Source organism: Choloepus didactylus, chromosome 6 (genome assembly GCF_015220235.1).
Source record: "Choloepus didactylus isolate mChoDid1 chromosome 6, mChoDid1.pri, whole genome shotgun sequence".
In the NCBI taxonomy this organism is placed as follows: Eukaryota; Metazoa; Chordata; class Mammalia; order Pilosa; family Megalonychidae; genus Choloepus; species Choloepus didactylus.
Window position 1 is genome coordinate 78543398 of NC_051312.1, and position 144179 is coordinate 78687576.

Genomic DNA, 144179 nt, shown 5'->3' on the forward strand with positions numbered 1-144179 from the left:
CAGAGTTACTAGCACCCACAGTCTCATGAGCCAGTTCCTTATGATATGTCTCTGTTTTTGTTTTGTTATTTTTTTCTGGAGGAGCATGACTCATACAATCTTCAAGAGATAAGTTTTTTGAAATAAAAATATTTTGTCTATAATTTGACATAAAATAAATGCAGAGTTCAATCAATAAGCTTATCTTAGCATTTTCTTTTTTTGTTGATAAATTTTTTTAACTGTGTCTAATATATTTCTGAAATAATTGGAAATGTTCTATTGACCAGTTAAAAAATCAGGTAATTCATGTATTTTTCAAATATATATTGCATAGCTACTGTATCCCAGGTCTTGTTGTGAGTATTGGAATTGTGATTAAAAAAAAAAACTACAAGTATATAAATAAAGTAGAGTAATATTTCCTGAGTCAGGGATTTTACAATGTAGGCAAGAAGTGAGGCATTAAATAACCCGTGGTTGAACAATACTGTGAACTAGCAATGCACGATGGAAAGAAGTTACTTTCAGACTAACAACTGACAGGAAAGGCAGAATTATTCAGATGAAGAAGAGTGTGTGATGGGTAGTGGGGCTTTCCAGGCCGAGAAGGAAATGTGCAAAGACTCTGAGTGGTGAGAGAACAAAATCCAGCCACAAGTATGAGTAAAGTTTTTTGGAGAGGAAGGAAAACTAAGAAATAATAAGTCCCCTAAATGGTTTTGGTTTGTACAGGCATCTAACATAGAACCTCAGCTACCAAACCAAGATACAGAATATGTATTCTGGGAAAAGTTGGACATGGAGCAAAGCTACACACGATGAATTGTTCTTTCTTCGCTTTTCACGTTTGCTACATCTTATCCTCCCTTTTATATATCCATCATCCCTACCACCATTTACTCTTCTTTCTCTGTTAGCCCATGACACTGAGTTCTTCTCATCCCTCCATCATTTTGTCTTACTGAACATATAATTCCTTTATACCTGTCTAGAGAAACAAACAGTTGGTAAATTCTATAAAATCAACCAAACCCAAATGTGTACTGGTTTTTCAGGTGAATTTCTTCTATTTTGTACTACCATCTTGCAACCATTTCTAGGACTTTTTATACAACTCCTTCAAAAGTCTCTCCAAATTACCCCTGATGAATTGCTTATTCTAGGTTTTCAGGGCTTATTCTCATGCTTCTCTCCCCATCCTTCCTTTAGATTATTTTGATATAAATTTATGAACATTATTCTTCATGACAGTGGAAAGTCAATGCAACTTAGACATGAGATCTTCTTAACTGAACCAACTTGTAAAAAGTTGTGCTCTGAAAGTAATAGTGTAAATGAGGTAAGTAAAAAAAGACTGTGAAGGCCTCTTGCCATGGAATCTGACATTATAGATTATTACAGCCTTGCTCCAAAAACATGTCTTCTTCCTAGAATCAGGAAACTTTTTATTCATTATTAATGTACATGTATCTAAGATTTACTCAACATGCAAACCACGTTAGGAGCCTAAGCAATGCAATTGCTTTGAAACATCCTTGAACCTACAATGATGAAGAATTGCATTAAAGAAAAAAACTCCACAAATTCAGAAGGCATATTTCTTATTTAATTAAGGTGGTTCTATTAAAAAAAGAGAATTATGTTAATATTTTATAAGCAATTGAATGAATAGTGCTTTCTGCAGTGGGATAATCTTGGTTTAATTTTAGACTCGAGCTTCCTTAGAACATGCTTTATCTCTCCTTGTATTTTGATATTAATTCATAATTCTATTTCATAGTCAACACATCTTTCTCCCTAAAAAATAACTTGAAAGCTCCTTCCCGGATCTGCTTGGTCTTGACTCCATAAACAATGGGGTTCAGAGTAGGCGGCAACATCAAATAGAGATTGGCGATAATGATATGGATGTAGTGTGGAATGTTTTTTCCTCCAAAACGGTGTGTAAAAATGGTGAATAAGGCTGGAACATATGTGATGACAATCGCACACATGTGGGAGGTACAGGTGCTGAAGGCCTTGTGTCGAGCATCTGCAGATGATAGAGTCAACACGGTCCGCAAGATCATGGTGTAAGACACGGAAATACAAGAGATGTCAAAGCCTCCAATCAGAAGGGCTGCCAAGAGACCATAGATAACATTGACTTTGACTTTGCCACAGGACACCTTGGCTACAGACATGTGGTCACAGTAGGTGTGGGGAATGAAGTTGTCCCGGCAGTAGGGCAGCCGCTTAGTGAGGAAAGTGAATGGGATGATAAGTATCACACATCTCAGGAAGGTGGCAAACCCAGCCTTGGCAATGACAGGATTGGTGAGGATGGTGGTATAACGTAAGGGGTAGCAGATAGCAACGTAGCGGTCCAGGGCCATGAGCATGAGCACACCAGACTCCATCCCAGTCAACATGTGGACAAAAAACATCTGAGCCAGGCAGGCATTAAAGTCAATCTCTTTGAGGTTGAACCAGAATATGCACAGCATATTGGGTACAGTAGTGGTGCACAAGGTGACATCTGTGAAGGAGAGCAGTGCCAGGAAATAGTACATGGGCCGGTGTAGAGCCTCCTCATGGCTGATGAGGTAGATGATCCCACAGTTCCCCAGTACAGCAATGATGTACATGAAGCAGAATGGCAGGGAGATCCAGATGTGTGCAGCTTCCAGCCCAGGAACACCATTCAAGATAAAGAATCCTGGGGTCAGGCTGGAGCTATTGGGGCCACACATACTGGCTGATAGGAAGAGAGCATATTACATTCTTCGAAAGTGGTGGTTTCCTGGAAAAGAAAATAACTTTAAGGTGTGTGGAAGTCTTGGAAGCCAAATGCATGAAGGCGGTTTCCTTAATAAGATTAATAAGAATTTGGAATGAGGAGTGATGACTATGTCCCTCTAGAGTCAGATTGTTTAGCCTTGTTTTCTACTTCTGCTTCTTACCAGTGTGTGATACTGGCAAGTTATTTAGCCTCTTCATGACTCATGTTTTTTTTTCAGTCAAAAATGAGGATAATAACTGTGCCAAGTTCAGAAAGCCATCAGGATTATTCAGTTAAAATAATGAATACAAAGTGCTAAATCTGTGCATATGACTTAGTAAATGCTCATTAAATGTTAACAGTACTAACTACTGTTGTTATTACTATCACTATCATTTCCAGACTCAATATACAACATCCCATGAGATCAAATTCACCTTGATTAATAAGTGGCAATACAATGGCTCTGCTCAGCTTTGCTGTAATTCAAGTATCCCTGTGTTCTTTAGGGTGGAAAAGTTAGTATGATATTTTGAACACCCTAACTATATTGGGAAATTGAGAAGTGAATTTTAGAATGTAAATGCTAGCTACTGGGGCCTCTAACAGATTAAAATACATCATCACATTTTGGATAGGAAAAAATAATCCTAATTGATCAGGAAATCTAATCAAATAAATCTCTGCAAGTCTTCTGACAGACAACTCTAGGTAACTAAAGAGGTAGACCTTGAGACTTCCTACATAGGGAATTGGGCTTTGTGGGATGCCACTTCTGAGGTCTGTGCTCCTTAAAAGTTAGTCTCCGTGCACCTGAACCATAAGACCAGAAGAAAGGGAGCAGGATATTAAAATATCAGAAGGGATAGGAATTCTTGACTGCCCACCTGGGTTGTACATGAAAACTGAATATCCACCCATGGAAACCTCTGAGGCCCTTCCAAGCATCAACACCATATAACTAAACAATCAGTTCACATTCATAAATCAGAAATGAGGAAACAGTTAAATAAACTGAGAGCCAGTTACTTCTTCCATCTCCTCAGTAAAAGATTTCTCTCTAGAAGCTTTCTTTCAGATTGTCCTCATAGATGCACATGAAATATGTTATGAAGTGAGCAATTGTAAACTTAGAATATATTCAAAGGAAGGAAAACCAAATGGCTAAGTGTCTGCTCTCTGAAAATATAGTCATAGCATAATTGTATTGTAGGCTTGCTGTAGACATGGGCATTCATGCTGCATTGATTACATCTTGTTTTCAATACTAACTTGCTAAATGACCTTGAGCAATTGCACCAATTTATTTTGGAGATTTTTCATAACTTTTGAAAGGAGGTAATAGTGTCTACTACACAGAAGTGTTAAAAAGCTTAAATGAGAAACAATTCTTCAGGTAGTCCCTGGCATATAGAAAGTAATCAGTGATTTTTGTGATTGGTTGAACTGTGTACCCTAATTTCAACTTGTTTTTATTCTTGATCTGCATTCCTGTGGGTGTAAACCCATTGTAAATAGGATCTTTTGGCAATTTTATTTTAGGTAAGGTGTTGCCCAGCTGAATGAGGATAAGTCTTAATATAAAGAGCCAGAAGCTGAAAGTGAGGCAGGTGGGGGAAGCAAAGAGCAGAAGAAAGGAGAGGACATCACCATGTGCGAGGAAAGCTAAGGAAACTCAAGGACGGTAGAAGGCAGCACGAGAAAACTCTTAAGTCTTCCGGCAGAAAGGAAGCCTTGATGATATTTTGATGTTGGATTTTTGACCTCTAAAACCATGAGCCAATTCATGCTTGTTGTTGCAGCCAATCCATTTTGTGGTGTGTTTTATAGCAGCTATTGCAACTAATAAATGTTGCCTATTATAATAAAGCCAGATAAGTCACTTTGCAGATGTTTACTGATAGTCTTTCATATGGCAGTCACTATTCTAGTTTCTAGGGATATATCAGTGAAAAAAAAAAAAAAACAAGAAACCAAATCTACTCTACCTATGGAGCTAATATTTCCTGGTGACTTAATCCGTATATTCAAACTTATGACAGTGTAGGTATATGTTATTAATCTCATGTTAGATGAGGAAATGGAGGCCTACAGAGAGTAAATAAAATGCCTAAGGGCAGAAAAATTAAATACTGTTAGAGCTGAGACTCAAATTCAAGCTTTTTGTTTTCTCTGTTTTGTTTGTGTGTTTTGTTTTGTTTTTTACTTCTAAGCCATGTGCTTAATAAATCTGTATATGTTGTCTTAACCCAGGTGTCCTAACCCTAAGGAATAGTTGCATAAACTGTGAATGAATAACTTAAATGAGCCATAATGAGACATAAATCAGATAATTTTTAGGTGGAAGAGAGAGAACTTATTCTTTATAGTATCTGAGAGACAAACTTACTCTTTATAGTATCTGAGTGAAAATAAATGTATTTAATTACAGAAAGTCAATCTTTAGCTTAATATAAAGAAGCCCTCTGTATATTGAGAGCCAGTATCTCTGTGCAGAGAGCCAGATTCCTATTCCTGGACTCATTTCACACGGACACTGCATGGAACCCAGTAGGGGAATAAATGGTAGCAATTCTTTCAGGAAGAATTCCCCCCAACACTTTTTAGGATTAAAGTCTGGTCTTGGAAGATTTTCTACTTCTCCACAAAGAACCTTCCCACTGGAAACAGCTCTGAATGTGTTTAGGTCTCTCTTAATTAAGGTAAAAACTTTTGTTTCTCTACAAAATAGTTGGAACCCACTATTGCCTGAACTCCTCTGTCTCCAGTGAAGCATGAGGTATTTTAGACTTATTTTACAATTAAGGAAACCTGATTCCCTTTTCAGTCCCCAAATAAATGGGCACTTAGAGTGGCTGAAATCAAGAAAAAAGACTGCACTTCCATTAACCCCGTCTCACTCATATTTCTTTAAGAAAAACTTTGAATTTTAGGAAATTAAGAGTCTTTGGGAATTGCCCAAACTTACCCAAGTGTTAGCAAAGACCAGACCTGTGTGCATGACTGAGTCTCCTGAGCACCAAGAGTTCCACAACATCTGGGCCCAAAGTTTTCATCCCATTTGTGTCCCCTTTGAGGATTCTCCAGGCTTGAGTGTCTACACCTGATTGGATCCCCACAATTTGATGACTCAGAGGTCTCTCATAAGAGAAAAAAGATCCTTTGGACCTTTTAGGATTATTTCTATATTTACAAACTCTGTAAGCAGGGGGGAGCAAAAATCAAGACAATCATAGTGCCATGTCTTCTCCCAGATGTGGATTCTGACCAAGAAGTCTGAAAGCCATAGGAATTAGTTGTTTTTAATTTATCTTGGTTTAAAAAATCATAGTCTAAGTATGTAACCAGAAAAGTCCAAAATCTGTTATAAACAAATGAAAGCATCCACCATCTCAATCTCACCACCTGGGAGATGTATCTATCTATCCGTCTTTCTATCTATCTATCTATATCTATCTATCTACCTATATATTTATATGTTTATATATATTTATATATATATCATATAAGAGTAGTAACAGAACTGGATTGAATGTAGGTTATGGTTAATTCTGAGTTTATTTGATAAATGAATGTTTATGCAAACTCACACATGTGTACACAAACTATTACATACTTACACTTTCTGGATTGTGGTAATTCAGTTTTGCATATATTTGTATATATATTTTATGTTTTCCTCCTTAATACTTTATTTGGAAGAAGACATCCTGAAATTATTGAAAAGAAATTGAAATGAACTTTTTCATTTCTGATGGTGAATGTATAAGGAGTTCTCCTAAATTCAGAGCAAGTGTTGAAAGTTTGTTTTAGAAGTGTATCACAAAACACTCCTGAAGCTGTAATTCTAACACATTATTACCGGGCATGTAAAATGATGCTATGACTTTATCCACTGCACTCCATAACAGTTTCTCATTTCTGTCTTCAATGTTAGTAATTTAAAAGCATAATTTCTTTTATTTAATCTTTAATCATTGATTTTAATTGTTTATTATGTTTTTATTTTCATAATTAAACTTTTCTTTACTCATTTATTATTGTTTGATCTCATCCTCTGTTCTGGCCATCCAAGCCTTTTCTGTCCTTAGGATTTTTGTCTTCCTTGTTCATAAATTAGATGGAATTATGTCCATTTTTGAAAGATTCTTTAAATAGCCTTATTAATCTAGCAGTAAATGTTTTATAAATCTGTGATATTCTTTTCATTCACTTAGAAGCTATTTATTCTCTCTTACCAGAGTATTTTTATGGGCTCAATGTAATTATTATTGTTTGTGATAGTATTATTTTCCCTCTTGATTCGTCTTCAACCAGAATTAGAGCTATGTATTCTGGGTGTTTTACAACCAACACAGAGTAATGCATCCTTGTTTGCTTTCTTTCTCATTCTGTCTCCTATTTATACCTTGATGGCAGTGTGATGTATGTGTTCCCACTCTATCAGCTTCTTGCAAAGTCTCACCAGTGTCTTTCTCTTCCTCAAGGAGCATCATTTTCTTATGACTGCCTAGTCACTGTACCACAGACAGGTGCAATGTATAACTTCTAGCAGGTACTTAAATCAGGGTCCATCCTACCCATACCTCACTTGTGGAATAAATTTAGTAGATTACATCCCTATACATTTATTGTTCCCTTTCTAATTGTTTACTGAATTTGTAATTTTCCCCCTGTATGCCGAAGTTGGGTATGTATGTCTTTCTGAATTAGGAGAGGGAGATTAAGAGAGAAGTATAAAATGTAGGGGTATGGATTGAGTGCTTATACTACCACACAGAGAAAATAATTGAATGTGTAGGGAAGGACTGTTACCATAAAATTTCTTCTTATCTGTTTCCATCATTTTGGATCCATCTATAGTGATGTTTGTTTCATTGGTCTTTCCTCAAATTATTTTAGTAATATAATTTATCTGCATGTTTGGACTTGTGGAATAGATATTTTAGTTTCCATTTGAAGTCTATGCAGAGATTCCAGATTCTTGGCTTGCATGCTTTGCCTAACCTTTGCACATAGGCAATAAATTCCCAGTGTTGATGGGAGATGATTGAGTAAAGCCTTCAGATGGGCCAAGAGTGCTTGTTCCGTTTGCCCCCTTGATTAACCTCTTTGTTTATAGAATCTTGATTTTTTTTTTTGCTTTTAATATGATTCTCTGTACTTCCAGGAGCATATTTAATCCAGTAATTCTATGTGTTTCCCATGTGGAGGGAGTATACTTTCCTGTTGATATTCCATCTAGATTCAAGAGACAAGCAGTGGCGCGTATTTGGGAGAAAATTATTTTCTACAGGCCCACTAGAATCCCTCAAATACAGCTCAGGGTATAACAACTTGGTATCTTCAGCATGCAGTTGGTCTTTTACTGGAATGTAAGAGTAGAGAAGATGCAATATGAAGCAGAAGACTTGAATATTGGTATTTAATAAGTTAATCCAAAGCTATGTGTCAGACAAGTGGGAGGTCTTTTTTATATAGTGATTTCTGGCAATAGCTTGTTGGGACTTAGGTGAATATACTTTGAACATGTAGTGTAACAGTGCCTTAGTTTCCTAGTGCTGCTACAACAAAGTACCACAAACTGAATGGTTAAAACAACTGAAATTTATTGTCTCACTGGTGTCTCCAAGGTGTTGGCAGGGCCATGCTTCTTCTGAGGTGTGTAGGGAAGAACCTGTTCTGTGCCTCTCTCTTGAGTCTGGTGGTCGTGGTTTACGGCCAATCCATGGCATTCTTTGCCTTGGTCATCACATGGTGTTCTCCCCTCCATCTGTCGGTCTGTGGCCAAACTTCTTGCAGGAACACCAGTCATGTTGGATTAAGGGTCTCCCCTACTCCAGTATGACTTATTTTAACTTGCCTAATCCCATCTGTAATAGCCCTATTTCCAAATAAGTTCATATTCTGAGGTGGTGTGGAATAGGACTTTAACATTTTATGGGGGAGGGGGCATAATTCAATCCATAATAAACAGCAACTAGTTTTCCCTTTTTTTTCCCATTTTTTTGGGTTCTACTATTTTGCAGGTATGGTTCTTGGTTTGCTTTTGTAAAGCTGTTGAAAAGTAATCTACCAGATATGGACTAGCTTTTAACAATGGGGATTTATTAGCTTATAGGTTTACAATTCTAAGGCTGTGAAAATGTCAAAATAATGGCATCAACAGGATGATGCCTTCCCTGAAATCTAGTTACCGATGTACTTGGGCATCTTTGTCAAATGGGAAGATACAGGGTGATGTCTGCTGGTCCTTCTCTCCCAAGTTTTATTGCTTCCAACTTCTGACTTCAGGGACTTCTTCTTTCAGCTTCTGTGGGTATATCCTTGTCTTTCAGCTTCTCTGGGGATTTTTTTTGTGAGGATTTCTGGATTTTCTTTTTGCTTTATCAGCTCTTATAAAGGAACTCCAGTAAGAGGATTAAGACCCATTTTGAATGTGGTGGGCCATATCTCAATTGAAATAACCTAATCAAGAGTCGCATTTATAATAGATCCACGCCCACAAGTATGGATGAAAAGAACATGATTTTCTGGGATATGTAACAGCTTCAAACAAACTCAGTTCTAAGTACTTAAAATGGATTAACTCATGAGATCCTCACAACAGTATTATTTTCTCTTTTTTTATGTATAAGGAAACTCAGGGACAGAGAGAATCAGTAACTTGTCTTTGTTCATATAGATAAGAAGTGAGAAGTTTGAGAATTAAGCCTTTATATGGCTTTTTTTTTAAAGCAGTTTTATTAAGTTATATTCACATATCATACAATCCAGGCAAAGTGTCCAATCAAGGACTTTTAGTATAATCCAGACTTGTGCTTTCATCATCACAATCAATTTTAGAACATTTCCATTACTACAGAAAGAAAAACCCCATACCTCTTAGCAGTCACTTCTCAATTCTCTATCCTTCCTCAGCCCTATATTCTGTCTCTATAAATTTATTTATATTTACATTTTATATAAATGCAACCATACTCTATGTAGTTCTTTCTGTCTTTTCTTTCACATAAAGTGTGTTTTTTATTAATATACCTTTTTTAGCTTTTTATTTTTTTAAATAGTTCAATTTTATTGAGATATATTCATATACCGTGCAGTCATACAAAGCGTACAATCAGTTGTTCACAGTAACAACATATAGTTGTGTGTCCATCACCAAGATTAATTTTTAAAATTTTTTTTTTATTGAGATTGTTCAGATAGCATACAACTCTCCAAAGATCCAAAGTGTACAATCAATTGCCCACGGCACCACTATACAGCTGTGCATCCATCAACACAATTAATTTTTTTTTTCAATTTTTAGAACATTTTCAGTACTCCAGAAAAGAAATACAGACAGAAAAAAAAGGAACAGGAAACTCAGATCCTCCATACCCCTAACCATGCCCCCCTCCATTACAAATTCATTGTTTTGGTATAGTACGTTTGTTACTGTTGATGAAAGAATGTTAACATACTACTAACTGTAGTGTATGGTTTGCAATAGGGATATATTTTTTCCCTATATGCCTGTCTATTATTAACTTCTAGTTATAGTGACATACATTTATTCTAGTTTGTGAGAGAGATTTCTAATATTTGTATAGTTAATCATGGACATTGTCCACCACAAGATTCACTGTTTTATACATTCCTATCGTTTAACCTCCAACTTCCCTTCTGGTGACATGCGTGACTCTGAGCTTACCCTTTCCACCACCTTCACACACCTTTCAGCACTGTTAGTTATTCTCATAACATGCTACTATCACCCCGTCCATTTCCAAACATTTAAGTTCACCCTAGTTGAACATTCTGCTCATAATAAGCAACTGCTCCCATTCTTTAGCCTCATTTCTATATCCTGGTAACTTACATTTCATGTCTATGAGTTTACATATTATAACTAGTTCATATCAGTGAGACCTGCAATATTTGCCTCTATGTGTCTTATTTTACTCAGTATAGTGCCCTCAAGGTTTCTTCTTCAACCCATTTTCTTTTAAGATGGTTTTGTTCACACACTATACATTCCATCCTAAGTAAACAATCATTGGTTCCCTGTATAATCACATATTTATGCATTGAGCACCATTTCCACTCTCTGTATAAGAACATCTCCATTTTTTCCACAAAGATGGAGGACGAGTCAAAGAAGGCAGAGAGGCAAAAGAAAAAGAAAAGAGAAAGAAAAACAAAGAAACAAACCTACAAACAAACAAAAAAACAAAACTTGATAGCTAGAAAGTGACAAAAGAAAAGGTTGCATTAACCTAAAGTAGAATAAAAAGTCAGACAACATCACCAATGCCAGGAGCCCCATACCCTTCCCCTATTCCCCACCCCCCCATATGCATTTAGGTTTGGTATATTGCTTTTGTTACATTAAAGGAAGCATAATACAATGTTTCTGTTAATTCTAGCCTCTAGTTTGCATTGATTGTATTTCCCCCCCAATCCCACCCTATTTTTGACACCTTGCAATGTTGACATTCATTTGTTCTACCTCATGTAAAAACATATTTGTACCTTTTATTATAATTGTTGAGCACCCTAGGTTTCCCTGAGTTACACAGTCCCAATTTTTATTGTTCGTCTTTTGTTTTGGTGTCCCACATGTTCCCAGCCTTCCTCTTTCAACCATATTCACAGTCATCTTTGTTCAGTGTACTTACATTGCTGTGCTACTATTTCCCAAAATTGTTTTCCAAACCTCTCACTCCTGTCTTTTCCTTTCTGTCTGCAGTGTTTCCTTTAGTGTTTCCTGTAGAGCAGGTATCTTGTTCACAAACTCTGTCATTGTCTGTTTGTCAGAGAATATTTTAAGCTTTCCCTCATATCTGAAGGACAGTTTTGCCAGATATAGGATTCTTGGTTGGTGGTTTTTCTCTTTCAGTATCTTAAATATATCACCCCACTTCCTTCTTGCCTCCATGGTATCTATTGAGAAATCCACACACAGTCCTATCAAGCTTCCTTTGTATGTGATAGATCGCTTTTCTCTTCCTGCTTTCAGGATTCTCTCCTTATCTTTGATGTTTGATAATCTGATTATTAATTGTCTTGGCATAGGCCTATTCAGATCTATTCTGTTTGGGGTATGCTGTGCTTCTTGGATCTGTAATTTTGTGTCTTTCATAAGAGATGGGAAATTTTCATTGATTATTTCCTCTTTTATTGCTTCTTCCCCTTTTCCCTTCTCTTCTCCTTCTGGGGCACCAATAAGATGTAAATTCTTCCTTTTTGTTTTGTCTAAGTTCCAGGAGACATTGCTTGTATTTTTCCATTTTTTTCTCTATCTGTTCTTTTGTGTGTAGGCTTTCAGTTACCTTATTCTCCATTTCCTGAGTGTTTTCTTCTGCCTCTTGAGATCTGCTGTTGTATGTTTCCAGTGTGTTTTTCATCTCTTGTGTTGTGCCTTTCATTTCCATAGATTCTGCCAGTTGGTTTTTCGAGCTTTTAATTTCTACCTTATGTACATCCTTGTGTTTTCATTATGTGGTTCAGCTCTTGTGCCATATCTTCCCTAAACTTTTTGAATTGACTTGTTATTAGTTATTTCAATTCCTGTATCACAGTTGAAGTGTAAGTTTGCTCCTATGACTGGGCCATAACTTCATTTTTCTTAGTGTAGGTTGTAGCTTTCTGCTGTCTAGGCATGGTTTCCTTGGTTACCCCACTCAGGTTTTCCCAGACAAAAACCAGTATCTGGTTTCCTGGAGGGTGTGTCTTAGAAAATTGGTACACCCTGTGATGCCTCAGGTCTCTGTGCTTTTCTGCCCAGCAGGTGGCACCTGTTAGTCTGTAATTCTTGACTGGTGTAAGGAGATGTGGCCCATGGCTGTTTTTCCCCCAGCTCTGGGGTCTGGTTCTGAATGGAAGGTGGGTAGTAGAGCTGGGTCCCAGCCCTTTCTTCTTAGAGAAAATAGACTCCTATGGGGAGGTCATTTGCATTTCAGTGGTCTCTCTCTGCCTGTGCTATCTCCACCCTCGTCTGGGCCACAGCACTGAGAAATGAAAATGGCTGAGGCTTTCTCCACTGAGCTGAAAAAGAAACAGAAAGTCCTCTTCAGAGCTAGTCTGAGGTGATCCTCCAACTCTCCAAAGTCAGTCGTCACCCAGTGCCTCTGCCTGCATGTTGGGGATTCATGATTCATAGTCAGCAGTTCACACTCACTAATTAAAACCCCAGCTGGAGCTCAGTTGAGCTATATTTGCTTGCTGGGAGAGAGCTTCTCTCTGGCACCACAAGGCTTTGCAGCTCAGGCTGTGGGGGGAGGGGGTCTCCCATCTTGGATACGCAGTTTTTGCTTACAGATTTTATGCTGTGATCTCAGGCATTCCTCCCAATTCAGGTTGGTGTATGATGAGTGGATGGTCACGTTTGTCCCCCCGCAGTTGTTCTGGATTATTTACTATTTGTTTCTGTTTGTTTTTAGTTGTTCCAGGGGGACTACTTAGCTTCCACTCCTCTCTATGCTCCCATCTTAGATCCATGTCTATTAATATACTTTTTATTAATTAGAGAGGTAATAGGTTTACATAAAAGTCATGTAAAAATACAACATTCCCATATACCCCCTTATTGTTGACACTTTGCATGGTATGGTAACTATGTTACAATTGACAAAAGCACATTAATATGCTACTGTTAAAAATAGTCCATAGTTTGCATTAGGTGCATTTTTCCATATACTACCCTATTATTAACTCCTTATAATAGTGAAGTACATTTTTTCTAATTCATGAAAGAACATACTTATTTTTTGCACTATTAAGCACAGTTATCATCCACAACAGGGTTCTCTGTGTTATACAGTTGCAATGTTTATCTAGCTTTCCATCTGATAACATACACAACCCAAAACTTTCCCTTTCTCTATCACCATTCTATCACTTAGTAGCCTATATTCTACATTCTAACTCTATAAGTTTGTTTATTATAATTAGTTCATGTTAGTATACTTGTCTTTTTGTGTCTTCCTTATTTCTCTCAACATAATGCCCTCAGGTAGTCGCATCAGGACTTCATTACTTCTTATAGCTTAATAATATTCAATCTTATGTATATATACCACATTTTGTTAATCCAGTCATCAGTTAATAGACACTTGGGATGCTTCCATCTTTGGGCAAGTGTGACTAAAGCTGTTATGAACATTGGTGAGTAAATCTCTGTTCGAATTCCTTCTTTCAGTTCTTCTTTGTAGATACCTAGCAGCAGGTTTGCTGGATCATATGGTCTTCCATAATGGCTGCACCATTTTACATTCCCACTAGCAGTGACAGAGTGTTTCTATTTCTATACATCCTCTCCAATACTTGCAGTTTTCTATTTTTTTAATAGTGGTCACTTGTAGGTGTGAAATGATATCTCACTGTGGTTTTGACTTGCATTTTCCCAATAGCTAGTAATGTGGACCATCCTTTCATGTGCTTTTTAGCTATTTGTATTTCCTCTTTAGAAAAACATTCATTCAAATATTTTACCCATTTTTTAGTTGAGTTGTTTGTCTTTTTGTTTGTGAAGCTGTTGGATTTCTTTTTTTATTCAGGATATTGAACCCTTATTAGATGTGTGGTTTCCAAATATTTTCTACTATTGAGTAGGCTATAGTTTCACTTTCCTGACAAAGCCTATTGAAGCACAAAAGTTTTTTTGTATGTTGAGGTGGTCCCATTCATCTATTATTTTTTCATTCATTCCTTGGGCTTTAGGTCTAAATTCTAAGAAACCATTGCTTACCACAAGATCTTAAAGATGCTTTCCTACATTTTCTTCTAAGTTTTTTATAGTCCTGGTTCTTACATTTAGGTCGTTTATCCACTTTGAGTTAATTTATGTATAAGGTGTGAAATAAGGTCCTCTTTCATTCTTTTGGATATGGCTATCCAGTTCTTCAGTCATCATTTGTTAAAGAGACTGTTCTGTCCCAGTTGAGTGGACTTGGCAGCCTTCTCAAATATTAAGTCACCATAGATCTCAGGTCTATTTCTGAATTTTCAATTCAATTCCATTGGTCAATATATTAATATTTGTGCCAGTATCATGCTGTTTTGACCACTGTAGCTATGTAATACACTTTAAAATCAGAAAGTGTTAGTCCTCCAAGTTCATTCTTTTTTTTCAAGATGCTTTTGTCAATATGGGTCTGTTGCCCTTCCAAATAAATTATATAATTGGCATTTCCATTTGTGTAAAGTAGTCTGTTGGGATTTTGATTGGGATTTCATTGATTCCATAAAACAACTTGGGAACAATTGACATCATAATGATACTTAGTCTTCCAAACCAAGAACATGGAATATCCTTCCACTTATTTAGGTCTTCTTTGATTTCTTTAGCAATGTTTCATAGATTACAGTGTACAAGTTCTTTACATGCTTGGATCAATTTATTCCTAGATATTCAATTTTAGTTGCTATTGCAAATGGATTTTTTTTCTTGATTTCCTTCTGAGATTGCTAATTACTAATGTATAGAAATACTACTGAATTTGTGTGTTGATCTTGTATCCCACCAAGTGAACTTGTTTATTAGCTTTGTAGTTTTGTTTTAGATTTTTGGGGACTTTCTATATACAGAGTCATGCCATCTGTAAATAATGTAAGTTTTACTTCTTCCTTCCATTTGGACATCTAGCACAAGGTTGAATAACAGTGGTGACAGTGGGCATCTTTTTCTTGTTCCAGATTTTAGAAGGAAAGCTTTCAGTCCTTCACCATTGTTTATGATGTTAACTGTGGGTTTTGCATATATGCCCTTTATCGTGTTTTGGATGTTTCCTTCTATTCCTATTTTTCAAAGAGTTTTTATCAAGAAAGAATGCTGGGTTTTGTCAAATGCCTTTTCTGCATTACTCAACATGATGATGGGGTTTTTCCTTTCAATTCATTAATGTGGTTGTGCCGGTTTGGATATATTTTGTCTGCCCAAAAGAGCCATGATCTTTTAACCCAATCTTAGGGTGGAAACTTTTGATTGAGTGTTTCCATGGAGATGTGACTCACCCAACTGTGGGTGATAACTCTAATTGAATTATTTCCATGGAGGTGTGGACCTCCACCATTCAGGGTTAGTCTTGATTAATTCACTGGATTACTTAAGAGAGCTCAAGAGCCAACCATGACACTGATGCTTGGGAACACTTGGGAACAGATATTGGTACCAAGAGTTGGGTGCTGCTGAGTTTGCAAATACCAAATATGTTGGAATGGCTTTTTAAATGGGTAAGGGGAAGATTCTGGAAGAAATGTGAGGACCTTGATAGAAAAGGCCCAGATTGCTTTGAAGAGACTGTTTGTGAAAATATGAACTCTAAAAATACTTCTGATGAGGCCCCCATGTGAAGATTTAATGAAATGTGGAACCAGTCAGCCATTTCAGTACAAGCCAGGATTGGAGATGGAGTTATCCAAAAGGATTTATAGAAAGACTTATTGTCCAACAGTTTTGACCCCTGTATGCTGCAATGCTAAGCCAACAAAATTTTGGGGAGATCTGTCTAAAAGGAACCACTGCCAGTCTGGACTAAAAGGTACAGAAAAGGGACAGGTGGAAGATGAAAGTTTTTTCAGAGAATGGAAAACCATGGAAGCCAAGGTCTGAAGCCAAGAAATCTCTGGCAAGGAGAACAGAACAACCCATGCACATGGAAAGGGTGAGTTTGCCCCAGAGGCAGAGGATGGGCCTTCTGCCTCAGTGCTCAGGAAGAGTGCTGCTGCCCCAGGCCTCAGAGAGGGTGGAGCACATTCCACAGAGATTGTCGACAGCCTGACCTCCACCCCAGTGTTGGGAGAGGGGAAAGCATTTGCCCCAGAGAGGCAGAGTCCAGGTGGTGTCCTGATGCTTGAGGAGGGTGGGGTTGAGAAGAGGGTGGGGTTGAGAGAAAGGTGGTCTCCCCAGTGCATGGATATGTTGGAGCAGTCACCTCAGCATTTGGAGAGAAAAGGCCCTTTGACAGGGTTGAGCTCCTGCTCTCTCAAGCCTGAAGGATAAAATACCATTCTATAAATGACTCTCAGAGTTGAAATCTAATGAAGTTTGCTCTGCAGGTTTTAGGAACTGTTTTAGAACTTTGAACCCTGTTTTCTTTCCATTTTCTTCCTATGGCAATGGGAATGTTTGTCCTATGACTGTCTGTCTTTAGTACATTGTCAGCAGATAACTTGTTCTAAGTTGCACAGACATGGGAGGATGTTGACTTAGGACAAACCATGCCTATAACTGATTTATATAAGACTTTGTACTTATCTATATTGTGATGGAATTACTGTATTTTTGCATTTGGAAAGAACATGTCTTTTTAGGGTCCAGGGTGGGTGGAATGTGCCAATTTGGATATATTATGTTCCTCCAAAAGAGCCATGATCTTTTAACCAACTCTTATGGTGGAAACTTTTGATTATTTCCATGGAGATGTGACTTACCCAACTGTGAGTAATAACTCTGAAGTATTTCCATGGAGGTGTGGACCCTGCCCATTTAGGGGTGAATCTTGGTTAATTCACTGGACTACTTGAGAGAGCTCAAGAGCTGACCCTGATGCTGACAGTTGAAGATGTTTGTAAATTCTAGCTCAGAGTTTGCTCATGAGATGCCAAGAGAGAACCCCCAGACTCTTAGATGCACAAGATCTGAAGAAGCCAAGAGAGACAAGCCCAGATACATTTTGGAGAAAGCCATTTTGAAACCAGAACCCAGGAGCAAAGGACCAGCAGATGCCAGCCATGTGCCTCCCCAGCTGACAAAAGTGTTCCAGATGCCATCAGCTAATTCTTCAGTGAAGGTATCCTTTTGTTGATTCCTTAGTTTGGACACTTCTGTGGCCTTAGAACTTCAGCTTTTGTGACCTGATAAATCTCATTTATAAAAGCCAATCCAGAGGAGGGGCAAGATGGCAGAGTGACGAGGTGTGGGTTTTAGTTGCTCCTATGGGGAGCTGGTAGATAGCCAGGAACTGTGTGGAACAGACACTGCAGGGAAATCTGTGATCAGTGACACATCATACAACAGTCTGGAATATGTGGAGCAGCTGAGATCAGTGAAACCTGTAAGTTTCCATGGTCAGGGATCTCTCACCCCAGCACAGGAGACTATTTTGTGGCTGGTTTCCCTAGGGGGGAAAGGGCCATTGGTGCTAGGAACCAGGAGGGAACCTCAACCCAGCCCCAGTTTCAGAACTGATTAACAAACTCAGACTGCTGAACAAAAACTCCAACCATAGATAAATTGAGACCAGACACTGGAGAATCTGGAAGCAGTCAGCCCAGTGGAGAGGAGATATGAGTGGCAAAAACAGCAAAAAAAAACCCCACACACAAAAAAATGAAAAACACCAAACCAAAACAACAACAAAAAACAGAGACTTTTGGAGTTGGGGGTGAGCATAATATGGAGAAGGGCTAGGCTCCAACAGAATCAGGCACATATGCAAACCCAGGAAGCCAGGTCCCTTCTCTGAAAAGCTGGTTTTTCTGGTTTCTTGTTTTCTCTTCAGTTGCTCTCCAACTCCTTATCCTTTTACATTTCAGTAGCCCATCAGAGCTCCTGTGTCAACCTAGCCCCCCCGTTCAAGGGTGGAATGAAAGTTGTCTCAGAGTAACTCTCCATTAGAAAGAGGTAATAAGACCAAAGGGCTTAAACTTTAAATAGTCTATACTGGAACTTTCTTTTCCCTTTTTCTTTTCTTTTCTTTCTTTTTTTTAATTATCTTTTTCTCTTTTTATGTTTTTACATTTCAGTAGCCCATTACAGAAAGCCTCAAAGATTTGCAGTTGGCTGCTGGGCCCAGGCAAGAGCAGAGCTAAGTAGTTCTGAGAGACAAAGCAATGAGTCTAGTGGGGGGTGGGAACAATTCCCTAAAGGGCATAACTATCCCAAGAAAAGGTGGGCATGGTCCAGCTCAATTGGCAGCCCTCCTTTGGGGAACTCAGACCCCAGGGGCAGGAATTCAGAAACCAACTTCAGTTAGCCATGCTCATGACAGGGTCAGAGTCACCAGTAGAATTAAAGGCACTGCACCTCTTTATACTGGCTGGGGAACTGCAGGCTGGAAAGTGCCACATGCTGGACAGGATAGGAAAAGCACAGAGTCTAAAGGCCTCACAGAAGGGTCTCATTCTTAGGGACACTCCATATCCTCCTCTTGAGACCTGGGCCTCTCTGGACTGGGAAAACCTGACTGGGGTTGACCATATCTGAGGAGACCCTCTCACAAAGAGGCTACATAGAGTCAGGGAAAGAAACAGGAAAACAAGAGGTGAAAAACTGATCAACTAAATAGAACCTAAGTTAGAGGTCTAGAATAAGTTGAACTGAACACCAAAGGTTAGAGAACAAAGCCAACCAACAAGAAAACCTTAGGTAAAAGAGTGAAAATGAGCTCCAGAATAAACTAATCAAGATAATCAGATGCCTAGACAGCTTAAGATAACAAGCCATATTAGGAAACACAAAAATATGTACTAGCCAAAGGAGCAAACTAATTGTTCAACTGAGATATGGGAGTTGAGACAACTAATTCTAAATCAGTTCAATGAACTGAGGAAAGAACTAATTAAAGATGTTTAAACAAATCTCCTACATTAATTCAAAAATCAATTCAATGAACTGAGGGAAGATATGGCAAAAGAGTTGAAGGATATAAGGAAGAAACTGAGATGACCGTAAAGAAGAATTCGTAAACTTGAAAAAACAAATGGCAGAACTTACAGGAATAAAAGGCATAATGGAGGAGATGAAAAACACAATGAAGGGATACAACAGCAGATTTGAACAGGCAGAAGAAGGGATCAGTGAACTGGAAGAAAAGATATTTGAATTCATACACACAAAAGAACAGATGGTGAAAAGAATGGAAAAAGATGATCAGGGTATTAGGGAGTCGAGTGACAACATGAAATGCATGAATATATGTGTTATGCATATCCCAGAAGTAGCAGAGAAGGGAAAAGGGGCAGAAAGAATAATAGAAGAAATATTCACTGAAAATTTCCCAACTCTTATGAAAGACAGAAAATTGAAGATTCAAGAAGTACAGTGTACCCCAAACAGAATATATCCCAATAGAACTACTCCAAGACACTTACTGATCAGATTGTCCAATGCCAAAGACAAAGAAAGAATTCTGAAAGCAGTAAGAGAAAAGCAATCCATCATATACAAGGGAAGCTCATTAAGACTATGTACAGATTTCTCCACAGAAACCATGGAGGCAAGAAGACAGTAGTATGATATATTTAAGATTCTGAAAGAGAAGAACTGCCAACCAAAAATTCTATATCTGGCAAAACTGTCCTTCAAAAATAAGGGGGAGATTAAAATATTTTCAGACAAACATACTCTGAGAGAGTTTGTGAATAAGGGACCTCTCTGCTAGGATTAAAGCCATAGTTTTAGCCTTGCCTAGTTATTTTCCCTTGCTCCCAGTAGGGACTATTTAAAGATATTCCCGTTAGGGAATTGTCTCCTTTACCTGACTATAATTCTCCCCTTTCCCTGGGCAGTGCTGAAACCTGAGAGTTCCGGCAGCTGTAATGGGATATTAAAAAGTAAAGAAAAATAAAGTATTGGAGAGAAAGAAAAGTAAAACACTTTTCAGAGCCATTCCCTAGCTCTAGGATTTGCCAATCAAGAACCAGAGTTGGTATCCATTTCTATGTGCCCCTTTTTCTTAGGGCCCAGCCCTTTTCCAGTATTCTGATCTCCAATTCCAAATGTCTTTTGTTGTTTTTGTTCTTGTTACCCCTGCCTCCTCTCTTCCAGGCCAAAACCTCCCAGTTTCTTTTGTGTTTGCTCTTGATTTATCTGTGCTCAGAGATTTTATTCAGCAGTCTGAATTTGTTAACTAATTCTGCAGTTGGAGCCTGGTTGAGCCCCCCTCTTTGCTTCCGGCAGAGACTGTTTCTTTTTCCCTTGGGGATCCAGCTTCAAGACAGTCTGCCATGCCTGTGGGGGAGGTATGCAGCTGGCAAGGGAAATACGCTGTTCTTTGCTGCATTCTCAGCCATTCCACCCATTACAGACTTGTGTATGATGTGTATCTGGTCACAGAAATCCCCCAACAATTGTTCCAGACAGTTTCTGGCTATTCACCAGCTGCCCTAGAGGAGCAACTAAATTCCACACCTCACCACACTGTATCTTTCCCTGCCTTCCCAAATGGAGTTTTGTATACTTCTTTCCATCCTGTAGCTGTACCAAAGTTAATTAAGCATTTCATTACTGTTGAATATTTAAATCATTTCTAATTTTTACTTTCACAAATAATTCTATGAATATCCTAATACACTTTGTTAACATCACTGATTACCTATCTTCAATAACTCAAAGTAGGATTAAAATTTATGTAGAAAAAGCATGAGCAATTTGATTATGCTGATAAATTTGGAAAACTTCTACATAAAATTTGGTTTATATTTACTTCCATAAACAGTGAGTAGATTGTCACTCTATAAGTACTAACTATTATATGCTTTCTTCCCTTCATATTGACTGGTGGGAATAATATCTCACTTTATTTAAATTTAATTCAAATTTATTTCATTAGTACCGATTATGAATTCTTCCAATATTTTTGGTCAATAGTTTTTTCTCATCATATGATTATTCATTCTCCACCTTGCCCATTTTTTGTGAAGCATTGTTTATTTTATTGATTACTAGGTGCTTCTTAATAGTAAATTTATGAACCCATTTTTTTGTCACAGTTTTGAGACATTCTATCTGATAGTTGGCTTTAAATTTTATTTTACTATGCAGAGAATTTGTTTTTTTTTTATTTTTTCTCCCTTTTATTGAAAATATAAAATAAAACAAAGCAAAAGTTGCATCAACTACTACAAACTCATCTCTCACCTGAGCCCTCAGAAATAAATGCTATTAAAGATTAAAATCTGGTGCATGTATTTCCAGAAGTGTCCTATATAAGACTTTTTTAAAAATCTATGTATCACTCTTTTTCTATTGTTATTGTTTCATTTAGTTTTTACTGTTGGCAACATTAGTAGAAAGGAGTAAAAAGACTCCCAAAGTGAGTACATGTAAAAACACCTTTCATTTGCATCTACAAGTTTTGCTAAAAAAATAGTAGTCAGTTTGGCGGTTCCTCAGAAAGGTAGTATAGAACTACCATGTGATTTGGCAATCCAACTACTACGTATATACCCCAGAAAACTGAAAGTAGGGATTCAAACAGATATTTGCATGCCCACATTCATAGTGGCATTATTCACAGTTGCCTAAAGCAACCCATGTCCATCAACTGATGAATGGATAAATAAAATGTAGTAAATACATACAATGGAATATTATTCAGCTGTAAAAAGAAATGAAGTTTTGATATATGCAACAACATGGATAAACCTTGAAGACATCATTTTGAGTGAAATAAGCTAGACACAAAAGGACAAATATTGTATGATCCCACTGATTTGAAGTAATTAGAATAAACAAGTTTTAGATTCAGATTCTAGAATATAGGTTACCAGGGAATTGGGAGGGGATAGGGAATGGGAAGTTGAGGCTTAAAATATGCAAGATTCTTGTTTGGAATGATGGAAACATTTTGGTAATTGATGGTGGTGATGATAACACAACATTGTGAACCTAATTTATATCTGAGTGTGATTAAAAGGGGAAATGTTAGATTGTATATATGGTAACACAATAAAAATTAAAAAAAAAAAAAAACTGTGGAACTACATTACACAGAAAATGAACCCTAAGTTGAACTATGGACTATATTTATAATTATAACAATGTGCTATCATCAACTGTAGCAAATTTTACACACCAGTGCAAGGTGATAATAATAGGGTATTATATGGGAATTCTGTATTTTATACATGATTGTTCTGTAAATGTGCAACTCCTCTAATAAAGAAAACAAAACAAAAAACAACAGAATATATGGAAAATTATTTTGATAACTAAATCAATGCAACTATGTCAAAACCTATGGGTGGATCTCAGTGTAAATTATTTTCTTTTAGATCTAAAAATTTAGGAAAATGAGAATAGGGATGAACCTCTGGTTAAATATGGAATGGGGGTTCTTTACATGGGGTCCTTGTTCCCTAAACTGGATTTTTTCCAGCTGCAACAAGAACTTTTTGAGTTTTCTTTTTTGGTGCCTATCTGATAATTTTCTTTTTAGAGTAATGAAAATGGTCTAAAATTGAGTGTAATGATGATTGCAAATAAGTGATGATACTGTCAATCACTGATTATATAATTTGGATGTAATATATGATCAACAAATATATCTTAATAAAAAATTGTTAAAAAATACATGATGTCATTACTATATTTCAACCACTTGGCCATACATAACATGATATTAAAATATAACTTTCTTATTAGCAGATAATAAGAATCTAATTTTCATCAGTACGACTCCTATCTTACTGCCTTATATATTTACATCCATTTTCTGATAATATTCTATTTATTACTCAAGTTATTTCTTGGGTTATACTCTTATTCTTTCTCCCTTTTCATTAATTCTTGCCATTTCTGAATGCCAAATTTATCATTACAGACCCAGTTTTTTCTTTTCTAGTTCTAGAAATCTAAATATCTCTTTTATTCCTGACCGCTCAACTGTTTCTCCCTCTACAATAAAGACAAGTAAAGAAATCAAGCTCAGACGTCGTTGTTTGGCAAAGTATGTAGATTTCCTTCAAGTCTCCTTTCCTCTACTTATACTCTCCTGAAAGCACTGACAAATAGTAGCCACTCTGTTTCAAAATTCTGCTTGATATTAATTCGAAGGAATGCTTTCCAGACTGTGGTGAACTCTGGTGATGGTATGTCCTCTAGCTTCATTTGCATACACATTGGTACATTTGTGTGACTCTTAGTAATTGCCTGGGGAAGGAGTTGTTTTTTCTTTTTATTACATCATACAATTTTCATACATTATGCAAATGTGAAATAGAGAGGATGGCAAGACCATTGGAGCTCAGCACAGATATTCTTGGAAGGTACTTTGTGCTTTCCTGTAACACGTGGACCAGATTGCTTATGTGCCTTCCTCAATCTTCTGGAGTCCCTTTAGGTTATCTAATATACTTTATTCTTTCCTATGTACTTCCCTATAGTGCCAATTCAAAGTTCAGTAATCATTCTAACTAGTCCATTCTGTTTGTCCACCTCTGCAAGGTCTAAATAAAATTTGTGTGTGAAAACTATCCTTGTTTCCATTCCAATTTTTTAATAACAAATTAGAGATCTTAGATTTAAAATGCTGTGATCACTTAGTGCATTTATGGTAAAATATCTGGTCTAAGTAAAGTCTAAATTATGTGTGAAACGTATACTTGTTTCCTTTCTATTTTCATTTCTATTAACAAATTAGAATTCTTAGATTAAAAATGCTGTGTTCCTTTAGTGCATTTTATGGCAAAATACCCACAGTCAGTGTCTCCTGAAATGACCTCATGTTTGCTTAATTTTGCATTTGCTCTCTTCCTTTAGATATTTTTTCTTTATCTTTATTTTATATATGGAATTCTATATCATAGATTTATCTCGTATTCAAAATTATCTTTCTCTTTAAAAAACAATTTATCACTCCTTCACGTATCTGCTTGGTCTTCACCCCATAGATAATTGGATTCAAGGTGGGAGGCAGCAGTGGGTAGAGGTTGGCAATAAAGATGTGGATGTGGTGGGGTATGGTGTGTTCTCCAAAGCGATGAGTAAAAAAGCTGAAGAAGGCTGGGACATAGGTGATGACAATTGCACATATATGTGATGTACAGGTACTGAAGGCTTTGTGGCGAGCATCTACTGAGGACAGATTCATTACAGCACGGATAATCATAGTATAAGACATGGAAATACAGAAAATATCAAATCCTCCAACCAATACCGCAGCTATGAGACCATAGATAGCGTTAATCTTGACATTGCCACAGGATAATTTGGCCACAGACATATGGTCACAATAGGTATGATGGATGAGGTTGCCCTTGCAGTAGGGAAGACGCTTGATCAGGAATGTGAATGGCATTATAATCAACACACTTCGCATGAAGGTGGCAAGCCCAACCTTAGTAATTACGGCATTGGTGAGGATGGTGGAATAGCGTAGAGGGTAGCAAATGGCCACGTAGCGGTCCAGAGCCATGAGCATGAGCACGCCAGACTCCATGGCTGTCAGCATGTGAATGAAAAACATCTGCACAAGGCAGGCATTAAAGTCAATCTCCTTGAGACTGAACCAAAAGATGCACAACATATTGGGGACAAATGTAGTGGACCCAGTAAGATCTGTAAAGGACAGCAGGGCTAGGAAGTAATACATGGGCCGATGTAGGGCCTCCTCATGGATGATGAGGTACATAAGCCCTGAGTTCCCTACCATAGCAATGATGTACATGAAGCAGAATGAGAGGGAGATCCAGATGTGGGCAACTTCCAGTCCAGGAATCCCATTGAGGATGAAGAATCTTGGTGTCAGACTGGAGCTATTGGCCCCATACATGTTTGTCAACTGGAGTGCATATTGCTTTTAGAAACCATAAAATCGTACTATACAAGAAAAGAACAGCAAGGTATTTTCAGGCAGACACAAAAGATGAATGAGTATTTTACACTATATAAATATGATAAAAAAATAAATCATCTTTTTGAACCCAGACTACGTTCTTTGATACTTTTGTGTATTCCTGAGCCTGCTCCTGAATCAATAGAATGAAAACATAGTGGCAAATCCTTGGACCTAATTACAATTGATTATATTGTAAACTCTGTCTACATGTACGTGTTCTTATTCCCTGACTAGCTACTAATGCTTACTTTGTCCCTTAACCAATCTCCAAATTATGGACCCTGTTTAATAATGCTGATTCTCTTCCCTTGCCACATTAATTGCCTTTCCTCCAAAAGTCCTTTCATATATATCCACTGGGTTATAGTCAATTAAGTATGTGAGTACTTAATTTTTATGGAGATATACTATGGCACTCAGCCTGATCTATCTACAAGCCTATACCTGGCATTTCTGGACAAGGGCAGAAATTGGACAGTCCAGACAGTTATATGATGTTACAACTTAATAAAGCATGGCCACATACATTTTAACATTGTAACTCTAATTGTTTATTGCTGGTAACCATGAACATTTTTTGTAGTTAAATTTAACAATGACATTTGTAGCTCTATTTTTCATGGTTTCTACTGAGTCTCCACAAATTTCTATGTAGATAAGCAAGGTATCTATAAATTACTGTATATTTTTGTTTTCGTTTTGTACCAAATATCTATGAAAAATTATATTGTGAAGATGGAAATCTTTATTAACTTATCTGTTTGTGTTTTGACAGCAGTTAGGTTTCCACCTCTTTTCTATGCTTTGGAATATAGCTCTATCATGGTTAAAAGTATACGAAGTACAGGGTTGATTTTTTTTTAGAAAATTATTCTTTACTTTCTATTTTTAAAAATTCCTGCTTCCATTATTGCTTGTTTTAGATTATCAACTTGAGGTGTTCATTTCCTTACAGTATTGCATATTTTATTGCATTTCCACAATTTATCTTCTATCATCTGTTATATTTTAATCTCCCCCATATAACAGTCTTTTCTGAAGTTCTAATTTTAATTACTTCTATTTTCTCTTTTTGTTATGAACTTAGCCCAGAGTTTTCTATATGACTGTTTTTTATTTTAAACCATTTAACCAGTTGAAGATTTTTCTTATGAAGTCATCAAAACAAACTGAATATATAAAAATGATAAAAACGAATAGCTTTCAATGAACACAGGCAATTCTGAAAGTGCTTACACTGGCTCTGATAGCCAAAAAAAAGGTTGAAAATCTTGGTTAATATTTCAGTTAGACTGATTTGCCTTTTCTCCAATCAGAAGTTGCTTTAAGAAATCATTAGTTGTAATCTTTTTCTGTTTCATAATTATTTAGTAAAGTTTCATTTATATAATTTCCTTTCTCCTCTCTATGAATTTGTCTTTGTTTTTTTGTAGAATATCTTGAGCTAAGTATTTAATTAATTTTATTGCATTGGAAAAATACGGATGCAATTGTAATTTTTTTACCTCTGAAAATAACCTTGCATCTATGACAGATCCAATCTTGGTCTTCTTATTTTTATGGGTTCTGAAATGATAATTTATTTCCTTCCTCCCTCCCTCCCTTCCCTCCGTTTCCTTCCTTAGTAGCTCTTTATAATGAAGCATTAACCAAATGGAATAAGCTTGCTAATTTCTGAAAGCACAGATTTGTATGTAGTTTTGGGCAGGCCAGACTCTTTGGTTCTCTAAGACATGACACTGCTTCTGTGACCACTGTTCTCTTTGTCCAGAGTTCACAGGAGAAACTACAGTGAGTAAAAGGGGAAAACACAACAGGGACATAGGAACTTAAGCCATCTTCAGTTACTGCTCTACAAACCTCCCAAGGAAATATTCTCCTGATTTCCAGAGGTTTTCAATGGAAGAAACTTCTTAAAATCTGTGCTGAAATAGCAATACATTAGGGGAAGTAATCATGCTATAATTCTAAAAACAGAAATTCTTAGCAGCATTCTTTTGGTTTGGAATAAGGAGTAAAACTACAGACTGAAATCTAACAGGTTGAAGTTCATACCTTGGCTCTACCAACTGCTAGTTCTGTAAATTTAATACCTCTGAATTTCAGTTCGCTCAACCATAGATGCTTTACCATTAATTAAAATAAAACAGGACATTTCAGCACAGCCTGGAACATAGTGTGTAAAATATATGGTACCATCACAATTATTATTGTTATTTTGCTCAATAAAATAAATGTAGTAAAAGCATGCCTAGTCATCCCTAAAAATCTCCAGTGTCTTTCCTTCTCACATAGAGCAAAATCCAACAATTTTAATTGTTTAAAATCCCTACACAATTAGGGCCATTAGAAATCTCTGATTGTCTCTCTGGCTATTTTACCTCTGAATCTCAGTCCATCTGAATCTACTGGAGGCTTCTCAAATGCAACAAATATGTGCTTAACTCAGGGGCTTTGTACTTGCAATTTTCAGTTCCTGTTAATGTTCTTCCCCAGATATTTCCATGGTCTCTCCTGAGTGTCTGTCCAAAAGTGAATCTTTCCCTTACCTCCTGATTTAAAATTTGTCCCCCCACCCCACCCCACAAATCTTTGCACTACAGGTCTCCATTTCCAGCTTTTCTTTTCTCTATGACATTATTATTGTCTGTTATCCCTTGCTAGAATATAAAATCTTCATGCACTGGGTGGGGTTTTTGTTATTTTTTTTCGCTTACTGTATTTTGCACTTATATTTTACCCTTAAAATAGTGACTGTCTCAAGAAAAAGGTGTGTAATGAATGAATTAATAAGAAATGAAGGAATAAATTTCAAAGCCTCCTTTTGGTGGTCCTCCTGTTTGAAACATAAATATCTTAAATTAGTGTGCATATTTGTGGAAAGCCGCCTCCCGAATCGGGCCTAGCGTATGCGCTGCAGCCTGCTCTAGAGTTACCCCCGCCCATCGAGTGAGCCAAGATGGCGCCTGCATCCTGTTTCCGCATAGTGACGCATGTATCCGCCACCCGCTCCTACCAATCGAAATCCTGTATACGCGATACTAGCCTAGAAGCTTATTGGTTGTTAATTGTGTATAAAAGGTCTTACCCGGACGGGGTAGGGTGAGACAGCCCACAAGGAGCCGTGCCTGACGGCCACATCGAGGCTGCTCTCCCACGAGGCGCCGTGCCCCGTGTGGGAACCAGTAACACAGAATGTTCATCTAGCTGTAGTAAAGGGCTTGCTTTCACAACTGCCGTGTGGTTCGAGTCGTGATTCATGACCAGGTTAGTTCGCGCAGTCTGCATCTCTCTCTCTCCTTCCCTGTTTCCCCTCGCCGGCTGGGAACCGGGGACCGAGCGGGGCAGCGCCGGACAAGTGGTGGCCCGTACGGGGAAGCTCCTCCTCCTGCCTCGCTCTCGACGGTCCCTCTGTGAGGAGAGCAGCGCTGCGCGTCGAGCTTACGGCGGACTTCCCGCGCCTGATCAACGCGAGAAGGTGAGTGCGTCTTATTACATGATAGTTAGGGCCCGTGGGTTTTCAGGTGACCCCGGGGGACTCGGAAGAGCTCTCCGAGTGACTGAAGTATAGTGCCGACTGCAATCATGGGGCAGTCCGGAAGTTCACCTCTCTTAGCTCCCTTAAAGAACCTTTTGAAACAACGGGGTATCTCGGTCAGGAAAAGCTCCCTTCAGCGTTTTCTTGATGATGTTGATACTTTTGCCCCTAAGTTTGCCTTTACTGTGCCCTCTAGTAATCAAGAGGAGCCCTGTCAACGCTTTGAATGGACAGTCCTGCCCCAAGGCATGGCTAATAGTCCTACCATGTGCCAGCTGTATGTCGCTGCGAAGCTAGCTAGCACTCGGCAGCAGTTCCCTCAAGTGAAAATCATCCATTATATGGATGACATTCTCTTAGCCCATAGAGACACAGATCTTCTTAAAACAGTTTTGTCACATTTAGTCCTTAGCCTTAGAGAAGCTAACCTAGAGATTGCCCCTGAAAAAATCCAAATGACTGACATTACCACTTTCCTGGGGGCGAAAGTCGCACCCACTCATGTTTCCCCCCAAAAGGTGTCTCTCAGGCTAGACAATATACACACTCTCAATGATCTACAAAAACTCATGGGGGATATCAATTGGATCCGTCCATACCTAAAAATACCCAATGTCAAACTAACACCTTTGTTCGACCTGTTGAAGGGGGATTCTAATATAAACTCACCTCGAAGCTTCACTCCAGAGGCAAGGCGAGCACTATGCCAGGTGGAACAGGCGCTCAGTGGCGCTGCATTGAAGAGAATAGACCCTGATGAGCCTTTTGAAGCCTGCGTGCTGCCGACAGAATTGCAGCCCACTGCGGTACTGTGGCAGCGGGGGCCGCTGCTCTGGGTCCACCCTGGAGTTTCCCCCAAAAAAGTCCTAGAGCACTATCCTACAGCGGTTGCAGACTTGGCCCTAGAATGCATTAAAAGGGCTGTGCAGCATTTCGGTCAGCAGCCCAAAAATCTCAGGGTGCCTTATTCTTCCCAGCAGCTTGAGATACTCACCGGATGCATAGATCAATGGGCCATTCTCCGGTGTACATTTCTTGGTCCCATTAACAATCAGTTCCCTAAGGCTCCTCTCTTGCAGTTTGTCACCCGGCACCCAGTGATTTTTCCCAAAGTAACCTCTCCTAGGCCACTAGCAGGCGCCCCCACCGTATACACGGACGGCTCCAGCTCTGGAACAGGGGCGTATTGTGTGGAGGGGGACACTCCTAAAACAGTGCTCTTCCAACCACAAAAGCCTCAATGGGTAGAACTGCAGGTTATCATTGCAGTCCTGGAAAGCCTTTCCGAGCCCTTAAATGTCGTCTCGGATTCTGCTTATGTTGTGAACTCTGTACAAATTTTAGAAACGGTGGGCATTGTTAAACATTCCTCTACAGTAAGGACGTTCTTTGCCAAACTACAGGAGGTTATATGGACCAGGCAACACCCTTTTTACATAACCCATATTAGAGCCCACACAGGTTTGCCTGGCCCTATGGCCCAGGGGAACCATAGCGCAGATGTAGCCACTCGACAGCTGCACATCTTTCCGACGCTGGTACCGTATCAACAAGCCCGAGAATTCCATGCCAAGTTTCACATCAATGCAGGTACCCTAGCTAAGCGGTTCAGCATACCACGTGCAGCTGCTCGAGATATTGTCCGAGCCTGCAACAATTGTGCAGAGCAGAGAGCAGTCCCCTCGGTTGGGGTCAACCCTAGGGGTCTCACCCCAGGGGATACTTGGCAGATGGATGTCACTCATCATTCAGAGTATGGTAAGATCAAGTACTTACATGTGTCGGTGGACACATGCTCCCAAGTTTTATTTGCCTCTGCTGAACCAGGAGAAAGAGTCTCCCACGTCATTGCACACTGCCTTGCTGCATGGGCAGCTTGGGGTAAGCCAAAGACGTTAAAGACGGATAACGGGCCTGCCTACACTAGTAAATCCTTCCAAAAATTTTGTGACAACATGGATGTCCAATTAAAACATGGCATCCCCTATAACCCTCAGGGGCAAGGAATCATTGAAAGAGCGCACAGATCTCTCAAAGACTTGCTTAAAAAACAGAAAGAGGGTATAGGCCACGGCCTGTCCCCAAAAGCTCGACTGTCTGTAGCCTTGCTCACATATAATTTTTTAAACGAAAATTCACAAGGAATGACACCTGCCCTGCAACACACCACCCCGAGTCCTCCGCATAGAGGTCTAGTCCGTTGGAAGGATGTCCTGTCGGGGCAGTGGAAAGGCCCTGACCCGGTGCTCAGCTGGGCCAGAGGCTCTGTTTGTGTTTTTCCCCAGGAACCAGGACGTCAACCAGTGTGGGTTCCGGAAAGACTGGTGAGAACCGTGACATCACCTGAAGAAGCCAAGGAACAGCTGTCAGAAACGCCAACGAATATACAACCTGAACCATTAGACCAAGCCTCCGACCCTGCTGATGATGGCGACGACCGACAAGACGATAATAGTAGGACTGACCACCCCGCGGTTGCCCAAAAAGAGGATCGGTAACTCTGTTCTTTGCTCTCCTATAGCAATCCTTCTAATCTGCCTTTTTCTTTTTAGTGGAACTATATTTCCTCCACAAGCTTCAACGAGTCCTTCCCCCTCACCAATGACACACTGATCCTCTCTTTTGCTAACCTCTCTGTCAAGGTTGTCAACACCACAGTTGCGGCGAATGCTACTTGTGAAACTGGTAATGGCGAGTTAAGTAAGGGAGTCTTGCTTGAATTTCTTAACGTTACAGGGAAGAGCCGCCAGTCTTGTGAAGGGATCTTGAGTAAAAAGGAGACTCAAAGGTGCCTTTTCCTTCCGGGGTTTGCTCCTACAGTCTGCAACCGTTCCAAAGACCCGGATGCCTCGCCGCCCCGCTATCCTAGTGTATCGCCCAAGTTATGTCTGGCTCCCCGTTAAGGCAACCGACTGGGTTGGCCCTGTTTCTCAAGTTGTTTCACTTAACAATATCCCCTTCTCTAAGTCTAGGCGTCCAAGAGGCATAAAAGAATGGCTATCGAATGCTGCCAGTGTAGCTTCCTCTTTGTTTGTCCCAACGATCGGGCAGGCTGTGCTACAAGCATGGACAGATCGGCAGCTCGCCATAACGATGGAAACGGTAAATGGCTTGGTCAACCTTACCCGAGACGTGCTACGCCGCCACAATCAGATGCTGAACTTAAATTTCCAGGCCATTCAGAAACTCCAAGCGGAGATAGATGAACTTGGACTGGAAATAGATGGACTCTGGAGAGTGCTTCAGCAAACATGTGACACCCGGTGGCTTACGGTTAAACTCTGTGTCACTCCTGTCAGGGCCAACGTGACCGGAAGCATTTCCAGAGTCTCTGATTGGCTGAAAAGGTCATATTTTCCTGAATTTGTTAATCTCTCCCAACAGGTGGAATCTAGTTTAGACACAATTGGGGGGATCAAGTTAAAACCCGTTAAAGTCGATCTCTCCGGGTTAGGCGAGGTTCTACAGAAACTATTGCACAGTGTTTCTTCCTGGTTCTCTTGGCCCAATTTAACTAATTGGATCCTCATTGCAGTGGGATTATTGGTGGGATTAGTCGTTGTTAAATGTTTGCTAGAACGCCTGTTTCAAGCGCAGCAGCAATTGCGTGTTACCACTATGATGGCTATGACTCCCACCTCTGTTACCCCCGATAGTGACCGATTTATTAACCATACCCCTTCCTGGTCGCCTCAGGTGGGGCGCTTTGGAGCAAAATTTGTAGCGAATCGCATGGCTGTTTCTCGGGTGTAAAAGGCGACACCAGTAGTCATAATTTTGTCTCAGGTGGGTCTCTAGGGCAGAGTCCTAGTTGTGGCCAGACTGGACCCTAGCCATTGCACAGAGACACCTAGTGACACCCCCGACTCTGGTTACTGCTGTTCCTGCCCCCGTCGTTGTTCCCCAGTTGCCAGGCAAAGCACTGCAGGGAGAGTCACGTTGCTTCCAGCTTACGGACTCTCCGGTCTCCATATGACGTGAGCATTCTGGTTGGTGCTAGAGGCTCCGCCGCTGGATGGCTGAGGCCTAGTCCAGACTCCCCAAAGCACCAAAGAGGTTGTGAACCATTTGGGTTCACGGGAGCACGCTCATCACTGGAGACACTGGGTCAAAAATAAATAAGAAAGGGGGAGATGTGGAAAGCCGCCTCCCGAATCGGGCCTAGCGTATGCGCTGCAGCCTGCTCTAGAGTTACCCCCGCCCATCGAGTGAGCCAAGATGGCGCCTGCATCCTGTTTCCGCATAGTGACGCATGTATCCGCCACCCGCTCCTACCAATCGAAATCCTGTATACGCGATACTAGCCTAGAAGCTTATTGGTTGTTAATTGTGTATAAAAGGTCTTACCCGGACGGGGTAGGGTGAGACAGCCCACAAGGAGCCGTGCCTGACGGCCACATCGAGGCTGCTCTCCCACGAGGCGCCGTGCCCCGTGTGGGAACCAGTAACACAGAATGTTCATCTAGCTGTAGTAAAGGGCTTGCTTTCACAACTGCCGTGTGGTTCGAGTCGTGATTCATGACCAGGTTAGTTCGCGCAGTCTGCATCTCTCTCTCTCCTTCCCTGTTTCCCCTCGCCGGCTGGGAACCGGGGACCGAGCGGGGCAGCGCCGGACACATATTGAAAAATAAAAGTGTATCGAGAAGAAGGCAAACATGATTTCTGGATTTTTAAAGATTTTTTAAATGAAATTAGAGATACTTAGAATTGGGAAACATACATGGAATAGAAGCAGGTAATTGCTTTTTGTATGACTCACTACACTTATTTTAAATGCCCTGAGGGCATGCATATAATGCCAAGAAAAGTTACAGGAAAGTAGATTTGGGTTCAGATAATGTTGGTCGTTTGTACAGTTAGAATTCCCTATAAGACAATGAGACTGCTGGGCTAGGATGTATTCAGCAAAGGGAGGATGACATCTGCCATGACTGTTGTCAGGAAGTGGGGCTGCTTGATCACTGGGATTCCTTCAAATCCTTGCGCTAATTCATTTTCAGAGGTAGAGGTCTCATGTCTTCCTAAGGATGTCTCCTACATCTTTGAAAAGTAGACGAGTTTTTCTATTTTTATACACATATTTACTTGCCTGTAATGTTATCTCTTTGGTCCTCATTGTCACATCAGCATCATGCAGTCTTCTTCCTCTAGTGCCTATACTCTTTTTTTTTTCTGCCACTTCTTCTCTTTCCTCAAGGCATTTTGTAAATATCTTTAATTTCTATAGTCTAAGAAATAAGATAATTCAGAGCCTTACTAATTCAACCAGTCTTTAACTTGAATCCCTCCTATTTAGTAGCAGAATTTTCTGTACATCTTATATATTTTTTTTTCTTTAGAATCGCCCAAACTCACGCTGGTGCTGGATAGTTTTAAATTCTCGTTCCTAGATTATATTACCCAGAAATAACTGCAGTGCATTTGTTAGGAACCCAAAATAAACTACATGTCCTGGCTTCTCTGGGGATTTTCCAAGGAAACTGACAAAATTTGTTTTGGGTATCACAGATAGAGTTCCCATAGGTCTCTTGTGGGAGAAGAAGTAAATTCAGCTTTCCTAAAATAGAACTACAATTAGAATATATTTGAACAGGAGGGAAAAATCCTCAACACTAAACTACAAATTTTAACAGCTTTTCTCTGATGGGATTGTGACCACAGGGGCTGGCATTCATTGAATGATAAACATGAAGTGACATCTCATTTTCCAGAGGTCTTTGATTCCAGCTTCATAATTTCATGAAGATTAATCCACATGTATGGGTTCTAAAATTACTAAAAAATAATTAGGTGTGAACAATTTCAGAATCTTCTAAGCTACAGCCTCATTAAGCTATATTTTTTGCAATAAAATGAGATTGCCTATTTATTTGAAATATTGCATTGTTAAACTCATTATTTCTCATCTCCTCCTCCTTTCTACCTCAGCAGAAATCCCACGTGCTTTAAGTGAAGTTATAAGTCCATTTAGTACATCCCAATGAAATTTAAAGAAACATAGAAGCTGAATTGAAATTCCCCCCAACATTGAAAAGATTTCTGGGAAAGAAGCAGAGAACACCACAACCCCAATTTAATATGTTCCTCTACTTCATAGAAGTGAGTCCAGTCTATGAGATGATGAAAACAGTAAGGGGTAATACAGTGTAGTGGTACATCTTTCTTCTAAAGCAGAAAGCTGTAATGAGCAGAAATCCAGCAAATCTAGATTTTCTGTTGCAGTGAACCAACCCACTCTCTAAAGCACACAAAACATAACAAAACAAGCCCCAAAGCCCAGGGCTTCTGCTCAGAGTGAAAGTCTCCAATAATTAGAAAGCTGATGTATTACTGCTTCATTCCAGATCAAGTAGCTACAATGAATGAAAACCAGAGAATGCAAGCCTTCCTATTGAAATATGCTGAGTTGCAATATTAATAGCATGAGGTGAAATAATTTTTAAATAAAACAAATTGTAAACTAGCAAGTGGCAGACATTCTCCATGTTGTAGTTTCTGGTAGAAAGTTTCTTGAGTTAGGATAATTTTGAATGCAATCTACTTGCTTAAAATCCTTTTTGCTTATAAATGTTGTACATATATCATATAAAGCATTATGTATTTATGATATAGTATAAATAATGCATAGGTGTGAAAGGTTTAAACAAAATCTGTTTATCCTTACCTGATTTATAATATTTATATTTAGGGAAAGGTTATCTAGGAAAACCTTGATTCCTCTGTTTATGGGTGGACTTAGAATAGAATAAATGGACAAGATAGCAAGTTAATAAGAGGGAATTAGAAAGTTCTCTGTTTTCCCATTGTATGAATGTCAACAGTTTCAGTATTGGGTAAATGGTATAAAATAAGTGTGACAGGGTTTGGGAATTTTTGTTAATATTGTTTTCTTTGAGAAAACCTCTTTGAGTCAAGCTTAACTTAAACTACTCCCTAATTATCTTTGTCTGAGATATGTCAAGTAACCAAGAGTTTCTCCTAAGATTCTGTAAATTAAAACTTCTCTGGCTCCTAAAGGTCATGGCTTTTGAAATCAGTAGTGGGGTTCAGTGTTAGTTATACCACATTTGGCCAGAGCATGCAGAAAGTTGGTGTGAAAGTCAGTAAAATGTAGCTGTGAACAACACAGTCTTTGGCAAAAGATACACTTGAATTTAAATCTTTCTATTCCAGTGTCCATTTTATTTAACTTGTCAAATTTTTGTTTTAGTTAACTTGTAGAAATTATGCCCTTAAAAACAGAAATACAAGAAATGGAAGAAAACAACACTGATTATTGAGAATTAGAAAATCACTCACATATTACCCTGATAAAAATCCTATTTGTAAGATAAAAACAAGCAACTCAAATACTTTTACACACAATTTAAAGAAAAATACATATATGGAAAAGAAATATTAAATTGAATTTTTATCAGGGTAGTAACAAATACAGGTAGACTTTTTAAAAATTGTCATCTCTTAGTGAAGACATATTGTTTTCAGTCAGACTCTGGCATGTAGACTCACATGAATCTAAAAATGGAATATTTTTTCTTTCTTTTCCACATAATTTTATATCCAAACTACCCTTTCTTTTGGATTGGAAATAATCACAACTTGTGTTCTTCCACATGGAGAAAAGACTTTAAAAAAATTTTTTTTAAAACTCAGTTTCTTTTGTTAGAGGGAAAAATACCCCAATGAGATTTTACAGTCTTGATTTGGTTAAGATGGAAGTACATATCCCAGAATCTTTTTCTTGAGTTTTGACAGGTTAGAATTGATCAGGGTAGTTGCATGAGATTTGAAAGGTAGAAGTGAAAAGCAGTCATTATTCTCTGAAGGTCATCAAGGTTGTATGTGGTGAAAGACAAATACAGAGATTATGGTAAGTTCCTGCATGTTCTTGCCCTACCCTTGTCTTCTGGCTCTTCTTCCTCACTAATTGTCCTGTTGACCAACAGCTGCAGACCTACTAACAGACACTGTCCTGAAAACTTACAGAAGTACTTTCTCTGGAGATGCAACCACTTATTCGTAGACGTTTCCAACAGCTCACCTTTTTGGTTCCACTCTGAAAGCTGAGCAAGCTTAAATTCCCAGATTCCCCTGCCAGGTGTTGATTTCCACACATGACAGTGTTTCCAGAGATGTGGTTGGTAACTTTTCTCTGATCATTCAACTCCCCCTTCCAGGCTTTTATTTTTTTCCAGCTTCTTCTAGATTTATTCCGTAAGTCTATTCATTCATTCCCATTCCTCTGGCCCAGGAAGGACCAGAGACTAATCTCATTCCCCAAATATTGGGAAATATTTTGTTGATGGGAACACAGATATTCTTTGCTAAAAAGACAGAGAAAAAAAGAGAAAACCTTCTACTGGATTGCTCCTTCTGAATTCAATGGGCATATAGGAAAAAGAATCAGTGAGTATACTAGAAGATTTGGAAAATGAAATTATCCAACTTAAGCTATTTAGTATTAATAGAGCAACAACCAGTAAAAAGCATCAAGTGATCAAGGAGTCCTAAATTCTTAAATGGTGTATACACCTAATAAGAGCATTCCAAAAGCATGAAGCAAAAACTGACAAAATTAAAGTAAAAACAGAAAAATCCACAATCATGTTTTGAGATTTCAGAAATTCTCTCTTAGCATTTGATACATAAAGGAGACATAAAATGAGCAGGGATGTAGAAGATTTTAAAATACTGTTAACCAAATTGCACTAATTTGTATTTACAGAACTTCTCACCACAACAGCAGAATTCTTCTCAAGTGCATGTGGGTCATAAAACAAGTCTAAATAAATTTTAAAGCATAGAAATTATAGGGAATTTATTCTCTTTCTACAAAATAATTAAATGAGAAATCAATTATAATACCCAAATGCTTAGAAAGTAGATGATTGTGCAGGTGTTGAGTGTCCAGGAGGCTGACATCCACTCCATGGTGTGAGAGAAGCCTGGGGCAGGGTGTAAGAGATAGATGGTCAGACGGTCTTGGGCAAGGCACCATCAACCAACACCTTTATGATTCCACAGCAATAGCTGGAATAAGAGGTGAGGCTGAGAGTGAAAAATGACTCTATTAAAATAGAAAAATAGAAAGGATTCTGGGAACCTGGTATAGTAGGGAGCTTCAGGACTTAGTTTCCAAAATAACTATTAAACAGACAGGGGTGGTCTGAAACAACTATTTTGAATCTTGGGAGGCCAGAATAAAAATGCATAGCATCAAAGGAAGTGGGGGAGAGGGCTGATAAAGTACAGTAAAGAACAGTAAATTGTTCTCTCCCTGTAGCAGCTAACAGTGCCCATTCCCCATTCTTGCATCAGGCTGCCATGAGGTTCAGCCATGGCAATTTGCTGATGACAAAAGGGACAAAAAAATTCTCTTTCCTAAGACCGAGTGTGGACACTGCTGATCACTCTTCATGGCTTTTGATTAGCTCCACAGCTTCATGTTGCTGTTCCCAGTACTGAGGACTGCATTTTTCAATCTGCCCTGGTTAAAGGCCACAGCAGAGGAGACTTAAAGACATTACTCTTCCTCAGGGCTGAAGGGGACAGTTAGTTGAAGGGCTGCATTTGCTGGACAAGCAAGAAAGCTCAACATGTAAAGTGCTGAAAGAATACGATTAAGAACCAAGAATTTTATATCCTCTGGGACTTTCTTTCAAAAATGTGGGAGAGATTAAAATATTCCCCATAAAGTCAGAAGGAGTTCATCACCACTAGACTTGCCCAATAAGAAATACTAAAGGGAGGTCTTCAGACTGAAAAGGATACTATACAGTAGTTCAAAGTGCCATAAAGAAATAAAGACCTGCTATAAAGGTAACCGTTTGGGCAATTACAAAGGCCAGTATTATTTTAGTATACTGTATGGTATGTGTTCTAGTTTGTTAATGCTGTGGAATGCAAAACACCATAGATGGACTGGCTTTTATAAAAAGGTGGTTTATTTGGCTACACAGTTACAGTCTTAAGGCCATAAAGTGGCCTTCACTGGAGGATGGCCAATGGCGTCTGGAAAACCTCTGTTAGCTGGGAAGGCACATGACTGGCATCTGCTCCAAAGTTGTGGTTTCAAACTGGCTTTCTCCCAGGATGTTCCTCTCTAGGCTGCAGTTCCTCAAAAATGTCACTCTTAGTTGCACTTGGGGTATTTGTCTTCTCTTAGCTTCTCCGGAGCTAGAGTCTGCTTTCAATGGCTGTCTTCAAACTGTCTCTCATCTGCAGCTCCTGTGCTTTCTTCAAAGTGTCCCTCTTGGCTGTAGCTCCTCTTCAAAACATCACTCACAGCTGCACTGAGTTCCTTCTGCTTGTCAGCCCATTTATATGCCTCCACTGATCAAAGCCCACCCTAAATGGGTGGGGCCGTGCCTCCATGGAAATATCCAATCAGTGTCATCACCCACAGCTGGGTGGGGCGCAGCTCCAAAGAAACACTCAAAGAAATCTAATCAAAACTGATAACGTCTGCCCAAACAAGATTACATCAAAGATAATGGTGTTGGGGGGACACAATATATTCAAACTGGCACAGTAACTCCACTTCTTATCTCCTACAGATGCTAAAAAATAAATGCATAAAAAGTAATGGTAAATCTATAGTTTTGGACATGCAGTGTACAAAGATATAAGTGGTAACAATTACTAAAAAAGCGGGGGTGGACAGAGGTTATAGGATAAGTATATGTCAATATTGAAGTTAGGTTGGCATCACACTAAATATGATTGCTATATATTTAGGAAGCTAGATTTTATTCCCATAGTAACCACAGGAGAATTAGATGAAAAATATATTCAGATAGTAAAGAGAAGGCACTTGATATGGCATTATGGCATAACACACACACACACACAGAACACAAATAAATATAACAGTAGGCATTAATGGAAGAATTGAGGAACAAAAAAGGTATAAAAGGTTAAATATCAAAATGGCAGAAGAAAGTCTGGCATGATAAATACTGATTTTAGTTGTAAATGGATTGAATTCTCCAGTCAAAATGATGAGATTGGAAGAATGGATAAAAAATGATGACCCAACTATATGCTGTCTGCAAGAGACTCACCTTAAATTTAAAGATAAAGGTAGGTTGAAAGTGGAAGATGGGATAAAATATGTCATGCAAGTAGTAACCAAAAGAGAGCTGGGGTAGCTACAATAATATCAGAAACAATAGACTTTAAGTCAAAAACAGTTACAAAGGACAAAGATGGTCATTATATACTGATAAAGGGGAAAATTCAACAAGAAGATGTAACAAGTATAAACATATATGCAGCTAGCAGCAGAGCCCCCAAATATACGAAGGAAATACTGATTGATTGTTCTACATTAATAGTAGGAGGAGAGTGATGCCATCAACATGGCAACATAAACAGCTACAGGAAACCTCTCTCCAGAGAGTCAGTGAAAAAAAAGAACAATTCTGAATTCCTCTGGAGGAAGATACAGAGTGGAGAAGGACCCTACTAATACTGAGTTGAGGAAAGAGAAAAAAATAACAGGTAGGAAATCTCCAATCCTGGACTGGCTGATCCTCTCCTCTCCATCTCATTTGGTTTCACACAGTGCAGGAAGGGCACAAAAACACAACTTGGACACTTCCCACTGGGACAGAGACCATAAAATCTCTCACAGCAATGAGACATCCCCCCCCCCCCACTGTTTGGAGACCCTGGGGACAAGGAGAACATTTCAAGGCACAGGTCAATGAGGGACAAATGTGGACAGAGACTGTATTTCCAGCCCTGAGTACAAAAGCCTTTCCCCCACCCTGAGGGAAACAGCAACAGGTGGGGGTGGCTGAAAAACTGTGATGGCTGGGGGAGTCCTCTGCCACAAGTAAAGTGGGGGACACAGCCCCACATTGAGCCAAATTTAGGCTGGCAAAGTGAGGGCACAGAAATCCCACAGTCTCAGTCCCAACTGTTTAGAGGCAGCCTGTGCACAGAGGCAAAGCACCTTCTGAGGAGGATTAAGTATTCGAACAGCACCATCTGCTGGACAGACAGGAAAGTGCAAGTGAATTGAAGGACTTTTAAGAGACTCTCCAGAAACTATCTTAGGACCACTGGACCTGGTCTACACCCCCTGCACAGAAACCCTGCCCTGTTTTGACTGAGACTAGGGACAACAAAATGATTAAAGCAGGGCTCTAAAACAAACCCAGGTCCTGCTGGCCAGGGAAAAAACAGAGCACCATTGAGAGCAAGCAGACTTGATTTTACCACACCCAGAGATCTTGCTGTAGTGCCCAGTGTCTACCCACCATCCCTGAGGCAGGTTGTTGTGGGTACCTGGTTTTGGGGGAGTTGGGGGCCGAGCCAACCTGACAAATGTCCAGCAGGAGAAACAAACTGAAAACCCTAGGCAAAAGGGAGAAAAGGATCTCCAGAATAAAGTAATCAAAAAAATCATATGACTAGACACCAGCAAAAATTCACAATTCATACCAGGAAGCGTGAAGATATGGTCCAGTCAAAGGAACAAACAAACTAACACCTCAACTGAGATACAGGAATTGAAACAACTAATTAAAGATGTTCAAACAAATCTTCTAAATAAAATCAATGATTTGAAAGAAAATGTGACAAAAGATATGAAAGATATAAAGAAGACACAGGGTGTCCATATCAAAAGCTTGAAAAAAAAAAAAACAAAAACAAATGACAGAACTTATGGGAATGAAAGGCACAATAGAAGAGATGAAAAACACAATGGAGACATACAACAGCAGAATTGAAGACGCAGAAGAAAAGATTAGTGAAATGGAAAATGAGACATCTGAAATCATACACACAAATAACAGACAGGGAAATAAATGGAAAAATATGAGCAAGGTCTCAAGGAGCTGAATGAAAACATGAAGCACATGAACATACATATTAGGGGTGTCCCAGAAGGAACAGAGAAGCAAAAAGGGGCAAAAAGAATAATGGAAGAAATAATCACTGAAAATTTACCATTTCTTATGAAAGACATAAAATTACAGGTCCAAGAAGTGCTGTGTACCCTAAACAGAATAGATCCAAAAAGACCTACTCCAAGACACTTATTAATCAGACTGTCAAAGACAAAGAGAGGGTTTGAAAGTACCAAGAGAAAAGTGAACCATCACATACAAGAGAAGCTCAATAAGACTAAGTGAAGATCTCTCAGCAGAAACCATGGAGATGAGAAGACAGTGGTATGATATATTTAAGATGCTGAAAGAGAAAAACTGTCAACCAAGAATTCTCTAACTGGAAAAACTGTCCTTCAAAAATGAGGGAGAGGAGTTGGGCAAGATGGCGGCATAGAGAGGAGTCGAAGCTAAGTAGTCCCCCTGGAACAACTACAAAAAACCAGAAACAACTAGTAAATAATCCAGAATAACTGTGGGGGGACAAATGAGACCATCCACTCATCATACACCAACCTGAATTGGGAGGAATGCCCAAGAACACAGCATAAAATCTGTAAGTAAAACCTGTGGATCCAACTCACAAGACCCTCTCCACCATAGCCTGAGCTGCAAAGCCTCGTGCCAGAGAGAAGCTCTCTCCCAGCAAGTGAATATAGCTCAGCTGAGCTCCAACTGGGGTTTTAAGTAGCGAGTGTGAACTGCTCACTACAGGTACAAATCCCCAAAAAACAGACAGAGGCTTTGGGTGACGACTGACCTTGGAGAGCCGGAGGGTCACCTTGGACTGGGTCTGAAGGGGACTATCTGTTTCTTTTTCGACTGAGTGGAGAAAGCCCCAGTCATTTTCAGTTTCCAGGGCTGTGACTCGGGGAAGGGTGGAGACAGCACAAGCAGAGAGAGAGACAATTGAAATGCTAATGACCTCCACCTGGGGGGTCTGTCTTCTCTAGGAGGAAAGGGGTGGGGCCCCTTCCACTCAGAACCAGACCCCAGAGCCTGGGGGAACACAGCCATATCTCTTCACACCAGTCAAGGATTATAGGCTAACAGGAATCACCTGCTGGGCAGAAAAGCACAGTTACCCAAGGCATCAAAGGGTGGAGCAATTTTCTAAGACACACCCGCAGGGAAACCAGATACTAAATATTTCTTCCCTCTGGGACCTGAGCCTGTTCTGGTCTGGGAAAACCTGATTCGGATAACCAAGGAAACCATGCCTAGACAACAGAAAATTACAACCTACACTAAGAAAAACAAAGTTATGGCCCAGTCAAAGGAACAAACATACACTTCAACTGAGATACAGGAATTTAAACAACTAATGCTAAATCAATTCAAAAAGTTTAGAGAATATATTGCAAAAGAGATAGAGGCTGTAAAGGAAACACTGGGTATATATAAGGCAGAAATCTAAAGTTCAAAAAAACAACTAGTAGAATCTATGGAAATGAAAGGCACAAGGCAAGAGATGAAAGACACAATGGAAACATACAACAGCAGATCTCAAGAGGCAGAAGAAAACACTCAGGAACTGGAGAACAAAACACCTGAAAGCCTACATGCAAAGGAGCAGATGGAGAAAACAATGAAAAAATATGAGCAACATCTCCGGGAGCTCAAGGATGAAACAAAGTACAATAATGTACGTAACATTGGTGTCCCAGAAGGAGAAGAGAAGGGAAAAGGGGCAGAAGCAATAATAGAGGAAATAATTAATGAATATTTCCCATCTCTTATGAAAGACATAAAATTACAGATCCAAGAAGCACAGCGTACTCCAAACAGAAGAGATATGAACAGGCCTATGCCAAGACACTTAATAATCAGATTATCAAATGTCAAAGACAAAGAGAGAATCCTGAAAGCAGCAAGAGAAAAGCAATCCATTACATACAAAGGAAGCTTAATAAGGCTATGTGCGGATCTCTCAGCAGAAACCATGGAGGCAAGAAGGAAGTGGTGTGATATATTTAAGATACTGAAAGAAAAAAACCGCCAACCAAGAATCCTATATCCAGCAAAGGTGTCCTTCAAATATGAGGGAGAGCTCAAAATATTTTCCGACAAACAGACAATGAGAGACTGTGAACAAGACACCTGCCCTACAGGAAATACTAAAGGGAGCACTACAGGGTGATAGAAGACAGGAGTGCGTGGTTTAGAACACAATTTGGGGAGATGGTAGCACAACAATGTAAGAACACTGAACAAAGATAACTATGAATACAGTTGAGAGAGGAAGCTGGGGAGCATGTGAGACACCACAAGAAAGGAGGAAAGATAAAGACTGGGACTGTGTAACTTGGTGAAATCTAGAGTATTCAACAATTGTGACAAAATGTACAAATATGTTCTTTTACGAGGGAGAACAAGCAAATGTCAACCTTGCAAGGTGTTAAAAATGGGGAGGCATTGGGGGAGGGATGCAATCAGCATAAACTAGAGACTGTAATAGAATCATTGTACTATGCTTCCTTTAATGTAACAAAGGTGATATACCAAGGTAAATGCAGATAAGAGGGGCGGATAGGAGAGGCATGTTAGACACTTGACATAGGTGGTATTGTCTAATTCTTTATTCTACTTTGATTTAAGGTTATTTTTCCTTTTGCTGCTTCCTAGCTGTCATTTTTTTCCTCTTTCTTTTGCCTCTCTACCTTCTTTGACTCTCCCTCCTGCCTTGTGGAAGAAATGTAGATGCCCTTATATAGATAGTGGTGAAGGTGGTGAACACATAAATGTATGACCATGCAGAGAACCATCGATTATTTACTTGGGATGGAATGTATGGTGAGTGAACAAAACCATATTAAAAAAAAAAAAAAAATGGGTTGATGACAAAACCTCGAGGGCAATATATTGAGTGAAATAAGCCAGACACATAAGGACAATTATTGCAGGGTCTCACTGATAGGAACTAATTATAATATGTAAACTCATAGACATGAAATATAAGGTACCAAGATATAGAACGAGGCTTAAGAATGGGGAGTGGTTGCTTAGTATGAGCAGAATGTTCAATTAGGATGAACTTAAATGTTTGGAATGAACAGGGGTGTTGGTAGCAAGATGTGAGAATAACTAACAGCGCCAAATGGTGTGTGAATGAGGTGGAAAGGGGAAGCTCAGAGTCATATATGTCACCAGAAGGAAAGTTGGAGGTAAAAAGATGGGAATGTATACAACTGAATCCTATGATGGGCAATGTCCATGATCAACTGTACAAATATTAGAAATCGCTTCCATGAACCAGAACAAATGTATGACAATACAATTAGAAGTTAATAATAGAGGGGCATATAGGGAAGAAATATATACCTATTGCAAACTATATACTATAGTTAGCAGTATTTCAACATTTTTTCATAAACAGTAACAAATGTACTATACCAATACTACGAGTCAACAATTGAGGGGGGTTGGTTAGGGATAGGGATCCTATCTTTTCTTTTTTCATCTTTCACTTTATTTCTTGTCTGGAGTAATGAAAAGTTTCTAAAAATTGAACAAAAATTAAGTGTGGTGATGGATGCACAGCTGTATGAGGGTACCCAGGGGCAAGTGATTGTACACTTTGGATCTTTGGATAATTGTATGGTATCTGAACAATCTCAATAAAAATGAAAAAAAAATGAGGGAGAGTTTAAAATATTTATAGGTAGACACTGAGAGAGTTCGTGAATAAGAGACCTGCTCTACATGAAATACTAAAGGGTGTGCTACAGGCAGATAGGAAGAGAAAGGAAAGAGAGGTTTGGAGAAGAGTGTAGAAATGAAGATTAGCAGGAAGGGTAACTAATAGAATAAAAATAAGGAAAGAAAAATGAGATATGACGTATAAAATCCAAAAGAAAAAATTTGAAGAAAGTACTTTCTTTACAGTAATTAACATTAAATGTTAATGAATTAAACTCAATCAAAAGATATAGATTGGCAGAATGGGTGGAAAGAAATTGGATCCATCTACATACTGTCTAGAAGAGATTCACTTAAGACCCAAGAACAAAATTAGGTTGAAAATGAAAGGTTGGAAAAAGAGATTTCATGCAAACAACAACCAGAAAAGAGCAGGGGTAGCTACACTAACATTATTTATTAATAAAAGGGACAATCCATCAAGAAGACATAACAATCATAAATATCTATGCACTGAGCTAGAGTGCCCCAAAATACATGAGGCAAAAACTGACAACACTGAAGGGAGAATAGACACCTCTACAATAATAGTTGGAGACTTCAATACACCACCCTCATTAATGGATTGAACATCTAAACAGTGGATCAATAAGGAAACAGATTTTGAATAATGTGATAAATGTACTAGACATAACAGACATTTACAGAACATTGCCCCCTACAACAGCAGGATATGCATTTCTCAAGTGCATAAGCAACAAAAAAAGAACTGGATAAATGGGACCACATCAAAATTAAAAACTATTTTGCATCAAAGGACTTTATCATGAAATTAAAAACACACTACACAATGGGAGAAAATATTTGGAAAACACATACCTGTTAATGATTTAATATCCAAATATATAAGAAGTCCTTCAACTTAACAAAAAGGCAAACAACCCAATTTAAAAATGGGCAAAAGACTTGAACAGACATCTCTCCAAGAAGATGTAGAAATGGACAAAAAGCAAATGAAAGATGTTCAACACCAGTAGCCATCAGGGAACTACAAATCGAACCACAATGAGATACCATTTCATATCTACTAGAATGCCTACTATTAAAAAAAAACAAAAACAAAATAAGTGTTGGGAAGGATGCAGAGGAATTGAAACAATCATTCATTGCTAGTAGCAATGTAAAATGGTGCAGCCACTGTGGAAGACAGTTTGGCAGTTCCTCTGAAAGCTAAGAATGTAACTATGTGAGCTATAAATCCCACTACTTGGTATGTACCCAAAAGAAGTAAAAGCAGGGGCTCAAACAAATATTGGTACACTAATGTTCATAGAGGCATAATTCACAGTTGCCAAAAGATGGAAGCAATCCAAATGTCCATCATCTGATATTAAATCATTAACATAAAATATGGTATACACTCAACCGTAAAAAGGAGTACAGAATTGTTGCATGTGACAGAATGGATGAACCTTGAGGATATCATGTTGAGTGAAATAAGCCAGACACAAAAGGGCAAACATGTATGATCTCAATGATTTGAAATATTAGAATAAGCAAACCCAAAGAGTTAGACTCTAAAATATAGGTTACCAGGGGATAGGTTACCAGGGGATGGGGTGGGGATAGAGAACGAGAAGTTAAGGCTTAAAATGGACAGGGTTTCTGTTTTGGTAATGGATGATGGTGATGGTAGCACACCATCGAGAATGTAATTAACATCACTGAAATACATATCAGATTGTGATTAAAAAGGTAAATGTTAGATTGTATATAAGGTAACAGAATAAAAATTTTAAAAAAATCCATGGAACTGCACTGTGAACCCTAAGTAAAACAATGGATTATTGTTAACTGAATAGAACTCACACAGGTAATTGGCATATTTGATCTAAATAATAAAGCACAGAGCTTTCTCATAATTTGAGGTACAGATAAAGCATTTTTTAGAGAGAAATTTGCAGTTATAAATAAAATATATTTATAGCTTTGGTACAGGTAAACATTTGTTAGATAGAAAACAAAAATCACAAACCATAAAAGAAAAATTTGGTGAGATGTACTTCATCAACTGCTGTTGGGAAGACCACAATTAACTATATGCAGTAGGAAGAGAAAAATCACAGGCCCGGTGAAAAAAGATTTGCAAGAAATATATTGTACTAATGGTTTGTACCCAGAATGTATAAAGAATATTTTCAATTCAATAATAATAAGAAAAATTAACTGAATTAAAAATAGCAAAATATTTGAACAGAAACTTTATTAAGGAAGATATGTTACATAGATACAAAGTCAAATCATAGTGTGGTACCTATATACACACACTAAACTAAAAACCCTGAACACATCAACATTGTTGAAGATGAGGAGCAACTGGAGCACTCATATACTGTTGGTGGGAATGTAGGATGGTAAAATCACTTTGCAAAACATTTTGTCACTTCCATGAAAATTAAACAGATAGCTACTATATGATTCAGCAATTGCACTCCTAGATGTCTACCAAAAAAAATGAAAATATACGTCTACAAAAAGACTCGCCTGTGTATGCTCTTAGACACTTTATTCATAATAGCCCCAAACAAGAAACAGATGAAATGCTAGTACCGATGAATGAATAAACAAATTGTGGTATACCCATACCATTTAAACATGCTAAAAGCAGTTTAAAAAGAACAAACTACTGATCCTGCCCAAAACATGGATGGATCTAAAAAAATTATGCTGTGTTAAAGAAACCAGACAGAGGACATACAATATTATTAGATGTATGTGAATCTCTAGGAAAGATAAATAAATCATATAATGCCAGAAGTCAGATCAAGGGTTATTTGAGGCTTGGAATAGTAGTTGAAGATTTACCAGGAGGGGCACAAGGAAATTTTGGGGTGGTGATGAAAATTTCTTTATCTTGGTTGTAGACATAGTTACACAGGTGTATATATTTGACAAAATGTATTAAACTGTATATTTGCAATATGTGCATTTTATATATATGAATTATCCATCTGTAAAGTTGATTAAAAATAATCAATTCACTGTAAACCATTTTGTTACCAATAAAATAGAGAATAATCTTACAGTCACCCCAGTAGATACAAGGAAATCATATTATAACTTTCAGAATCCATTCATATGAAAAATAACCCTAAGGCTTTTTGGGAAATGCTTTCAGCTGATTAAGAAAACCTATAAAATCTACAGGAAACATTATGCAATGGTGAATTATTGGATGCTTTTCCAGGATTATAATCACAATTCCATCATTTTCTGTAAAATGTGATTTATTTGACAGAAAAGCATATAAATAGGTTGACATGAATCAGAGTTCCTCTGAAGGTTAGGGTAACCCGTTAAGAACTGATGATCTTCCCAGCAATGAATTTAACTTTCCTGAACAACCCAAGCAGATATTTCAGGGTGGTGGTGGTGGCAGGGAGAAGCATGCATGAAAGTCCCAGGTAAACTTAATCAACCAGTAGGCACATGGGCATTACTACAGATTATTTCATGTGGCTATGAACATTTATCCAAATATGATTGATTCTTTTCTCACTATAAAATGATTTTTACCATTGCCCAGCTGTGCTTCTACACTGTAGCATCAATCCGTGTCATTGTAGGATTGCTTAGGACCAGGTTTGCCCATCCCCTGTTGTCCTCATTGTGCCTCACTGTACTTAGTCATTAGTGATGAAACAGGGATGTCAATGATCACTACTTCTGTTAATCTTTGTGTAAGAGGCAGATTCTAGACAGTGCAATAAAGCAAGAAAAATGCATGAGGAGGGGAAAAGAATGAACAAAATGGCCATAATTCACAGACAGTGTGATGGTATATTTCTAGATAATCCAAAATAATCCATAGAAAAATATGTTATAATTAATAAGCACCAATAATTAATAAGCATCAAGTTCACCAAATGCAAGATCATATATGAAACTCAATTGTTTGCATACCAGAATTGTTTAATTTTCCTCCAAAAACTATTTTTAGTACCCATTTTGTGCATGACATTGTGCTGAGTTTTGAAAAAGGTAGAAGCTGGGTTTGTCTCCCAAAAGGATTTAATTTTAAAATTCCAAAATATTTTCAGATCTCACATTCTCTGTTGTACCAGTAAAGATTATCACGGCAGTGGGCCTAGACTATGTGGAGGGAAAATATGTGTCTTAAGACAACTTCCAATGGCTCAGCCAGTGTCCTTAGGACCCAGATATATCTGATCCCCAAACCTGCTTTCTCATGTTATAAAAATGTAACACATGGGAAATCATTTCTCCTCTGGGGCCATAGTATAAAGAGACAGTAACAACTATATTTTCCCAACTTCCTACCTACAGAGTATCTGTTCACTCACATACAGACATCACACAGACATATACACTAATATAAAATGATGATGCTCCCTCCTACACCTGCCCCCCGGTCTCAATACAGGTCTTGTATCTGTCCTTTGGGGCCAAGAGCTTCACATAAACTTGACTGTGACTTAACCTGTGGATAACAGGTTCACAATTTCTGCAGGAGCTCTGGTTGCTTTCAGGGTCAGCAGATTTCTGAATTGGGGTTGCACTTCTCTTACTAAAGGAATAGGTGCTGATTATGATACCTGGGTGGGAAGAATGAATCGGAGTTGTCAGATGGCGTTATTCTGAAAACTTTGAAAAGGCACAATGTACCCTTCTGTAAGACTGCTTTTCTATGCTGGTTTCTGTGAATTTGATCAGCAATTTTACTCCATTTTCACTCTGATAATAATCTTCTGGGGAAAGTATTCTAGAGAAAGTCAATCCATCCCACTGACAGTGAAAGCTGAAAAACAGTTTCTTTGAAAAAAGGCATTTATCCTGTGGTAGGAGAAAAGGAGTGATGACAGCCTTCTTCCACAAATTCTGTTTCTCATCTACTTTTCCTTTCAGGGAATTGCTTCCATTTCACATCATGGTTATGGTATTTGAATTATTTTTCAATTCAAAGATCTCCAAGTTCATCTACTCTGCTGTTCTTTTAAAAATAAAAAATATAATTTTATAAAAGACACACATGAATAAAGGAGAACCAATCCTACCCAACCTTAAATTTCGAACAGAGACATCCCGAAGTGATAACTGGGCCACAAGAGGTAATATTAATTTAAACTTGGACATTTTGCTTTAAAAGAACCTATTTATCTTACCTCTAAATAGCCCCCTTTATCTGACTGCTTCCTTTCATGCTACTTGTACATTTTTCCTAAGTCAGCACGTACAAGCCCAACATAGCCCACTTCTTCAGACTTGTGTATCATCTTTGCATCCATTCTTTGGTCACTGCTTTCTCCTTATTTCCTCACTATTTTATTACTATCACTCCAAGTCTTCTCCTTAATAATTGAAAGAATTTTGACCTTCCTTTTTCTCCCATATCTGCTTCTTCTATGGACTTTTAAAAAATGTACTGAGTGCCTCTTTTATGCTTTAATAAATTACCTTTAGAGAATATGTAGCCTGTGAAATATTGACTCCATGGCTCTCTGAATTTTTGATATGTATAGAAAATTCTGTACAACATTCTAAAGGTAAAGTCAATTGATTTAATTTAATATGATAAACATTCTCATTAGTCACTCTAACCTTAGAAAAACAGTATCTTCCCATGAGTTATTGCATTTCTAATAATTCTTCAACATCCGTTTTTTGGGGTACCAATTTAACTATCAAAGGAACTAAAGGGGGCTCCTGAAGATATTGGGAAAGGGATTATTTTTCACATTTAGGATCAATCTATGATTCATCTTAGAGAAAGCCATTGGGACAAATGGACCGATTTATAATTGCCTGCATTTAAGTGGTTTCCTGAATGCCAGAATATGGAAGTATGGGCTAAAACTGAATTGGAATAATAGTATGTTCATAAGGTAAGTCTGATCGACTTTGAAAGGAAAGGTGAGACCAGAAGAACTATTGAAGATTGTGAACATTTCAGAATAGAATAGACAACTCTGACTGCGGTGACAGATACCTAAAACACAGAAAACATGTAATTAATCTCTGATCCTCCAATTGGTCAGTTAGTTGCCAGTTTCAGTCTGAAGAATGGACTGCATGATAACAAAAAATCCTATCCTGACACCTCAGGTAGACTTAGTACATCTTGTGAAAGTCTAATGCTTCAGGCATAGTCCCAGAGTATATGCCATGTATTCAACATAAGAGAGTATAGGTCACTGATGTACAAGAAGGATAAATTAGGTATTATGAAGGAGAAAATCTTACTTGTCAGCCTCTCTGAACTCACTTTTCCTGCTTCCAGAGGCAATTCTGTAACTACTATATCAAGAACTTCCAGTAGTCGTTATGTCATTTCTCAATGGCACCAGCCTAACACCAGCTTCATTCATCATAAATGGCATCCCTGGCCTGGAAGAAGTGCATTTGTGGCTCTCCTTCCCCCTGTGTACCATGTACAGCATTGCCATTACAGGGAACTTTGGCCTTATGTACCTCATCTACTCTGAAGTGACCTTACACAGACCTATGTACATCTTCCTGGCCCTTCTCTCCTTCACAGATGTGCTCATGTGCACCAGCACTCTCCCCAACACCCTGTGCATATTCTGGTTCAACCTCAAGGAGATTGACTTTAATGCCTGCCTGGCCCAGATGTTCTTTGTCCACACCTTCACAGGGATGGAGTCTGGTGTGCTCATGCTCATGGCCCTGGACCGTTATGTGGCCATCTGCCATCCCCTGCGCTATGCCTCTATCCTCACTAATTCAGTCATTGCTAAGGCTGGCCTCCTCACGTTCCTTAGAGGTGTGATGCTTGTTATCCCTTTCACTTTCCTCACCAAGCGCCTGCCATACTGCAGGGGCAATGTCATACCCCACACCTACTGTGACCACATGTCTGTGGCCAAGATATCCTGTGGCAATGTGAAGGTCAATGCCATCTATGGTCTGATGGTAGCCCTCCTGATTGGGGGCTTTGATATCCTGTGCATCACCATTTCTTACACCATGATTCTTCAAGCGGTTGTGAGTCTGTCTTCAGCAGATGCTGAACAGAAAGCCTTCAGCACCTGCACAGCACATATCTGTGCCATCATCATTACCTATGTCCCAGCCTTCTTCACCTTCTTTACACACCGCTTTGGAGGACACACCATTCCTCCCCACATACACATTATTATGGCGAATCTCTATCTACTCATGCCTCCCACGATGAACCCTATTGTGTATGGGGTGAAAACCAAGCAGATACGAGAAGGTGTAATTAGGTTCTTGCTTAAGGGAAAGGATGATTCTTCTCATGAAGTTTAAATAATCTTCTGAGAAGTTGGAGGTCTCTTAGGTTGAGAACACCAAGTCAATTGGAAACTCTCCAGAAGAAATCAGATATCTGGCTACAAGAAATATTTTCATGAGACTCGGGTTCTTCTACCTCACTTGAAAGGGCAGGCAGAGACCCTCTGTTTTGAAATGCCAATTTTTCAAAGCATTTTTACTTGTAGGGATATTCACACTTAATTGCTGATAATCTTTTTGGAGGGTAGGGAAGTTCCATTCTGTTTATTTATTTTTTTGTTAGAGAAGTTGTGGCTCTACAGAACAATCATGTATATAATGGAGGATTACAATATGCCATGCTGTTATTAGCAATTTGCTTTGGTGTGTTACATTTGTTACAATTACTGAAAGGACATTTTCATAATTTCACTAACTATAACCTATGGTTTAACTTAGGGTTCACTGTTTGTGTTGTGCAGTTCCATGAATTTTTTTAAAAAAATTACTCTAGTAATTTATATACAATCTGAAATATCCCCCTTTTAACCACATTCAAATATATAATTCAGTGCCTCTAATCATGTTTGTAATACTGTGTTACTATCATCACCATCCATTACTAAAAATTTTCCCTTGTTCCAAATAGAAACCCTACATTTAAAGTCTCAACTCCCTATTCCTTACCTACACACCACCCCCTGGTAAACTATATTCTGGATTCTGACTCTAGGAATTTGCTTAATCTAATTATTACATATCAGTGATATACAATATTTGTCCTTTAGTGTCTGGCTTATTTCACTCAGCGTGATGTCTTCATGATTCATTTCTGTTGTTTCATATGTCAGAACTTTATTCCTTTTTCACAGGTTAATGATAATATTACATTGTGTTTATATACCACATTTTGTTTATACATTCATCAGTTGATGGACACTTGAAAGCTTCCATATTTTGGCAATTGGGAATATTTCTGCTATGGACATCAGTGTGCAAATACATGTTAAAGTCCCTGCTTTCAGTGCTTTTGGGTTTATACCTAGAAGTGGAATTGCTGGATTATGTGGTAATTCTATACTTAACTTTCTGGGAAACTGCCGGAAGTGTCTTCTACATGACTGCAAACAATGAATGAGTGTTTCTGTTTCTCCACATCCTCTCCAACACTTGTAATTTTCCCTTTTAAAAAACAGCAACCATTTTAGTGCGTATGAAATGGTATGTCATTGTGGTTTTGATTTGCACTTCCCTAATGGCTCATGATGTTGAACTTCTTTTCGTGTGCTTTTGGCCCTTTGTATATGTTCTATGGGGAAATTTCTATTCAATTCTTTTGCCCATTTTTTAATTGGGCTGTTTGCCTGTGTGCTGTTGAATTGAAGGATGTCTTTTTATATTCAGGATATATGGTGTTAGAAATCAGGATAATTATTACTTTTAAGAATGATTGACCAAATACTGATTTGACAGGTTATGAAGGGTGCTTGTGAGGCACTTTCAGTGATTTAGTTCTTGACCTGAATGATAGTTACAGGGTGAGTCGAGTCCACTTGATAATATTTCATTATGCTGTGATATTTTCTGCATGCAAATTATACTTCAACAGTTATGTAAAATGATATGTCTTGTGCATACCATCTGACCTCTCTAAACTGTGAAACATGTTTCTTCCTTTGTTCCTATGCTTTCGGTCTATGGATTACAAAAAATGTTTACTTTCCTTACTTTCAGAAGTATGTTAAATTTAACATAAATATAAATTAGATTATTGGTTTAATTTAATCAAGCAATACAGACAAGATAATCATTCACAAAACAAGGCTTCCATGGGGACAAATTCCTACATTTAGTTCCTTTTTAGAGACAGCATCTTAAAACACTGTGTGTGTGTGTTTGTGTGTGTTGTTTTTCTGGTGATTACTTTTTTTACTCCAAGCTATGTTTGAACTTCAGTTAGCTTGCTAATTACTGTATTACAAATGAGTACTCAATTACATTATCTGTCACCTACCCTCTCCCTCAAAATATTGCATATATAGACATACACATTACTCTGTGTGTGTGTGTGTGTGTGTGTGTGTGTGTGTGTGTGTGTGTTTCCACCCTTTCCCACCACTTCCAACCTCATTCCTTTATTTTTCTGTTTTTAAGGTTGGTACCATTTGTTGTGATTCTGGAAATCTTCCTGGATTTGTTTATACTTTGATATTGATAACTGAAAACCAATAAACAGTATTTAAACTGCAACTATGTTAATATTGAGCACTTTATATGAATATTGATTACTTTATAGCCAAGTTAGTATTATATTTCCCTCTCTAATGGTCCAGTGCCATGATCTTTATTTTTCCACAGGAGAGTATTTCCATCAAGGAGAAAAGAAAATCCCTTTTAAACTCCATAACACATTAAAAACTTCTTGCCTGTATTTCTGTCATTTTATTTGCTTTATAAAATATACTTTTATGAAAATAATATTTCTTCACCACTATGCTTAAACTATTTGCCTACCAAATGTAATATTTTAATGAATCTTCTTTCTATGTGTAGACTGTAATGACTACTCTTTATCACTATTCATATTCCAGAATTCCTTAAATCTCTAAAGGTATTTATTTGAATTGATTTTTATATATTTTCTCTTTTCTGAATTATCTTTTTCTGCCAAGATCAGCAATTCTATATATTTTGCTCTTTCTTTTACTACTGTTAATTTTCCTAAATTTTGTATGATTCTTACCTTTCCATTTAAACCTCAGAATAATAGACTAAGACAAATTAGACCTGGCACAATCTCTCTCTCTCTCTCTCTCTCTCTCTCTCTCTCTCTCTGTCTCTTTCTCTCTCTCTATATATATATATCCCTATTTCCCACATAAAAATTTAATTGCCAAAATGGAACATATATTGATACATACATTGATTGAACGGAATAGCAGTAATCAGTATTTCCATGATAGTTTTCCATCAACTTTTTGGAATCTGCATTCTGAATAAAGAAGTAGTAACTGACAAAGCAGACTGGGAAATGCCATGGCCTAAAATACTTTTGAATGTATTTGTCAGCAAAGTGGAATTGATATGTTTGGTAGAATCCCAGAAACATTAGGTATAGTGGAGAAAAGAGATGTTATGTGAGTCTTAAAGAGGAAATAAATTGAAATGCGTATCTGTGATCTTAACAAATGCCTACACCATTTCAGCTTATAAAAATCCCAGTAGCCAGACATTTACACTTGGGGTGAGGGAAAACAAAACTATTCTTTGGGAGGCAGAATTGGTGGGTGGAGAATAGATTCAGGAAAAAAGGAAGGTAGTTGAAGTATTCATTGGCTCTTCAAAATGAAGCCCTCTCTGTTCTAGTAATTTGTGATCTTACAGAAAAATGACTGTATCCCTTCTTATATCCTAAGAGAAAATGTGCCAAAAGATAAGTCCTACTAAAATGTACACAGTCCCCAAGGATCTATTATATTTTAGAATGGAGGAAACTCAAGGGTCACCATACATTTGAGGAACATTTGCAAAATAAATGACAAACACATGATAAATTCACAAGTAAAAAATATTACTAAAAAGTAGAGATAATTTAGGAGGCAGGTAAGTATTTTTTAAGTGACTAAATAAAAAATAACATACTAAACTCTAAGGAATATTTTCAGAGAGATTTGTGAACATATTGTACCCATAAGGCAAGAAAAAAATTCCTATGACACAGGAGTAAGAAGAGAAATAAAAATATTTTTATAAAAGCAAAGAATTTGTAATTGCAAAAATAGTCAAAGAAAAGGAAAATAAAGTTGACAAAAATCTCACAGAAAAGAAAGAAAAAGGGTAAAGCAATGAAAAATATGAAAGGAAAGGAAAGGAAAGGAAAGAGATATAGATAGCTTTCCAGGCAGTCAGATGTCTATTAAGATTACCATAAAAATGGAAAACTGTTTCAAAAAAAGGAAGAATTTTTCCAAACAAATATAAAATAATATATCCTATAACTAAATTCAAAATTGTTTATTTAACCAGAAAAATATTTAACAAGGACAGACCCTGGATATACCACTGTGGAATTAAAAATCATAAAGATAATAAAACTTCCTTGTAGAAAACAAGCCTTCAGATGTCAAGGAAAGCAGGTCACATTTAAAGTGTAAAAGGTAAGCTACCACCATCTGGTAAATTTTGATGCTGGAGGACAATGGGGCAGTATTTCTTTAATTATGAAAATAATCGTTAGCCTAGAGTTCTGCGCCCAACCCAAAATAATCAATCAAATATGAAAAGAGCAAAGCTATTTTAGATATGGAAAAATGAAGTTGACCTGTGTAGAAATTTTTCCTAGAAAATTATTTAAGGATGGACTCCCCAAGATGAGGGAGTAAATTAAAGTAGGCTGACAGATGGGATTCAGGACTTAGGACTTGGGTATGGGAAAGGAAAGAAAGAATCCCCACAACTCTGAAAGAGGTGCAAGAGTGCAATAAGCTTGATTAGAGGAGCCCCAGAATGAAGTTACCTTGGGAAAAGGGGAGATTCTATATGTTAGTAATATTTTTCAGACATTGAAATAAAATTTGAGGATGCATTAAAGCAATGTAAGAAAAAAATATTTTCAAAAGATGAGGAAGGCAAAAACCAAGAAAGGAAATAAAAAGCATACTAATTCACTCTGCAGAAGACTATTTATGTTTAGCATTTAACACATAGCCAAGAAATATTACACAAAAGTTTAAAATAAAAACATGAACAATTTCTTGTCCCCTCCTCTGGGATTCACCAGTCTGTTCCTCAGTGTCTCAAAATGAAGCAATGTCTAACTCTTTAAAATTATTTTGTTGTTGTTGTTGTCATTACTGTTTGAACATAAACTTAGGGGACTGAATGGTAACCACGTGTTTGAGTAGGATTAAGTTAGCAAATATCATTCTAGATAACGTGAGCAGAGGGCTAACCCTTGTCCTGGAGTTTCCCTGAAATAATCAAAAGAAGGAGGAGTTACAGTATGGGACAGGTACACCCTACTAAAAGTTATAACTCACCCCAGGCAATTCATTCAGTTTATTTGGAGAAAAATCTCAGTTATGTATTTTGCTTTTGTTTCTTTTCTTCATTGGATTTGGGGAGTAAGGTGTTATATTCAATTTAAAAAACAGAGATGTGTTTGTGGTATTCTTATTGTGCTGGTGTGTGTATGTTTCCTGGACTTAAGAGAGCACTTGGTTTTCTGCACACAGAGGTGGAAAAGGTTGAAGATGGGGACAGTTTTTCTGCAGAATAACTTTTTACTATTACTTTGATTGTCACCCAATTTTTCATTGTTACCATTACCTGAACATCTAACCATTATTGACAGGACTTCCTTTAGCAGAGTTTAAGTAGATCAGATCTAATGATCCTTGCAGCTCCCCTTGAGGGGATATTCTGAGAGCAAATTCTTATACTTCCTTTCTTTTGTTAACGCCATCCTGCTTTATTTAATTTCTTCCAAGAATTTGTTGAAATTCTTCCTCTACCACTCTTCTTCAGTATGATGTGTTCTGCCTTCCATTTGGTACTTTTTAATGTCAGGGGGATACAGCCCTCTCCTTTATTTTAACTCATAACCACATTGTTATTTCCACTTGCTTGACAGGGAATAGCTCAGATAAATAATTAAAGAAAGTAATTTGAATAAGTCCATGTAAATGAAGGCATAAGTGACTGAGAACTTATTTGTCCTTATTTGAATAGAAATTCAAATGCATTTCAAAATTAATGGGATTAAACTCAAAATCTTCTAGCTCAGAATTGCAATTCATCAAAAAGTAAAGAAGTCATTTTTCCACACCATGAAATCCAATGTAATATGTGATCCCTGATTCTTGTTGTGTGTAAGGCTGATCCCGCCTATATCTACTTACGGTCTCCACGGACTCCCCATTCCTTGACACCAAAGTCTGGGGAAGACCAGGTACACTTAGAGACTCTTACTGAAAGAAGTGAAATGTATACTTGCCTTTGTTTTCAAGGGCAAAGAGTAGACAATTTGGGTGCACTTTTTCCTTAGTAAAACTTGGCAATATAAATCTTTAAAAATTAGCATATTTTTGATTGAACATTTCCAAATCTGAATTTCTTTATGGAATTAATCATGAATGTTTTGATGTTAATTATAACCTTATTATAATACAACATATTGGAAATAAACTTAATGTCTTAAATTAGAGGAATCTGTAAAGGAAAGATTATAGTGATATAGTAGAATAATATGCTGATTTTGGAACTCATGTTATAGAAGAGTTATTGATGAGAGAAATGTTCCTGTTATATTTTTAAATGTAAGCAACTAGTTATGCAATACCATGTCATTTATGATCCTGATTTTCAGAAATATTACACATACAAGGAAATAAAGCACCAAAATGTTAACAACAGGCATTTCTGAGTTTCACAAGTATGACTTACTTAAAATGTCTTTATTGTTACTGTTTTTCTTTTTCAATCAATCAACATTTACTCTTTTAGAATCAGAATAATAAACAACTAAAACCTTAGTATATAAGCTCTCACACACATGTACATATTTCCTTTATGTTGAATTGCCTTAGACCAGAATTTCCAACGTCTAGTCCTAATAGAATGGAGTATCTGTGGCATGGGAGTTCTCTTGTGATCTTCCCTCTTTTGGAGGCCAGCTATGGTTGAGGCAGTTGTTTTGTTTTGTTTTATTTTAATATATAAAGCTTGGCATCATGTTTTCCCTTAGAATCCTGGGTTCTTTGATGATTCCCAAGCCCAGTTTCACACCAAGAAGACTCAGTACTCCTAAGGATTTAGGAGATTATGCCAGTTCCCTTTGAGAAGTCAGCTGGGCTGAGCACTCCTGGTTCGAGGTCTATAAGGCAAAACCAAAGTGTTGCCCTCACATGCATTCTTAGGCCCTCTCCCTGGCATGAGCACTTTCCACATTCCTTCTTGTCTGGAGCCTCATTGTGGGTAAGGGGTGATTTCTGCCTTCCTGACCATTCAATCCGAGGCTTATTGCATGACAAAGTCTAGTATTGTCCTAGTCTCCCTGTGTCACAAGGATCATGGGGCACTGCCCTACAGAGGATGTTACTGGTGATTACTTAGTATTGGGAAAATTTAATAGGTCATTATCATTATACTTTCAAAGCAGAGACAAAACTGGCCATGGATGTGTGCTCTCGTGTGGGCAAGGGACAAGTTAAATGCTCTCAAAATCTTCAGAATATAGATATTTCTTGTCCTCTTATTTATTTCTAAGACTAAAATATGTGGTACCATGCTACAGACAGAGAATTAGATAATGTTCCTGAGCACTGTTAACTGAAGGAAAGATGACAAGGTACATCCTCCTCCCTCCAAGTCATTAACACAACCTTCTGTAGTCCCTTTCCCTTCTTCAGTTTAGTCATAGAACTTCTAGTGAGCCAAATAAACACCAACTTACCAATTTTCTTTTGTCTAGGTATTGTTTTCATTCATGGGGCAAAATAGGTGGCAGACTTTCTCCAAACACTAAAACAGTTTACAGATCAGTAAAAGGATATGATAAATATACAAATATTTCTAGCACACCCCCAAGTTATCATCATCATGAAAGAGGGAGAAAGTTTGAGTGCAGAATAGGGAAGAAAGGTGACTTTCCAGAAGAGAACTGAGTTTGGCTTAAAACTGATATAAATATGCCTCACCTGTATTTGGTGTAAAGGGCGCAGTGTGTCTCTTTGGGAAAGCTGTTGGACATACTGATTCTTGGTTAGATAAAATGGCTATAGTAACACTGAATTGGTAGATCATTATAAGAATGTGATAAAATTCCTGCATTCATTAAATAATCATTGGTAAATATATAGAAAAATAATACTGTTGCTGGCTTTTCACTAGAGATTTGGATAAGTATTGCAGTTTGTATACAAATTGCTTACTTACATGTAACACAAATCTAAAAGTATCACAATGGATGCACAAAGAAGCCTTCTGCTAAGTGACAAATGGTACATTGCCTAGCAAATGGAGGATGGTTAATGGAATTTGGTTTGACTTAATTTAGAGCCCATACACTTGAGACATACAGGCTCATTTTTAGCACCTCCTTTCATTAAAGGACCGGAAAACAGTATATCAGAAGATGAAGCAATAGCAGAGAATTCAGAACTTTATCCTGGATCCAACTCTCCAGGGAACTGACATTCTCTCCTGGGTGTTGAAAGTTCCTGACAGGATTTTATTCTGTGGCCTAGTCTCTAACTTCCTTTAAAAATGCTGTTCTAGGCTATCAATTGAGAAGCATATAACATAGAGGCAAAATGGAAGTGAAAAAGTGAGTCTTCTCTAGTTTCCTAGCCCCTAAACAGTGCCTGACTCATCCTGGTTGCTCTGGGACTGGCATTAAGTGATGTTCCAAAGGAGCCCTTTTCTGTTTTTAACAGCCAGTGGCAGCCATTGGACACAGCAGAAGAAGCAACAGTGATGACATCAATCCCTATGTTCTCCGTGAGGTCCTGGAGGCCTGGAAACCTGCATTAGGTAATGGAAACTATTGTTACTGAGGACAGAGGGAAATTGTGACTGGTATGTGGTGTGCTGTGTTGTTTTGTAGTACAGTGTGTCTCTTTGTCTGCTTCATTCAAAAAGTCTCAATGTAGTACAGAGGCAAAACCTTGAGTTGTAATTTCCTCTCCGCAATTTTGTCATTATTTTACTTTTACCACATTTCTAAAGTCTGTCTCCTTTTTGCTTCCTTATAATCACAGACAATAAACAAATGACAGTGGAATTTCATGGTAAGCCTGAATGATAATTGTTTTAACTATGTTTCCTCCCCTTTGAAAGAGAATGAATGAATAATGCCACACAGTCCCCTTGCTCTTTCCATGGAAGGATGGAAGCTGTATCAGATGACTGAAATGTTGGTTGAGGGAGAAACTCTAAGTAGCAGAAATTGAATAGGTCCCAAGTTTGAAACACTGAGGCTCATATTCTTTCAGAGGAAAAAAGCAATCAATCAAGCAAAGTAATGAATAAGTAAAGAAAAAAAAAAAAAAAAGAGACATCACTTACTTATCTCACCAAAGCTTGTCAGCCCTTGATGTCTTCTTTAATTGCTTTTACAATGGATTTGGTTTAGAGGAACATATCTGAGGTCTGAAGATATGAAAACCTGGATTTGATTCTGCTTAAACACTAATAGCTTTGGGCAAGCAAGTTGAACATCCTTAACCTGGCCAGGGCATTTAGTGATAATAGCTCATCTTAAATGTAAAGTCCTCCTCAAAAGAAGTAACATTTTACCATAGTGTTTTAGAAGACTATCAAGATAAGTATATAGCAGAAAGACTTACAAATAGGGGAAAGAAATTGAGCAAAGCCACTGTATGCAGTATTTTGGGATTCACAAGTAGTCTAGCCATGTTTAAGCAAGACATACCAAGATACAGTGACTGTATAATTCATCATGCAACCAGGATACATTTACATGCTTAAGGATATGGGAAGATTAAAATGGGAGAGGAAAAATAAAAGGAAATTTTACTTTCTTGAATGCCATGCCAAGGAATTTTTCCTTGACTCTCAAAGATGTTGAAGATTATCAAGTAGTCAATTAAAATATCTTCAAAATTATGCTATATAACAAATTAGATCTGAAAATTACAACAGGCAAAGCAAAAAAGAAGGTATATGTGTCTAGGTGATCTGTGAAACAGTGAGAATAGTGATTGTTCTAGTTTGCTAATGCTGCCGTTAAGCAAAATACCAGAAATGGATTGGCTTTTATAAAGGGGGTTTATTTGGTTACAAAGTTACAATCTTAAGGCCATAAAGTGTCCAAGGTAAGTCATCAACAATCAGGTACCTTCATTGGAGGATGGCCAATGGTGTCCGGAAAACCTGTTAGCTGGGAAGGCACGTGGCTGGCATCTGCTCCAGAGTTCTGGTTTCAGAATGGCTTTCTTCCAGGATATTCCTCTCTAGGCTGCAGATCCTCAAAAATGTCACTCTCAGTTGCTCTTGGGGTGTTTTTTCTCTCTCGGCTTCTCCGGAGTGAAAGTTTGCTTTCAATGGCCGTCTCCAAAATGACTATGTAAGCTGAAGCTCCCCTCTCTGCTCCTGTGCATTCTTCAAAGTGTCCCTTTTGGCTGTAGCAAGCTTGCTCCTTCAGTTGGAGCTTATCAAGTGCTGCAGTGAACTAATGAAGGCCCACGTTGAAGGGGCAGGGCCATGCCTCCATGGAAATTATCCAACCAGAGTAATCAACCACAGTTGGGTGGGGCACATTTCCATGAAAATGACCTAATCCAATCATTCCAACTTAATCCCCACTAATATGTCTGCACCTACTAGATTGCATCAAAGAACATGGCTTTTTCTGGGGACATAAAATATACAAACTGGTACAGTGATAAAAAGGGAGGTCTGATAACCAGAAATATTTCTGTGTTAAAAATAGGAGTTCTTGTTCAAAGACAGACTACAGAAAACAGGCATCCTGAGGTGATCTGGATGGAGTAACAACCAAGAAATTCTTACCTATAAAGGAATTGTAGTCAAAATTTTATTGTAGTCAAAATAAAAATTGTAGTCAAAATATCAAAGATTATAAAAATACTAGTTTGGATAATGTGGTGGATGATGGTACTGTGATCCAAAAGACAGACTCAGAGTTAGAGCATGATTTTGGCAGAGGGTAGAGGCTGAAGTGGTGGATTGTTTTGGGTATGGCAAATTTAAAATGTCCATGGAAATTTATGGGAGAAATATCCAGCATGTATTTAGAAGGAGGACTCAACAATTGTGACATAGTTTATATTATAAAACTAATGGTCAGAAATTTGCCTTATATTATTTATATTTGTGGTCATTAAAGAGGAAATATTTCCCCAGAGAGGGGAATACAGGGAGAAACTAATGAATCTGATTCTCAAGATGTATGTAAGGACAGGAGACATAGAAAGGAAATAGATATCCTCAATGACATCAAGGGGGTTATGGGGTATTTGAGAAAGGTAATTTTCTTTTCCTTTTCCTTCTGGAGACAATTAAGTTAGATACACATTAATGGCCACTGTCCTAGCATTTCATATACACATAGCATCTCACATACATTTTGATGTATTAGTGTTTCCAAATCACCAGTCTCCTATCCTAGTAGTGAAATATACTTCTTATTATTTTTAAGAATTCTTGTAATAGCCTTGCAATATAAATGAAGAACTGGGGCTTCAACAGTGAAGTAAATCTCAGCAAGTCACACACCTGGTACAGAGGGAGCTGTCTTTACAATGAGGTATTATTTCATAGAAATAAACATAATCTTCCAATTTTATATTGCAGCATAAAGTAATATAATAGATGAATTCCAGGTCAGTCATTATACAACTGCAATATGTGCTGCCATAGGATATGTGTTCTGTCCAGCCAAGATGTACACTAAAGACTGCATGAGATTTGGAGTCTTATATGAATACCAGTTCTAGCCTTGACGTTGTATCACGTTGTATGATATTTAACATTTACTCAATCTCTTTGTACTTCAATTTCTTCTTCTACTTGATGAAAGAAAACACTAACAACTTTTATTTATGGCTTTCAAAAACTACATTTAAACTGTTTAAAACTTTTAAAATACTACATGCTGTGTACCACTGATCAATAAGTAGGGTATTTTCATAGTCATTATCATTCAAAATTGTTGGTACTGTTATGAATGTAATTTTATTCTAAATGTTAGTTTTGTTTTGCGTGGAACCTTCTATTTTTCAATTCCTTCTCCTCAGGATAGAGACTTCTGAATAAATAGAGATCCTCTATTGAATTAGTTGTGCTGGTATCCAACAGTTCATATGTGGCCCCAGAATCCTTTATTATTAATAGCATTCCTGGTTTGCAAAGCACACATTTGGATCTCCCTTCCACTCTGTGCAATGTATATCACCTCCCTTGTGGGTAACCTTAGCCTTGTGTACCTCATTCATCATGAGGAGTCCTTACGTCATCCAGTGTACTTCTTTCTGGCTATGCTCTCCCTCGTTGACCTCATCACTTGCACCACAAATCTACCCAGAACACTGGGCATTTTCTGGTTAAATATCAATGAAATTAACTTCAATGCTTTTTTGGCCCAGATGTTCCTTGTCCATGGGTCATAGGTGTTGGAATCTGGGGGGTGCTCATGCTGATGGCTGTGGACTGTTATGTGGCAATTTTCTACCCACTGCATTATGCTACCATCCTCACTAATCCTGTCACTGCCAAAGCAGGGCTTGCTAACTTCCTGAGGGGTGTGATGCTGATGATTCCTTTCCCATTCTTGGTCAAGCGTTTGCCTTTCTGCAAAAGCAATATTATCTCCCATACATACTGTGACCACATGTCTGTGGTGAAGTTATCCTGTGCCAGCATCAAGGTCAATGTCATCTATGGTCTGATGGTTGCCCTCCTGATTGGAGTGTTTGACATCAGCTGTATCTCTGTGTCTTACACTATGATCCTCCGAGCCGTCATCAGCCTCTCATCAGCAGATGCCTGGCAGAAGGCCTTCAGCACCTGCACAGCTCATATATTTGCCATCATAATCACCTATGTTCCAGCACTCTTCACTTTCTTTACCCACTGTTTTGGGGAGCAAACTATCACACTATTTTTGTGGCTAACCTCAATTTGCTTACTCCCCCAACTCTTGATCCTTGACAACTGAAACTACATGGAAAGAATACAATGAAAAACAAAGAAGAAAATGTTCATGCATGTAGGTCATCATATCTTTTGCATTTTCCCACTCAAAGTACGTTTTTGCAACCACAGCGGGGAATTTGATAGCTCATTTAGATTTATTATTGGCAACTTGCCTTTTGTTTTGTATTCTATCATCACTTTTGATTGGATCATTGATATGTGCTCACTACAGCTTTCCCTCTAATATATCTAAGATTTGTTTCTTAATCTTTGAGAGAATCGTTAATGTTTTTAATCCATTGTCATAATCCTCTTCAATCTTCCTGGTCATCTATACACACTATATTATCATAATACACTATAGTAATAAGTTTCCTTATAGTTTTGTTTAGTTAATGCAAAAACAATGTTTTCTTTGAAGGCATTGGTTATATAATATATATGTTTATTTTTAACTTTTCAAGTTCCAACATAACATAGTATAAATTTTGAATGAAACAAAAATTATTAAATGTCTAAATGAATGAGCTACATCTCTTAGGCCCTGTGTTAGGTACTAACAATTGGAAAAACAACTAGAAACATTCTCCATCATAATGGAGAATTTTGTATAATGGACCATATTCTTAGCAGAACATGAGTAAAAGAGTGAAAGAAAATTTAGTCACTGAAATAGTTAAATAAGCATGTAATTAGACTATAGTTTAGATAAGCATTATAACAGAGATTGGCGCATGGGTTAATATGTTGCAGAAAATGATCATGTAAGTTTCAGAGAATTAGAAAGTCACAGATACGTAGTATTCAAGCCAGGATTAAATCATGAGGAAAACCCCATTTATCAGGAAGACAAAATTAAATTTCATTCAACCAACCTATCCTTTGCCTTTTAGCATATTACTCCGGAGCAAGCACATTCAATTTATGAATACCTTTATGATAAGATTTATGTACTTATAATTCAAAAAATTGTATAAATCAGCAAAAAACAGAATTATTTTGAAAAGAGGATGCATATTTGTTTACTTATAATTAAAGAATTTTGATGACCATATACAGGTTAAGAAAAAAAGCCATGAATTTAAAAATTCATTTTTAGTATTTTAATAGCATTTAGTAAACATAATTTTTTTCAAAAGTTGTACAGACTAACTACATAGAAAATAAAGTTTATGTATAACATATGATAGGCTCCCAAATAATAAATGCAATATAAGATTCAAAACACTTATACTGTTTTTGAATATTTATTTATTTTTCATCATTTATTGATCTCAGGACTTAAGTATACCATGTCTACTGCATAAATAATGCTCAAAACTAGCAGAGGAATGAAAGCCACATATGTGTACTCTCTCTGCTATAGTCTCCCAGTTAAATAATATCCTTTTTGGAGCACACCAGTCATCAGTGATCACTCTCCAGTTTCTTCCACTTTTATCTCTGGAACATCTAATATAACAGTTCTTAATGTGTGGTCCATGGACCTCTGGGAACCCAAGAAGTTTTGGGGGGTCTCTACAGTCACCAACAACATAAAAAAAAAATACTAGGACATTATTTGCCATTCACATACTGTATACTATTTACTGTATGATTAATTTTGTAAAACTTTTGAAGACCTGCATAACTTAGTGGACCAGTATTTTCCAAATAACAAATGCTTGATGTTATAAAATGATTCATGGGTAAAAAATTTATTTAAGTGTAAGATAGATCAATGAGTTTTAATGTAGCAGAGCATAAAAATTTTTTTGTGTAGCTTCAGACTCTACATTGCAATTAACCTTTAGGGAAAAATAAGGTATGGATTTGGGGTGTAGTATCAAAGAAGACTAAGACAATTTCAAGTATTTCCTTCTAGCTATTCCAATACACTAAAAACTAAAAAGGCAGATCTATGTAGCACATAAGAATACCCTTCAGAATGACCTCTCAACTATTTGGAATCTCTTAGCCATTGAAACTTTATTTTGTTTCATTTCTCTTACCCCTTTTGGTTCAAGAAGGCTTTCTCAATCCTGTGATGTGAGGGCCAAGCTCATCCCTGTGAGTCGTGTGCCATGTTGCCGGGGAGATTTATACCCCTGGAAGTCATGTCCTCGTAGGAGGGAGGGCAGTGAATTTACCTGCAGTGTTGGCATAGAGAGATTGGTCACAGCTAAGCAACAGAAGAGGTTCTCTGGGTGGGGGGGGAGGGGGGACTCTTAGGCACAATTTTAAGTAGGCTTAGTCTCCCTTTAAAGTAACAAACTTCATAAGGGCAATCCCTAAGACTGAGGGCTCGGCCTTCTAAATTGGTAGTCCACAATACTTGTGAGAATATCAGTAATTCCCCAGGTGGGGAAGTTTAAAATTTCCATATTTTCATCCAGTCCCTCAAGGGGGTTTGCAAATATGTTTTATTCTCTGCCCACATTACTCCAGGATGTACTGGGGCTTCACACTAACCTATATAAACAAACCATATTTCACACCCTATTCAAAGTTCCATGTAATTATGGTATTTCAATAAACTGACCATACAAGTTAAATTGTATAGTGTGTTACAAACAATATAGATTTTGCACCTAATAAACATCTCTTCCTTTGGTTTCACACAGAAGCTGAAGTTTTAAAACACCATCAGTATTGTCCTTTATCCTTTAGTCTGATTTACCTTAGTCCTAACCAAGCCCATTTCATTCATATCTCTGCTTGAAATCTGATCTCTTTTTCATATTCCTTAACATTTGCCATATGGGGTAATGCTGACATTCATAGCTACTGGAACTATGGTTCTGAATCTCAGGTGTCACACAGGTACCCAAAGTTCCGGGGAACTACCAGGTTATACACGAAGAGCTCAGAATCTCGGAATTTAGAAATAGCCATTACAACTCAGGAATAGATGTATCTGCTATAAGAGCTTACTATTTAGGAAACTTTACAATAAGCCTTCCCATGATAACCTATGCTCTCAGATTCAGTTCTCAGAGTTTTCACAGTATAGTCAGTCCATATTAGTGAGACATTATAATGTTTGTCTTTTCATTTCTTGTTTATTTCACTTAACATACTGTCCTCAATGTCCATTCTCCTAGTTGCATACCTCACAAATTCAATCCTTCTTGTAGCAGCTCAATATTCCATTGTATGTTTACACCACAGTTTCCCATTCCATTCATCAATCGATGTACCCTTAGGCCACCTCCATCCACTGTGAATCTTGAATACTGTACAAATGTCCATTTGTGTTCCTCTTTTCAGCTCTTCCAAGTATATACCCAAAAACAGGATTGCAGGACCAGATGGCAAACCCATACCTAGCTTCCTGTGGAACTACCATACTGCCTTCCAGTTGGGCTGTACCATTCTACATCCACCAGCAGTGATTAGGAACATCCCTCTCTCCACATTTTTCCAGCACTTGTATCCCTCTGTTTATTTTTTAGACAGTTTTATTCATACACCATACATTCCCTCCTAAGGAAACAATCAATTGTTCCTTGTATAATCACATAATTCTGCATTCACCACCACTATCTATATGAGGACATTCCCATAGAAAGAGGAAGGGGTGAAAAAAGAAAAAGAAAGGAAAAAATGATAACTAAAAAGAAATAAAAGAAAAAATAAAATAAAAATAAAATACAATAAAAAGTTTAGACAACAACACTAAAGCCAAGAATCCCATTACATCTCCCTTATACCCCCCTCTTATAAACATTTAGCTTTGATATATTGCCTTTGCTGCAATCAATGGAAGCATATTACAATGTCACTGTTAACTATAGACTCTAGGTTGCATTGATTGTATTTTTTCCCCAATACCATCCCATTTTTAACACCTTGCAAAATTTGAATTCATTTATTCTCCATAATGTAAAAATATTCTTCTATTTGTACATTTAATCACCATCATTGACAACTCTAGTTTTCACTATGCTGTACCATCCCAGTCTTTATCTTCTATCTTTACTTCTGATGTCTTAGTTGCCCCTAAACTTATGCTTTCAACTATATTCATAGTCTTCTTTGTTCAGTGTACTTACAATATTGTGCTACGATCACCCAGTATTGTGCTATCCATTTCTGGATCTATACCATCAATCCTGTTGAACATTCTATACTCCTTAAGCATCAAATGCCCGATCTTTACCCTCTTTCTATTTCCTGATGTCTTCATTTCTACACTGTTCTCCAAACCTCTCTCTCCTATCTTTTCCTATCTGTCTGTAGCACTCCATTTGTATTTCTTGTAGAGGAGGTCTCCTGTTCACAAACTCTCTCAGTGTCTGTTTATCTCAAAATGTTTTAAAGTCTCCCTCATTTTTGAAGGACAGTTTTTCTGGATATAGGATTGTTGGCTGGAAGGTTTTCTCTTTCAGTATCTTGAATGTATCATACCAGTGCCTTGTTGCCTTCATGGTTTCTACTGAGAAGTCCACATTTTGTCTTATTGAGCTTCCCTTGCATGAGATGGATTGCTTTCCTCTTGCTGCTTTCAGAATTCTGTCTTTGACATTGGACAATCTGAATATTAAGTGTCTTGGAGTATGTCTATTTGAATCATTTCTGTTTGGGTATGCTGTACTTCTTGGACATATAATTTTATGTCTTTTATAAGAGTTGGGAAATTTCCTCTATTATTTCCTCTATTATTCTTTCTGCCCCATTTCCCTTCTCTTCTCTTTCTGGGACACCTATAACACATATATTCATGTGCTTCATGTTGTCATTCAGTTCCCTGCTCATATTTTCCCCTTCTTTTCCCTATCTGTTTGTTTGTGTGCAGGATTTCAGATGTGTTGTCCTCTAGTCCAGTAATCCTTTCTTCTACCTCTCCAAGTCTCTTCTTGTTATGTCTCCTTTGTGTTTTTCATCTGTTATATTCTGCTTTTCATTCCCATAAGTTCTGCCATTTGTTTTTTCAAGCTTACAAATTCTTCCTTATGGTCACCCAGCATCTTCTTTATAGCCTTCTTTTCTTTTTGGTACATTTTGTTTCAACTCATTGAATTGATTTAGAGTATTTGTTTGAACTTCTATAAATAGGTGTTTCTTGAATGTCAGTTGAGATGCTAATTTGTTCTTTTCACTGAGCCATATCTTTGTGTTTCCTGGTGTGGCTTGTGACTTTTTGCTGTCTAGGCATCTGATTTTCTTGATTAGTCTATTTTGGTGAGGCTGTTTTCTCTCTTTTGCCTTGGGTTTTCCTGTGGGCTTCTTTGATCTCTGTATTTCATTGTTTCTCTCAGTGGCCAGTTATTAGATTGCATCTGCCCCCCAATTTTTCCCCCAAATCAGGCACCCACTGTGGCATACCACAGGTATGGGTGGTAGGCACTTGGTTCCCCAGCATGTTCACTGTGTGTGGTAATATAGGTCTGCTGGCTTCCAATGGTGCTCTGTTTACTGCCAGTTAGCAAGACCTGGTTTTAGAGCCCTGCTTTGACAGTCATGTTGTCCATATGTCTCAGCCCATACCAGGCTGGGTTTCTGTGCAGTGTATGTAAACCAGCTCCTGTGGTCCTAATAAATGGTCTGAAGAATCTTTTTAAAAGTGATTTCTACTCCCTTGCACTTTCTGGACTGTACAGCAGATGGTGCTGTTCAGTAACTTAATTGTCTTCAGAGGCTGCTTTGCCTCTGAGTACAGGCTGTGTCTACATAGGTGAGCTGCAACTGCAAGGTTCCTATGCCCTCACTTTGCCAGCCAAAATCTGGCTTGATGTGGGGCTACACCTGTGACAGAATATTCCCTCAGCTGTCCCAGTGCTCCAGCTATCCCAAAAGGAATGGCTGCTGGTTGTTATTTCCCTCTAGGGTAGGGGAAGGGTTTTCAAACCCAGGGCTGAAAACACAGTCTCTCCACATTTTCTCAGTCTCTTTGTCCCTTGCTGACCTGGTCCTTGAAATGTTCTCCCCTATTCCCCAGGCCTTCAAACATTGGGTGTATGTCTCACCTGCTGTGAGAGATTTTAAAATCTATGTCCCTCCCTAGTGGGAGGGTTCCCATCTGCTGATTCTGTGCCTTTCCTGCATTGAGCCCAATTGAGGGGAAGAGGGCAGGACTGCTTGGTCTGGGACAGAAGATTCCTACCTGATATTTCTTCTCTTTCTTCAATTCAGGGTCCTTCTCCAGTCTATGTCCTCCTCCAGAGTTCAAATAATTCAGCATTGTCCTTTTTTCACTGAATCTCTGGAGAGGAGTTTTCAGTAGCTGTTACATTGCCACATTGATGACGTCCTCCTGCTTTTTTGTTCTTAACAACACAATATAGATGCATGGCCATTTATGACCTAAACTCAGAAATCCCATAGTGTTATTTCTATACTTTGTTGACACTTGACTGAAGGAGACTCAAATAATTATAGCCATATTTTAAACCACCATACTAATTTTGTAGATTTCATTTTGTCCCACCTGCTTTTAGTGCTCATGTCTGTGTTTTTTAATTCTTTTTTTCTGACTGTATTTTTACCTGTTTATTTTAATCTGAATAACTCAAGGGTTGGCAAGCTTTTTTGCAAAAGTTAGTAAATATCTTAAACTTTGTGGACCACATATGATGTCAGTCACACATGCTTCTCCTTTTATAAACTGTTATGAATACAAAAAGAATTCTTAACTTTCTAGCTGGATGAGAACAGGTCAGGGGCTGAATTTGGTCCACAGGTAATAGTTTTCTAACCCTAAGCTTTGTTTAAGGATATTCAATATTCTCTTACACCCATCTATTGAGTTCTCATTTTGTTAGTATTTTTCATTTCTAAAATTCCCTTTTGATTAATCTTGTAGATTCCAGTACTCTTGTGAAATTCTCCATCTCATCATCTATATTCTTGAACATATTAAAGACAGTAATTCTAAAGTCTCTGGATGATACTACAATGTCTGTTTGTCTTGTGGGGAGGTTTCTGTTTTATTTACTTTGTATCCTTTCTTGTTTTGCCTGGTCACTTTTTATTGAAGGACAGATAATCTGTTTGAAAATTGTATAAGTTTTTGAAGACATTATTTTTCTAAAGAGAATGTTTCTCTTCTACTCTGGCAGATTACATCACTGCTATCAAGGTCTGAGCTCTGTAAGAATTACAATATTTATAAGGCTCAATCTGTAGCTCCAGGAGTTTTTATTATGCATCATCCTCCTTGATATGTCCAGAACAATAATTTTTATCTCCTTAGCACCACAAGACTGCCAAAATTATGCTCTTCTTTTCATTTGTGTTTTCAACTTCTCCTATGCAGTTTAAGAATCAGGAAATAATTCTAGTAAGAGAGTCGTGTTAATTTTGGGGCTCATTTCATGTACCTATTTTCATCTGGGATCTTGGTTCCTTGAATTCTGGCTGCTTTTGCAGCCCCCCAAACTAATTTTTGCCTCCTAGTGCTGATAATTTTATAAAAATTCTGCAGCTTTCCTTGCCTCTGAATGGCTCCACTCTGTCCTGGTGTTCAGCCTCTTTTCCTGCTCCTATCATCATTAAACAACCACTTTTATAGTGAGTAAAAAGTTAGGCTAACTTTAGTAATGTTGGATTTCCATGTCTTTGTTTCCTTAGAAAGTCTTTCATCCAGATAGTTCATAAGGAGTAGGGCAAAGGGATAAATAGGTATATCATGATCTAAGCTGTAAAACACATGCTATAGGAAAAAAGAACAAGGGAAGATTGGTCTAATATGTCTGTGCCAGTTTGGATATATTATGCCCCCCAGAAAAAGCCATGTTCTTTGATACAATCTTGTGGGGGTAGACTTATTAGTATTGATTTGGTTGGAACCTTTTGATTCAGTGTTTCCGTGGAGCTATGACTCAATCAACTGAGGGCAAGACCTTTGATTGGATAATTTCCATAGAGGTGTTACCCCACCCATTCAGGGTGGGTCTTACTTAAATCGCTGGAGCCATATAAAAGAGCTTTCAAACAGAAGGAACTTAGTGCTGCAGCTAAGAGATACATTTTGAAGATGGCCATTGAAAGCTGACATTTTGGAGAATACCTTTTGAAATGCAAACTGAGAGCAAGCAGATGCCAGCCACATGCCTTCTGGGCTAACAGAGATTTTCTGGACACCATTGGCCATCTCTCATGGAGGTACCCTATTGTTGATGCCGTAGCTTACAGTTTTATGGCCTTAAGACTGTAACTTTGATAACCAAATAAACCCCCTTTATAAGAGCCAATCTGTTTATGGTGTTTTGCAAAATAACAGCATTAGCAAACTGGAACAATGTCAGTGAAGGAGATGGCAGAGAATCATTTTAACAGCCAGGTGTTAACCAGGAGCTCATACTTTTATTTTTGAAAGAAAAGAAATAGACAGAATCTCTTATTGGAAGAGAAATAGCAGCTGACACTTCCTCCATAGTTCCAGTGTAGGAAGGGATATTTCTTTGGAGAGCTCTCTAGTGAATGTCACTTAGTCTGTGCCAAAAACCTGGGGAGACTACAGTCCATCCAGGGCTGCAGGTATCAACGTAAATGCCTATTCCTTGTTGAGGAAAGTGTGGGCCCAAATAGATGCCAAATGATGTTTTCAAAGTCCAAACTTTCAGAGATGTTTGGAAATCGAGGTAAGGCTGTGTTACATAACAGTAGCATGGATAGATAGGGAATGAGTTCATGGTAAGATAAGATAGGCAGAGGATGAGCAAGTAAGTATGTAATGAAGACAGTTGGGAAGAGGATGAAAATAGAACATACAGGCAAGCTTTGGGCATTGCAGATTTTATACCCGTAAACTAACATGGCTACATAGAACTTCCTGCACGTACATATATCTCTTTGTATCCATAGTGCCACACATGCAGCCATGGGTGAGATGTAGAAGAAAACTCTGTATCAGTTTATCTATCATTTCTCACTTTTTCTATTAGGGACCAAATATGAATATCAAGAGGTCAAAGACAATGTTTTCCTGGTACCTAGTACATTTCTTGACCTAGTATATGAAATCAATAAATATATTTTTGAACAAAGAAATTCATAAATTAATGCATCATGAAGTATGGTTGCCAATCCTGGTACAGTTATTTGTTTGTTTGTTTTGTTTGCAATAGGACCAAAGAATAACATGAGAAAGAAGCTGAGAAATGAGATAAGTGTGTAGTTCAGGTATTTTCCTAATAGCAAATGCAGTGGGACTGGGAAATTAGGTAAAAAACTAATGAATAGGTATAGAGCCAGGATTTCTCAACCTAGGGACTACTGACATTTTAGACTGGATAATTCTTGGTCTAGGAAGCTATCTGTTCACTGTAGGTGTTTAGCACCATCCCTAGTCAGTAGATGCCAGTAGCACTTTCCCCCAGTTATGACAACCAAAAATGTCTCCAGACCTTGCCAGTGGGAAAAATCATACCTGGTGGTTGAGAATCACTGATGTAGAGAATCTCTTTTCCTTATCCTCATCAGTAACAGGACATGTGATGGTGGGACAAGATGGGAAGCTGTGGGAAGGTCATGGGATATGATAAAGTAACAGGATGCAGACTTGGGAAAATTCTTGTTTCATATATGTTCATTTCAGAGCATTAGAAGTTGTGAGCTCAAAGAAGAGAGGAGGGAGCTCAGACTCATCACCACTCTGGGTAAAGATTGCAGGATCTTTGAATAAATGTTGATAGAATAGATAAGCATATACTTACGGAATGAATAAGTGACTGGTTTTGTACATTGGTTATTAATTTTGAAATATGTATGTTTGGGTATGCAGGAGGGCACCAATTCTCGCAATGCCTCTTGGAAAATCAGTGGGGAAAACAAGATCAGTTTCCTTACTTTGGATAAACAATAAAACTTCTATGATTTCATGTTCTAGGTAGGACTTGGGAGTGACCTAGACATTGTTCAGTCAAAGGTAAAGTCATCAATGTCCACAATCTGAAATAAGTTGTATAAGGCCCACACAGTCCAAGTCCTGGATGGCAAAATGATGAACTCACCCCATGAAGCAGGGCTATTGATCATTTTATATCCTGTTCCCAATTCATAAATCCTCCTCTCTCCACCTGGAGTAAACTGTCTGTACTTCTTTGTAAAAATATAATTAAGTCTTTGTTCCATTTTACCTCCTCCATGGAGCTTTTTTGTCCCAATCCTACCAAAGGAAATTTTCTGTTTTTTTTTTTTTCTTACTATAATATATTATTTTATTCACATTCATCTTTCTGTGTATATCTTCCTGGCTATATTGTGAGAGCATGGTTCAAGACTTCTCAAGTTATCTATCTAAATTGCTTAAACTAAGGCTTGACGCATAGCAGGAAGTCAATAAATATTTTCCAACATGAACTGTAAATGGTCCTTCTCTGCTCAATTTATTGATTGTTTTACCTCTGGCAGATCTCCTTTAGATAACAGAAGAGAAAAATGTCTTTCTTCAAATATTACTTCTGATTCAGCAACCCAAATTATTTATATAACATCTCTTTTTTGAAATAACATCTCAAATTATTCCTCATTTCTGCTATTCTTCATAGATAACAGATGGACCGCATTCTTTGCTATATGTTTGTCCTATCCTGGGTTAAAGAAGGATATGATACCTTTTCTATGAATCTGTCCCACAGTTTCCAGGAACCCCAGAACCTATCATTTTAACACTGTTTACAAAATTATTTCATCTCAGGATTTACCCTTGATTGCCTCAAACTATTAATTCACAATAAATAAATAAACTCAAGCTAGTTGCTCTATAACAAAATCACTTAACAAATTCTCTTTCTTTAGTACTAAAAAGGGGACATTCAGAAAGACAACAAAATCTGGCTTATAGGGGAGCTTTGTTGGATTCTAATCTCAAGGGTATCTAAAGGGATACTCCCTTTTCCATGCTTAAGCATGGTTAGATAGGATTTAATTGGATATAGCTCAGGAATTTGCAAACATTTTAGGTATTCTGGGTTAGCTTTCCCAAGACAGCTTTGTTAATGAGTTTGGGATTTGGGGATTGAATGAATGATTGGGCTATTTCAATTTAAAATATTTCATAAATGCAAGATTCATCCTAACTTCAAAAGTCCCTGTGCAAAATATAACCATTTTCTGATCTTTATTCATGATCCAAAATATTCTGGATGAGGATGGCTTTTGGAAGACCTTATTAAGATGCAAATTGTGTTGCTAATCATCTGGGGTATGCTGGTTGTTATTTTGCCTTCTCTCTCACTCATTCATTTTACAAATATTTATTTCATAATTCATATGTTTTAGGTACATGAACCAACACACATGAATTTGCCAGAAGTATATACATGTAATCAAACGTACATATTTTAAAGGTCCTCAAGTTCCCCAATAAGGGAGTGGGTTGGGTTACACAAACTAAAACATTCTTTGTGTACATTAAATATAGTGTGTGTAACACCACCAGATGCAAAGAGCAAAGACCTTTATTATTCTCACCTGTTTTCCTCTTGACTCCTTACCCTGTATATATCTACTTGACATGTGGATATTTTTCTTCCTTCTCTTGTGTTCAGGAGTGATCTAAGGAAGAGTGATGTTGGCTGTATTCTTGTAGCTGTCTGACACTCAGTTAAGGATGGCAGAAAAGTTTGGATAACATACAATAGGAGAAAAAGAATATTACAGTTTTATTTTGTGTTTTATCAGGAATCTGGACAAACAGAGAGGAGAAGCAGAAATTACTAATGAGAAGTTGTCATCTAACTCTGATAAGCACAGTTGCAAACAGTGGCAGGGAGAATGTCCATTCCTAATGACACCCAGTTCCATCCTTCTTCATTCCTCCTGTTGGGAATTCCAGGACTGGAAGCTGTGCACATCTGGATTGGATTCCCCTTTTTCCTTGTGTATCTTGTTGCACTCCTGGGGAATGCTGCTGTCCTGATGGTGATCCTGACTGAACACAGTCTCCATGATCCCATGTACTACTTCCTGGCCATGTTGGACTCCATTGACCTGGGTCTGTCCACAGCCACCATCCCCAAAATGCTGGGCATCTTCTGGTTCAATCTCAAGCATATATCTTTTGGAGGCTGCCTTTCCCAGATGTTCTTCATCCACTTCTTCACTGCCATGGAGAGCATTGTGTTGGTAGCCATGGCCTTTGACCGCTACATTGCCATTTGCATTCCCCTCCGGTACACCATGATCCTCACCAACAAAATCCTGAGCATCATTGCAGGTGTTGCTGTCCTGCGGAGTCTGTGCATGATTGTTCCCCTGGTGTTTCTGCTCCTGAGGCTGCCCTTCTGTGGGCACCATGTCATCCCTCATACCTACTGTGAGCACATGGGCATTGCCCGTCTGGCCTGTGCCAGCATCAAAGTCAACATTAGGTTTGGCCTTGGCAACATTGCTCTTTTATTATTGGATGTGCTCCTTATTACTCTCTCCTATGTCAGAATCCTCTATGCTGTCTTCCGCCTGCCCTCCTGGGAGGCCCGACTCAAAGCTCTCAACACTTGTGGCTCCCATATTGTTGTTATCTCAGCCTTTTTCACACCAGCATTTTTCTCTTTCTTGACACACCGTTTTGGCCACAACATCCCCAGATTTATCCACATCTTCTTGGCCAATCTATATGTGGTTGTTCCTCCAGCCCTCAATCCTGTGATCTATGGGGTCAGGACCAAGCAGATTCGGGAGCGAGTGCTGAGAGTCTTTTTTCAAAAATGATGGTTGATAATCAGTAGTCTTAGAAGATTTTAGAATTCGTATTTCCTCCATATGCTCAAAAGTAGGGTTTGTGGGTAAGGTAGAGCTTTACTATCTAAAAGCATAGAAGATAGAGGTACAAATGGCTATAAAGTTAATACCTGTCCTTCCTCTACATGCTGAAGACTTTGAGCTTGAGAATATTAATGAGTTTATTAACGACAATATTATAATTCATAAGGATTGTATTTTTTACCAAGTGCTTTCATTTATGTAGTTTGGTCATCTAGGTAGCCCTATAAAGTGGTCAATATTTTTTCTAATTTTCAGATGAAAAATTTGATGCTTTGAATTGTTAAATGATTCACCTCAAAACCTCACTTTTAGGTAGGCAATTAAGGCAGATACTTTTTAAATTGTAGCAGTTCCTGAATCATCAGAGGTAATATGAAAGCAACAGAATGAAATTTTCTCAGAGATAATAGTTTTAGTGAAAATATTCTTGAAATAATAATAATGGCAACATATAAATCTTCTTAGCAGTTACTATTCTAAACAATTTACTTATATTAAGCCATATATTTCTTATGTGAATTCTATGATATTGTTACTTTTATTATTTCCATTTTCATATGAATAAACTCTGGTTCAGAAAGTTCTTCATAATGATGTGTGATTGAGAGTTTGGTTCCAGTATCCTAGGGTAACAGAGGAAGTAATACATTTAGAAATGGAAAAAAGAGAGCAGAGAATACTGTTGCATAATTATGGAAATTATGGAAGTTTTATGTAGCTGTTTGGTGGTAGAATGATGAAAACAAAATCATATGTCCTTAGAAAACTATGCTAAGAGAGATAGGCTGTTAGGGCTAAGAATATTATGCTATTAGAATATATATTAATTCATATTTGGGGGAGATTAGAAATTTGTAATAATATGCAACAGATGTTCTAAATATTGGGCCAAGATATTGAATGAATCCATACACAATAAGAAATATATTTGACTTCTCTCTGCTTTCTATAATAATCATAATGTAAGGTATTTGCCTACTCCATACGGGAGGGTTTCTGTGAAACTACATTCCAGTTAGTCTGCTAGAGTTATGTTTTCTGTCTTACATCCATTAAAATTTCTTTATCTTTATCTGGTTCTTCATCAGTTCTTGAGCCTGGAACTTCAACTACACCCACCAGAAAAGGTCATAGAAAGATAAAAATTTTATGTATTTCCTTTTAAATTTTGTATTCTATTCTAGCAAAAATATTTTAAACATGACAGCATATTCATGTACCATACTTATTAAAAGAATATTCATAGGGTACAATTAAATTTTTGCATTTAGAAAATCTAATAGATCAAGAAAAGATCCAAGATCAATTGCATAAGCAGAAATCAGACAAATTAAGTCAAGCTAGCCTGTTTTCGAAGGCTTTTGTTTCTACAGAAAGTAAGGAAGATTGATTCACCTAAATAGAGAGCACAGGAGTTAATCTATAGGTACTTTAAGCAATTTAAATAATATTATCCCATTTAGAAACAAGTAAATGTATCTAGAACAACTAGTAGCCCTATAAAGTAGTCAATATTTTTGGACAAAAGTATCACAGGAAGCAAAAGAGTTTTCCTCAAGGCTTTTTAAAGGAAGAATATACAAGTTGGAAATGTGTTTTTTAGTAATTAGAAGATGAAAATTAGAAATATTTGCTTAAGGTACTTGGGATAGACATTAATGATATTTATCAACATTTCCAGTTCTCTTTTTCTTCCAGGAAAATAGGAGGATTACATATCAGCCCCCTGAAGTTATACTTGGCCGTGTGACTTGTTCTATTTGTAGGGGTGATCTGTGTCAATTCTGGGAAGAAACATTTAAGAGTCATTATGTGCTCCTCTGTGTTCTCTCCCCCTAATGTTGTGTACCTGGAAGCATTGTCATAAAACGCTGTTCCTCATCAGAATAAATCCTCTAGTGCCTAAGATAGAGCCCCTTCCTACCCCAGGAAACTGCATTGGTTATGTGGTATGAATAAGAAGTAAACCTTTGATTCTTTAGCACCCTGAGATTTGGGAGGGGCCACTGCTACTTCAGCATAACCTAGCCTATCGTAACTGATATCACGTCTACGGATTCTGAGACATAGAAGCAGGAACCATGAGTGATTTGGCAATGATGACACAAACTCAAACAAAGATGAGTGATTTACAATAAGCACATAAACTAAAAACACATTGGTAGATTCAAGTTGAACAAAATTAGTGGCAGATCTAATATTGACAAAATCACATCAGTGTTCTGGAAGACCACATAAAATCTCCTCCTAAATGCAGATTTTATACTTCCACTTCCAGAAGGCAGGGACTGACTGATAACGAGTAATGCCCCCACTTAGATAATTAGAAAGTTTAGATGTAATCCAGATATCACTTATATGAAGGAAGCAGAAAGCCGCTGAAGCAAAAAGAACAGAAGGGAGCTAAATCTCCAAAGAGAGAACCACATCATCTTGAGCTAATTCCATCAACTGCTTTTAACATAGAAACATTTGCCAATTCCAGGAACAGAAAAGAGGGTACAAGCTAGGCTTGCTGTCTGCTTGGTGTTAGAGAAATAGCAGAGATTTTGTCTGTGATTTGAGGAGCCTTAGTCATAAGCTGATTTTTTCCTGATGACATTTGTTGAATTCTGGTTTGTGCAGGTGAAAGATTGATGATCCCAAATTAAAGCCTCAGAAAAGCAGAGAAAAGCTTTCAGAAATGCCATTTATTAAAGATTAGAGGGTCCTTCATATCGAGTGGGTCACAGTTAAAACAACACACAACTCCAGAGGCGAACCAGTGAGTGAGTCTTAGTCACGCTTCAATCTAGGCTCAATGAGATGATCAGATGCCATTCTATCAGGAAGAAAAGTCTTTATCTAGAGCCTAGATAAAAAAGCATGATTTTTAACACTGATTAACTGGCAACAAAACTAGCCAAAGACAAAAGATAAGACCCACATGGCCAAAAATCAAGGGAAAAAATTCCAGAGGTAAACAAAATCACACAAATGAACCAAGTTTTAGAATTAATTATGATGGACTTTTAAAACCATACTGACTAATATGTTCAAAAATAGAGGAAAATATGGACAAAATAAATTAAAATATCACTAGAGAATTGTAACCTATACAAGAGATTCCAAAGAATATTTGAGAACTAAAAAAAAAAAGTACTGTACTTCAATTTAAGAAATCATTACATGATAATAAAAGAACATTAGACAAAACAGAATACAGGAGGAGAAGTATCCAAACTGAAGCACATACAAGAAAAAATGTGGAATTTAAATATATGTAGACTAAAATGCATTTACAACCACCATAAAAACAGGTGGGGAAGGTGTCAGCAGAATTAAATGACTACTTGATTTAGTAGGATTGGAAAGTGATAAAGGAAAGAATTGTTATTAGACTATAATAGGTCCACAGTGGATGTTGAAATCTCCAGGATTACAACTAAAACAGGACTGAAAGAACCTATAGACAACAATTTATTAGAGGGAAAAGGTTAAAAAAATATATTTTGATAATCCAAAAAGAAGTGAGGAAAATATGCAAGAATACAAAAAAAAAAAAAAAATGAGGTAGATCAATAATGTAAAAATAGTTAGGTGTTGTACAGCAGCCGAACTATATCAGCATATACATTAAAATAAAATTAAATGTAAATGTTGTCAAAGAAATACTGCACTGGACAATGTGAAACAGCAAGGAGGACTTTATTTATAGCTGCCCTGGTAGGGGAGAGAAAATAGTACTCAACTCTGAGGAAGGCAGGGGGTGGCTGAATTTTGTAGTCAGGATAAGGGCAGTATGAAAGTACCTGTGGGCCATCTGGCAAAGGAGGGGAGGGGGAAGCTTGGGGATAAGTTCATACCTTGGAATAGCTGATATCTGAACTCTCTGCCTGCTCCCCAATTGTTTTTTCCTGTGGTCCAAGTTGTTTTTCTCAGCCTTCTCACAGCTGTAAAATGAGTTTTAAGATAGTCAGGGCATGGGAGGGAGGCAGTAGGGGCACAGGAGAAGGCCAGAGGCTTAGTTGTCCAGAGAAAGAAAAACAGTGTTGGGAAAGGCTAAAAAATCTTCCAGTAAAAAGCTTATTTTGTCAGAATGGATTAAACCACACAAAAACCCATGCTGTTTATAGGGTGTGGAAAGATTGAAAATTAAAGGTTGAAAAAGATACTAGGCAGATAGTAACCAAAAAAGAAAGAAATAGCAAAAACTTGGCAATTTATTTCATAAGGCTAGTATGAGCATACATATTTGGCTAGGAATAGCAAAATACCTTTGGAGGACTTACACTGCCGCATTAACAAGATTTGTTCTAAATGTGTAAAGAACCATTATAAAGATATACTAATTGGGGCAGTGTGTTTTCAGCACAAGTACAGAAAACTAGTACAATGAAACTGAATAGTGTCCAAAAACAGACCTAGAGATCTACATTTACCCAAATTAAGGCAGACATAAAACTGCAGTACAGTAACAAAAGATGATATTTTCAATAAAAGATGCAGGATGAATTCGAATCCCATATGGAAAAAGAAAATAATCTTGATGCAATTTCACAAAACAATATAACTTCTGGAGAAGAATAAGAATAACTTCATTAGCTTGGGATAAGAGAAGATTCTAAAATAGGATACAAGTACATATGCATATTCAGGCTAACAATTGATTAGAGAATATTGGAATTAAGAACTTCTTTCATCAGACACACCATTAACAGAAAGCAATCCAAACTACTTGAATACAGAATATATAGAGCACTTCTTCAAATCAATAAGATAAAGGAACACTGTCACATACAAAAATGAAAAAGGACTTGTATGGCATTTCTCAGAATTTCTTTCTTAGTCATAATGGATATATATTTAAAACCACTAAGAAGTTTCATTGTACACTAACTGGAATAGCCAAAATGAAAAATGTTAAGTGGTAGCAAACTTGGAGCAACTGTATACTCATATGTTGCTGGTGAGAAGGTAAATGGGTAAAATTATTTTTGAAAACTATTTGGTAGTATCTTCCAAAGCCAATCAGTGCATTCCCTTTGACCCAAAAATTCCACTCATATTTATATTCAACAAAAGTGTGTACATATATTCATCTGAAGATATGTGTATCAAATGATCACAGAAGCACTATCTGTAATAGCCAATATTTGATGCAAGTCAAGTGTACATTAATAATAGAATGTACAATCAGAACAAACAAGCTACAAACAACACATAGAGTGAAATAAGTCAGACAGAAAACAGTTTATATTATTCTATTTATATAAAGTTCAAAGCAGGAGTGATAATGCAAGGGGCTCAATTGTCAAAATCAGATTCACATGACCCAATACCAAAGATTAAAAAAAATGAATTCAAAGGATAAAGGAAATCATGTTTCACATGAAACATTTTTCGCCTTGAGAAATTTCATATTATCATACACAGATCCCTATAAAATTCTTTTCTCTCCCTTGTTCTTATATCATCTGATTATTGCTTTCACATGTACTGTTTGTTTTTAGTGAGCTTTGTTTGTGCAGAAATCGATTACATAGAGGGAGCTCTCTTGGTTATGGCATATCTCCATCTTATACAACATTACTTACATAGTTTATTATCTTCCATTCGCCATCAATCTAAGCTCCCGTGATTCCATCAAATCTACACTTAGATTCAACAAGCAATCTATATAGACCAAGTATAACCTGAAAATAAAAAAAAAAAAAATCCTATAAACTCTCTACTAGTAAATGGCATTAGTGTGTAGGATATCTGTTTATTCACATGTTTATAAGGGAAATTTACTAGAGGAATTGCTTTTTCCTGGGCCTCTCAATGAGGGAAATAAAAAAAAATGATTCAGGCCTGTTGCTACTCCTGTGCTTCCTATTAGACAAATGTAATCCATGGGACTCTTAGAAGTCAGGTTTGTGGTTACTTTTAGGGTATAGTGGTTACTCAGTGCTAATAGGAGGAGTCTTTCTAAAAATGTTATTCTGTTTCTTGGCCTGTCTTATGCCTACATTCTGTGGAAATTTATCAGTCCAACACTTAGTGTTTTATAAACTACCCTGGAAGTCTGTTATAGTTCAATATAAAGAAGACTAAAATATGTCTTAAGAAATAATGAATATAGATTTTTAAAAGTAATTCCTAATAGTATAAAGCTTTTAGAAAACCACATAAGGAAATTCTTTGTTACTCTGGGTAAAGTTTTATTAGATATGACACCAAAACCACAATTCATAAAAGAAAAAGAATATTGAATTGGACTTTGTTAAAAATTCGGAACTTACGCTCTTCAAAACATGCTGCTTAGGAACTGAAAAGACAGGCCACAGACTGGGAGAAAATGTTTGCAAAACACACATGTGATGAAAGACCTGTGCCCAGAATGTATAAAGAAGTCTAGAAAACTTAATTAAAAATGGGCAAAAGATTTGTACAGACACCTCACTAAAAGAATATATGGATGGTGAATAAACACATGGAAAGGTGCTCAATATCATCTGACTCCAGGCAAATGGAAATTCAAAGTTCAGTGAGGTAGCACTATAACCTATAAAGTGCGTTAAAAGGAAAAAAAAAGAACAAAACTGAGAATGCCAAGTGTGGGCAAGCATGTGGAACAACTGATACTCTCATTTATGGGAAGTAATGGTATCCTCTTGCCAACAATTACCAGAAACACACGTATAGTCAAACCATGCTGGATTTTTTACTTTCTGAAACAAGGGAGACAATATGTTGAGCAGCTGTGTGTGAGGGAACAGTCTGTGTGGAAATTGTGTAAGAGTGTGTGAGGAAAGGTTTGATACTGGATTTGGGCTTGTTTTGGAAGGATTTATAGAAATAGGTGATTTCAAGGAGAAGGTTAATTCTATTATTGGATATCCTAATTTTTATATGGGAGGTGGGAAAAATAGAGAAGGGCTAAAACTATATGTGGTAGATGGAATTATACAACCTAATTTAGACATTTCCTTAAAGATATTATCATAGTTAAAGTGAATGATGTTGGGTCTTAATCCAGATTACTAGAGTCCTTATAAACAGAGTAAATTCCAGCATAGTTAGAGAAAGCCACAGACAGAAGCTGAAAGCCAAAAGAGAAGGAGAGGACATTGCCATGAAATGGGAAAGCAAAGGAACCCAAGGATTGCTTGCCAGCCAGGATGCTACCGACCCATGGTGGAAGCAAGCCTCCTAGCCACTGCTTTGACAGGGACTTCTGACCTGTGAAACCGTGAGCCAATGAATTCCTGTTGTTTAAAGGAACCCATCGTGTGGTATTTCTCACAGCAGCTGAGATACTGTATTTGATAAAATAGCTGTAGTCTGATGTTCGCCAGGAGGAGACAATTGGTCTTTTGTTTGTTTGCACAGTGTTCTTGTATTTGTCTCTGATCAAACATGATTACATTAGCATATTGTTTTTAATTTCACGCCATCACAGACACACAGTGACTTCATCTGACGTGTTTTGTGAAATTATGGTAAGTGGGTATTGCCATGGCTAACCTGTTAGCGCTAGGCCAGCTACAATCTGACAACTATTAGAGCTGCTTTATTCTCTCTCAGAAGAAAGCCAGTCTCCCATGATTCTTACTTATCCAGACTAGACAAAGTATATGCTCTCTCAGATAATATGTTTCCATTTTGCTTTGCAATTTTGTTGTATCACCTTCCAACTCGTTTATAAAGGAAATTGATTAGAAAGCATAGATTATTTCAGGCTTTTCTGAATTTCTTAACTCTATAGTTACCGTCATACAACTTAATATTTGCCTATCTATAAATGCTAAGTATTATGTACACAACCAGAATATGGGTTTCTTAGTGGAAAGAATTATGGGTGCAAAAACTACCTGAGTATGTCAGTAAGTACTCAGTGGCTTAACTGACTTCTAGATCAAGTAAATGATATTTGCTGAACAAAAAGTGGCACAGTCATCAGAGAAAATAACAGTTCTGTGTAAGAAAATTGGGAATTACTGATTGGGTTGGATATCTTACCTGTGAGACTGATGGCAAGAGAGTAATTAGAAATGCTGGAGTTGTTAGAGGAAGAGAACTTCTTGCAGGTTCAGGAGCTAAGGGGGAAAACTTTAAAGGCTGAAGGGATTCCTTTTTTATTCCCATAAACTTGTGAATTCTTTGTCTTTCATGCTCACTCATTCCATGTTGCCACAGAGGAGCAGCTTCTCTTGTTCAGGGAGAGGATTTTCAATCCCAGTATTAACTTTCTTCCTTGGACCACAGTTATGGAGCTGAGGCACACTTGGAGAAGTCAGACTCGCAGATCCCCTCAATATTAGGTATAACTGAGGCTGGTGAGTTGGGTGCTGGGTAGGGTGCTATAGGTGCTTGAATATATAGATGGGGAAGGTTTGGACTTGAATCTATTGGTTTAATCTTCTCATTCACTTCATGATACCAATATTAATTTGGAGGATTATTTGGAGGATTATTTCTAATTGTTAGAAATTCAGATGATTCTATATATTTTAGTGGTATAGGCTTTTTTAATTAGAGAAGTTATAGGTTTACAGAAATATCATCTTTTAAAATATTTAATATTTTTTTGAAACAATAAGTTTACCCAGATTTTATAAGGGGAAAAATCCAAACTGTCAAACAAGCAACTGGTTTTAAGTTATTTTTTAATCCACCCGATGTTTTTCTCTCTTAACTCTCTTTTAGCTTGACTTCTGCTACTTTATCATGTTGCCAATTATTTCAGAGTATTTTTAGTAATTAAAATCCAAAATACAGCTTTCTCAAAAATTTTCCAAATCATTAATTTTTCTTTTTTTAAAATTTCATTTTCACTAATGATTAAGAGTAGCAATAGTTGACTGTCTCCAGATTCCAAATAATTGTATGTAGCTTCTTAATAGCACACAGTAATTTTTTTTCCATTCTGATATGTGCATATATGGCCAAGTGTTTGCATACATCGTCACTCTTATTTTAGTCTTCCATTTTACCAAGATATTTTATCATTCTTTATATAAGTTGTTGGTAAAAACACATAGCAAGTGAAAAATCATGTTATTTCTTATGATACTTTTTCCTTCCTCATAAAAATTTCTAATATTAGCAGAACTCATTTACTCACTCACTCACTGATTTCCTCTTTGAGTCTATCTTGTATTATTTTTCTAATACAAGGGTCTAGTTTTGGAAAAGTACGTGATTCTCTCTTCTCGCAGATCATGAGAGTTTATTTAGCTATGCGTTAGTCTATCTATTATGGGTTGGGAGGCTGGATGTTAACTGAGTTGGTGTATTCTGGCATAGAGTTCTCACAATAAAAATTTCTTCAGGTCATGTATTGCCCTTTCTTCAAAAATTTCCCCAGATAAAGACAGACTTCTGAGAGGTAAGCAGCAGTTCCTGAACTAGGCCTGCTTCATCTTGTGCTGAGAGGCAATTCCAGTCCCCCAGAGAGCCCTTACCACCCCACTCTCACCTGTACTGAGCACAATGGTATCCAGATAGAGCTTATTTCCTGGTTCTAGAATAGTTTCTGAGCTTTTGTTTTTCATTCTGTATAACGATAAAAATATTATGGAAAAGGACCAGAGCTGAAGAGCACAGTAACAGAAATTAAAAATTCCCTAGTATGATTCAACAACATGTTAGAGCAGGCAGAAGAAAAAATCGGTGAACTTGGAGACAAAACAATTGAAATAATCCAGTCTGAGGAGCATAAAGAAAAAAGAATGAAGAAAAGTAAAGCAGTGTCTGAGGATGTGGTGGAACACCATCAAGCATACCAATATCTAGGCATAGGTGTTCTAGAAGGAGAAGAAAGAAAGGGACACAGAGAATAGTCAATGAAATAATGGCTAAAAGCTTCTCAAATTTAACCAAAGACTTGAATGTACATATTCAAGATGGTCAGTGAGCTCCAAAAAGGATGAATCCAAATATTGGTACTGTAACATATTATAACCAATCTGTTGAATGCCCAAGATGAGGAAAGAATTCTGAAAGCCTCAAGAGAGTAGCAATAGGTCACATAAAAGGGGCCCTCAATAAAATTAATGCTGATTTCCCTTTGGAAATCATGATGGCAAGAAGGGAGCAGAATGACATTTTTTAAAGTGCTAAAAGCAAAAAAAATAAAAAATAAAAAAAAATAAAAATGCCAAATAAGCAAAGCTGTCTGTCAGAAATGACAGATTAACATATTCCCAGATAAACAAAATCTGAGGGAGTTTGTCACCACTCTTTCATTTCTTTAGGCCAAGCGATTCTAAAGAGAGGTTCATAGGTTGAAATACAAAGGACAATAGGAAATAGATTGAGTCCACACGAGTAAAAAAACATCTCCAGTAAGGGTAAGAACATGGATAAATGTAAGTTCCAGTACTATATTATTTTATGGTTTGTGACTCCACTTTGTACTTCCTACAGGATCTAAAAAGGAAATGCATAAAATGTAGTGGCAAATCAGTGTAATTTGTGACAAGAATTACACAAAAGTTGGTTACCAGAGGAGCATAGTAACATTGTGTAACTATTGAAGTTCAGTTGGTATAAAAGTGAACAAGATTGATATAGATTTTAGATGTTAAATTTAAGCCACATTGTAACTACAAGGAAACTATGGGAGAATATTCAAGCTCATGGAGACAGAAATTAGAGTATAGGTTGTTTAGGGGAAGAGGGAAGGGGGAATGGAGAGTTAATGCATAATGAGTATGTGGTTTCTGTTTAGGGATATGGGGAAGTCTTTGTAGCAAGCATACAGCGACATTGTGAATGTGGTTAATCCTACTGAATGATATGCTTGGGAGTGAATGAGATGTGAAATTTTATGTTGTATATATGTTCCCATGATTTAAAAAGAAAGCAACAAGAGAGACAAAGAGACAGTGACAAATAAATGCAATACATGCCTCCTGATGGGCTCTAATAGGGGAGAAAGAAATGTTCAAAAAGACATTATTGGAACATACGGAAAAATTGGAGTACAGAGTGTAAGCGTTGTATCAATGTTAAATTTCTTTAACTTGATAACTACATAAACTAGCTACAGAAGTGAATATCTTTGTTTTTAGGAATGTTTACACAGTGTTTTGGCTTACTAAAGTTGCCAAAATGCACTACACAAGAAATGGATTGGCTTTTAACATTGGGGATTTATTAGGTTGCAAATTTACTCTTTCAAGGCCATGAAAATATCCAAATTAAGGCATCAAGAGGTAGATACCTTCTTTGAGGAAAGGCCAATGGCATCTGGGGTTCCTCTGTCACATGGGAAGACACATGATGATGTCTGCTAACCTTCTTCTCCTGGGTTTTTGTTTCAAACTAGCTTTCTCCAAAATGTCTCTGGGCATCTATCTCTCTTAACTTCTCTGAGCTCTCTCCAAAATTTCTCTGCCTTTTATCCTCTCACAGAGGACTCCAACAATACTATTAAGACCCATCTTGAATGGGCAAGGTCACATTTCCATGGAAACCATCTAATCAAAAGTTCCCACACATAGTAGGTCTGCCCCCACAAGATTGGATTAAAAGGACATGGCTTCTCTGGGGTACCTAACAGCTCCAAACCAACACATTCCACCCTCTGGACCTCAAAAAGACATGTTCTTTCCGTATGCAAAATTCATTCATTCCATCACAAGATCACAAAAGCCTTAAATCATTTCAAGTCTTATCAAAATCAGTTACAGGTGTGGTTTGTACTAAGGCAAAATCCCTTCTGGCTGTGAAAGTTAGAACAAGTTATCTGCTTCCACTATCCAAGGGACTGACAGGATTGGATAAACATTCCCATTGCTTAGGGAGAAACTGAAAGGAAAACAGGAACAAAGGACCAAACACTTCCTAAAACCAGCAGGGCAAACTCCATTAGATTTCAAAGTCTGAGAATCATTTATAGAATGATGTTTTTTCCTTGGGAATTGCAAGAGTGGCAGTCCCACCATTTCCAAGGGCTTGTGCAGCCACCCCATTCTCTCCAAATTCTGGAGTGATTGTTCCAACATATCCAAGAATTGGGGGGACCACTTGTTCTTGAAACCACCTTCCTCAGTCATCGAGGCTCCACCCAGACTCTCTGGCATCTCTGAAGCAAAGACTCTTCCCTCTTTGAACAATGGCTCTCCACAATTCCTTACGAATGTGCTCCATCGTGTATGTAGCCTGGGGCAGCAACATTCTCTGACCAATGGAAATGCCAAGGTCCCCTCAATTGTTGACTTAGCTAGAGAAAGAGGGCCACATCCAAGCAACAAAGAGGCATTCGGGAGAAGGCTCTTAGGCACAATTATAGGCAGGTCTAGCTTCTCCTTTGCCGCAATAGTCTTCCCAAGGGCAAGTCCCATGGTAGAGGGCTCAGCCCATCAAATCACCAGTGCCCTATGTCTGTGAGCACATCAGCAACCATCGAGGTGGGGAAGCCCAACACCTCTGCTTTCTCCACCAGCTCCTCAAGGGGTCTGCATATTTTTTCATTGTTTTTTTAATTAACTTTTTTTAATTAACTATATCAAAAAACTGAATCAAAAAATTTTCAAACAAACCATAACAAGGGAGTAAGAAAAAGACCCCTTACCTAAAATAAGTACTTTACTTCCAACATGTTTCTACTCTACCCCAAGAAAATAACCTAATATAGCAACATTTCTGTGAACTTCTTCCTATCATACCCATCAGAATTTAGCAAACCATAGTCATTCCTGGGCATTCTCAGAATGTTAAATTTACCTATGAGAGCTTATCTGTTCTTATTGGGTTAATGTTCCTCCTTCGTTAATTGCTCTCTATCACTAGTTCCCTTACATTCTACATTATAAACCATTTATTTTAGGAGTGAGTTGTTTAACCTTGAGGTGTTTGTGAATTTTCTAAGTCTCTAATGGTGATTGACTTCTAATTGTATTCCACTGTGGTCATAGAATGTGCTTTGAATAATTTCATATTTTTTTAAATTTATTCAGACTTGTTTTATGTCCCAGCATATGTTCTATTCTGGAGAAAGTTCTGTGATCACTAGAGAAGAATGTGTATCCTAGTGATTTTGGATGTAATGTTCTATATATGTCTGTTAAATCAAATTCATTTATCAGATTGTTTAGGTTTTCAATTTCCTTATTGGTCTTCTGCCTGGTTGATCTATCTATAGGAGAGAACGATGTGTTGAAGTCTCCCACAATTATTGTGGAAACATCCATTGCATCCTTTAGTTTTGCCAGTGTTTGTCTCATGTATTTTGTGGCACCTTGATTGGGTGCATAAACATTTATCATTGTTATTTCTTCTTGTTGAATTGCCCCTTTTACTAGTATGTAGTGGCTTCTTTGTCTCTCATAACATCCTTGCACTTAAAGTCTATTTTATCTGAGATTAATATTGCTACTCCTGCTTTCTTTTGGCTGTATGATGCATGAAATATTTTTTCCATCCTTTCACTTTCAATTTCTTTGTGTCCCTGTGTCTAAGAGGAATCTCTTGCATGCAAGATATTGATGGTTCATATTTTTTGATCCATTCTGCGAATCTGTATCTTTTAACTGGGGAGTTTAATCCATTTACATTCAACATTATTACTTTGAAGGCATTTCTTGAATCAGCCATCCTATCCTTTGGTTTATGTTTGTCAGATATATTTTTCCCTCTCTCTCTTATTGTCCTTTAATAAACCAATATTGAATCTCTTTAGTACTGAACCTTTCTCCATCTCTCTCTCTCCTTTCTGTTTCTCTGTTGGTAGGACTCCCTTTAGCATCTGAAGTAGGGCAGATCTTTTATTAGCAAAATCTCTCAGCATTTGTTTGTTGGTGAAGAATTTAAGCTCTCCCTCAAATTTTAAGGAGAGTTTTGCTGGATAAAGTATTCTTGGTTGGAAATATTTCTCTCTCAGAATTTTAAATATGTCATGCCACTGCCTTCTGGCCTCCCTGGTGGCCACTGAGTAGTCACTACTTAGTCTCATGTTGTTTCCTTTGTATGTGGTGAATTGCTTTTCTCTTGCTGCTTTCAGAACTTGTTCCTTCTCTTCAGTATTTGAAGTCTGATCAGAATATGACTTTGAGTGGGTTTATTTGGATTTATTCTATTTGGAGTTTGCTGGGCATTTATGCTTTGTGTATTTATATTGTGTAGAAAGTTTGGGAAGTTTTCTCCAACAATTTATTTGAATACTCTTTCTAGACCTTTACCCTTCTCTTCCCCTTCTGGGACACCAATGAGTCTTACATTTGGATATTTCATTTTATCTATCATATCCCTGAGGTCATTTTCAATTTTTTCGATTTTTTTTCCCATTCTTTCTTTTGTTCTTTTATTTTCCATTCTGTGGTCCTCGAGGTTGCCGATTTGTTGTTCAGCTTCCTCTAGTCTTGTACTATGAGTATCCAGAATCTTTTTTTAATTTGGTCAACAGTTTCTTTTATTTCCATAAGATTATCTATTTATTTACTCTTGCCATTTCTTCTTTATGCTCTTCCAGGGTCTTCTTCCTGTCCTTTATATCCTGTGCCATCCTCTCATTGTTTGTCTTTAGTTCTTTGATTAATTGCTCAAAGTACTGTGTCTCCTCTTATCCTTTGATTTGGGTGTTTGCGTTTGTGTTATACATATTGTCTGGTTTTTTCATGTTTTAAAATTTTCTGTGGTTTTTGGGCTCTTGGCATTTGCTTTACTTCCTAGGGTTCTTTTAGGGTATGTAGGATTATTCAAAGCCTAATCTCTAATTTGTCAGATCTACAGCTTGGTGGCATACACTTTCTCTAACTAACCACCAGATGGCATCTGCAAGTCACCTATTCCCATCAAGTCAGTTCCCCCCAACTTTGTCCTTGTGGTGTGTGGGGGTCTGCTTCTTGTGGGGTCCTATTGGTGCACCAAGTTTGGGTGTGTTGCTGGTGCTGTCCACCCTGATTGTGGGGTGTGTGTCTGAGCGGTTAGGGAGGGAGGGCAGCTTTAATAATCAAACCTCCCCGGTGTTCCTGGAGATTTAAGGCTGTTGCAAGAGTCTAAACCTTCATTTCAGTCTCACCACAGATTGTCTCTGCTGCTGACCCACAAGTCCTTGGTGTTGGCGTATGGCCCCTGGGATTTCCGAATAGGTCCCTCTTCTACTCCATGCCCTTCTAGGGCCTCTGCTTAGGGAAGGTTGTGCTATGTCACAGGTGTGTGCCATCCCTCAAGGGAAGTTCTGGGCTTTCGGGCCATTTAGGTGCGTTCCCAGGCTTCTATATGGCTGACTATGTGGGGCGTGTTAATTTCCACCTTTAGCACAGCTCTGCCTTCCCAGCTCTGGGACAGTTAGCTGTGGATGTGCAAAAGGCTATTGTCCATGCCAGATATTGTGGCATGTGTGCATGTTGCTGAAAACACTTCCTGTCACACTGGGTTTGTCGGTGCGGCTCTGGGCTGTGGTGCCGGCACTGGGGAGGAGCGTTCCCAGCCTGCTGGGAAGATGGCTGCAAGGGGCGTGGTTTTTTTCTCCTTTTGGCTCCCCTCTGCCTTCCTTGCTCTGAGACAATTAGCAGCAGGTGTGAGAAAGGCTGTCTTCCACGCCAGATATTGAGGCATTTGCACAGTCCATCCCTGCTGTGCTTCACTGTGCAGTTCTCGCTGCCTTATCTGCAGCCGCTTTTGTTTTTTTTAAACTAGAAGTAGTCTACCTCCAAACGCCAACCCACAGTCTCCCCACACTGCAGCATTGCTGCCGAATATTCAGCAGGCTTACTCACGCATTTTAGAACACAGACTTCCGTTTTCACCCAGTGCATGGTCCCTACGGATTTAGTAGACTTTGTCCAGCTGGTGCATTACTGCTATTGGTGTTCTGGGTCACTTTCTGGCTTTTATCTAGTATTTTTCACTGAGGTGTGTTTTTGCCCTTTCTCTCCTAGCTGCCGTCTTAGGTTTCCCCACCCTTGAGCTCTCTTAAGGACTCCAGTAAACTAATTAAAACCCACATTGAATGGGTGGGCCATATCTTCATGAAAATAATCTAATAAAAGGTCCCACCCACAATAGGTCTGCCCCCAAAAGAATGGATTAAGAGAACATAGTCTTTTATGGGGTACATAAAAGATTCAAACCACCATAATCAGTATTAAGTATTTAAGGAGTATGATGTATATAGCCTCACCTATGCTCAAGTGTTCAGAAAATAGATTTAGGAGTAGATTGAAAGACAGAAAGACAGATAGATACATAGATAGATGTTTAGATAGGTAGTTGGATTGATGGATGGCTGGATAGGTAGAATGATGTAGCAAATCAGACAAAGTGGTAATCTTGGCAGATCTGGGTATCTGGATGGGATAGGGGTATTTAGAGTTCTCTGCATAGAGTCTGTATTATATTTGTAATGGTCCCATAAGTATGTGAGAGTTTCAAAATAAAGTTCTGTGTTTTGTTTTTTTTTTTTAATCAGTAAAGATCTATATAAACCCTATAAAAGAAAACTTCTCATGGCAATTTAGGATCTCATAGCTTCATTTAATTGCTCCTAAATTGGCAGCATCCCATTTTGAAAGCAGAAAGGAGCTCTAATGGGGGGTGGGGGTCGGAGTGCGAAACTCATATAGGGCCAAGGGAAGCAAGTGAGGAAATGTCCTGATTGTCTGACATTGTTTCCTTTTTACATAGCCAGGATCTTACAAAGTGGGAAGCAGATATACACTGATTAGAAAAGACTAGTTGTCCATACTTATAAGCTATCTCTACTAGATCAAAACTCATTTTGTCAACAGGTTTTACTTATTAATAACCCTGCAGGTTGTGTTTCCTTTTCCCTGTAACTCCTGCCAGTCAATTTTTTTTGTCTTTTTCTGTATTCTGGACAAGCCCTTTTCAGATAGGTGTCTTCTCCTGGCAACTCGTAATGTAGGTGGCCATTTTATTTTTCTTAACAAACACATACCATAGTAAATTACAGAGCAAGAAAGAGAAAGAAATGAAAATTCCCAGTACTGTGCAACACAATAACAGCGATCATATTTTCCTCTGAAAATTGGGAGGAATTTCAACTGACTAAGTCAAAGTAGTAGATTTAAAACATATGCCTATGGCCAACCAACATGTAGTTCCATGAAACTGAGCAAAAATGCTGGCTTGAAATTAAATTACATCCTTCATTACCTATCAGTAGCAATCACTATCTTTCTACTACACAAGTATTGATTTCTGACATGGCCAATATATTTTGTACTCCTTACATGGTCATTAGCTCCTCATTTCAAAATTACTTTGGTGGCTGCAACACTCAGAAAATGGTGTCACATGTAAAAATGGGAAAGTTATAGTAGAACATCAGATTCTAGGAAATCTATTTCCCCAACATAGATTTTGGCTGGGTGGTTTGAGCATCTTCTTTATATATCTAGGTATCAGGTCACTTTATTTCAAGTTCTTCATGTGTTATGTGAAGCAGCAATGGAGCAGTGTTAAACATGCTTGCTTTTTCAGTGATTTCTACAAAAATGACAAGACAATTTAATGGGGAAAGAGTGATTTTAAGAAAAGGTTCTTGAAAAACTGTATATCAACTGAAACATCAAATCTTACTTCACACCATTCCAAACAATATTAACTCAAAATTTAAAATGGCCATAGTCCTAAAATAATACTTAAAACTATAAAAGTTCTGGAGGAAAACATAGGATAAAATATTTGTGACCCCTGGGAAGGAAATATTTTATAGACAGAAGGGAAAGTATAAACCATACATAAAAAATAATTATAAATGGACTTCATCAAAAGAAAAGAACTTTTACTTTTCAAAAGATAGTGTTCTGGTTTGCTAATGCTGCCAGAATGCAAAACACCAGAAATGGACTGGCTCCCATAAAGGGGGTTTATCTGGCTGCACAGTTACAGTCCTAAGGCCGTAAAATGTCCAAGGTAATGCATCAACAATCAGGTACCTCCACTGGAGGATGGCCAATGGCGTCCAGAAAACCTGTGTTAGCTGGGAATGTAGCTGGCATCTGCTCCAAAGTTCTGGTTTCAAAACGGCTTTCTCCCAGATGTTCCTCCCTAAGCTTCAGCTCCTCAGAAATGTCACTCTTAGCTGCTTTTGGGGCATTTGTTCTCTCCTAGCTTCTCCAGAGCAAGAGTCTGCTTTTAAACTGTCTCTCATCTGTAGCTACTCTCTCAACTTCCATACCTTGTTCAAAGTGTCCCTCTTGGCTGCAGCAAGCTTGCTCCTTCTGTCTGAGCTTATATAGTGCTTCAGTAAACTAATCAAGGCCCATGCTGAATGGGTGGGCCACACCTCCACGGAAATTATTCAAAGAAAGATCTGGCCCACACCAATATGTTTCCTGCCCACACAAGACTGCATCAAAGATAATGGTGTTTTGGGGGACATAATACATCCAAACCAGCACAGATAGTATTAAGAAAATTTTAATATGTAAGTCCCCGACTAGAAGAAAATATTTACAACATATATTTAAGACAATAGATTTTTGTCCAGAATCTATGAAGAACTTTACAAGTTAATTATAAAAGAACCCAATTTACATAAATGGTTAACAGGTTTAGACAGATACTTCAAAAAATATAGTAGTGACCAATAAACACAGGAAAAAATACTCATCATCACTAGTCATCAGGGAAATGCTAATTAAAACCATCAATGAAGTACAATTACACACCTATGAAAATTGCTCACTTTAAAAGACTAGCCACAGGGCTGAAATATATCTGAAAGTAATTAAAAGGGGAAATGTTAGATTGTATATGTGGTAACAACAATTTTCTGAAAAGTCTATGGAACTACACTACACAATGAAACCTAAATTATACCATGGACTATGGAAATAGTACAGTTATGAAAATTTGCTGTCATCAATTGTAACAAATTTTCCACACCAATGCAAGATGTTGATAGGATAGTATATGGGAATCCTGTATTTTATGCATGATTGTTCTGTAAAACTGCAACTTTTCTAAAAAAAAAAAAAGACAAAAAAAGATGCTATACCAGTTGTTGGCAAGGATATAGAGGAACATTTGAGTGGAGGTGCAAAATGGAAAACAGTTTGGCAGTTTATTAAAAAGTTAAACATATGTTTTTCACATGACCTAACCATCCAGTCCTAGCTGTTTACCCAAAAGAAATGCAAAATGCTTGTTCATACAATACTGGTATCCAGGTATTCATAGTAGCTGTATTTGTAATAGCCTGATCCTAGAAAGAACCCAAATGTTTATCAACAGCTGAATGGTTAAATAAATTGTGGTATAGCCATACAATTTCATAATGCTCAGCAATAAAATGAAATGATCACACAATGATGCACACAACAGTGATGAATTCCAAATTAATTATGCTGAGTTATAGAAGCTAGGAAAAAATCTGTTTTCTGTGATTCAATTTATATAAATTCTAGAAAAAGCAGACCAATCTCTAAAGTCAGAAAGATCCATCATTGCCTGTCAACAGTGTTGGGTGAAGGAGAGGTTACAAAGATTAATTAAAAGACTTTTGGTCAGGATTTATATGTTCCTTATCTTGATTATGTTGATGGTTTCATATCCAAAACTCATTAAGTTTTACACTTTAAATGTGTGCAGATTATTGTACTTCAAGTTCCTCTCCTTAAATTATATTAAAAACTTGCTTAGCACTAGACACCTATGCTTTATACAACTCATCACTCTGGTTAGATATTCATAATTGATGAGCATGGCACATCAACCACTTTCCGTGTGAAAATATTGGAAAATGATTCTACCAGCATCCCAGTGAGGATTGAGTGGTGAGACTATAATCCACATGCTGCTGGTGTTGCAATAGAATGAAACTGGAATAACTCTTTATTCAAACAAAATACCACTCCAGGAAGAACTACATAAGCATGGAGAAAAGACACATTTTCTTGAAGACATCACACAAAAAGCATGTTTTGGTAAACGATTTTTAAGATTTAGATCATATAGAGGAAATTTCTAAAAATAATTATACAGCTGAAACATTGTGTAACAAGGTGACCAAATCTTTATAATTAGCCCCCAAACCACAAAACAGAAAATCCAGAACACTACAAATGTCCCTCTTCTGCACCTTTCAGTCACTGCTTCACTAATGCATAGCATGTATCCTGACTTCTAATACGACAGAGTAAGTGTGGCTGAATTTTAAAAAAATTGAATAAGTTGAACAAATAGGTATTCTATGCTAGGATTCTTTTATTTAACATATTTATAAGATTTGTATGTGTTGCTCTATGTGCTTATAGTTCTTTCCTTGTCATGGTATGAACATTCACTTTTGTTAATGTCTCAAAATATCTATCCATTCAATGTTGATAGGTCTTTGGGAAGTTTCCAATTGGGGTTATAATGAATAGTATGTATGTGGCCATAATTGCACAAGTTTTGTGTGTGTGTGAATACATGAATGCATTTCTGGTCAGAATATATCCACAAACAGAATTTCTGAGCTCTAAGGTATATATAGGTTTGGCTTTAGTAGGTGCTGCCAAATTATCTTTGAAAGTGGTTCTTCCAATTACATTTCCAAACAGCAGTATGTGAAAGTTTCCAACGCTCCACTACATTTCCAGCATCATATGTTCTTCCTCTTTCTTTTTAGCCATTCTGGTGAAAGACTATGTATATTCACATTGTAGATTTCATGCACACTTCTTTAATGATTAATGAAATTGATTATCTTTTCATATGTTTATTCACCATTTACATATTCTCCTTTATGAAGGACCTTCGAAGTGCTTAGCTCTTTTTTCCTGTTGGGTTTTGTACTTTTATTTCTCATTTATTTGTCATTCTACTTATATCCTGGACATCAGCCCTTTCAAAATCTGTTTTGCAAACATCATCTCTCATTTTGCAGTTTGCATTTTCACAATCTTGATGATGTCTTTAGATAAACAGAATATTTTAGTTTTAATCAAATTCAATTTATCATTGTTCTTTTCATTTGCTCTGTAAGAAATCTTTGCCAAAGTTAATAACATGAAGATGTTCACTCCTGTTTTTTAATCTAGATACTTGAATGTTTTACCTTTCTTATTTAGATATGAAACCTACACGTAATTAATTTCAGTGTATGGTGTGATATGTAGTGAAATTTATTTTTTCCTATGGACTTCCATTTAGTCTAGAATTCCTTATTAAAATAACATCATTTTCTACTATCTTCAGGGTCATCACATAATACATAAAATAACTGAGTATGTGTAAGGCTTTTTCTGGAATCTATTTTTTCTTGTTGTTCTATTTGTTCATTCTTACACCAATTACAATTTTTTAGTGGTTCAATGACCATTCTTCCCTGTATTATTTCATGAAATGTATATATTTCTATGTGTATGTAGCTGTGCTGGTTTGGAACTGATATGTACCCCAGAAAATGCCATGTCCTTTTAATCCATTCTCATGGGTGCAGACCTATTTTTGGGTAGGCTCTTTTGATTAGGTTGTTTCAATTGGGATGTGACTCACCCAATTCAAGGTGGGTATTAATCCTTCACTGGAGACCTATGAGAGGATAAATAGCAGATAAAGCAGGAGAGTATAGAGAGAAATGCCCAGAGACATTTGGAGACAGCCATTGAAACCAGAACCAGGAGAGAAGGACCAGCAGACATTACCATGTGCCTCCCCATGTGACAGAGGAACCCCAGATGCCAGCAGCCTTTCCTCAGAGAAGTATCTTCCTCTTGATGCATTAATTTGGACATTTTCATGGTCTTATAACTGTTAATTTGTTAGTTAACAGAACCCCACTGAAAAAGCCAACCCGTTTCTGGTATATTGCATTCCAGCAGCTTTAGCAAACCAAAACAGTAGCTAAGATTGAATGCTGTATCATAGGTTTGCTTAAGTGTATCTTAGGCAGATACTGTCATATAGATTTTGATACTGGTTGTATTTAGTTACATCTGAACCACCAGTATATGAAAGTTCCATTTGCTTTAAATTTTGTCAAAATGTACACAACAAAAAGTAACAGAAATTTTAAAAACAGTCTAATCTACAATTACATTTATAGATTTTAGCATACCTCCTCAGAAATTAATGGAACAAGAGGATCAAAGTATCAATAAATACATAAGTATTAGCTGAATTAAACCAACTGATTATATATATCTATATGTATGTGTGTATGCATGTATATGTATGTATTCAGATATATTCATACATATATAATATTATAACCAAGAACTACAGAATGTGCATTCTTCTCAAGCATACATGAAGCATTTACCAAAACAGAGCAAATGAAGGAATACAAAGCAAGGCTTAATAAATTTCAAATGACTGAAATCATACACTGTGTCCTCTCTGTCCACAGTCTTATTAAACTAGAAATCAATAATAGAATGTGACCAGAAATCTCACAGCAGTTGAAAATTAAGAAACAGTGCTAATTAACTGATTAATCATGGAGGAATGCACAAAGGAAAAATACAATATTTTAACTAAATGATAAGATACTGGGATGTAGTTAATTAATGCTTACAGAAAAATTAATAGAATTAAAATATTAGGAAAGAAAAAAGTTTGAAAGCAATGATATAAATTCTACCTCATGAAGCTAGAAAAAGAAGAGCAGGTTAAATCCAAAGAAAGTAGAAGCTGTAACCATAAATATAAAGACCTAAAACAATAAAATTGAGAAGAGACTTGGAGGAAATCAACTAAGCCAGAAGTTGATTCTTTGAACAGATTAATAAAATTGATAAACTATAGCAGGAATGAAAAACGGAAAGAAAATAGGAAACAATTACCAATATTAGAAATGAAAAAGGGAGCATGATTACAGAATCTTACAGATCTTTAAATAATTAAAAAATTAAGTCACTAAATTAAAAGAAATGGAAAAATAATCTAAGACATTTACATTTAATGCAATACCAATAAATTTGGCTTTATTTCTACAGTCTTCCTACTTTTTCCCTATTTAACCAAATCCATTTTTGACTTCTTATTGTCTCCTTTCTGTCTTCTTTTGTGCTATCAAATGTTGATTGTCATTATTGATTGTTTTATTGATTCTTTTGTTTTTATATTTCTCCTCTTTTTTCCTTATTTTTGAATATCAAATATTAGCAGTCCATTCCACATTTGCTTTGTTGTTTATACATATTTTATCTTGTTATACAGTTTACCCTTTAAAATATAACAAGCACGTTAAGTGATTGCAGTATAACAGATTTTTATCTTTAAATTTTATCTAAAATACAATGAGAAAATCTAACAATTATTTATCTCGATTTACTTGATATTTTATGTATTTTGGGCTTATTAAAAACCTTTCATTCATCTTGCTTGATTTCACAGAGCTTTTTTAATCTGTGAGTTGATGTCTTCTGTCACTTCTGGAAAATTCTTAGCCATTATTTCTTAAAATATTGCTCCTTTTCCTTTTCAGCTACTCTCCTGAGACTTCATTATATGTATCAGAGGTTTCCCTTATGCTCTTTTCTGCATTTTTTTATTTTAAATTTCTGTGCTGTTTTTAATTAAAAAAAAATTATTGCAGAAGTTCTAGGTTTTCAGAACAATCATGCATCAAATACAGGATTCCCATACACGTCCCCACCACCAACACCTGTTTTGGCTTGAAAAGTTTGTTACAATTAACAATAACATTTTTTGTAATTCTATTTTTTTTGACAGTAGCTACAATTGTTAAAATTGATGAAAGATTATTCAAGTAGTACTATTAACTATAGCCCATAGTTTATGTAATGGTATTTTTCCCCATAATTCCAACCCATTTTCATTATTCTTTATGCATGTTTTTATTTTATTATTCATCTACCCATACACTGGATAAAGGAGGTGACTTTATTTGCTGAGTTTGGATTAGATAGAGAGACCACATCTGAGAAGAAAAAAAAAAAAAAAAAAGAGGCTCTCTGGGGGTGACTCTTAGGCATAATTATAAGTAGGCTTAGCTTCACCATTAAAGAAATAAGTTTCATAAGGACAAGTCTCAAAATTGAGGGACGGCTTATTAAATTGGGAGTCCCTAATGCTTGAGAGAACATCAGGAGTTCCTGAGGTGGGGGAATTTAATAGTTTCACATTTTTTCTCCAGTCCCTCAAGGGACTTTGCAAGCCTTTTTTATTCTCTGCCCCCAATACTCTTGAAGGTATCGGGGTATTACAATAACCTATAGAGAATAACAGGATCTCATTCCCTATTATAGGTTCCATGTAATCAGGTTGTTTAAAAAAACTGACCAGACAGGTTAAATTAGATAGTGTGGTACAGAAAATCTAAATTTTTGACAAAATAAACATCTCTTCCCTTGGTCTCATGCAGAAGTTGAAGTTTTAAATTGTAGATGATACCATCCTTTATCCTGTATTCTGATTTACCTTATTCCTAACTAGATTAGGTTCATTCATATCTGTAATTAAAGCCTGATCTCTTTTTCAGCTTGTATACTGTTTCTGTATAGAGTAATGCTGACTTTCAGAGCTCCAGAACTCTAACTCTGAGTCTCAGGTTTCACACAGATACCCAAAGTTTCAGGGAACTACCAGGTTATACACAAAGAGCCTAGCATCTCAGAATTTAGAGATAACAGGTAAAACTCAGGAATAAATGTGACTGCTGTAAGAGCTTACAATCTAGGAACCTTTACAATGAGCCTTATTTAACACTCTTTACTCCTTACTCATTGATTGCTCAGTATCTGCCCACTTTCTATCCCATGATAACCTATGCTCCCATAGTTAGTTTCTATTGGTGAGAGCATGCAATATTTGTCCTTTAATTTCTGGCTTATTTCACAAAACACAATGCCATCAAGTTTCATTCACCTGATTGCATGCCTCATGACTTCACTCCTTTCTGCAACCACACAATATTCCATCATTGTATTCACCACAGTTCACCCTTCAGATCATCAGTCAATGTAACCTTGGGCCACCTCATCCTTTGGCAGGTGTGAATAATGCTACCATATACACCAGTGTACAAATGTCTGTTCATGAAACTGCTTTCAGTTCTTCTGAATATTTACCTAGTAACTGGGATGCAGGATCATATAGCAACCCCGTACTTAGTCTCCTGTGGAACCACCACACTGCCCTACAGAGGGGCTGCACTATTCTACTTTCCTATTGACAGTGAATAGGCTTCTCTCTCTCTCCATAGCTTCTCCAGCACTTGTATCTTTCTGACTGTATTGGTTAGTAAATTAACTCAGTGATATTAATTGAACTTTACTTGAGAATCTATTAAAAAAAACACGGATAACTTGCAGAGCTAGAATAGTAAAGATATGTTCCACAAATGTATTACATTTCTATAACCATGTAGGAAATTTGGCAGCTTAGAACACCATGTTTATTACCTTTATAGTTTCCATGGGTAAGAAATTCAGGCACGGCTCAGCTGTGAAGCTCACTCAGATGCAATTAAGATATCAGATGGGCTGCACTTTCATCTGGAGACTTATATGTGTATTAGTCAGGGTTCTCTGGGTAAACTTAATGGATGGTATGAGTTTTTTATAGGAATTGGCTCATGCAACTGTGGAAATGGACAAGTCCAAATTCCAAAGGGCAGGCTGCAAGCTGGAAACTCTGATGAAGGTTTACAATGAATTATACAGGAGAAGCTGGCTAGCTGAAGTAGAGATGGAAATTCTTCCTTCCGACAGTAAAATAATCAGTTCTCCTTTTAAGGAATTCAACTGATTGGATGAAACTTCTCTCAATGTTGAAGTCTCCTCAGTTGATTGTAGATGTAATCAGCCATAGATACAGTGTACTCACTTGTCTATAAACCCACAAAATATCCTCAGAGTAGCAATCAGGCTAGTGCTTGCTTGACTGAACTACTGAACACCAGAACCTGGACAAGTTGACACATGAGTTTATCCATGACAATCTATCCCTTGTCATCTTGGCACACTTACACATCTCCTTAAACCATACTTAATCTCTAAATAAAAACAATAACAGTCATATTTTCACCTAAAAAATACTCAGCTGTCAGCTGTCCTGCATATAACTGGAAACACACTATCCTTCCCTAGAAGAGGGTCCAAGAAGTCTTTGGGTAATATACACTCCTATAAACTTTATATCCCATATTAAATACTATGACATAAAATTAATATAACATATATCCAGTGATAAGGGGCCAAAATAGGAAAGAAAACAAACTTATTAGCTTTATGTATATACGCAAAGATATGTATAACAAAACAAGAAAGAAATATTCACAACCATTACAGTCCTCATTTCTGTAACTAGTCATGAGGACATTACAGGGTACTTAATACAAGAAGGATGAATAAATTAAGTTTGTTAGTCCGAGAGCATTAGATTTGCTAGACTGTCTAAATCATTAGATTTGACTTTTGAGGCTGTAATTGACATGCATGGGAGTTCACCCATGTCTGGGGTGTTCACATCTGAGCACCATATTGATGTTTCTGTGAAGTCTTTCTCTTAATATATGTACACACACACATGCACACATATTCATACCACACATCTGCATACTGATCCAATTTGAGCATAAGTTTGCTTATGGAATGAGATTCCTAGATGTGATGAGCCCAGAAAAATCCCTTATGGTGTCATGGGAAAATATTTTGAAATTTTCCTTCCTCCAAGACTCTCAAAATACAGTGTACTTTCTATTTTTATATTTCTAGGACATATCCACTTCTGACATATAATAAAATATTAAAATTTATGGATACAAAGAATTAAATAAGAAAAGAATGAAAAAAAAACATGTCACAAGTAGTAAAATCTTGTAGTCCTTGACATAGGAATATATATCAATTTTATTACATGACTAAGAGAATCAACTATCTGCAAAAGAAAATAAACATTTTATTCCATATAATCCTGACTATTAGAAATTTCTCTGTAGAGGTTAAAAGGAAGCAATCCCAATAAAACCCTGCAAATAAGTTGCCCAAACCTTAATTATTCTAGAAGTTCTCATGGTGATTATTCTGACATTAATTACATCATGTGTTCTGGTGTGGACATCACAGGAAATTATGAATATAGCAATATTAAAGTCATAGTATTTGTATGGTTGCTAGATTCTGTAGTGCAAAAGTATAATCTCTGTCCCAGATTAAGATGTATATTTTCAAGATGGTTTTGTTAGTCTTTGCTCAAAAATAAGCTTGAAACCCACTCATGAGTCTGCTTGGTCCTGACTCCATAGATGACAGGATTAAGAGCAGGTGGAACAACAACATATAGATTGGCCAGGAGAATGTGAATGTATCCAGGAACATTCCTGCCAAACCGGTGGGTCATGAAAGAGAAAAATGCTGGAGTGAGGAAGACTAGGATAACACAGATATGGGAGCCACACGTATTAAGTGCCTTGAGTCTGGATTCCTTCCCTGGGATCCCACAATAGTGTGACCTCACAGAAGCAGTCCTGTTTTGCCATGTCAGCATTCAGAGCCAGGCACTCCTTCTCATGGTGTCTAAATTCCATGTCCTTTTTATTCAGATCTATTTAGGTTAGGTTCCCAGGGTCTAGACTGCCCCACAGATGAGGAAGTTTACACAAGCAGCAGAACAGAAGTGATCAGTGTAAAGAGGCTGGAAAGTCTTCCACATGGAAGTGGACACAGCTTAATAAATGCAATTTAGAAACTGAAAAGTCAGAGGGAAGTGGAGAATAAGACAAGGTGAAGAACTAGCAGAGAACTAAATTGTTTGTTGCCGTATATGACAAACCAATAGTATTGTCCACTCACTCAGCATACTTCCAGTGTTGATTAGATTTATTACTCATTTGTAGCCTATTTGTATGGTATTCTTTAGGACACTAACTACTTCTCTGGGTAGACAACCTGCTAGGAATCTAAAAGATTCGCCTTTATTAACCAGTCTAAACATTTATCCTAAGGCATTGTCTCCATTCGTTGTACCCAACTCCATTACAAACCCAGACTATTTTAATCCATAAAGCTGAGAGCCTAGTTACTAACATTATTGGAGATGACATTGGTAGATGTTTAAGAATTGACTTGTGACACACCCCACAGTGCTGTTTTTAAGTCATGGTTTTCTTTCAGGATGTTTATACCATTGGGCAAGTGTTTCATTCATATCTTCAGGGGAAGCAGGCCCTGGGCACACACAGTTTGTCTTTGGGCAGCCTTTTCAGTTTCCTTTGACTCTTAGGCTCTGTGGAAGATATAAAGCATGACTGAATAATGAGACCATGTCTGAATGGCTAAATGGTAAAGAGTTGTCTTTCCAGTGCTTTAATTGGCATGTGGTTGGGGCCACAACTAGAATTCAATGTCTTGGCATCCAAACTATCAGAAGATTTCAGGGTCTTTGGATTATGATTCTCCCAGGGTCACCCCTGTGGAATAGCTGCTTGACTATCCCAATCTTTCATGGAGGTTTAACACTTTTGTAACATTCATTGTCTTCATTTTCCAGATAGTCCACACTCCATTAATTTCATCTCTATGTTATGAAGTAAGTAATTGGTGCATGAGCAGCAAACCCTTCCACAGTCATGGGAGAGACCCTGTGTCTCATCTCATTTGTCTCCTAAATCAGGGAAGCTTACCTATTGGTTCAGTGATCTTTCTTGGTCTCTTTAGAGTTATCAACTTCATAATGGGGTGATGCAGATAGGGAGGCCACAAACACGTGGTGACATGCATCATACACTTTAAGTCCCCTTCTTTTTGTTCCCATTTAACAAGGTTGAATAGTAAACCCAGCAATAGTGTGCCACCTGTTCTTGTTTGCTAGAACTGCCATTATGCAAAATACTAGAAATGGATAGGCTTTTCTAAAGGGAATTTATTAAGTTTCAAATTTACAGTTCTAAGGCCCTAAAAGTGTCCAAATGAAGTCATCAACAAGAGAATATCTTCACTGAAGAATGGCCGATGGTGTCCTAAACACCTCTATTAGCTGGAAAGGCACATGGCTGGTGTCTGCTGGTCCTTTACTCTTGGTTTGAGTTTCAAAATGGCTTTCTCCAAATGTTTCTGGGCTTTTGTCTCTCTCAGCTTCTCTCAAATCTCTGGTTCTCCTGGGGTGTCTCTCTCCAAATGTCTCTGAGTCCTTTTTTAGATTCTCTGGGGCAAACTCTGGGTTTCATCTCTTAGCTTTGCATCTCCAAACATCTTTCTGTTTGCAAGTCCAAGTGTCAGGGTGTCTGTTGGCTCTTAGCTTCTTCCAGGGGCAAACTCTGGATTACATATCTTAGCTCCTCTCCAAATGTCTCTCTCAGTTTCTCTGGGCTTCTCCTTTCTGTGAGTTCTCTTAAAGTACTCCGGTGAACCATGGGGTCACATGTCCATGGAAATGATCTGATCAAAAAAGTCTCACCTACAGTTGGGTGGGTCACATCTCCATGGAAACAACCTAATGAAAAGGTACCACACTTATCGAAAGTCTAATAAGTCTGCCCCCACAAGATTGCATTAAAGAGCATGGCTTCTGTGGGGGACATAATAGATTCAAAGCAGCACACTACCTAAGCATGATCCTCCCAGTCTCAGGATGAGAGTCAGAGAATTCCTCTATTTTGTCTCACCTTTATATTGTGTAGGTACAGATATAGTGTCATTTCATCAGGAATCTCTTCCATGCATTTCAATTTTTACATTATATTTTCTTCTGTAGTACCAGTTTAGCCTTCAACACAGTGGAATCTATCTACTTCTTTAAAACTGAGGTGCTGGTCTACCTGTCTCTCCGTGAGATCTACCCCCTCCTCTGCAACTCCCTCCAAGGCCATTAATAACAACCATGAAATACTAACCCTGTGTATGACAAATCTAACACTGGGAAATCCCAAGCATTGAGAAGAGTTCACCGTAAACATTTCTTGAACGCCTTCCCTATTGCTGTCCTTTAGCTGTTGTGCCACTTTTAGCAGACTATTCTTACCTCTCAAGTGGTTCATGGATATCCACTTTCTGGGTTCACTTTTAGAAATCACAGTCGAGTGACCAGATGATCAGCTCACTGAAACAAAATGTGACAGAAAGCTCCCTTACCAGGCATTTTGGAACAGCAATTATTGAAAGATATTTATGGAGTCAGGAATAGTAGCAATAGTGCAGATTTTTCCTTGTCTGTTATATTCAGGGGTAGCATCTAGTGAGGGCAGATGTCAGACTCTAGGAAAGGAATCCTGGTGCTTGAGCTTTGTGACTTTAAATTGTGTTAAACCATCCAGTTCCTTCCCTAAAATAAGTAAGGATAGTGATAGGAGAGACAGGCCGGAAAATTGGCTTCTAACTGTATTCCACTACCTCAGCATTCATTATTTGGGGAACACTAGCTCCTTCTTAGCATGAGGAGGGGTCTGGCATACAAATAATTATACATCAGTGCATAATGTGAACGACTTGGCTACACACGGGTATCTACCGTTCAGTACTTACAATTATGTGAACATCAACCCTTTCCCTGTCCTGGCTTGTCATCAAGTCTTGTTACTGTTTATCTTAAGTGGCTGGGAAGTGCCATGAGGCACCACCTCAGGATACTACCAATATTGATAGGCTTCAACAATCCACAGAAACCATTTTTCATGGAGGTGTGTTGAAGGTCAAGTATATTTCTGGGAAGCCTACATGGAGTAAATCATTCAATTAACTCTTACTCTGTACCTATACTCAGATTGAAGAAGATTTCCAACCCCCTTTAATCATCCACTATGTCTGTATTAACTATGATGCTGACACACTTTTCTACAACCTTTTACCATTTCAGTCTCTACCACCTTCCAGTTAATGAATGCACTAATATTTTGTAGACTAAATTTATCCCTCCAGCATCCATCTATTCACATTCATTCAATAAGTATTTATTTGGTGCTTTTTATGTTCTATGAGTCATCCCAGAAGTTAGAGGCATATTAGTGAGCAAACAATTATCCTACTATAGTTTTTTGTTTGCTGTTGACCAAGTTCTGTGCTTGGTGATGTCTTATTTTCCTTTTTATTTGACAAAAGGTTAACTCCTTGAACATTAATGAATCTATATTTTATAATTCTTCTATTAGTAAAGGTTGGATACAATTCAGATGATTATCAACTGAGCACCACTGAAAATTAATTACTACTTATCAATATAATGTCACGCTACATAGCTTTGAAAAGAAATGAAGAGACATGCATAAACTGACTTTGGAAGTAATCAAATGAAATTGGTATTAGGCATTTCTTTTGGAAAGAGAATCTGGAGAATGAATGTTAATGATAGGAGGAAGACTTTATATAAACTCTTCTGTGATTGTGTTTAAAATGGCACAGTTGCCCTCTTTCCAAAAAATAGTTAAATATGGTTAAATTACCTTAAAAGTGTTTCAGTTGTCTATTATTTGTAAGAAATGATGCCAGAATTTATCAGCTTAAAACAGCAAAGATTATCCCACACAGGTTTTGAGGGTCAGGAACCTGGTTGAGGCTTAGCCACATGTTTCTAGCTAAGAGTTTCTTATATGGTTACAGTCAAACTTTTGGCCCTCTGTAGTCTCTGAAGACTTGATTGGGCCTGGAGATACTGCTTCCAAAATCATTCACAGCGTTGTTGGCAGGAGGCTTCAGTTCCTTGTTCAGTGGGTCCCTCCTTAGGTGAACAGGACTTAGCTTCTCCAGAGGAGTAAGGGGTGGGGAGAGAGAGAGAGAGAGAGAGAGAGAGGGAGAGAGAGAGAAAGAGAGTCAGAGAGAAAGAGACAGAAAGAGGTAGTCAGTGAGAGACAGAGATAAAGAGACACCAAGTTGGAAACCCTGGTATCACACAGACCAGCCCTGGTAAAATGTGGAGGGGACTATGCAAGGATGTCAACACGAGGAGTTGGGGATCACTGGGGGCTGTCTTAGAGACTGCCTAACACAAACAGTTAAAATAGTTGAAAATAAAATTGATAAAATATCATTTTAAAAGATGGGAGTTTATTTGTTAGTGTCGTTTTTTTTTCCATTTACCTAGGAAAGGATGGTCCATTTGGTGGTGCTTTTTGTTGTTATTTGTTTTTGTTTTTTTTTTTTTGCTATTTGTTGTTTACTTCTTTTTAAAAATGGCTTTATTGATCTGCTGAGAATCAAGAGGAACTATATTCAGACTTGAAGTCAATTACTTTATCTTGAATTTCAAAACTAATTCTTAGATTGGATAAGATTTCGGGGTCCCTGGGATAGGGATAAATATATTTGGTATGTGGTGGGGAAGACATGATTAGTTGTGATATCAAAGGCAGACTGTGGTAAATCAATGGCTCAGATATTCCTTTCTCTTAATATCCATGTCCTTGGCATTGTGACTTTGAAATTTTCCCACTGAAAGGGTAGAATTTACTTTCACACTCTTTGAATATGGGCTCATCATGTGATTTGCTTTGTCAATTAAATGAGGAAGAGTAGTAAATCACAGATATGTGCAACAACATGGATGACTTATATTGAGCAAAGTAGCTAGACACAGAAGAATACATAGTGTTCAATTCCATTTCTATAGAAAGATACCAGAATATATCAAACTAAATTACAACATTTAGGGAAGAATGCAAATCGATATGGTCTGTTAATTTCTGATGGGTATAGTAGTAACAAGTTCACAGAAATGTTGCTGTATTAGGTAACTTTCTTGGGTTAGAGTAGGAACATGTTGGAAGTAAAGTAGTTATCTTAGGTTAGTTGTCTTTTTCTTACTCCCTTGTTATGGTCTCTTTGAAATGTTCTTTTATTGTGTTTCTTTTTTAAATTATTTTTTTAATTATTTTTTATTTTTCATACAGTTGATTTAAAAAAAAAAATGTTAAAAGAAAAAAAAAACAAGGAAAAAAATATGTAGAGCCCCCTTGAGGAGCCTGTGGGGAATGCAGGGGTATTGGCCTACCCCACCTCGATGGATGCTAACATGACCACAGACATAGGGGACTGGTGGTTTGATAGGTTGAGCCCTCTACCACAGGATTTACCCTTGGGAAGACTGTTGCTGCAAAGGAGAGGCTAGGCCTCCCTATAATTGTGCCTAAGAGCCTCCTCCCGAATGCCTCTTTGTTGCTCAGATGTGGCCCTCTCTCTCTACCTAAGCCAACTTGAAAGGTGAAATCACGGCCCTCCCCCCATGTGGGATCAGACACCCAGGGGAGTGAATCTCCCTGGCAACGTGGAATATGACTCCTGGGGAGGAATGTAGACCCGGCATCGTGGGTTGGAGAACATCTTCTTGACCAAAAGGGGGATGTGAAAGGAAATGAAAATAAGCTTCAGTGGCAGAGAGATTCCAAAAGGAGCCGAGAGGTCACTCTGGTGGGCACTCTTATGCACAATTTAGACAACCCTTTTTAGGTTCTAAAGAATTGGGGTAGCTGGTGGTGGATACCTGAAACTATCAAACTACAACCCAGAACCCATGAATCTCGAAGACAATTGTATAAAAATGTAGCTTATGAGGGGTGACAATGGGATTGGGAAAGCCATAAGGACCACACTCCCCTTTGTCTAGTTTATGGATGGATGAGTAGAAAAATAGGGGAAGGAAACAAACAAACAAACAGACAAAGGCACCCAGTGTTCTTTTTTACTTTAATTGCTCTTTTTCACTTTAATTATTATTCTTGTTATTTTTGTGTGTGTGCTAATGAAGGTGTCAGGGATTGACTTAGGTGATGAATGTACAACTATGTAATGGTACTGTGAACAATCGAATGTACGATTTGTTTTGTATGACTGCGTGGTATGTGAATATATCTCAATAAAATGAAGATTTAAAAAAAAATGTATATTGAGAATATCAATTACGTATTGACAAAGAAAGTTAGGATAGTGGTTACCATCTAGGGGAGAGGATGAAAAGTTAATAAGTGGAGTAGACATGAAGGTGACTTCTGGTGGTTTCTACTTCTTGACCTGTATGGTGGTTACATGGATGTTGAAAATTTGTTGGGTTTGAGGACTGATTTGCACATGTATTATATTGCACGTATAAAAAACTTGAAGGTTAAAAATGAAAGAAATAATGTAGAAAAAAATGAGGGATATTTTTCTTTTAATGATCTCAGAAGAGCAAAATCCATTAAAAACCTGAGATCAAACTTGGTAGTCATTAAAAGAGAAGAAAGATTGATAAATTTGACTCTTTAAAAAATTCCTTGTGATGAAAATCACCATATACAAAATCAAGAGTGAAACTTAGGAGTTGGATAGAGGTTCCTCAGATCACAGGCAAGGGAATAAATATCTTAATAAGTAAAGAGCTCTACAAAATCATTTTTAAAAGCCTAATTTAAATCATCAGGCATAGATATAAGTAGGTAGTTCACATAAAAATAAACACAAAGCACTCATATGAATATGGGAATACGTATAACAATTCAAAATAAGAAAACTATAAATTATAAGAATATATCATTTTGCCTCTCCACATGGCAAATATTTGAAAAAGTATTAAAACGTTACTTAAAGGGCTGTAGGGAAAAAGTTGACCTTGTACTTTGCTTGTTGAGACGCGATTTGGTATAACCTGTGAAGAAATGAAAGATGCCTTTTGACCCAGCAATTTCTTTCAGAATATTTTTAAACTTCCATATAAGCAAAACTAGGTATGTTAATTTTATGGGCTGCAACATTACTTGGAAAAATTACGGATGTACAAGAGAACAGTATATAATATATATCCATATATAGGGATATGGAATATAGGGATAACAAATATATTATTAAACAAAAAGTGCATTATTGAGTATGTTAACCATTTAGAGTTATAAAAACCTTGTACATGGAAGAATTTGGAATTTGGAAGAATGGGCAAGGCTTGATTATGGTGGTTGTCTCCAAAGAAGGGAATTAGGTTGTGGCAGATTTTATTTCACGGCATGCAATTTAATTCGGAATGTTGGATTTTGTGCATACGTGACCAATATATGAAACAAAATGTATGATCAGTATCAGAAACAAAAATGATAAATTGCAAGTATACTTATCAGTGTGAAAAAAAAGTTCATTGTGTGTTATGAAATAAAATGAGAGTTATAACCATTCATGTCTAATCACTTTTTAAAACAAAGATGTAAGTCAAATATGGATTTTTTTATCTTCTTGGCTGATTGGCTCTTTGTCTACTTACAGGTGGTTATTTAAATGTCTCTTTCCAGCAATGAGTTTCCTACCCACCCTGTCTAGGTTAGGTCCCAGGTGATATGCTTTCATTTCACCTATCATGTGGCAGATAATCATCCAGGTGCTTGAGGCACATAAGTATACATATCAGGTAAAGATCTCTGCCTTCATTGAGCTAAAACCCTAGAGAGAAGAGTGGGGGAGGACATCGAATAAAGAGTAAATGTGTAGAAATTGATATAAATTAGGAGCAGATATGTGCTATGAAAAAAAAGTGAGCACAGGATGAAGGGAAATTTTATGTCTGATGGTCAGGGTAGACATCTTTGATATGGTGACATTTGAGCAAGGAATTGGTGCCCCATTCAGAGTAAGAGCAAATCCAACCTTATGAAATAAAGTATTTAATTTCTAAAACATATTTTCAGGCTTTCTGTAGGAGACATTTGTTAGGGTGAGTTAGAAAATGAGCAGTAATAGTGTTTGGTCATGAGACAGTGTGCATTTGTGAAGTTCTTTGAGAAACATTTAAGAATTTTGATGTTAGCTCTCCATATGCTAGTGAGCTGTTGTCTCAAAAGGATTATGCAGGGTCATCATCTGAGGTCTTATCCTCATCCCAATCATAATGAATATGCTCCAAATACTGTAAGTTTTTTAATGGCTTGAAGAAATGATTACTGTGGGAGTATATTTCATCATTAAAGTCAAAGATTCTGGAACCAGGCAGTCTGTTCAAAATCCAGGCACTGCCCCTTGCTGGCTATGTGACTTTCATTAAGTTATTAACTTCTCTATTCTTCAGTTTGCTTGTCTGTATAATGGGCATAAAAATAGTAGCATCCCTATAGAATTCTTTTCAGGATCAAATGAATATACAATACTTTAAAAAGTACCTGGAAAATTGTAATTGCTATGTATATTTTGTTTTATTATTATTTTATAATTACCTTGAAAACCATTTTCTGTGGGGGAAACAGTCAATCCCTTAAAAGAAAGTAAGTATGTACGAAGGCATGAGGAATCTCCAGTTTACACAGGAATGCCTTGAGTGCTGAGAAGGAGCTTGGAAAGGCACTGAAGAAATGGGTACAAAGTGAGAGACTAATGGAGTTCTATGAAGAAAGAGAAAGTTCAAGGAGGAAAAAGGAGAGGGAAGCTGGACTTATCAAGCAGAGGATATGCTGAAGATATGAGCAGCCTGCCTCAGGGATGAGGATAATTCTGAGTCTCCTGTTATCAGTCAAAGGTGAAGAGCAGAGCTTGGCAGGCCTGGGGGTCTTGACAGGATTCACAGATAAAGCACTTTCTGATAGAGCCTCTGACTGTTTTTCTAGTTCCATCTTGAGCTCCTCCATCTCCTTTCTCTTTTACCTCCAAAGAGACATACTAAAACATTTGTAGCTTAAACGTGCTATTCTTGTCAACTTTAGTATTATTCCATTTTTGTTCAAAGTAATTCCTATCTGCTGTTTCTCCTGGAATACACATACATATAATTCCAGGTCAGTATCACATACTTACTACCTTCTCTGGGAAGACTTTAGTCACCACCTTCAAGACATATCAATGAGCTTTCTCTCAGTTCCCATGAATTTTGTAATAATCTCCATTCAGCAATTACCTTATTATCACTTTAGAATAGTTATTCCATTGTGTTTTGTATCCTCTACTCAACTAGGAACCCATTAGTGTTTCTGAATTCATTTACATTCCTTGGTTCATAACATGAATACAGGTACATAGAAGATACCCAGAAAACTTCGTTGACTGATATTGAATACTCAGTGAAAGCTGGCCCATATATATTGAATTTTACTGCCTACACAATTACAAAGATATCTCTTTAAACTATGATGGTGCTAAGGATGACTCAGAGTTGAAATTGATAGCTGATAACAATATTCTCAACTGTAATTTATTATACTGTGGTTGTGTTTTTTGGCATTAGAATATTTAATCATCCATATAACTCTTTGTTTTAAGTTTATTTTCCACATTTGAAAAAATATATAGGAGCTGACATTTAGAATAAGTGGCCTGTTCAATTTTTAAAGTCTAGAAATTAAAAGACAAGATTAAACAAGATTTAAACTTTCAGATTATCTGAATCCAAACTGTATTCTACTCTAACCTTGTGCTCCCACCGTATCACATCCTTTTTTTTGTCATCTTCCCCCTTTCCTTCACAAGCCCTTCTTTTTTTTAATTTTCTGGTATATCCCTGACCAGAGTAAAGATTCTGAGCACCATGAGGAGAATAACTGTATGACACTCAACTTGTCTTCTTTTCATTAAACTCAAGGTATGACCAGTAATAGGATCTAAGTGAGAATCTGTTGAATGAAAAATAGAGTGAATAAGTGAATGAATAAATGAATTGCAACAGACAGCAGTAATTTAATGTTGGCTGATTACATGACAATTATGTGGTTTAGGTCCATTTTAAATGGAGTTCACAAACTGATGACATGGGAAAAATAGAACACTCAGCCATGTTTTGTATGAAATGTAGAGTATTTTTAAAGACATTTAGCCAACAATTAAAATTGGGAGATTTCACAAAACATCTGAATCTAGTTTGCCTTTAAAATACTGGAAAATATTGCAACACTGGGCTCACATTGCTTCATGGCAAAAACGCACTGAGTAGGATTTGGGTTTTGGAGGGCATTTGCTTGCTCTAGGTCACATTTGCCTCCTTTCCTTATAGCAAATGTATACATTGACAGCATGCCTGTGCCCTTCCTTTGATTACTTGTCTGTTCCCCCTAGACATGTAAGTCTATAAACTCTTATGTAAAATATATGATCTAAATGGAATGGGTAGATTATGTCTTTATTCTGCTTTCTCTTTTTCAGGAAATCTTTGCTTATCAGAAACATTTCAAAATCTATACTTGCAAAGGCTTTAGTAAATGTATATATTAGAATGACATATGTTTTTAATACCAGTTCACTCAGATATTTTACAAATTTGTTTTCCATTCTTCCCCCCTCACCCCAAAGAAATAGTCCTAAATTATGGTTCGTTTGTCTTAGGTAAAGAGTCTCTCTCCAAATAAAAATTTGATCACAACTTCCCGAATCTGCTTGGTCTTGACACCATAAACAATTGGATTCATTGTAGGTGGCAGTAGCAGATAAAGGTTGGCCACAATGATGTGTATGTGGTGGGGTATATTTTGTTCCCCAAAACGGTGTGTGAAAAAAGTGAAAAATGCTGGGACATAGGTGATGACAATGGCACAGATATGAGATGTACAAGTACTGAAGGCCTTGTGTCGAGCAGCTACTGATGATAGACTCACCACTGCCTGCAAGATCATGGTGTAAGACACGGAAATACAAAAGATGTCAAAGCCCCCAATCAGAAGGGCTGCCAAGAGACCATAGATAGCATTGATTTTGACTTTGCCACAGGATACCTTGGCCACAGACATGTGGTCACAGTAGGTGTGGGGAATGAAATTGTCCCGGCAGTAAGGCAACCGCTTAGTGAGGAAAGTGAATGGGATGATAAGCATCGTCCCCCTCAGGAAGGTGGCAAACCCAGCCTTGGCAATAACAGGGTTAGTGAGGATGGTGGTGTAGCGTAAGGGGTAGCAGATGGCAACATAGCGGTCCAGGGCCATGAGCATGAGCACGCCAGACTCCATCCCAGTCAACATGTGGACAAAAAACATCTGAGCCAGGCAGGCATTAAAGTCAATCTTCTTGAGGTTGAACCAGAGTATGCACAGCATATTGGGTACAGTGGTGGTGCACAAGGTGACATCTGTGAAGGAGAGCAATGCCAGGAAATAGTACATGGGCCGGTGCAGAGCCTCCTCATGGCTGATGAGATAGATGAGCCCACAGTTCCCCACTACAGCAATGATGTACATGAAGCAGAATGGCAGAGAGATCCAGATGTGTGCAGCTTCCAGCCCAGGAACACCATTCAAGATAAAGAATCCTGGGGTCAGGCTGGAGGTGTTGGCTGCAGACATAATGGCAGATAGGAGGGGAACATATCACATTCTTTAAAAGTGGCCGTTTCCTGGAAAAGAAAATAACTTAAAGGTGTGTGGAAGTCTTGGAAACCAAATGCAAAAAGGCAGTTTCCTTAATAAGACTAATAAGACCTTTGAAATGATGTGATGATTAAGTCCCTCTAGATTCAGAGGTCTAGCTTTGTTTTCTGCTTCTGCCACTTATCAATGTGCAAGTCACTTAGCCTCTACATACCTTGTTTTTCTCTCAGTCTAAAATGAGGCTAATAATTGTGGCAAGTTCAGAAAGCTTTCAGGATTATTCAGTTAAGATAGTGTACACAAAGTGCTAAATCTGTACATAGGTCCTAGGGAATTCTCAATAAGTTTTAATAGTAATCACTACTGTTGCTATTACTCTTACTGTTATCATTTCTGGTCTCACTATATACCATCCCATGAGATCAAATTTACCTCGATTAATAAGTGGAAATTCAAATGGCACTATACTTTTGCTCTAATTCAGGTATCTCTGTTTACTTGAGGGTGGGAAAAGGAGTATGATATTTTGAACACACTAATTCTATTGGGAGATTCAGAAATGAATTTTAGAAGGCAAATACTAGTTACCTGGGTCTCTAACAGATTAAATACATCATCACATTTTAGACAGGAAAAAATAATTGTGAAAGTCCCTTAACTCTGGAATGAAATCCAGGGAAATCTAATCCAAGTAAAGCTCTGCAAGTCTCTTGACATAAAACTCTAGGTAACTAAAGAGGTGGAACTTGAGACTTCCTACACTGGGAACTGGTCTTTGTGACATGCCACTTCCTTAAAAGGTAGTCACAGGGCACCTGAGTCACAAGACTGGAAGGAAGGGACCAGGGTATTAGAAATCAGAAGGAGTAGGAATTCTTGACTCTGCCAACCTGGGATGTACACTAAAATTGATCACTCATCCATTGAAAACTCTCAGGGCCTTCCAAGCATCAACACCATATAACTAAACAATCAATTCACATTTGTAAAATTAAAAATGATAAAACAGTTAAACACAGAACCAGTTGCTTCTGCCACCTTCTCAGTAAATGATTTCTCTCTACAACCTTTCTTTCAGATGGTTCTCAAAGATGCACATGAATCTGCTATCAAGTGAACAATTTACAACTTAGAATATATTCAAAGGAAGGAAAACCAAATGGCTAAGTGTCTGCTCTATGAAAAGATAGTGATAGCATAATTTTATTGCATGCTTGCTGTAGAGACATGGGCATTCTCACTGCATGGGTTAAATCTTGTTTTCAACACTGACTTGCTAAAGGACCTTGAGCAAGTCCCAAAATTTTCTTTGTAGATTTTTCATAACTTTTGAAAGGATGTAATTGTAATGCCTGCTACACAGAAGTGTTAGAAGGTTAAATGAATAATAATTCTTCAGGCAGTCCCTGGCATCTAGTAAGTAATCAATGCATGTTGTGATTGGTTGAACTATGTACTACAATTTAGACAGGCTTTTATTATTGATCTGCAATCCTGTGTGTGTAAACCCATTGTACATACGATCTCTTGATGATGTCATTTTTAGTGAAGGTGTTGCCCGAGTAAATGAGGGTAGGTCTCAATCTAGATTAATGGCAGCCTTATAAAGAGACAAAGCTGGCAGTGAGGGGAAAAAAAGCAAAAACAGAAGAGCAGAAGAAAGGAGAGGACATTGCCATGTGCCATGTGTCAGCAAAGCCAATGATCCCCAAGGATCACTGGAAAGGAGTGTGAGAAAACTATAATCTTTGGGGAGAAAGTAAGCCTTGCTGATATTTTGATGTTGGATTTCTTGCATCTGAAACCATGAGTCAATACATGCTAGTTGTTGCAGCCAATCCATTTTGTGGTATTTTTTAGAGCAGCTATGGCAACTATTATGTTACCTGTTATAAAAGCCCAATAGTTACTGATTTTCTCTCAAATGCCAGGCAATACTCTAGTTTCTAGGGATATATTAGTGGGGGGCGGGGGGAAGGTCAATTCTACTCTACTCATAGAGCTCATATTTCCCTGTGATTTCATCTATATATTCAAACTTACAATCACATTGTAGGTATATTTTATTATTCTCATGTTATAGATGAGTAAATGGAGGCTACAGAGAGTGAATAAAATGCCTAAGGCCAGCAAAATTAAAAACCAGTAGTGCCAAGATTCAAATGCAAGTTGATTTTTTTTTTTTACTTCAGAGTCATTTGCTTAATAAATCTCAATCTGTTGTCCTAATTCATTTTTCCTAACCCCAATCAGTAGTTGCATAAAGTGTGCATCAGTAGCTTAAACAGGCCATAATGAGACATGAAGAAGATAATTGTTTAGTGAAAGAGAGAGAAATTATTCTTAATAGTATGTAAGGGACAAGATACAATAAATGCATGTAATTACAGAATGTCAATCTTTAGGTTCATATACAGAAGCCTCTAACACTGAGGGTTTCTATCTCTGCTGGACAGAGCCAGGTTCCTATTCCTGGACTCGTTTCACACGGATGCTCCATGGAACCCTGTAGGAAAGTAAATGGAAGCAACTCTTTCAGGAAGAATTCCCCTCAACACTTTTTAGGATTCAAGTCTGGTCTTGGATGACTTTCCATTTCCCCACAAAGAACCTTCTCACTAGAAACAGCTGTGAATGAGTTTGTCTTTCTTAATTAAGGTAAAAACTTTTGTTTCTCTACCATTGGAACCCACTATTGCCTGGACTCCTCTATCTCCAGTGAAGCATGAGGTATTTTAGGCTTATTTCACAATTAAGGAAACCTGCTTCTCTTTTCAGTCCCCAAATAAATGGGCACTTACAGTGGCTGAAATCAAGAAAAAATACTGCACTTCCATCAACCACATCTCAAACACTTGTATTATTTTAAGAAAAACTTTGAACTTTAGGAAAGTAGGAGTGTTTGAGAATTGCCCAAACTTACCCAAGTGTTAGCAAAGACCAGACCTGTGTGCATGACTGAGTCTCCTGAGCACCAAGAGTTCCACAACATCTGGGCCCAAAGTTTTCATCCCATTTGTGTGCCCTTTGAGGATTCTCCAGACTTGAGTGTCTACACCTGATTGGATCCCCACAATTTGATGTCTCAGATTGCTCCCATAAGAGGATAAATATCCTTTGGGCCTTTTGAGATTATTTCTATATTTACAAACACTTTAAGCAAGGGGGAGTAAAAAACAAGACAATCATAGGGCCATATCTTCTCCCAGGTGCATATTCTGACCAAGAAGTCTGAGAGCCATAGGAATTAGATGTTTTTCGTTTATCTTGATTTGTAAAATAATAGTCTAAATGTGTAACCAGAAAATTCCCCAAACTGTTAAAAACAAATGAAAGCATCCACCATAGCAATCTCACCACCTGGGAGATTATATATATATATATATGTATAAAATCTATAAGATTCATAACATTACTGAATTGTGTCTAGCATATGGTTCTGAATGTATTGATTAAATGAATGCCCACACAAACTCACACATGTGTACACTAATTCTTTTTTTTATACTTTGGGGATTGTGGTAATGCAGCTTTGTGTATATTTGTAGATATATTTTACTATGTTTCCACCCTAATAATTTATTTTGAAGGAGACATCATGAAATTATTGAAAAGAAATTGAAATGATTTTTTTTCATTTCAGTGGATGAATGTATGAGTATTTCTCCTAAACGCAAAGCAAATATTGAAAGTGCTTTTTAGAAATGTATCACAATATACTCCTGAAGCTGTAATTCTAATACATTATTGGTGTTTTAGTATATAATGATAGGACCACTTTACCCATTGCACTTTATAACAGCTTCTTATGTTGCCTTCAGCATTACTGATTTAAAGCATAATTTCTTGTATTTAATATTTAATTATATATTTAAATAGTTTATCATGTTTTTTTCATAATTAAACTTTCTTGTATACATTTATTATTGTGTGATCTGATCCTCTTACCATAATATTTCATCTTCTGTTCTGGCCATCCAAGCCATTTCTGTCCTTATGAATTTTTTCCGTATTTTTCATAGAGTATATGGAAGTATACCGATTTTTGAAAGATTTTCTAAATAACCACATTAATCTAGCAGTAAATGCTTTATAATTCTGATATTCTTTTTATTCACTTAGAAGCTATTTATTCTCTCTTCCCAGGGTATTTTTATGGGCTCAATGTAATTATTATTGTTTGTGATAGTATTATTTTCCCTCTTTATTCATCTTCAACCAGAGTTAGAGCTGTGTATTCTGGGTGTTTTACAACCATCATGGAGAATAATGCATCCTTGTTTCATTTCTTTCAATTTTCTCTTCCTATGTATACCTCGATGACAGCATGATATGATGTGTTCCCATCCTAATTATGAGTTACTTGCAAAGTCTCACCAGTGTCTTTCTCTTCCTCATGGAGCATCGTTGTCTTATGACTGCCTATTCACTGCACTACAGACAGGTGCAATGTACACTTTCTGGCAGGTACTTAAATCAGGGTCCATCCTACCCAATCCTCACCTGTTAACTAAATGTAGTAGACTACATCCCTATACATTTATTCCTCCCTTTCAATACCTGCTTCTTATCTAATTGCTTATTGAATTTATAATTTCCCCCAGTATACTGAAGATGGGTATGTATGTCTGTCTGTGTGACAAGATGGAGATTAATAGGTAAGTATAAAATGTAGGGGTATGGATTTTGTACTTTTACTACTACACGGAGAAAATAATTGAATGTGTACAGAAAGACTCTTATCAGAAAGTGTCTTCTTATCTGTTTCCATCATTTGGATCCATGTGTAATGATGTCTGTTGTGTTGGTCTTGATTCAAATTATCATAGTAATACAATTTTATCTGTGTCTTTGGACTTACAGGGATAGATGCTGTAGTGCCCTTTCAAACTCTATGCAGTGAATCCAGATTCTTGGCTTCATGCTATGCCCCTCCTTTGCACATAGGCAATACATTCCTAACACTGAAGGCATATGATTGCGTAAAGCCTTCTCATGGGGTGTGGGTGCTCATCTCCTGTTTGCTTCCATGATTTCCCTTTTCATTTAGAGAATCTTGAGGAGTTTCTTTTTGCTTTTAATTTTGTTCTCCATACTTTCAGAAACATTTTTAATCCAGTACTTGCATGTGTTTAATATGTGGAGGGAGTATACATTCCTGTGTATATTCCAACTGTTACATTGGAAGCCGCCAGTTACCAATTATTATTTCTGGTGAACTCATACATACACACTCATAGGTCATCTCCTGGCCATTGCCTACCTCTGCCTTCTTTTCTGTTGTTTCAGTAGGTGTCCATTCCACAGCCTGGGGGAGGTGTTTGTCCAATGAAAGGGCCTGAGCTGACCTTGAACTCAGAAACTGAAAGTAGCAGCCCCAGCTACTTATCAGGGCAGGGAGTCTCAGTGGCAGCTCCCCACCCCCTGGGTTGTATAAATACCTCACCCAACAAGGCTTTGTCTCTCTCCTCTAAAGCATGGTGAGGCATGTCAAGGGGCCATCCACCAACCCAGACTCAAGCAATTTGGCCACCCCAGGAGACCGGCCATGACACAATCTCTTTCCCTTCTTTTTTGAATCCTTTTTGCTATATAAGTAATAAAACAATCATTTCCTGAAAGTTTCTGTTATGTCTGAGCTTGTATAGCAACTCACTCCACAATTATAATCTAACATCAACCTAAATGTTTCTAGCACTTTATTGCCAAATAATTCCAGAGAACTGTACCTAACCTCTTTAGTCTTCAAAATTTGTATCAGAAGAATAGTATACTTTCCAAATTATTTTCAGTGATGCACCTAAATATTTAAAAATGAACATTTCACAATTACCAGCAGTGGTGTCAGGTTTGGATTAGCAATAAAAGTCATGAAACTCAATAGGTTTTAATCCAGAATTAGATTTACTCAGTGTTATAGAAGGATACAGGTCTAGGACTCACTATATACATCATCTGTAGTCTTATTACAGGTCCAGCAGTGACCCAAGTATAGCTTCCTTGCTTCTTTATTTTTGTTACATGGGGACATAGCCTGGTTACAGGAGACAAGCTCAATATTTGTACAATATTTGATCCTAAGGTAAACATTCTTTGTGTTCAATATCTCTTTGGAGTCACATTAAATGAGGACATTTCCACCTGCATTGGCTGAACTTGCAAATAAATATATTATTGCTGTAAAAAATACCATTGCATCCACTTCCCTAGGTCACTTTAACTCCATTTTAAGAATCATCATTTTAAATATATTGGTATGCATTTACCTTTTTCTAAATAGTGATAGGGGAAGAGTTTTTATCAATAGAGAATAGAAGCAAAGGAGAAGAAGAAAGAGGAGAAGGAGAAGTAGGAGGAGTGTGAGGAAGGGGATGAGGGCACAGGAGTAGGAGTATGAGGAGAGCAAATTTTAAACTCAAATGGTTACAAAAGAGTGCACCAGAAAAGATAAAATTTGTTTTGCTTATTTGTTACCTTTTTCCTTGAACATTCTCAGTATTTTTTTATTTCAAGTAATGTTGTAAGGTTTCGATGATATTCTGGGTATAAGTGGAGTTGATTCTGGATTCAAGAGACAAAAATCAGCATATAATTTGGGAGATTATTTTCCACAGGCAGTAAAATCCCTGTAATACAGCTCCTCTTATAATAACTTGGGAACAATGAAACTAAAATGAAAAAAAAAATAAGTTGGCATCTACAACATACAACTGGTGTTTTACTGGAGTGTGAGAATAGGGAAAGCCGTAATGTGGAGGCTGCAGCAGGTCTTGAATGTTGTCATTTGATAGCTAATCTAAAGCTATGTGTCTGACAAATGTGAGGTCAGTTTTATGTAGTGATTTCTGGCTATAGCTTGGTGGGACTTCGATGAATATACTTGGGGCTGTAGACTAACAGTGCCTTAGTTTCCTAGTGTTGCTACAACAAAGTACCACAAACTGGGTGGTTAAAACAACAGAAATTAATTGCCTCATAGGTTCTTCCATAAGCAAGAAGTCAGAAATAAAGGTGTTGGCAGGGCCATTGCATCCTCTGAGGTGTGTAGGGAAGAACCTGTTCTGTGCCTCTCTCCTGAGTCTGGTGGTCGTGTTTTGCTGACAATCCTTGGCATCCTCTGCCTTGGTGGTCCCATGGTGTTCTCCCCTCCCTCTGTCTGTCTGTGACCAAGTTTCCTCTTCTCATAAAAAACACCAGGCATATTGGATTAAGGATCCACCCTACTACAGTCTGACCTCATTTTAACTTGCTTAATTCCATCTGTAATAGCCAAATAAATGCATATTCTGAGGTGCTGGTGATTGGGACTTTAGCATAACTTTTGTGGGTGGGAGTGTCATAATTCAATCCATAACAAATAATATCTAGTTTGTCATTTCAGTTTTTATGGGTCTATTATGTTCTAGAAATGGTTCTTGTTTTGGTTTGTTAAAACTGAGCAAAATGCAATGCACCATAAATGGACTGGCTTTTAATACTGGGGATTTTTACAATTCTAAGGCCATGACAATGTCCAAATTGAGGCATCAACAGGACTATACCTCCTCTGATCGCTGGTTACTGGCAAGCTTGGACTTCTCTGTCTTCATGGAAAGGCACCTGGTAGTTTCTGCTGGTCCTTCTCTCCCAAGTTTTATTGCTTCCAGCTTTTGGCTTCAGGGACTTCTCTCTGCTTCTCTGAGGCTTTTTCGGTGTGCTTCTCTGGGTTTTCTGTAAGTGTTTATCCTCTTATAAAGGACTCTGGTAAGAGGATTAAGACCCATATTGAATGAGGTTGGCCACATCTCAATTGAAATAATTTAAGCAAAAAGTCCCACCTACAATAGGTCTACACCTACAGGTATGGATGAAAAGAACATGATTTTCTGGGGTACATAACATCTTCAAACAACCTCAGTTCTAAGCACTTACAATGGATTAACTCATTTTACACATATGTAAGCTCAAGGACGGAGAGATTCTATAACTTGCCTTTGGTCATATAGATTAAAACTGAGGAATTTGAGAATTAAGCCTTTGTATGGGTGATCAAAGACAATACTTCTTTTAAATGCAGTTTTATTGAGATATTTTCAAATACCATAGAGTCCATACAAAGTGTACAATTATTGGATTTTAGTATAATCACTGAATTATTCATGCATCACTACAATCAATTTTAGGACATTTTTATTACTGCAAGAAGAAAAACCCCATAAAACTTAGCAGGCACCTCTCACCCTCTACCCTTCCCCAGCCCTACATCACCACTAACCTAATTGTTGCTATAGATTTATTTATATTTACATTTTATAGAAATGCAATCATACCATATGGTGTACTTTGTGTCTTGTCTTTCATTTAGCATAATGTATTTTTTATTATTGTGTTTTTTTAATTATAGAGGTTTTAGGTTTACATAAAGTCATGTAAAAAATACAACAATCCCATATACCTCCTTACTATTGGCACTTTATGTATCAATACCAGTTGATTTGGTACCAGTTTATTTGTTACCTTTGTTATGATTGATGAAAGTATAATAAAATATTACTTAGAATTAAATAGTACTTAGTTTGCCCTTAGGTATATTTTTCTCCATATACTACACTACTATTTTTTTATTCAGTTTTATTGACATATCTTCACATACCATACAATCATCCACAATGTACAATAAATTGTTCCATCATATAGTTGTGTGTTCATTACCACAATTAATTTTTGAACATTTTCATTACTCCAAATAAATAAAAATACAACTAAAAAAGAACACCCAAAACATTCCATCCTTTCCAATCCCCCCTCCCCCATTATTCAGTTAATTGTTTTCCCCATTTTCCCACTCATCTGTCCATATACTGGATAAAGGGAGTGTGACCCACAAGGTTTTCACAATCACATGGTCACACCATAAGGGTTATATAGTTATGCAGCTGTCTTCAAGATACAAGTCTACTGGGTTGCAGTTCAACACTTTCAGATATTTCCTTCTAGTTATTCCAATACACTAAAAACTAAAAAGGGATATGTTTACAACACATAAGAATAGCCTCCAGAATGACCTCACGAGTCTATTTGAAACTCTCAGCCACTGAAACTTTATTTTGCTTCATTTCTCTTCCCACTTTTGGTCAAGAAGTCTTTCTCAATCCCATGATGCTGGAGCTAGGCTCATCCCTGGGAGTCATATCCCACATTGCGAGGGAGATTTATACCCTGTGAGTCACGTCTCACATGGGGGTGGGGGCAGTGAGTTTACCTGCCAAGTTGGCTTGGAGAGAAAGGCCACAACTGAACAACAAAAGAGGTTCTCTGGGTGTAACTCTTAGGCACAATTATCAGTAGGCTTAGTCTCTCCTTTGGGATAACACGCTTCATTAGGGCAAGCCCCAAGATCAAAGGTAGTCCCCAATGCTTGTGAAAACATCAGTAATTCCCTAGGTGGGGAATATTATAGTTCCACATTTTCCCCCAGACTCTCAAGGTAGCTTTGCAAATGTGTTATTATTCTCTGCCCAAATTACTTTGGGATATATTGGGGCTTCACGCTAACCTGTACAAACCAATCAGATCTCACACTCTATTAAAAGTTCCATGTATTTATGGTGTTTGAATAAACTAACTGTACAAATTAAATTATACAATGTGCTACAGAGAATATATACTTAGCACCAAATAAACATCTCTTCCTTTGGTCTCCAGAGAAGTTGGCATTTTAAAACAGTCAGTATCGTCCTTTACCCTTTAGTCTGATTTGCCTTGGTCCTAACCAGATCAGCTTCATTAATATCTCTCATTGATTTCTGAACTCTTTTTCAGCTTTCTTAACAGCTTTCTAGTGCTGAGTCTCAGGTGTCACACAGATACCCAAGATTTAGGAACAGACCAGGTTATACACAAAGAGCTCAGCATCTCAGAATTTAGAGATAACCATTACAAATCCAGAATAGATGTGACTGCTATAAGAGCTTAGAATCTAGGGAACTTTATATATGACTTCCCTTAAACTATCCTGTAAGTTTCAATTCTCAGAGTTTGCAAATTATAGTTAGTCAGTATTAATGAGGCGTTATAATGTTTGACTTTTGGTTTCCGGCTTATTTCAGTCAAAATGCTGCCCTCAGGTTCCATTCACCTAGTTGCATGCCTCACAACTTCATTCCTTCTTGCAACAGCTCAATATTCTATTGTATGCATACACCACAGTTCACCACTGTGTGCACTGCTTGATATACCCTTAGGCCACCTCCATCCATTGCAGATTGTGAATACTGCTGCCATAAACACCCATGTGCAAATGTCCATTCCTATCCCAGCTCTCAGTTCTTCCAAGTATATACCCAATAATGGGGTTGCAGGACCTTATGGCAACCCCATATTTAGCTTCTTGTGGAACCACCACACTGCCCTCCAGATGGGCTGCACCATTCTACTTCCCCACCAACTGTGAATAGTTACATCCCTCTCTCCCCATTTTCTCCAGCAGTTGTATCCTCTCTTTATTTTTTCCTCTGCAATTTTATTGAGATATATTCACATATCATAAATCATCCACAGTGTACAATCTATTGCTCACAGTATCACCATATAGTTGTACATTCATCACAACAATCAGCCCTTGAACACATTCATGGCTCCAGAAAAAGTAAAATAAGAATAACAAAAAAATGAAAAAAATCAAAATACAATACAATACAATTCAATAAAAAGGCCAGACAACTACACCACCAACAAAAATCCCGTACCCCTCCATTATAGCCCCCCTTATAGATATTTAATTTTCACATATTCGCTTTGTTACAATTAATGAAAGCATATTACAATGCTACTGTTTAGCATAGACTCTAGTTTGCATTGATTGTATTTTTCCCCCAAGCCATCCCATTTTCAACACTTTGCAAAGTTCAGATTCATTTGTTCTCCCTCATGTAAAAACATTCTTATATTTGTACATTTACTCATCATCACTGACCACTCTAGGTTTCACTAAGTCATACAGTCCCAGTCTTGTCTCCTGTATTTCCTTCTGCTGTCAAACATGTCCATAGTCTTCCTCTTTCAACCATACTCAGAGTCTTCTTTTTCAGTTTACTTACAATATCATGCTACCATCACACAGTACCATTTCTGAATCTATACAACCAATCCTGTTGAACATTCTATACTCCTTCAGTATCAAATGCCCAATGGTCTAACCACTTTCTATCTGCTGATAACCTGTGTTCTCAGTTTTAACTCACAGTTTGCTCATTAATGTTAGTTCATGTAGGGTATTTGTCCTTTTGTTTCTGGCTATTTTGTATAACATAATATCCTCAAGCTTCATCCACATTGTTATATGTTCCATGACTTTAATCTGTCTTTCAGTGCATAATATTCCATTGTAAGTGTAAACCAGTTTTTTTTTTTTATCCACTTGTCCATTGATGGACATATAGGCTGTTTCCATCTCTTTGGAATCATGAATAATGCTGCTATAAACATCAGTTTACAAATGTCCTTTCATGTCCTAGCTATGAGTTCCTGTGAGCATAGACCTAGTAATGGGATTGCTGGATTATATGGCAATTCTATATTAAGCTTCCTGGGGAACTGCCACACTGCCTTCCAGAGTGCTTACCGCAATCTACATTTCCATCAACAGTGAATAAGTGTGCCTCTTTCTCCACATCCTCTCCAGCACTTTTAATTTTCTGTTTTTTTTTCTTTCTTTCTTTCTTTTTTTTTTTTTGATAATGGCAATTCTAGTAGGTGTGAGATGATTTGCATTTCCCTAATAGCCGGAGAAGTTGAGCATCTTTTCATATTTTTTGAACCATTTGTATTTCCTCTTCAAAAAAGTGTCTGTCCATGTCTTTTGCCCATTTTTCAATTGGGTTGTTTGTCTTTTACTATTGATTTGTAGCATCTCTTAATGTATTCTGGATTTTAAACCCTTATCTGATATGTGGTTTCCAAATATTGTCTCGCATTGTGTAGGCTGCCTTCTTACTTTCCTGACAAAGCCCTTTGATGCACAAAAGTATTCAGTTTTGAACAGATCCCATTTATCTATTTCTTCTTTCATTGCTCATGGTTTCAGGATAAGGTCTAGGAAATCACCTCCTATCACAAGATCTGTAAGATATTTCCCAGCATTTTCTTCTAATAGTTTTATGTTCTTAGCTCTCATGTTTAGATACCACAAGATCTTGATGATGCTTCCCTATATTTCCTTCTAGGAGTTCTATAGTTTGTTCTTACATTTAGGACTTTTATCCATTTTGAGTTCATTTTTGTATCAACTGTGAAATATACATCCTCCTTCATTCTTCTGCTTATGGATATCCAGTTCTGCAAGCACCATTTGTTGAAGAGACTGTTCCATCCCAGTTGAGTGGACTTGGCAACCTTGTCAAACATCAATTGGCCGTAGATGTGAGGGTCTATTTTTGAAGTCTCAATTTGATATCATTGTTCAATATATCAATATTTGTGCCAGTACCATGCTGTTTTGGCCACTGTAGTGACGTAATACACTTTAAAGTCAGTAAGTGTATATCCTCCAACTTTGTTCTTCTTTTTCCAAGATGTTTTTGGCAATTCAGGGCCCCTTCCCTCCTAAATAAATTAGATAATTAGCTTTTCCATTTCTGTAAAGTATGCTGTAGGAATTTCAATTGGGATTGCATTGATTCATTAAATCAGGTTGGATAGAATTGACAACGTAATGATATTTAGTCTTCCAGTCCATGAAATAGCATGTCCTTCCATTTATTTAGGACTTCTTTGATTTTTTTAGCATTTGTTTTGTAAATTTCCATGTACAAGTCTTTTACATGCATGGTTAAATCTATTCCTAGGCATTTGATTATTTTCATTGCTATTGTAAATGGAATTTTTTTCTTGATTTCCTCATCAGATTGCTCATTACTAATGTATAGAAACTACTGATTTTTGCATGTTCACCTTGTATCCCACCACTTGGCTGAATGCATTTATTAGCTTCATACCATTGCTGTAGATTTGGGAGGACTTTCTATATACAGGGTCTTGCCATCTGCAAATAGTGAAAGTTGTACATATTCCTTTCGAATCTGGACACCTAGGACAATGTTGAATAACAGTGGTGACAGTGGGCATTCTTGTCTTGTTCCAGATCTTAGAGGGAAAGCTTTCAGTCTTTCAGCTTTGTGTATGATTTTTGCTGAGGGTTTTGCATATATGCCCTTTATCTTGTTTTTGAAGTTTCCTTATATTCCTATTTTTCAAAGTGTTTTTATCAGAAAAGGATGCTGGATTTTGTCAAATGCCTTTTCTGCATTAATCAACATGATAATGTGTTTTTTCTTTTTGAATTCATTATTGTGGTGTATTACATTAATTGATTTTCTTATGCTGAATGACCCCTGTGTACCTCGTGTAAAACCCACTTGATTATGGTGTATAATTATTTTAATGTGCTGTTGGATTCCATTTGCAAGTGTTTTATGAGGATTTTGCATCTATAAATAACAGAAATTGGTCTGTAATTTTATTTTCTTGTAGTATCTTTATCTGGCTTTGCTTTTAGGTTGATGTTGGCCTCAGAAAATGTGTTAGGTAGTATTGCCTCCTGTCAGAGTTAGGGTTGAAACAATGGCCTTGGAAGTCACAGTCAGGCTAAAACAGCAGTCCATAGCTGGGGCCCCGAGATCTAAATTCACTGATCCATTGCCATTAGCATAACTCCACTTTTGACACCCTCCCCTGTTGGGGAGGTGGGCTTCCATGTCCCTCTCTGTCTATAGCAGCCAGGCCAGGACCTGACCCAAGGTGGCTCACCTGAAGAGTGGGGGATGGGTGTGGCCTCCTACCCCAAACGTACTCAAAGTTTTTAACGTCAGTTTGTCAGTCACCTAATTCACTCTTCCTTGGATGCTGTAAGGGCTCCCCTGGCCCCAGAACCACAGAGCAGTTGTTGCAGACAGTTTCTTCATGTCCACTGGCTGTTTCTGGAGAAGTGAGTACTAGAACTTCCTACTTGCCATCTTCCCAGGAAGTTCTCTAAAAGTCAACACTTTCAATAGTGATACTGTGCTGGTTTCTATACATTATGTCCCCAGTAAAAGCCATATTCTTTAATGCAATCCTGTGGGGGCAGACTGATTAATCTTTTTGATTAGGCTGTCACCTCTCAATTCCATGTTACCATGGTGATTTAACCCAGCCCATTCAGGGTAGGTCTTGATTAATTTACTGGAGTCCTTTAAAACAGCCACACAAGCCCAGACATTTGCTGACTCTGACAATTAGAGATACTTGGAGATGCAGACAGAAGGACGTTTAGCTACAAGATGAAGCCCCAGAGTTTGCCCCTGGATATGCTAAGACAGAACCCGCAGGCGATTAGAGAGAAATGTCCTGGGAGAAACAACCAAGAATGCACAGGAGCTGAGAGAGTAGCTGGAACACAACCCGGGATCAACAGATAACAGCCACATGCCTTCCCAGCCAACAGAGGTTTTCTGGAAGACACTGGCCATCCTTCAGTGGAGGTCTCATCTGTTGATGCCCTAGTTTGAACACTTATGGCCTTAGAACTATAAATTTGTAACCTAATAAATACCCTTTATAAAAGCCAATTCATTTCTGGTGTTTTGCATAACAGCAACATTAGCAAACTGGAACAGATAGGATATTGCCTTTGCCTGATGATAAGGTTAAGAAGTTTTAGTATGAATGGATTAGGTTACATTTTACCCATAACTATTCAGTTACTCTGTTTGTCTAAATTTGTTAAAGCTGATAAGATATTCTCTTCAGTTCATTGTGCCCTACACTACTGTGGCAAGGTCTTATTTTTATTTTTTGCACAGATTAGTTATAGTAAGTGATTGCAACAAATTGGAATTATAGTGCAATATGAAAGATGTAAATCAAAATTAAAATTGCACTTGTTTACCAGTGTGATGGTTGATTTCGTGTGTCAACTTGGCTAGGTATGGTGTCCAGTATTTTGGTGAAGCAAGCTGACCTGTTACTGTTACTGTCTTTCATAGATGTATGTGCACATTTCATCAATTGATAGCATCTATGGCTGGTTGAATCCAGAATCAACAAAAGAGATTACCCTCCACAATGTGGGAATTCTCTTCATCCAACAAATTGGAGGTCTTAAAAGGAAGAACTGGGGATTTCAGAATGCAGAAAGAGAATTTCTGCTTCTACTTCTGTCTTCCTGTTTCCCTTGGAGAATATGGACTTGCTACACTGCAGAATCACCTTTTATAAAATTTCCTGTTTGGCACCTGCCTTACAGATTCATAGTTCCTAACCCCCACAATGACATGAGCCAATTCCTTATGATATGTCTCTTTTTTTTTCTGTTTTTCTGAACAGCAAGGTATGTTTTTCTTAGATAAACATATTTGTCTATTTTTGACATAAAATATAATGTAGAATACAATCAATAAGTTTATCTTGGCATTTTTTTTATGGTTGATAAATTTTTTTAACTGTGTCTGATATTTTTCTGAAATAAAATTCAATGTTCTGTTGACCAGATACCAAATCAGATTATTCATTTATTTTTCAAATATATATTGCATAGCTACTATGTCCCAAGTCCTGTTGTGAGCATTGGAGTTGTGGTTAAAAAAAAGTATAACTAACTAACTAACTAAATAATATATAAATAATTAAATTAGTATATCCTGTAACAGGGATTTTATAGTATAGATAAGAAGTTAGCCATTGAGTAATCTGTAGGTGGAAAATATTCTGAACCAGTAATGCAAGGTGGAAAGAAGTTACTTTCAAACTGACAACTGACAGGAAACACAAAATTATTCATTTGAGGAAGAGCATATGGTGGATGGTGGGGCTTTCCAGGTAGAGAAGAAAATGTGTAAAATCTCTGACTGGGAAGAGTGCAAAATCCAGCCATAAGTATGAGTGAATTTTTTTAGAAGGAGATAAAAGGCTCATGCATAATAAGTACACTGAATGGTTTTGGTTTGTAAAAGCATCTGACATAAAACTTCAGCTACCAAACCAGGAGACAGAATATATATTCTGAAAAAAAAGGTTGGCAGTAGCTTAAAACTTTACATGGTGAATTGTTTCTTCTTCTCTGTTCACTTTTCCTTCATCTCATCTTTCTTTTTTATATCCAAAATCCCTATCACCATTTACTCTTCTTTCTCTGATAGTCATGACAGTGAGTTCTTCTCATCCCTTTATCATCTTGTCTTACTGAACAAATAATTCCCATACACCTGTCTAGAAGAGGAAAGTATTTGTAAATTCTATAAAGTCAACCAAACCCAAATGTGTACTAGTTTTTCAGTTGAATTTCTTCTATTTTCTACCACCACCCTGCAACCATTTCCAGGACTTATTCTATGTCTCCATCAAAAATCTTTCCGAATTACCCCTGAAGATTTGCTTATTCCAGTTTTTCAGGGCTCTATCCTCATTCTTCTCTCCCCCATCATTCATTTACATTATTTTGATATAAATTTATGAATATTATTTTTCATAAGAGTGGAAATTCAATGCAACTTAAACATGAGGTGTTCTTCATCACTGAACCAACATGTACAAAATCGTGCATTGAAAGGAAAAGTGGTAAATGAAGTCACTAAAAGAAGTTTTTAAAGTCCTCTTGCCACGAATATGATGTTTTAGATTATTTTGGCCTTACTCCAAGAACAGGTCTTCATAGGATCAGGAAATCTTTTATTCATTTTCATTGTACATCCATTTGAGAGTTGCCTGACATGCAAACCACATTAGGAGACTAAGCAATACAATTGATTCTAAGCAACCTTGAACCTACAATTATGTGGAATTGCTTTAAAGAGAAACACTCCTCAAAATTCAGAAGGGTTATTTCTTATTTAATTAAAGGGCTTCTACAAAAAAGAATTCCCTTAATATTATATAAGCTATTCAATGAATAATGCTTTCTGCAAGGGATCACCTTGGTTTAATTTTGCCCTAAAGAGGTTCCTCAAAAACATACTTTATATCTCTTTGTATTTTGACATCATTTCATCAATCTATTTCATATTGAAGATATCATTCTACCTAAAAAGTAGCTTGAACACTCCTTCCCAGATCTGCTTGGTCTTGACACCATAAACGATGGGGTTTAGAGTAAGTGGCAACATCAAATAGAGATTGGCGATAATGATATGGACGTCTTGTGGAAAGTTTTTTCCTCCAAAACGGTGTGTAAAAATGCTGAATAAGGCTGGAATATATGTGATGACAATGGCACCTATGTGGGAGGTACAGGTGCTGAAGGCCTTGCATTGGGCATCTGCAGATGATAGAGTCAACGCGGCCTGCAAGATCATGGTGTAAGACACGGAATACAAGAGATGTCAAAGCCCCCAATCAGAAGGGCTGCCAAGAGACCATAGATAGCATTGACTTTGCCTTTACCGCAGGACACCTTGGCCACAGACATGTGGTCACAGTAGGTGTGGGGAATGAAATTGTCCCGCAGTTGGGCAGCTGCTTAGTGAGGAAAGTGAATGGGATGATGAGTATCACGCATCTCATGAGGTTGGCCAACCCAGCCTTGGCAATGACAGGGTTGGTGAGGATGGTGATGTAGCATAAGGGGTAGCAGATGGCGACGTAGTGGTCCAGGGCCATGAGCATGAGCACGCCAGACTCCATCCCAGTCAACATGTGGACAAAAAACATCTGAGCCAGGCAGGCATAAAGTCAATCTTCTTGAGGTTGAGCCAGAATATGCATAGCATATTGGGTATAGTGGTGGTGCACCAAGTGACATCTGTGAAAGAGAGCAATGCCAGGAAATAGTACATGAGCTGGTGCAGAGCCTCCTCTTGGCTGATGAGGTAGATGATCCCAAATTTCCCCACTACAGCAATGATACACATGAAGCAGAATGGCAGGGAGATCCAGAAGTGTGCAGCTTCCCACCCAGGGACACCATTCAAGATAAAGAATCCTGGGGTCATGCTGTAGCTGTTGCCTGCAGACATAATGGTAGATAGGTGGAGGGCATATTACTTTCTCTACCAGCAATTGCTTTCTGTATAGAAGAGAGAGAAGTAGAGTTAGAGAGCAGCTAAAGTGGTGTAGTTTGGAAAATCTTACCCCCAAATGTCACAGACATTATTTGTAATCAGGTTTTTATTTTTCAAGCTGTAGCAACAGTCTTTTAACAGTGACATACAAAAATAATGAAACTGTACAGTCTTACCCTACTTGATATTCTGTTGAATACCTTATCTAAGGAAATATCCTTACTTTTCACACTTCTCTACAGCATACCTTCTGTAGTCAATGCATTCGAACAAGTTATGTTCTGGGCTTCAATTTTCTTCCTCCTTCCAAGAAGTCATTTCTGCTGTCCTCCTAGTTTCTTCCCATGTTAACTGTACCTGAATCTTGTCACTAAAATCATGTGGCTATATTTAGATGAATACCCTAATCTGACCAGTCATTTTCATACTATCAGCAGTCTAACTTTCCAGTTTTAAGTTTTCAAACATTAACACTTTTACCCTGCCTTGAAGAATGTGAAGAACTTTTTTCTCCATATAATATTTGTCAATAACGTCTCATATAAGTTGCTCAATATCATAAATTGTAGATCCTCAATCAAATAGTTGAATGGATCAATGTTTTAGTTATGAAGGATTTGGTATGACTGATACTTTTGTCTAATGTCAATATCATGCTTTTTTCCCTATGTGAAACTGCAAAGGAAGTTCTTCACCAGGTAAAACATAAATATTTACATTTCTGTATCATTAGCAAGTTTATTAAATTTTAGTAAAGATTTTATTAAGGATTTTGAATTCAATCAGATATAGCATCCTTTTCTTCCGGATTCTCTGTCTTCTTATTGTTTCTGTGTTTTAGTTCCGTATCCATTGTTAACATCAGAATTAGAGCCAAGAAGCCCTGAAAGTTCTAAGGATTGATGACTGTGCTATCTTAGTGTTGATAACATCTCTTTCATTATAACTGGAGAGGGACTCAGGACAAAAGATATTACCATTTCTTTCGGTTGTTATTTCTTAGAGAAATAGTAGAAGGGATTACATGATATTTGAAGGAATTTACAGATTCAGGAGTCTGTGAAAAAATTGAAGCTTCCTACTGGTTAAAATACTTCTTTTACTTGAAAAAAGACAATTGGAGTAGAACCTGAGCTCTCCCAATTAGCAGAGTCAATGCCAAAGACCTCTGCCCTCCGACAGGGCTAGGTAGATACTCGCAGGGTGCTGGCAAGCATTACGTGGCTCTGAAGCCACAAGGCACTGGTTCCTGCGATTTGAGCATTTTGTTAATTACTGTTGGTGCTGTCCTGTGCTACTACCCTTGGTGCCCAGAAGCCACCTTGGAGAGAAGAAAATGCAAAGGAACTACAAGTTTCAGAGGATCCTGTTCTCTGATTCCTATGCTGACTGTGAAATAAGCTATCCCTTACTATAAGGGAAGTCTCAAAATCCATCTCCAGAATTGTCACTGCATGAAGAAACAAACTTCTTAGGAGTTCTTCAAAATGTGGAATCGCATCTTCTTACATAGGGTTTTAATTTCCCTGAGGAATTTCTAGCATAATATCCCATGTCGATTGAGTCTTCATGATGAGATGTTTCAGAGAGGTCTGTTTGAAAAGGAATAGACTTTGGGCATTGTGGAAATATATCTTTTTTTTTTTAGAAGTTTTTGCATAGAGAAAAAAATCAAATGTAATGCCTTTTCTGAAATGGGAAATGTGGCCACCAGGTCTGTTGATGATTAACACACTTTTTCAAAAGTTATTTTTTCCTAATTTAAAAAGAAACACATCCTCAATATAGAAAATCTAGAAACTACAGTCATGTTTAATAAAGAGTTGGAAAATCACTTTTAATCCCACAGCAGAGGATTAATCATTGTAAAAAAAATTCTGTATTTCTTTCAATCATTTTATAACTATGTACAGTATTCTGTTTTCTTTTTTATAAGATTCAAACCAAATGGAGATTTGTATACTTCTTTCCATTCTGTAGTTATGCCAAATTTAATTGGGCATTTCATTACTCTTGAATATTTAAATGATTTCTAATTTTTGCTATCACAAATAATTCTAAGAATATTCTAATCCACTTTGTTAACGTCACTGATTCTTCATGTTTTCTTGTAACTCACAGAAGGATTAAAATCACGTGGAAAAAGACATGAGCAATACAATTTTGTTGATAAACTTGGAAAACATCTACATAAAATTTGTATTTATATTTATTTCCATACACAGTGAGTGGACTGTCGCTCTGTAAGTACTAATTATTATATGCTTTCTTCCCTCTGGCTAGACTGGTGGGACTACTGTCCCATTTTGTTTTAAATTTAATTCAAATCGCTTCATTAGTACTGATTATGTATTTTTTTCAAACATTTTTGTCAATGGTTTTTCTCATCATATGATTATTCATCCACTGCCTTGCCGATTTTCAGGGGAGGTGTGTTTATTTTATTGATGGCTAGGTGCTTCTCAATAGTAAATATGTGAACCTATTTTCTGTCATAGTTGTCAAGTATTTCTCCACAGTAGTCAGCTTTAAATTTTATTAGTATCTTATTTTATTTTCCCTCCCTCTTTTTGGAAATATAAAACAGAAAGCAAAAGTTGCACCACTGCTATAAATCACCTCTCAGCTTTCCCCTCAGATATAAACACTATTAAAGACTAAGGTCTGGTGCATATAATTCCAGAAGTTTCCTATATAAGACTTGTAAAATATCTAATATGTCACCCTTTTACCATTGTTGTTATTATTTCATTTAGTTTTTACTGTAATATTATTAGAAAGGAGTACAAAGACTCCCAAGGTGAATACATGTAAAGAAAACTTTCATTTGCATATAGAAGTTTTAATTTGTTCAAAACAGTAGACAGTTTGGTGGTTCCTCAGAAAAGTAAGTCTAGAACTACCATATGATTTGGCAATCCCACACTAGGTATATACCCAAAAGAAATGAAAGCAGGGACTCAAACAGATATTTGCACACCCATGTTCATAGCGGCATTATTCACAATTGCCAAAAGATGAAAGCAATCCAAGTGTCCATCAACTGATGAATGGATAAATAAAACATCGTTATACACATACAATGGATTATTCAGCTGTATAAAGGAATGATGTATTGATGTATGCAACAACATGGCTGAAACCTGAAGAATCATGTTGAGTGAAATAAGCCAGGCACAAAAGAACAAATATTGTGTGATCTCACTGATTTGAAATAATTAGAATAAAGAAATTCTTAGAGTCAGAATGTAGAATATAGGTTACCAGGGGTTGAGGTAGGGATAGGGAATGGGAAATTAAGGCTTAAATATACAGGGTTCCTGATTGGAATGATGGAAATGTTTTGATAATAGACGGTTGTGATGGTAGCACAACATTGTGAACCTAATTTATTATCTATCTGTGATTAAAAGGAGAAATGTTAGATTGTATATATGGCAACAATAAAATTTTTTAAACAATTCACGGAACTATACTACACAAACAGTGAACCCTAACATGAACCATGGACTATATTTAAAATTATAAAAATGTACTATCATAAATTGTAACAAATTTTCCACATCAATGAGAGGTGTTAAAAATAGGGTGTTATATGGGAATCCTATATTTTATTCATGATCATTCCCTAAATGAACATGTTCCCTAATATAGAAAAAAATACAAGAACGGGAAACAATAGAATACATATAAAATTATTTTGATAACTAAATCAATGCAACTACATTACAAAAATATGGGTGGATCTCCATGTAATTTCTTTTCTTTTAGATCTAAAAATTTAGGGAAATGAGAATTGGGATGAACTTTTGGTTAAGTATAGATTGGGGCTTCTTAATCTGTGGTCCTTGTTCCCTAAATTTTTTTTTCAGTTACATCAGGAACTTTTTAAAGAGAGAGGTGACAGGTCTGGGTGGGGACTTATAATCTACCACTTTTGCTCATGAATATTTCTATTAAGTTTAAGCAGTAACATAACTGGCCCATTCCTAAAAGAACTAATTTTTTTTTCAATTCCAGTTTTCATGAATTTCATTTTTAATTTTCAAATGTTTATGTAAGAAGTGTATGATGGGCAGTCAAAGGTTTGCTTGATTTTTTCCATGTTTAGTCACTTTTTCCAGTAGTTTATTTTGAGAAATTATTTTCTCAATGTTCTGCATTACACTAAAAATTATTATTCTAAAATAGAAAGCTTCTGTCCTTCATCTGTTTAATACTTTCCATTGTCTCTCTCTTTTTTTTACCATGGAGTCCAAAAATGATGTTTTCAATTCCTTAAGTATGGCATGTTAGTTCCTTCAGAACTCTGTGCAGGTTGTTAAACCTTCCTGGAATAATTTATGTCTCATATCTTACTTCCACCTCATTAATACCAGCTTATTCTTCAATATCAGTTTAAACACTAATTTCTTCTGGAAGCCTTTTCTGATATTTGTTATTTATGCCTATGACATTAACATGTACCAATTATGCAATTGTGTTTTTCCTTTATTTGACTTTCCCTCATCCAATTCTTTCCATTTTATCCTAATTTCATTTTAACACTTAGGATTTTAGAAGGCCTATTCAAAACAACCCTATCCTTTCCTCCCCAGTTCAGAGCAAACTGAATCAAACAGGAGGCAAGGAATTTGAGACCAAATGCCAACAATTTTATGATATACAGCTGGGAAAATAAGACTTTGGCTCTTCAGCCAAAAAGGCTTGATTATAATTTGCCCTGATTGAGATGAGCTGGCTCATCCTGCCAGTAACATAGACAAATGCAAGACTATACCCAAGGAGCTGACCACTGACTGCGTCAATGTTGCCCTCAGCCCTCAGAAGTAAATGCTGTTAAATACTGAAGTCTGGTGCATATATGTCCAGAAGTTTCCTATATGACTAGTGGAATGTTAGTCCAAAGAAATCCCTATGACTTAAGTATTAAGAAGTAGAGAATAATTTTACCTCCGAGAATCTCCCCTCTTCCTTTCCTTAAACTTATTGTTATTTGTTCTTGCTCATAGATACCGTATCTTGTACAATGATGAAGTGATCAAGTTGTGTTAAGCCCTCTGGTATTTTCATTTATCCCCTCCTCCTCCTTCTTCTCCTTCTACCCTTTTCTCTCTTCCTCATTTTTCCTCCTTGATTTTACTCTCTTATGACCCTAATATTCCCTGCAGTAAATGCAACCAGCATTATTCTAACTCTACGCCAAGGTGCAGTACTTTTTCTTAGGCAACTGTTCTTTGAAAAATGCTCCATTCCACATATACAGCAACTCTTCCTTCCAAGAGCTCCAGCACAACTTTGCACCCCCAACCCAATGCACATTTGCCTATAAACTCTTTTTGCCCTATTGCTATCTAGGGGTTTAAAGTGTGTCCAGGTGCACGAAGATAACATGATTTGAATAAAGAAAGCTGTGCCTTGACCATCTAACATAAAATTACCACACAGGTAGATAGGTGCATCTACCCAATTATCTAATTTCTACAGATATTAATTGCTCCAAAGGAATCAGAGAAATCCCAGAGCAATATCAATCCTCTTTTCTCTTCTCTGAAATGACTTTCACACCTCATCTCAGATATAGAGGTCTTTAAACTCAAAGTTCTCATCTCTAATCAGCACACAAAATGTTAATTCATCCTTGTGCAATCTTTTCCATTTTTAACTTTTTCTATGAAGTTGCTTTGGAAACAGCTTTAAGTTTTCTTGAGAAAGAATAGGAATCTATGCTTTTTCACATCAAGATAAAAGGTAAATGTTTTAATTCATTGATACTGGCAGACAGAAATCAGGGAAAGAGTGGGATAAGATTTCAGTTATATTTTAGTCTGAATTTTGCCAATTCAGTAAAACAAAGACTAACTGTTAGTAGATACTTGACATATGTCAACTGTTCTCTCTGTACTGCTTTTGCTTTGTTGTTTGTTCCATTTTCTTTATCTCTGCACATCCACATTTATAACCAAAAAGTGGTTGGACAAATAGTTCTGGAGATTCTGCAGGAGCAAGATAATTTTCACTTTTCTTTGTATTACCTCATCATTCCTTCCTGTATGTTCCTTTGGGGAACATTAATAGCCCTTATAGTTTGAAAGGAAATGCAGTTCAAGTAAACTGAAGTTTGAGTGTGAGTGTCTTTGTGTGTGGTATTTTGTTCTAGATCCAATCAAACCACTTGGGGTTGATGTAGTAGGGTTGGGTCGTTTTCACCAAGCCCACAGAGCTCTACTCACAACATGGCCTCTTGGGCAGGAGACGGAATTTGGAACAAAGTGTCTTCTGTCATTTCTTTCTAGACCTCTCCTCTCCTCCCCTCCCCTTATCTTCCTTTCCCTTTCATCCCATCCCCCAACTAGAATAGCAAGCAGGATTTTCTTCCATCAACATCTACTTTATAATTCTTTTTAAATTTCCCAGAAATTCTGGTCTGCTGTCCTAATTCAGTTGTGAATTTTAGCCTTCAGGGCTATGATATGTCATGATTACCCATAACTTTTTGAGGTTGTAATGGGGACAGTGACATAAAATGAATTTGAAGTTGTTAGGTACTTCAAATAGACTAATTGTTGAATGTTATTTCTTCAGATTTTTAAGCTGATGTTCCAGTTTTACTTTGTTGCTGTCATTCCTGTTGTCATGGCCCAACTCATCCCACCCCACTGCATAGGCCTGTTCATATTGTTATTAAAATTTAATGTTTTAAGACTCATCCAGTCTTGCTGTTTGTATAGCTCATATTCTTTATCTGTAAAATGGGATAATTAGATACATCCTATGATTTTGATCTTAAAGTTCAAATAAATCGTATATCTGATAATATTAATTATTTAGTACATAACAAATTGTAAGTGTTTAGTAAATGGCATTTTCAGAAAAGTGATTTCTTGATCTGTTTAATATGGTTTTAATACAATTTCAATGAAAATACCTGAAGAAGAAAACTTACCAAATCCTAGAAATCATAATTCTAAGATAACGGCAATTTTATTGATGACATGCCACTTATACTACATGTTTTATTACATGGGATCACTTTTATAGTGTTAGTAGTTCAAAAACTCAGGTTTTCCTTCTAAACATTTGAAAATTATATTATAAAAATATACAGTATGGTTAATAAATCTCTCAACCATTTAACCATATCTAACATGAGATTAAAATATAACATTCCTATTAGCACATGATAAGAATTTAATTTTCATCAACATAACTAATATCTTACTTCCTTATATATTTACACCCATTTCCTGATCATTTTCTATTTATTACTCCAATGATTTCTGGTGTTATACTCTTGTGCTTTCTCCCTTTTCATGAATTCTTGATATTTCTGAATGCCATACTTATGATTCCTCTCCCAGTTTTTTTCTTTTCCAGTTCCAGAACTCTAAATAAGTATTCCTTTCTTTTGTCCCTTTCTTTTTTGTTCCTGCCTACTCAATTGTTTCTCCCTCTACAATAAAGACAGGTAAAGAAATCAAGTCCAGACTTCCCTGTTTGACAAAGTATATAGATTTTCTTTAAGTTTTCTTTCCTCTACTTATAAATACTCTCTTCAAAGCACTGGCAAATAGTATCCACTCTCTTTGAAAATTCTGCTTGATATTAATTCCAAGGAATGGTTCCCAGATTGTGGTGAACTCTGGTGATTTTATGTACTCTAGCTTCATTTGTGTATACACTGGTACATTTATGTGAATCTGTGTAATTGCCTGGGCAAGGAGCTGTTTTTTCTCTTTTTGTTACATTATACAATTTTCATACACTATACAAATATGAAATGGAGAGGAAGGCAAGACCACTAGAGTTCAGCACAGATATTCTGGGTAAGTGCTTTTTGCTTCCCTGCAACACGTGGAGCAGATTGCTTATGTGCCTTCCTCAATCTCCTGGAGTCTCTCTAGGTTATCTAACATACTTTATGCTTTCTGTATATATCCTCATAGTACGCAGTTCAAAGTGCAGTAATAATTAAGAGTTTTATATGAAGTCAGATATTCTAACTACTCCAATCTATTTGTCCTCCCTGTAAAGTCTAAATAAAGTTTAAGTTATGTGTGAAATGTATAGTTTTATCTTCCTATTTTCTTTCCTAATATCAAAATTAGAGATCTTAGATTAAAAGTGCTGTGATCATTTAGTGCATTTTATGTCAAAATACCCCCAGGCAATTTCTCCTGAAATGACCTCATGTTTGCTAAATTTTGCATTTGCTCTCTTCTTTTAGATATTTTTTCTTTATCTTTATTTTAAATATGGAATTCTATGTCATACATTTATCTCAATTCAAAATGTCTTTCTCTCTGAAAAACAATTTGATCACTCCTTCACGAATCTGCTTGGTCTTCACTCCATAGACTATTGGATTCAAGGTGGGAGGCAGCAACAGGTCGAGGTTGGCAATAAAGATGTGGATGCGGTGGGGTATGGTGTGTCCCCCAAAGCGATGGGTAAAGAAGTTAAAGAAGGCTGGGACATAGGTGATGACAATCGCACATATATGTGATGTACAGGTACTGAAGGCTTTGTGGCGAGCATCTGCTGAGGACAGATTCATTACAGCACAGATAATCATAGCATAAGACATGGAAATACAGAAAATATCAAATCCTCCAACCAATAATGCAGCTATGAGACCATAGACAGCATTAATCTTGACATTGCCACAGAATAATTTGGCCACAGACATATGGTCACAATAGGTATGATGGATGAGGTTGCCCTTGCAGTAGGGAAGACGCTTGATCAGGAACGTGAGTGGGATCGTGATCAACACACTTCGCATGAAGGTGGCAAGCCCAACCTTGGTAATTACGGCATTGGTGAGGATGGTGGAATAGCGTAGAGGGTAGCAAATGGCCACGTAGCGGTCCAGAGCCATGAGCATGAGCACGCCAGACTCCATGGCTGTCAGCATGTGAATGAAAAACATCTGCACAAGGCAGGCATTAAAGTCAATCTCCTTGAGACTGAACCAAAAGATGCACAACATATTGGGGACAAATGTAGTGGACCCAGTAAGATCTGTAAAGGACAGCAGGGCTAGGAAGTAATACATGGGCCAATACAGGGCCTCCTCATGGATAATGAGATAGATAAGCCCCGAGTTC

The 144179-nt window shown here is 37.3% G+C and overlaps 6 protein-coding genes and 2 pseudogenes across 7 annotated transcripts in view; 3 read left to right on the forward strand and 5 right to left on the reverse strand.

Annotated features, from left to right (window-relative positions):
* Window positions 1-1751: 1751 nt before the first annotated feature.
* On the reverse strand, window positions 1752-2714 carry LOC119537696 (olfactory receptor 52N2-like). The gene has a single exon (XM_037840240.1). The coding sequence runs from the start codon at window positions 2712-2714 to the stop codon at window positions 1752-1754; it is 963 nt and encodes a 320-aa protein (XP_037696168.1).
* A 21547-nt stretch (window positions 2715-24261) lies between these two features.
* Window positions 24262-25224, reverse strand: LOC119537014 (olfactory receptor 52N2-like). Its single transcript, XM_037839650.1, has one exon. It carries the CDS (start codon window positions 25222-25224, stop codon window positions 24262-24264), a length of 963 nt encoding a protein of 320 aa, XP_037695578.1.
* Window positions 25225-31871: 6647 nt separating this feature from the next.
* On the forward strand, window positions 31872-78200 carry LOC119537709 (olfactory receptor 52E8). Of its 2 annotated transcripts, XM_037840251.1 has the most exons (3): window positions 31872-31930; window positions 61074-61170; window positions 76924-78200. In XM_037840251.1, exon 3 carries the CDS (start codon window positions 77017-77019, stop codon window positions 77950-77952), a length of 936 nt encoding a protein of 311 aa, XP_037696179.1. In that variant the 5' UTR covers window positions 31872-31930; window positions 61074-61170; window positions 76924-77016; the 3' UTR covers window positions 77953-78200. The 2 variants fall into 2 exon arrangements, with proteins under 2 accessions (XP_037696179.1, XP_037696178.1); XM_037840250.1 differs by lacking the exon at window positions 31872-31930 and having other exon boundaries at window positions 61049-61170.
* On the forward strand, window positions 51709-52674 carry LOC119537693 (olfactory receptor 52N1). Its single transcript, XM_037840236.1, has one exon. It carries the CDS (start codon window positions 51709-51711, stop codon window positions 52672-52674), a length of 966 nt encoding a protein of 321 aa, XP_037696164.1.
* On the forward strand, window positions 59709-65331 carry LOC119537015 (annotated as a pseudogene).
* A 37880-nt stretch (window positions 78201-116080) lies between the features above and the next one.
* Window positions 116081-117034, reverse strand: LOC119537698 (olfactory receptor 52N2). Its single transcript, XM_037840241.1, has one exon. The coding sequence runs from the start codon at window positions 117032-117034 to the stop codon at window positions 116081-116083; it is 954 nt and encodes a 317-aa protein (XP_037696169.1).
* A 17054-nt stretch (window positions 117035-134088) lies between these two features.
* LOC119537707 lies at window positions 134089-135024 on the reverse strand (annotated as a pseudogene).
* An 8326-nt stretch (window positions 135025-143350) lies between these two features.
* LOC119537016 (olfactory receptor 52N2-like) overlaps window positions 143351-144179 on the reverse strand; it is a 957-nt gene continuing 128 nt past the window's right edge. The window contains exon 1 of the mRNA XM_037839651.1: window positions 143351-144179. This exon is cut by the window's right edge and continues 128 nt beyond it. Coding sequence (XP_037695579.1) covers window positions 143351-144179 — 829 coding nt within the window.

What these genes read in the sequence shown, in the direction of transcription:
- LOC119537696 (XM_037840240.1), bottom strand. Translation starts at nt 2,714, where the DNA reads ATGTGTGGCCCCAATAGCTCCAGCCTGACCCCAGGATTCTTTATCTTG.
- LOC119537014 (XM_037839650.1), bottom strand. Translation starts at nt 25,224, where the DNA reads ATGTATGGGGCCAATAGCTCCAGTCTGACACCAAGATTCTTCATCCTC.
- LOC119537693 (XM_037840236.1), top strand. Translation starts at nt 51,709, where the DNA reads ATGTCATTTCTCAATGGCACCAGCCTAACACCAGCTTCATTCATCATA.
- LOC119537709 (XM_037840251.1), top strand. Translation starts at nt 77,017, where the DNA reads ATGTCCATTCCTAATGACACCCAGTTCCATCCTTCTTCATTCCTCCTG.
- LOC119537698 (XM_037840241.1), bottom strand. Translation starts at nt 117,034, where the DNA reads ATGTCTGCAGCCAACACCTCCAGCCTGACCCCAGGATTCTTTATCTTG.